This window comes from Leptidea sinapis, chromosome 4 (genome assembly GCF_905404315.1).
Source record: "Leptidea sinapis chromosome 4, ilLepSina1.1, whole genome shotgun sequence".
NCBI classification, from domain to species: domain Eukaryota; kingdom Metazoa; phylum Arthropoda; class Insecta; order Lepidoptera; family Pieridae; genus Leptidea; species Leptidea sinapis.
Genome location: NC_066268.1, coordinates 7,687,846 through 7,810,872, shown reverse-complemented (window position 1 = coordinate 7,810,872; position 123,027 = coordinate 7,687,846). Strand labels below are relative to the sequence as shown.

General features: G+C 35.3%; 5 protein-coding genes across 10 annotated transcripts; 3 read left to right on the top strand and 2 right to left on the bottom strand.

The window, feature by feature from the left end:
* The first annotated feature begins 4,897 nt into the window (after positions 1–4,897).
* On the top strand, positions 4,898–5,835 carry LOC126979816 (uncharacterized). Its single transcript, XM_050829361.1, has one exon. The coding sequence runs from the start codon at positions 5,070–5,072 to the stop codon at positions 5,793–5,795; it is 726 nt and encodes a 241-aa protein (XP_050685318.1). The 5' UTR covers positions 4,898–5,069; the 3' UTR covers positions 5,796–5,835.
* A 16,876-nt stretch (positions 5,836–22,711) lies between these two features.
* LOC126979728 (facilitated trehalose transporter Tret1-like) lies at positions 22,712–32,129 on the top strand. Of its 2 annotated transcripts, XM_050829225.1 has the most exons (7): positions 22,712–22,820; positions 26,558–26,713; positions 27,917–28,115; positions 29,617–29,810; positions 30,887–31,275; positions 31,626–31,737; positions 31,827–32,129. In XM_050829225.1, exons 1-7 carry the CDS (start codon positions 22,736–22,738, stop codon positions 32,090–32,092), a joined length of 1,401 nt encoding a protein of 466 aa, XP_050685182.1. In that variant the 5' UTR covers positions 22,712–22,735; the 3' UTR covers positions 32,093–32,129. The 2 variants fall into 2 exon arrangements, with proteins under 2 accessions (XP_050685182.1, XP_050685183.1); XM_050829226.1 differs by lacking the exons at positions 22,712–22,820; positions 26,558–26,713 and adding an exon at positions 27,627–27,778.
* Positions 32,130–35,367: 3,238 nt separating this feature from the next.
* Positions 35,368–77,156, bottom strand: LOC126979753 (facilitated trehalose transporter Tret1-like). Its single transcript, XM_050829266.1, has 8 exons — positions 76,997–77,156; positions 59,526–59,681; positions 50,850–51,048; positions 50,487–50,677; positions 49,696–49,954; positions 47,273–47,402; positions 45,544–45,655; positions 35,368–41,032 (listed from the first exon to the last, which is right to left on the bottom strand). Exons 1-8 carry the CDS (start codon positions 77,037–77,039, stop codon positions 40,764–40,766), a joined length of 1,359 nt encoding a protein of 452 aa, XP_050685223.1. The 5' UTR covers positions 77,040–77,156; the 3' UTR covers positions 35,368–40,763.
* Positions 77,157–92,487: 15,331 nt separating this feature from the next.
* On the bottom strand, positions 92,488–98,205 carry LOC126979754 (facilitated trehalose transporter Tret1-like). Of its 5 annotated transcripts, none has more exons than XM_050829272.1 (8): positions 98,063–98,095; positions 96,605–96,830; positions 96,304–96,456; positions 96,026–96,224; positions 95,250–95,511; positions 94,195–94,571; positions 93,500–93,611; positions 92,488–92,777 (listed from the first exon to the last, which is right to left on the bottom strand). In XM_050829272.1, the coding sequence occupies exons 4-8, from the start codon at positions 96,068–96,070 to the stop codon at positions 92,509–92,511; spliced, it is 1,065 nt and encodes a 354-aa protein (XP_050685229.1). In that variant the 5' UTR covers positions 96,071–96,224; positions 96,304–96,456; positions 96,605–96,830; positions 98,063–98,095; the 3' UTR covers positions 92,488–92,508. The 5 variants fall into 5 exon arrangements, with proteins under 5 accessions (XP_050685229.1, XP_050685225.1, XP_050685224.1 ...); XM_050829268.1 differs by having other exon boundaries at positions 95,321–95,511; XM_050829267.1 differs by lacking the exon at positions 96,605–96,830 and having other exon boundaries at positions 95,321–95,511; positions 98,063–98,205.
* A 7,681-nt stretch (positions 98,206–105,886) lies between these two features.
* LOC126980059 (facilitated trehalose transporter Tret1-like) lies at positions 105,887–109,683 on the top strand. The gene is made up of 5 exons (XM_050829680.1): positions 105,887–105,969; positions 106,336–106,462; positions 107,031–107,402; positions 107,897–108,008; positions 109,308–109,683. Exons 1-5 carry the CDS (start codon positions 105,887–105,889, stop codon positions 109,574–109,576), a joined length of 963 nt encoding a protein of 320 aa, XP_050685637.1. The 3' UTR covers positions 109,577–109,683.
* The last annotated feature ends 13,344 nt before the right edge of the window (positions 109,684–123,027 follow it).

The following is a 123,027-nucleotide window of genomic DNA, read 5'->3' as shown; positions in this document are numbered from 1 at the left end:
ATTTTGGGACCCACTGAAAGAAATGGCGTACCTACATCATGGAAGCTTATTAAGAAAAGTAGAACGTAACAAAACTAAGAAAAAAGCAAATCGTATGTAAGTCTAAAAAAGCGGGAGCAAAAAGATATACCTAACATTAAAATATAACCTAAAATTATTAAACGATATCTATTGTTTAATCAATAATTTATATCTCATGTGCCTAATTACTTACTGTCTGCTAAAAGATAATATTATAATTATGTGGAAGGTTGGCCAGCAGCTAATAATTGAGGATTCACAATTCATTCTTTTTTTCAAGAAGGTATCGAATCTTTAAAAATACATGACTACTGATTTTAGTATCAAAAATCGATAATAATCTTATTATGAATTACTGATTTGAGTAAGTATAGGTAGATAGTTTGATGGCGTCAGAACATCCATATTAAAAATGACTGTCATGTCAAAAAAATGCAGATATCAATAATCAATTGCGCAAAACGTTCCGTTAGTACAAGATGACTTATTTTTAATAAATTATAATAATTTATTTGTTTTGACTCCCATATCTCAGCGCCTCAATAATTTTTGTATAATCATCATATAAGCTTAAGTTTATAATTAATATAAACCTGTACTTGTACCATGCTTCCTTAATTTTTAAATTATGTGGGTCCATTCTCGCCATCCTCCTTTGTGCAACTATTCGTTTCGCTCTGATTTATCGCGAGGATCCATGCGTAGATACTTAATTGCTCATTCACATGGTATAACATGCTGAGTTTTATCTTTTTATGTTTTAATTTTTCAGAACTGCATCATTTCTTTTAAGTGTATTGAAAAGAAAATTTATTGGTAGATATAATACCTATCAATGTACTATGTCTATAACTAGCGGTGCCCCCGTCGCGTCGCTTGGCAAGTTATGCAATGAATAATTCCGTGGGTGGCGTGAACACGTTGACATGTCGACTTACATATTTTTTTATTTTATTAGCTTAATAGAAACTACACGCTAGGAATTTATATGAAAAAAATTTGCAGTCCCATATGTACATAATTTTTTGAACAATCGACATTGGTAATATGTTGACATGTCTTATTTTAACATGTCTAAGTTGACAAAACCTTTTATCAAATTAACGATTCGAATGTTTTTCTGAACGAACATTGATATTTTGTTATATCAACCTATACTAAGTAATTAAAATAATATTCGTTATTTAATATCTCCACTTATACATATATTAGTATTCTTTATGCACTAATTTTAAATTTACAAATTGAAATGTCAAGTTAGGGCCATCCGACGTATTTCTGTTAAAATCGTGATATATTGAGATGGCCAGTTATGGCCAACTAATTTCTGAGCCCTTAATGTAATAAGTATAGTTATCACTACACATCGGCTACCATTTTTTAACATTAAAAGAATATGTTTACTTGCCAACTTATGTACCCAAGTTTTATTAAAAATATAATCGAGTAGTCAACATCACCGTTCGCTCGCTCGAGTGTTGAACGTCAATTCCGAAACCGCACGCGCACGAACTTGTCTAGGTGCTAACGAGAAGAGAACGAGACGAGCAAGACGTTCATCTATTGGTACGTGATACGCCCTACCCATAACAACACGGTGCTACTAAGGACATAGAAATACAAAATGCTGTGCGGCACTCGCGAATAAACTCGTCACCTCGATACATAAGATGATAAGTATCAGTAGCCCAGTAATTTCACTACCTACGGCGCCCTTCAGACCGAAACACAGTAATGCCTTCAAAATACTGCTTGGCAACAGAAATAGATGTCGCGGTGGTCCCCATCTTGACAGCATCCTGTGCATTGGGGCCTTCAACCAACTTCAACCATCTCCTTTTCCGATAATGTCCCCAGCAACTCAAGACATTTATTATATAATAATTACTGACCCAAGACAACAGTTTGATAATACATCAGACGTTATCGAAAACAGTGAAGTTTCTGAAGAAAATGAATTGAGTCATGGTGACAGTGACGATAGCGTTCGTGATCCTAATTTTAATATCAAAAAGGTCATAGTAGATGATTTAGAAACTGGCAGAAATGAAAATCAAACTTTAACTATGGAAACTGCAAGTACTAACACAAAAAAAGGAAGATCAAGATAGGAGAAAAATGCAAGCAAAACAAGAAGGAATAAAGGAACGAGTTACATTACGGAAAAAGGTAAAGTGGTTCCAGTCTGAAAACTAAAAGAGTTAAGTTCGTGTAGATTTAAATGTGCGGAAAGAATTACAACTGTTGAACAGATGAATTGCTTTGAAAACGATTGGAAACTTGGAGATAGAGATATAAGGGCAGCATTCGTGTATAAGTCAGTAATGATTTTAACAAAAAAAATCATAAAACGAGCAGCAGGACATTAAATAAAGATTGCTACTGGAAGTTTTCGCTAGAGATTTCTAATGAGAAAAAAACAGTTTGTAAAGAGTGTTTTTGTAAAATACTAGGAGAGACCAAGGAATTTGTTAACGTAATTATAGAAAAAAAGAAGTTGAAGACTATAGAAGACATTTCGCTTGTTAATCACCACATTATGAGTTTTCCAAGTTATGAGAGTCACTATTGTAGAAATTCGACTGGTAAGAAATATCTAGCTGCTGACCTTTCAATAGCTAAAATGTACAGAGAGTATAAAAGTACTTCTTCAAATCCTGTCTCCTTAAAATTATATGCCAAATGCTTTCACAACCTCAATCTGTCGTTTAAGCAACCATGGAAAGACACATACAATGCGATGTGTTAAACGCTAAAATTAAAGTTGAAGATGAAGACCGCAAAATTAACTTAACTGCTGAATTAGCTAAACACCAACATCAAGCTGAAAAAGCTTATGCTGAAAAACGTATGGATAAAGAGAATGATAAAGTAGATTCATCTGTTCGGGCATTAGCATTTGACCTCCAGCACTGCTTACCGACAACATATTTAAAAACGTCGGTCTCGTTTTATAAACGAAAGCTTTGGTCTTTTAATTTAACAATACATGATTTAACAACTAATGAAGCTACATTCTACATGTGGGACGAAACTAAAGAAGCTCGAGGAGCTAAAGAACCATTTAATGTCAAAAAACTGGATGATTCGGGGGACAAATTTTTATGGCAACGAATTAAATGGCTGCAATATGATTAAAACAGCGTAGGAAAAATAAATTTCAAGAAAAGCCTGGATCGCAAAATGCCTTTCAATTTAATAAATTTTAGGAAAAGAGTGAAAACTACCATAGATGTCTTGAGGTTGTTGAGCCAAATCTCCAAGGAGGCTTTGCCAATCAGCGCAGAAAAATGGTGATTATGATTGACCTGATTGACGAAGACGTTGAGGACAACCCCGATCAAGAGGTGCAATAAAATATGGATGGGTATACATACTTGTATCTGAATGATGACCGTATTTGCCAACTTTATTATTCTTAGATATGTATGTGGCCGTTGTTTGTGGCCTAATAAAACAATTTACTTTTTTTTTAATAATTACCTTTACACTAGGATAGTGTAAATTGATATTTGAATTCATTAAATTGATTTCAATTTGATATTTGCTCAGTTACAACAACATTGCTTGATTTGAGTATATAATTATGTGTTTGCCATTGAATTAAAATTGCTGATATTATAATATACTAATATGCTCCACTCAAAAGGTGAATAAGTTGACAACAGTTGGTGAACGATTTAACAACTCGGTGAATAAGTTGATAACTCGTTGGTGAACGACTGGACAAGTCTATTATTATGCAAACTATGGGGAATTTCGTTTATTTGTTGTCATCACTTAAAAGATGGCACAAAATAACCTTTAGAGTAACTTAAACAAATACCTTAAACTAATTATTCGATTTAACAAAAGAGGTCATAACTTTAAAACGGCCATCCTGACAAATTACAATTTTATACATGTCAACATATTCACGCCAGCCACGGAATTAGCTCTAGAATTGTTCCATCGATATACCATTCCATAATTATTTGTTTCGTAATTTTTTTCGACAATTCAACCTTCTCCTAGCGGAGTACTTTTTAAAAACTACAATCAGGAACTTATAATTAGCTCAGATAATTAGGACTGCATAAGATCTGTCGAATGTGTAGTCACTGTCCACCTATTTCTCTCTGTCAATAAATTAATATCCGGACGACTGAGCCTTGCTCGGATGACAAAACTTGAACAAAAAAAACTAATACGACATCTGGATTCGAACCAGGGTCTTCTGCTTTCTGGATCACCCAATGTCCCATCTGAGCTATTATAGTCTTGTATATATATATATATAATGTCTATAGTGGCGAAATTCATTTTATTCTAATGTTCTGTAGCTGTTTCTCATTAAAACACGGATAAAATTAAATTATTTAAAATTGAAATTAGCTAGATTGATTTATCGCCCCCGAAATCCTCTATATACTAAATTTTATGAAAATCGTTTGATCCGTTTTCGAGATTCAGATTATATCTAATCATTTACAAGAATTGCTCGTTTAAAGATATATCTCCTAAAAGGAACCTTATTCCAGCGGGGTACTTTTTAATTTCTGTTCAGGAAGTTTCTATTAATCTAGTTAATTATATCTACGTAAAATAAAATTCGAGCCAAATTTATAAATAAAAAAATATTGAAAAAAATACAAAACTAATTAACGGTTCATTTTGAGACAATTCATACCAGTTCGGATAATTAATTCCTTGTTTGACTACAACATATTTGGCAACATAGTTTCAAAAAGTATAATTTTATCGATGGAACAATTCTAGAGCTAAATAATCATTACAGTAATTTTTGCGAAGCGACGGGGGCACCGCTAGGTATAGACACACCCTAACGATCTATAATGTTACCTACTTACTGAGACATTGTAATTTTGTTTTATAATTCTGACAAGTTTGTCAGGACTCAGGTGTAAAGTAAAATAAAGCTGTTGTAGTGTCATTTGAAGTAAATTATGGCCCCATTCAAGTAAAACAAGGCAATATAGTCCAAAGTTACCAAATGAAAATCAGTCATGCTTTACCATTTTCAAAAACGATAGGCTCTGCAAACCAAGATGCCGAAATGCAACAAAATAAAGAATCCTTGCAAGATTTGTTTGGCCCCAGTGACACAAAAGAATGGCTTGCAATGTCAAGGCTTCTGCCAAACTTGGATGCATTATGGTTGCTTAGATTTCACACCAGGAAAAATAAAAGACATCAAGGCTGGAGTTATTCAGGTTACGTGTCCATGCCCTGATTGTTCGTCACCATATCCACGAGAAATTCGCACAGATGAATCGTTTAGTTGCACGAATTTAGAATGCCCGGCTAACTTAGCACCAAGATGTGAAAATGAAAAATGTCCTAGTAATAAAGAATTGGAAATGAAAGAAAGATATGCTTCCGCAGGTGTTCCTTTGGATAAGTGTGAAGCAGAAACGTGTAAAAAGCATAACCAAAGATTAGACAGTCCAATATCAACTACAAAAATCAATCAGATGTCTCGGAAATCTATTGAAAGTGTTTTATGTACCAGTACAGGATGCACGCCTCAGAAAGCTCCAGGTAGTACGGTTACTGGAGATTGTGTTGGTGTTACAAAATCAATGCCATCTCTGAGTGTTCTTGAACAAATGTGCAACACAGTTGGTCAGCTCACTGAACAAATTCACGACCTAATGAATCAAATGAAATATGCAGTCCAAGAAAAAGATTGTGGAATGAGTTCTAATATTTCTAACTCTGCTGGCAAACGCTCTCCAAATCCATGTTATTGTCCTGGAAATCGAAGAAACTAATGATTTTCATTACTTATTAATATATGGTTGTAATAAATAATTTTTGTTTATTTATTGACAAGTTTTGTCTGCAAATAAATAATACATTTTCATTAAGTGTTGTTAGCGAAAAGATGTAATGAGCATTCTTGGACTACCTAGGAGATAACATGTTGTTGATAGTGATGTATGTATATACTCAATAATTGTTACTAGATTCTATCGCATAATTTTAGTAATCCAAAATAGTATATTTCGCTTTCGGCTCGGGTGACAATATTCCGCGGATGAGAATGACCTACTTTTCTCCCTGGGTGCGTATTAAACTATTACTTTCCAAGTATACTTTCATAAATGTCAAAATTACAGGTCCAAACTTTTATTAAAACTTGCAATCAAATGACAGTGAGGCTGAAAAATAGGGCATGATTGCATTTTTATAGGTCTTTAAGCACTTAATTAATATTTTGAATTTTCTTCTTTATTATGGAAGAGAAAGAAACGAGCATTCGGTCACCTGATGTTCAGTGATCACCGCTACCCACATTCTCTTGCAACACCAGAAGAATCAAAGAAGCTTTGCGGCTTTTTAGAAAGGTGCTTCTTTTAAGGTATTCCGAAGCAGGGACGTGCATTGGTTTTCTAGCAAGGTAGGCACTGTAGATCTTACTAGTCGTAGTTGAGCCTGGAGATTGCTTACCGTAGGTATTTAGAAAAATTTATGAGTGGGGGTTCAATAGAAGTTTTGTTATAAATTAACGGAACCAAATTAAACTAAATTAACTTTAAAACTATATTTATTTACGTTTATAACGAGGTAGGCTCTGCCTGATTGCCTATATGATATGCACACCCCTGTTCCCAAGTCATATCTGCTACATTTTTGACATAGAAGACAACCTAATAAAGGAGAACTAAAATGAACATCAGAGTATGATGCCACATGAATTTTTAAAGAAATTTGCGTTATTTTAAAGTGTACCACATTATCTGAGTGAGTGAAAACGGCTTTTAAAATAGCTGTTTTTAAGATATTCATGGCACATGGACCTGTAAATACTGCGCAAGTGAATAATTCAATTATTCATAGTTGGGTTCTACATGAAAAATATCTATAAACTGCACTGTCGTAATACACCGCACATCCAGTTAGTAGGGATATAATATCTTTATAAGTTTGTGGTATGCGGTATGATACTGGAATCTGTCGGCAGCACTTAAGCTATGAATCTCTGATAATTCAATAGGCTCTACGTTACACGCGGTCAAATCATTCGTGTTTAATGTATGATTCTATACGTCGATAGTTGGACGGGTTCGAGCATACCTTTTAGGACTCTGGTAGGTACACTTAAACGGAACGGAAAATTCGAGTTAACATTAGAAAATGTTCAGTGTATCAGGTCAAGCGGTCCTACAGTAAAGTTCCAGTCCACCAACAATTTCATCAAAACTGAACTCTGCGTTGATCGTAAGGTTCAACAGTAAAGTTCCGGTCCAGCAACAATTATACCAGATCGGAATCTAAAATTGCATAGGAACAGGAAAGTTGGGTACTAAAACGAAAAGCCACGTTGGTCAGAAGTTTCTAGATAAAAGTTGCAGTCCAACAACAATTAAATCAGTAGGTACAGGGTCCTCGATGCATTTTATATTTAACTTTTAATGACCATCACAATTTAAACTTATTGGTCGGTCGATTGTTTTATAAAGTTCTCAATGTAGATTTAGTACTCTATTATGTTGACATGTGACGTCGCTTACAGTATTAACAGACGATCGAACTTGGTACGGGACCGACAGCGGATTCCGTACGCTCCATACCATATCCGTTCGTCTGGAGAGTTGTCTGCCGAACATTATTATTATTATTTCGTGTTCGCTCGGTCCGATGGTTTGCGCACGGCACGGCAGTCACGTTTGAAACATTCTGGAGGTAGCACGTGCGTCAGCGCATGTTCGCACCATGGCGGAGATTTTAAAAGAACGCGAAGTCATTGTCGATGTTTTGGCACTGTATAAAGACTTTCCGTGCTTGTGGGATACATCACATGAATTGTATTGCAACAGAGATGCTCGTAATCAAGCTCTACAGATTCTTCGGGATTGTCATTCAAGGTTTGACAGAAGTATCACTGTAAATGATGTGAAAAAAAAAATAGAGAATATGAGAGCCGCGTACAGACAAGAGAGGAAAAAGGTTAGTTTAAATCAGTCTTTCATTTTAGTATTTTTCATTTATTATTTATATTATGACAGTAGGTACAAAAATTAAGATTTGTGTTTTTTTATTGCAGGTAGAGAAGAGTAAATCTAGTGGTGCCGGGACAGAAGACATTTACACACCATCCTTGTGGTATTATCAATATTTTACGTATTTTCACGAAATCATCACATCATCAAAAGAATCCAGCGGAACAAGGAGTAGACAATTATGACGACTGTGACTGCGGCAGCGAGAGAATTGTAAGTTTTTAAATATTCAACACATTTATCATCCTTTCTTGAAAATCAACACGACCTTCGCCATTAAATTGATCAGTAAATATTTGCCGAACTTGTCTCCCAACTTCTGTGCGCTCCCTTTCACTACGAAGACGGATGGAGATATCGTTTTGTTGCCAATCTCCTGGTCGGAAGGTGTGTTGTTCGACATCTTCAAAATCAACACAATTTCTAGTCATATAGGGGCGGCTCTTTTTTCTTAGAAAGTTGTGCAGGGCACACGAAGCCATTACGATTTATTGCACATTGTTTACGCTAATCGTAATTGGCTTTTTGAATACTCTAAATCGTTCAGCTAAAATACCAAATGCATTTTCGACAATTCGTCTGGCCCGAGAAAGCCTGTAATTGAAAATTCTCCTGTCATGTATCAAATTTCGCTGTGGGTATGGCTTTAAAAGATGTTCACTCATCGCAAAAGCACTGTCTCCAACAAAACAATACGGAGCCATGGTATTCGATCTTGAAAAATTTGATAATGGTGGTATATGCAGCTCATTGGATAGTAGTTTATCATAAAATTGTGTATGTTTAAGTGCTCCACCGTCGGAAATACTACCATTTATGCCTGCATGTACGTACAAGACTTCATAATTTGCATTGACAATTGCAAGCAAAACTATACTGAAAGATCCCTTGTAATTATAATACAAAGATCCACTATGGGCCGGTTTCTCAATAATAATGTGTTTACCATCAATAGCACCCAAACAATGATCAAATTGCCATTTTTGTTCAAATAATCTCACTGTATCCAACCATTCATCTTCTGTTGCAGGAACCTGAAAAAAAAAACAAGAAACTCAAACAAATGACAAGCAAATGAAATCCTTCAAAAACAAGTACAAGTGCTTGATGCGGCAAAAACTTTACTAAATGATTCTGGTGAAGAAAGTTCAGCTGATACTTTTGGACGTTCTGTTAGCTCTCAACTAAAAGAGATCCCAAATACATTGCAGCGCTGTTTAGCAGAGAAATTAATAGGGGATATTTTATTTTATGCCAAATTAAGTGAGCTAAATATAAATACTGTAATTAATTTAGATTTAGGTCCAGGTTAGTCTCAAACAGGTTTTCCACGTTCATCATCTCTGTACCCATCTTCACATTCGATGATTCAGCCAAACTCACAATCACGTCGGGACGTAGTCCAATATACACATTCATTCTCACACTCGCTGTCACCTCTACAACAAGATCAGTCTCCAAACTCACATTGGCAGTCACCTCGCCACCAAATCCAATCTCCACACTCAAACTCAAACTCGCCGTCACCTCTCTACCAAGTTCAAGCTTAACACTCACACTCACAGTCACCTCTTCACCAAGTTCAGTCTCCAAACTCACACTCGCAGTCACCTCTTCACCAAGTTCAGTCTCCAAACTCACACTCGCAGTCACTTCTTCACCAAGTTCAGTCTCCAAACTCACACTCGCAGTCACCTCTTCACCAAGCTCAAACTCCACAATCGCTATCACACTCGCGGTCATCTCAGAATCAGTCCCTTTTAGATTTGACTAATGCGTCAATTGATACTACTGATAATTATGTGGTAAGAGGCGAATGTAAAAATCTCAAAGATTTTTTGATTTTTAAGAAACCGCTTTAGTAATAACTAATATGTTTTTAATAAAGATAAATATTTTATAAAATTTTTTTTATTCAACCTCTTTAACGAAAATTGTAAGTTGATGTGTAGGTACATACCTTAATGTAATCTTTAAGTACGTTGTTGATTGCATCGCAAGTTTCTGGTATTATTTCGGAGAGTAATTGTGACGATATACCAGTACTGAATTTCAGCTCTCTAAATTCTCTTCCTGATGCAAGATATTTTAACGTTGCAATAAGTCGCTCTTCAGCAGTAACAGCTTTCCTCATCACAGTATCAGTTTTCGTGATTAGAGGTTTAACCAAATTTAAGAGTTCCTCAAAGGTTTCGTGATCTAGTCGCAAGTATATACGGAAGTCTTCACAATCGAGCGATTTGATTAACTTCATGTGACTAAATTCATCACGGTTTTTTAAATATGTTTTTGCCCACTCCTTTCTTTTTTTTCGTGATTTTTGTGGCGGCATTACTGTTGCCGCAACAACAATCGCAATTTTAGCGCGCTTGGATAACGTCGGAGGCATGACGTCTGAACTGTGTACTCGCCACGCGGTTACTTCGAGATCCGGCCGTGTGTTGTGAGTAGCGGATTTGGTACGCCATACCAATCCGCTATCCGGCCCGTACCAAGTTCGATCGTCTCTTAATACTATTAATTGTGTGTTTTCAACCGGATTGGTCACGGGCAAAGAGAATGTGAAAAGTAGGTACTTTTACCTAATAAGAAGCCGGACTGGTTATGTAAAAATTCAAATTTAGTTGAGTATGAAACGTGCAGTGATTTGACATAATTTTGAAATAGTAGTAATTACAATATGACAATTGGCGACGAAGTATTATCCGGCTAAGTTTGAAGGCGAACAGTTGCTTAAAACGTAGTGGATTTCGGCTATCTCCGCTTTTTTACAAGATTACGGCTACGTCATCTGTCAATATAATGACTGCACTTTTCATAGAATCGATTGAATCTTTTTTTTTTCTTAGAGAGTTTCACTAGGCTGGTGACGGAGAGCGTACTGAAGTTGTGCTGGATCTGGTTTCTGCCACAAACTATCATAATATTATCCTCACCCCTTGGATGAGTGGCGTTTCCCCATAGCCCGGTTTTCAATTAGTGTTGTATCAATAAACGCGAAGTAAAGTTATTCAAAATTTAAAACATTTTGTCTTTTCACCTATTTCACTACAGAATAACATGGCAGGGAGGAGTAATTTAAAACTCGGAGTAACGTTACACTGCGATTATTAGTAAGACATCGTCTGTGTTGTTTAATAAACGCGAAGAAACGTTATTCCCAATTTTAAACTTTTGTCTTTATCTTACCATTGTCGCTACAGAATTACAAGACAGGGAGAAGTAATTTTAAACTTGGAGTAACTTGAGACTGTGGTTATTAAAAAGACAGTATACATAAATCTTTATACACCTACTTGTGTAGAAGCAGCTGTGTTACTACACAGCTTAATTCAGCATTTTGTACTCAAAGTACATGTAGCACGCGACTTAGAGCAAGACGCGTGCAGGGATGTCGACACCGTATACAGTACGAACAAATCTGTGATCCATCTTTTTTCTTCGTAGTTTTGCTATTATCAAATATATAAGACACACTTAAAACTCTGAGGAATACCTGTTTATTAAAAACGACATTAACTAATTATATTTCAACATAGAATACCGAATAATAGAACTATAGGTATACGTATACACAAGAATAAACAATGACTCTTAAGAATGTACACCGTACCTGAAGTAATATGGCGGTTCGGGCGCTTTTGACGTGAATCACTAACGTGCTAGCCCTAACTTCTGTGCCGGCACTCACGTAGAAATCGCCGGTATGCGTTCTCTGCCACCACCGCACCGAGTTTTCCCTTTGTCGTCTTTTTATCGCGGAAGTGTTCTCCTTGTATATTATTTACTTAAGTCACGGACTGACTAGGATTGTAAACGCTATAACCAATAGCACAATATTTGTGTCGATCATGTGGCTAAGCTGCAAACGGGCATTTAATTTACTGGTTTTCTTTTGTATATTCAAAATATACATGATAAATTGAATAATTGTTCGGTTTAAGTTTTAGTAAAATACTAATTCTATTAAATTCTTTAAAAAAAGAATGTTGGTATCGCTGAAAATTCAGAGATTTTTAACTCCAATGTTTATTTTCTGGAAGCAACTTCCAAATTTTTTATTGGATATTTCAAATTATATATAAATATTCTATTAGGTTAAAATTTTTCATTGAGTCCTTTTTTTGTAATGTATTTTTTGCGTCGGATTATTTTTATTTCATTATGTTGTAAGTAATCGACTCTCTAAGAAACCAATTTTTATGGATATTGAGGTATGTCCGCGCCTTAATTTTCCTCTGGTGATGCAATAGATAATTATTGGCAGTCATGTACTTACATGCCCTGTTACTCCATTAAATAAACTTTATTTCACATAAACAATATAATATTTCACTATTCAACAAACATTTATAAAAGTTATAGGTATAAGGATTGTCAACAATATCCGACGGATTGAAAAGTTTGCACGGAGTTTGATTGCCAATCAAACACACAATACAAACATAGGTACCAACTGCGTGCGTATTCTGGTCAAAATTTGTTTCAATTCAAATAATGCTATATTTTGTAAAATTCTTTATGATTCCTTTGATAACATTAATCATTAATATTAACACAGAAATATTATTGCAGTCAAACGCTTCTCTAAAATTAATGAAAATAATTGTATGTCTGCCTGTATTGATCCATTATGGCCTCTCTCTCAGGCCAGACTCGCACAGGGCCACGTAACCAATTTTGACAAAGATTTGTACTCTGCACTGACTAAATTTTGATTCCAGCATTTTGCTATTCATTATCATTAGTAACAATAATAATAATACCTGTCTTTCTATTTTGGTTTATGAGATACAGTCCGTTAGCTCCTTATCTCTGCCCCCTGGCAGTATATACGTGTAGACAGCAGTTGATCAAAAAAATTTTTAACGAATAAAACAACCGCCTTCTAAAACACTATTCCGAAACAATAGTATATCTATTGTGCACTAAAAAGTAAAAAAATAATTGCGTATTTGTATACAATCTAATTAATTAATCTTATTCTAGTTACGATTATGGTAATTTTTGGAATCGGTGTCCTTCCGCCGCAACCCGCTCTCGCCTCTCGCCTCCTCATGACTCAAGCACATCTCACCTATAACTATGTATGTAGTAACAAACCTATCTCGGATGACACCGACTTTTTGATTGATAGATTTTGGCGCTTCAATATGTCCTGAGGCAAAACACGTATCGAATTGTTTAAAGACAAATATTGGCGGAATTAACACTAAAGAAAACTCAAATCAATTGGATAATATTTAAATAATTAGACTTAATAATTTAACAAACATTTAATATAACATTTTTAACACCATTTGTTTATTGATTTAATTAATACTTTCATCATACCCATTATTTATAAGTTCAAATTGAATATTTTTAATACTATTCAAATAATGCTTAACAGAAATAAATCAACCAGAATACGTCCATGAAGCAAATACAGCGATATATTCAATTTTACGCTCGACTAATCTTTGGTCAAAGTTTTGAACTCATTACTCAGGGTTGTAAGATTCTTGGCTTAGGACTATAAATATCTCATCGTGCATACATAATCTTTGAGTTCGTAAGTTTATATTGTAAAACTAAAGGTAACTGCATACTTTAGTAAGTAGTTATTTTAGAACTTATTTAAGTGGGTGCACCGCAGGGGTCTATGCTGGGTCCATTCCTGTTTTCTGGTTTTAGAATAATCAATCTGAATTAAAAATTAAAATTATATTGTTTGGCGATGGCTTTTACCCTAGTTTTGTTGATATTTATTAACAAAACTTCTCAGTTGGTTTGAGACCAATACAAATTCATTTAAGGGAAACACTGTCCATTGAAAAGAAATAAAATAAATGATAAGATGACACTTCAAAGTATTAAAGAAAAGGGCTAGAGACAGAAGGACGGAAACCAACCACTTTTAAATCCACTTCTTAGGAACAAATTAAGGAAATATATTTTAATTGCCTGTCTGTTCAAACACGACAAAAACAGAGTGGGACTTTAATTTTGAAAAAATTTTCTCTTACAAATTTAAATACGTTAAATTTAGTAAGTTTAAATGCGCGGTCTTTCCAGATCGGTTCTGCATGAGTAACTTCATAAATAGCGTGGAAATGCTGATTTTTTTAAATCAAATTAAATCCGGGTAAATTTAAATCTATCGACTTGTATCTCAGGACGCAATAAAAACAATTTCGCGGGCTGTCACATAGCATAATTTATAAATGGAACTGAAACGTGATGAACGTAGTGTTTAAATTCTCTTTGTTTAGTGACATATTAAGATATTCACATGGGAGTTTTGGCTTCGAAGAAGCTGGGCGTCATCAATAGAGCACGGCAATACTTCAAGCCGGCCTCCATTCTAGCGCTGTACAAAGCGCCGTTCCGGCCACACATGGAGTATTGCTGTCATCTCTGGTCTGGTGCACCCCAGTATCAGCTCGACCCATTTGACCACGTGCAACGTAGAGCAGCTCGAATTGTCGGGGACCCAGTGCTCTATGAACGGCTGGATCACTTGGCGTTGCGTAGAGATGTCGCTTCATTGTGTGTCTTCTACCGCATTTATCACGGGGAGTGTTCCGAAGAGCTGTTTAACCTGATTCCTGCCGCCGAATTCCACCTTCGCACGACACGCCACAAGTTAGGATATCATCCCCACCATCCGGATGTGTGGCGGTCCTCCACAGTGCGGTTTTCAAGGAGCTTTCTTCCACGTACTACAAAGCTGAGGAATGAGCTTCTTTATGCGGTGTTTCCGCGACGATACGACATGGGTACCTTAAAAAAAAGCGCATACTCCTTCCTTAAAAGCCGGCAAGGCTCCTGTGATTCCTCTGGTGTTGCAAGAGATTGTGGGCGGCGGTGATCACTTAACACCAGGTGACCCGTACGCTTGTTTGTCCTCCTATTCCATAAAAAAAAAACGATAGCTCATAAAACTTTATTTTCAAATATCTGAAGATCTTACAAGAAAAATGTCACATTAACAGTGACATGCACCCCAACACAGGCTTAAAATTTGCAATGACGAAATATAATTACGATTCTTAACTTATGTTCATATAATTCATAAAAAATATATTTAGTTCTTCTATCTTGAAGCCGTTTGTTCCATGGTAATAAGAATATCACTATCATTTTATCACAGAAGGAAATCGGATTGAAATTGTACTTGGTCTTATCAAATCGGATTTAATATTGTTAATCATATAAAAATCTTAAGGTCTTTCTTTACAGCACGATATTTTTTGATAATGCATTGACATTGATGCATCGATGCACCTGATCTACACAACTGTTAAAACGTATATTATATTTGTATGTATATTATGTATCTAATAAAATAATGAGAAAGTTGCTGAGTGCATCTGCATGGCGATTGTCAAAGCTGCTTAGCATAAATTACCAGTGGGAGGCTGAAATTATGGCTACCACTACGACGCCTATTTCTGCCGTGAAGCAGTAATATGTAAGCATTATTGTGTATTGGTCTGAAGGGCGTTCAAGCTAGTGAAATTACTGGGCAAATGAGTTTTAACATCTTATGTCTCAAAATGACGAGCGCAATTGTAGTGCCGCTCAGAACTTTTTGGTTTTTCAAGAATCCTGAATCATTGTTTTGGGCAGGGCGTATCAAATACTATCAGCTGAACGTCCTGCTAGTCTCGTCTCTTATTGTCATAAAAAATGTGGAAGGTGCGTAAAGTTTGCAATATTTTTTTTAAATCAGGTCACACTATGCAAACAAAATGAGAAAACGTACCTAAAACCTATTCAAATTCAAATATTTTTGTTCAAATTAGTATATGATATCACATATTGAAAGTCAAAAACTACCACCCATTCCAAAAAGTATGCCTCAGACCTGATAAGAAGGAGCGCAAGAAACTTAGCGGGCTTCTTTTTTTTTTCAAAACGATATGATTTTAATGTAATATCGGACAATAAGACTTATTATTTAATACCCTGAGGGCGGCCGCTCCATTTCCAATCTGTGGTATCATTAAGAAAGTCATTTATGTTACAGTAACCTTTACCACACAAACGTTTTTAACAATTCTTTTGAATTTGGTAATACATTTATTTTGAACATGTCCTGGCATATTGTTGTAAAGGGATATAGCCGACTTAGCCGAGTAGCTGTTAACAGTTTATGTCTGTTTGTTTTGTATATTGTCTTATTGTTTGTTAGAGCTAACATGGTACAGAGACTCTCACATAGCTAGTGGAACCTTTTACATAATCATCATAACCAGCCGGAAGACGTCGACTTCTGGAAAAAGGCCTCCAACAAAGATCTACGACATTTTAAGACATACTTTGGAAGCTGTATTGAGGCCATCGAGCATTTGGCTTTAGTCTTCCATGGTCTCTGCCATTACGATATCGTCTGCAAATCGAAGGTGAGTGATGTATTCGCCGATAATATTGATGTCCAGCCCTTTCCAGTCCAGAAGCTTAAAGACATCTTCCAACGCAGCGGTGAACAGCTTCGGCGATATGACATCGCGTTGTCGGACTCCCCGCTGCAGTCGGATATGCTTGGAGATCTGATCAACACTTCAACGCTTCGATGTATTGATAATCAATTACATCTGTAATATATCGGTTGCTAAAATAGTATAACGCTCTGAGGGTTCAGTATATTAACGCATTTTGGGTTATCGCCTGCAATGCCTGTATGTTTGCCGAGGCGCAGGTGGATTATTTTATCCACCAAATTCAAGAATAGACAGAGATATTGGATTTCTGTTATTACGTTGGTGCACGTGTATTCGTTTCGAAAAAACTTTATGTCACGTTACGAAGAGGCAAGGAGAATCATCTGTGTGAAAAAGTGTCTGTCAAAACGCGTTAAATTAGGGTGGCGCTACAGTCGCATCAGGGTCTTGAAAGAAGCGCCAAATATAAAATAATACTAATCACTCTAGATACACGTTCCTCTGTAATAATTCTTTAAGGTTATATTTACTACATTATTTTGTACAACGTAAGTTATTGAAATTTTCAATAATTAACTACTTTAGTCCACAATAATATTAAAATTTTAACTCGGAAGACTTCAATTCATCTACATTTGCTACATTCATACCCTGTGCCTGCATCAGCGTCATTGTGGAAGTTTTTTGAAGTGTTATTTACAGCTGGACACTTTATCAACTTTTCTCCCATATGAGATGATTCTTCATACCTCTACCTTCCATACTCATCAGATATGAATGCTAAAAAATTATGTGATAACCGATTATATCAAACAAATCATTAAGCGATGCAATAATGGAAATTTAGGTGTGACGTCATTCTTTTATTGAAATTCTTATTAATCTCAATATTAAATAAAAACTGAGTCTTTTCTAGAATATTTTTTTTATACAGTCATACAGTCAGAACTGGCATTATATGGCGTATAAATGAACAATTAATTGAGATACAGCAGGCTAGAAAAGGATAGCGAATCTTTTTTACTGTAACCGATTTTGATTGACAAGTCGTAAACAGTCAGCCACGCTTGAGATTAACTAGTATTTTGAATACTAAACAACCATCCAACACACACATTGACAAATCAAAATTCAAAACTCTTCTACGGCCTACGCCACTGGCTTTATATTCTGAAGATTTCAACAAACTCAACCTCTTGTTAAATGCTCAAAAGATTTGAAGTACCACTTAAAGTTAGTTTTTCTTATTTCGTAGGTAATGAAAATTCATTGATGTCAAAACCTAAAGGTAAAGGCTTTTAGGTCTTTATTCACTTCACCCTAGCGAAACTTTCTAAGAATAAAATAGTAGTTAAAAATACTAAAAAATACGCTTTTTATACAAAATCCAACTACAAAATGGTAAATAAATTTAAAATTAACATCAATTCCTGCCTTAGATGATAGATGAAAATTATATAAGTTAACAAAAATCTTATTTTGCAAATTGATAAATTGAATAATTTTAACTTATTAATGCATTGTCATCGGTCCTTGATAAATCTACGAAGTTTGAACGAAATCTGATCGTTTAAAGTGGGTCAAATGTGGATCACGCCCAAATGAGACGGTTACAAACAAACATCCGTACAGGTGAAGCTAATAAAATGTGTGTAAAAGAGCGATTCACTCGATTGTATGAAATGTGCAGTCTTTGACAGATGGCGGGTATAAACTTGTAAAAAACGGAGATAGTCGAAATTCACTACGTTATAAGCAACTGTTCGCTTTCAAACTTAGCCGGATTATACTTCGTGGCCAAGCGCTATACTGTAATTACTACTATTTCACACTTATGTCAAATTAAGTCCACAAAATTCTTGGGCATTTGTCTTGACCACAATCTGTCATGGAGAACACACATTGATTATGTCATTAAAAAACTAAATAGGCTCTCATTTGCTCTACATATGCTGAAGAAAGTAGTTGATATGACTGCGGTGTTAGCAGCATATCATGCGTATGTAGACAGCACTCTGAGATATGGGATACTATTCTGGGATAATGCTCCAGGGATTTATGAAGTATTCAAAGCTCAAAAGAAATGTATCAGATCTGTCTGCTCACTAAAAGCAACCGAATCATGTAAACCTCACTTTATTAAATTAAATATTCTTAGCATGCCATCAATATATATTTATGAAGTAGCAGTTATGGTAAAGAATAATACCAATAATTAATATGAAACGCTAATTGCGAAACGAAACGACAACAAATTACGACCTTTGAAGTCCAGAACAGAGTTGTATCGAAACAGCATCTTTTGCATGGGACCAACAATTTACAACAAATTACCTGACAATATTAAGCGCGAAAATATATTCTACTTTAAAAAGTCTCTCAAATCTTACTTAATAAAAAAAGCATACTACTCATTAAATGATTTTCTTGACGATAAAAAGTAAATAATAAAAATTAACTTCGACTGAACTCAGTATAGCTAATGACATTATATAATAAATTAAACTTAATAAGCCTATGAAATAGTAAATATTGTATGATTGATGTTAATCTAAGTTTGCTTGGGATGTATATCTTATTTTAGTATAGTACAATATATTATAATTGTTACAGAAATTAAAACGTGAACTATGTATCCCTCTATAAGTTTGCATGCCTTGTGGGTTAGGATAAGAGCACTTGTAAGCCAACAACATATTATTACCTAATCTTGCAAATAAAGATGATTTGATTTGATTTGATTACTGTACGTTTCATACTCAATTAAATTTAAATTTTAACTTAGCCAGTCCCACCTCTTATTGCGTAGTATTTACATCCTCTTTGATTCACTTATTCGCTTACCAAAATCCTAATGCTTTTGTGTTTTTGAATTACTTCGATGATTGTTCTACATGTATCTGTGTAGAGGCCAGTTATAATTAAAATCCTATGCAAAAAGTTTAGTTTTACTTTAAAGTTTTGTTTCCAAAGCAATTGACATAATATCCCACGCAACAATATGTCACATTATGGTCTCACTAGAAGACCAGAGCTGGTCCGTTAACAAACACTTTATGCATAAAGCTATGTTATAAACTTAGTATTGTAAAAGAAGAAGTGAAACCACACTGGTACTCATGGCCTGAACTGAAGAATACCCTCAAATATATAGTACTAGCTTTTACCCGCGACTTCACCCGCGTTGAATAGTTACTTTGGGCAATTTTTTTATTTTTTAGGATACTTTTCAAATAATACATATACAAACAGCTCTTTCCGCTGCTGGCAGCACTCTTCTATGATACATCGCATATCCCTTGTCAGTGTGGACAGTCTATTTAATAGTATTTCCCTGTAAACATTAAGCAAGACAAAGTTTCATGCTTTTATCTTCGATATTGACCAATTCCGTACAAACTGCCATCACCTATTTCAACGCCTCCATTTATTTTTTTGCAATAAAAAGTAGCCTTTGTACTTTTTCAAGCTCGAGTATATTTCTCTACTAAATTTATCAAATCAAATCAAATCAAGTCATTTATTTGCATAGATTGAGTGGGTACATTGGTGTTACATTATAATCATAGGTGCTAACAATCTGCCGGGTAGGCATGCGAAAATAATATTTTACAATTCTTACTCTAAGTTTACAATGAAAAACATACAACATAAAACCAAATTATTCATAAAAGTCTATCCACCATAATATTATAAAAATATGAAAAACAAATATTACTTACTAAAAATGTTAATTTGAAATATCTAAATTAACTTATTCTAATGACTATAGATTCATGTCTGTTAAATACTCTTTAACAGAATAATATATCTTCGTCATTAAAAAATCCTTAATTTTATTTTAAATGAGTTAATATTTAAGTTTTGGTCTGCTAATATCAAAACTGGTTCAGTGGTTTAGGCGTGAAAGCGTAACAAACAAACTTACATTAAATATTAGTACGTAGTACATCACTAATGTATGGGCTCTTAGCCTACCAAATATACCTAATACGAGTACCAATCTCTACAATGTATTGTTTCTTGGAGTATCTAAACACTTGAATGTTAAGTAGCTGTAATAATTTTCCACTTGATTATTAGTTCTGCGACATTATTAATCATCAGAAATAAAAAACAATTCAGTCAGTTTTTACATGTATGTATAAAATTATTTTAAGCAATTTTTTATATTTTTAAAGTGATAACCCTCACTTCTAGGAAACACAAATAAAATTTGAAGACAAAATTTTATAAACGATGCGGGACTCGAACCCACCCCCCGCGTTCCTTGCGAGTGCTCTCCCAACTGAGCTAACCGTTCGAGTGACGTATCGTCATAAAATCTTGTATGCTTTGTTCAACTCAGGTTGTGGCTTCGTCTACAGGATCTACTGTACAGTTGATGACCTGCTCGACCCCAATATTTGCATATTAGGAAATTGACATGAGATGTTGCTCTTGTAAATCTAAACAATTTTTTCTAAATATAATTACACTCTAAAAATATAACTATTATTTGAGTATAAAATTTTATCTAGAAATATTAATTATTTGTTTGAATAAATAAATAAATAATAATTCTTCCGAACCTTGGCGCATCCCTAATAGAAAACGACACATTTCTACTCTACTGCTTAAAATATGTTTTAAGCAGTAGATGTTTTATATTCGGTTTAATGATCATTTATTCTCATTAAAAACATAAAATAGGCTCAGCCATGACATCTTTTTTCTCCAAAGCCTTATAAATTAACTAGTTTGCCATTCCGATGAACAGTGTGGAACAGACAGTACTGGTATAGTTGAATTTTGGATGCATAGTATTTTAATACTTGGTGAGGAACTATGGGTAGCTTTGTCGAAAAACAACAGTCAATATTTATCTGCACTAATTACTACGAAAGACTGAGATTAAATATAATCATATTGAACAAAAATAATTTTATGCTATTTTTGGAGCTTTTCAAGAAATACCTTGACACGTATTCTGTGAAACGCCTGCGTAAACGCACTAATGGTAAAATCAAATCAAAATCAGTTTATTCACGTAGTTCACGGAAATGACACTTATGAATGTCAAAAAAAAAATCTTATTGAATCTACCCCTACTTCGTAAAGGGTTGAGCTAATGAGAAGAAGTAGCAAGAAACTCATTGCCACTCTTTTATATCAAGATTTACATTTACATCGATTTACAAATCATTTCAATTACAATATAATATGTAAAATTTAAAATGATGCAGCAAACACTGATCGGCAACTTAAACGCTCGTTCGTAATCACAATAACAATATTCAAACATTATGTCATAATTATTATAGAAAAAATGTTATAGAAGCTGCACTGTCGGTACTTTTATCTGTTATAGATAGAAAAATATCAACATATACATTTATGTAGTAATCAACAGAATTTGGAGATGTTGTAAGAAATTCAAGTGATTTCGTATGTTATACTTTATTAACAAGGTATTCAATTGTGACTATACAACGTAAGTGTGCCAAAACTCCATAGAAGTTCGGAGACGTGACAAAGTTAAGTTAGAAAACATTAAAAGTGAAAATGTACTGGACACATTCTGAGGGAAAAGAAAGAGAAATGGACAAAAACCGTTACAGAATGGTATCCAAGAGACGGGAAACGAAGGAAAGGTAGACAGATTAGAAGGTGGGAGGACGATTTTAAAACGATAGCAGGACCGGACTGGATAAGAGTAGCCAGATACCGAATGTGGTGGAAGTCTTTATTAGCAATTGTCGAGAGACAAATTACTAGTTAAGCTAATCTAAGTTTTATTTATAAGTAAAATTAAATCACAAGTAATAATAAAGGCTATTTTATTTTATTTATTTATTATTTTATTTATATAACGTAATAATTTTATAGACTGAAAAGATCTGTGAAACTCGGTAATATGTTGTGGGTAGACCTGCATCTTCTACTAGATCTTCTTTCTTACATCAGTTCTTCTCCTGTATAAAATAAATTAATGATTTAAATATCCTATTGCAGAATAAAATATTTGAATCTTATAATTAAACTTCCTTGCCCATTATCTAAAATGGTTTTCGTTTTAGTATGACTCCCTCTAGCATACATAATGTGATGGGTAGTGAAGATAAAGATCAATACATAAGATTTGATAAAATAATCACAAGGGTTTTTATTCAGAACTCGATTATGCTTTGCAATCAAGATATAAGATGATAGCAATCATAATTAATAATTGAAAGATAGTGATGAATACTAATTTAAATTCTTAGTCTACTGTGTGGCGCAAGTAAATGCATAGCCCTAATGGAACAGAAATATGAGTACTCAACAATAGGTGCAAGAAAAATGGAGACCAGTATCAAATTTCAGTTAATAATTATTGCCTGCAGTAAGTTATCTTATTAAATAATTAATAATAGTAATAAGTAATATTAAAGCCTTTTATACAAAAGAAACAAATCAATAAATATAAACTAAAGCTTAAACTAGTCTTCAGCATCGACATCCTTCTGTGTGCCTCTTTGGACAAAGGCCTCCTCCAACCTTGACCATTTTCCTCTGTCACTTAATCTTTACCATATTATTATAATATTACCTGCTGTGGCCTTTATTTTGTCAACCCTATCTATTTTGTCATCTCCTCTTGGCCCTACTTCGCTTCCTTCTTTTGCTACTTGTGCACCAGTAATTTATAGATTTTGACAATTTTTCGTGATTGTATATCCTGTCCATTTCCATTTTAGGTATCTGATGGTTACTGTTATATCTTTTGTTTTGGTTTGTTTCTTTATTATTGCCTATCTAATTCTATCAGATACTTTTTTCCCCATCATATTTTTTTCCATTGAGTTTTGGTATGTCGCCAGTTTCTAGGTACTTAAGTAGTAGCAGAGATTTGGCAGCCGTAAATATTATTATAATTAAATAATTATTAATATTGTACTTTACCAGTAGGAGGCTTCTTTGCTCTACATGTTTGCTGGATGTCACAGAGGCACTTTTTCCAACCTGCAGTTGCAGTTTCCAATATGCAGTAGTGTTTGTTTATCGGATTGAAGGGTGTCGCGACTTTGAAAGATTTTCAACCAAACTTTTTTTTTGGAATGTAGAATTTTATGGATAAAAAAATAAGTCGAAATATTATAACGGATATTTAAGAAGAAGAGAAAGAGAATAAAGGCTTTAAATTTTTTTTGGATTTAAAGAGAAAGCCTAAGATGTAAAAATGTAACGCCTTCTTTGTAAAGTATTGCCAACCAACATTGGCTAAGATATTTACTTTTAATTAAATCAGTCCATGGTACTTTGTGATAGTATACCATTCTATTAGCCCAACTCATTCACTAACCATTACTTTAAATATTTGCATTCTTTTTTAATTTTTCTTATGCTTAATTATTTACGTTGCTGCACTTTATTCACTTGACTCTTGATTGATAGATAAATAGCTAATTTTTTTGCTCATTTATGATCCTAGGAGTATACTCCACATAGTAGTATAGAAGTGTGGAGACTATAGTCTCCACACTTCTATATTACTCTATATTCTGTGCTCCTGTGTTGACTTAGACCCGTCCATATCGAACAAGATGACGACATCGCCATTGCGAGCACGTGTTGAGTGCACGCACACATCAGATCGAAATGAAGATTTAAAAGTATTTTTGAGTTCAGTCGATTTTTCGCTTTTCCATCTTTTGCATCCCTCGGGGTGAAACTAGTTCCAAGGTGGTCTTGTGCACCCCAGTATCAGCTCGAATTGTTTGACCGCATGCAACGCAGGCTATTAATATTGGCGGGATCAAGACGTATCACTTGCCGTTGTATAGAAACGTTGCCTTATTAAAATAATTAATGGTATGTCTTTTTCCGCATTTACTACGGGCAGTTCTGAAGAGCTGACCTGATTGACCTGATTCCTTCCTAATGCCACCTCCACTTGGCATTCACTGAAACTTGTAGATCATTTTTGACTTCTGGATGTGTTCCTCTACAGTGCGGGTATTCAATGCACTTTCTCCCACTTACAATTTGTTTCCCGGACGATACGACATATGTACCTTCAAAATAAACGTGTGATTTTTTCTAACATACGCAACGCTCAAGTGATTCCTCTGGTGGTGCAGGATAATGTGGGCGATGGTTATCACCTAACCTCGTGTTTAATTATCAAGATACATGGTTTAATTTAAGAGTATCGATGCCTTCCATTCGGTTTCATCAGTAGTTCAGTTCGATGGTATTATTTTCATCAGAGTCCTTTAGAGTTTATTGGTTATAGTCGGTATACTATGAAATACCCTAGAAGATACGGTGACCTTCTTCATCAGTTCCACTTCACCAAATCTTCATGTTATGTATGCTAATTGTGTTGTTGATAATATTATAGGCACATAAGGGAATTTTCTAGTAACTGTGGTAACCATAATGTGGACACCAGGAACAAACATAAACTTGTTATGCTTACTATTCGGTTAAGTAGAATTAGGGTTCTGTGAGTCATTGTTTACTATGGTTTTACAACATAATCCCATAAACTATCCAAACCAAATGTATTATGAAATGGACAATAATTGTTAAAAAGGTATTGTCAGCTCAGTTGAGACAGTACTGGCACGGAACGCCAGAGGTCGTGGGTTCGAGTCCTCATCGAGGCATCATTCATAAAATTTTGTTTTCAAATTTTATTTTTATATTAATCCTAGAAGTGAGGGTTAACTCTTTAAAAAAGCATAAAAAAATATTTAGATTTACAATAGCGACATCTCAAGTCAATTTCCTAATATGCAAATATTGGGGTTGAGCAGGTTATCAACTGTAAAGTAGATCCTGTTGATAAAGCAACAACCTGAGAGTTAAACAAAGCATATAAGATTTAATGACGAACGGTTAGCTCAGTTGGGAGAGCACTGGCACGGAACGCCAGATTTCGTTGGTTCGAGTTCGTTCATAAAATTTTATTTGTTTATTAATCCTAGAAGTGAGGGTTATCACTTAAAAAAAACATAACAAATTGTTAAAAAACGTTTGTGTGGTAAAGGCACAATAACATTAATGTCTTTCCTAATGATACCACAGATCGGGAATGGAGCAACGGCCCTCAGGCTATTTAAATTAAACAATTGATTGTAATGAAATTTTATAAAAAAAAGTAAGTATAAGATTACTGAGTTATTTCCGTTTTTCCCAGCTGAGGTATAAATTTTCGAATGGGTGGTAGTTGTTCAGTAAGTGATTTTATCCTATTTCGAATTAAAATATTTGAATTTGAATGCAGAGCGATGTGTTTAAGATCGCGTCGCATTTGATTACGCTAAATGAAACTATAATCGGATTATAAGTGTGTTATTGCGATTTATAACGATAATTATGCGGCAAACACACATCACAAAGCAATAGTTATCTTTTATCGGGTTGGCTAAAATCAGTCGCTCGGCGTGATTTGATTGTTGCCCTTGCAATGACCGATTTATACATTTGGGTCACTAGGATTTTGATTATTTTTAGTAACCAGTCCGTATCTTAACAAGAGATCTAACTACTGTACGTTTGTCAATCTCAAAGAGCTCAATAACAGCAATGAAATAGGTACACCATATTTACGCATTGCTGCATATCTGCAATTCAATTAATACTAAATCACTACTAACTTGCCGATGCTCTATATTATCTGTGAGGTGACATGTCACTTCTAGTACCTTCTTGCTTTAATATCTTTGGTTTAATCCACAGAAGTCACGGTAGGAAGAATAGAATATAATAAAAAATCACTTTTTTGTACGTCAAAAATTACCATCCATCCGGAATTTTTTGCCTCAGATTCCAGAAGAACTGGCGCAAAAACAATTTTTTTTTATTCTTAATAACATTTTGTTACAATATAAAGTCGTAAAATAAAATTTATTACTAAACAGCCTGAGCTTGGTTGCTCCATTCCAAATCTGTGTAATTAAAAAGTAATCTACGTTAACTTAACCTTTATCACAAAAACTTTATTTAATAATTATTTTCAATTATGTATCAGTTTTGACAATCTTTAATTCAATGTCTTTGTTCTTTTAATTTTACCAATACAAATATCTCTATAATTCCATCCACATTCTTGACGTGAATTTTTTTTTCCAGTAAACATTGGCCAAGTGATCGTCGGATACAGCGTGGGTTGGTCTGCACCAATCATACCAAAGCTACAAAACACAACAGATTCACCGTTAGATGAACCAATCACAGATTTGGAAGCGTCATGGGTTGGCTCTTTACTGTACATTGGTGCTATGGTCGGTAAGTTGAAATGATACCATTAGACAGATGAATCGCTTTAGAATGGAACCTCTGTTTATACGGCGGAAAAAAAGCGATTTACTGTTACTCTATATGTTATGGAATAACCTTATAAATTGTCCGAATTATTTATATATCTAAGAGTACCGGACTATAGAACCCGTCACACTGCCTTGATTCACGTCCCCCAAGTAACAGCAAATTTCGCTCAGAACAGTATTTTAACACGTATAATATACTTATATAATAGTGAGTACGCAGGTACTGACATTTTTGCGATGTCTAAGCAACGCTTTTTACACGAAATCTCAATACTTAATTCACACGAAAATAAAATTGTATAAAATAAACACGAAAACACTCAATCACCCACAACCTCACTCCCCTACACTTATACATACACACACACAAACACACACACACCTCGTCAATACTATTATTATTAACCTACGTAATAATACTAGCAATATAACAGATGTATTCCTATTAAAGTTTTGTAATAATTATTATTAATCCTAAATTAATGGTATATAAGGCTGTTGGATTATTAGTACATAAAAAATAAATAGTTTATTTCGTATTTTGCTTATATTTAAAATATTACAAGGTTTCAGTATCCAGCTGAAGATATTGAAATTTATTGACAAATTATGTAGTATCTACTTTTTTACGTAAAATAATCTGTAAATCACAGACTAGTAAAAATATTAGGACTCCGTGTCACCTTACATAATAGTGTAGCACCGAAACAAGCCGATTAACGTGTAAATGCATAGCCCCGCGCACACACTTACACTACGACAGGCTGATAGGCGGACATTATGAGAATTGTCATCATCTGTGACAGATCAGTTTGTGTCTCAATAAAATATTTTAAAAATGCCGTCGTGCGTTGTGAAAAATCTAAAAAAGATACCATATAAGTATTTGTGGCCATAAATGATTATTTAAGGGAGAAAAAATTGTGTAACTAGTATCCCCCGTAACCGCACACACACTAGCGTAACGGCGCTTCACTTGCTAATATCAGGGCGCGGAGTCCTTCTTTTTTTACTCGTCCGTGCTGTAAGTCGTTGTCATTATTTCAGCCGGAAGAAGAGCTAGACAAACATAGATGAGATATGAGATAAATTATTCTTAATAGTGTTCAGAAGGTTGATTTCTCAAAAAGTTATATAAAACTAAAGCTTGTATTGTTCACAGGTCCATACGTAACAGGAATACTATCAAACCTCATCGGTCGGAAGCCATGTTTACTTATCGGTGGATTCCTCAATATAATATCGTATATTCTCGTTGTAACAACAAAGAATATCGCAATGGTTTACGCTATTAGAGTAATAAGCGGTCTAGGGATGGGTATTACAACCGTTGGCAATATTGTGTACGTCGGAGAAATTGCGTGAGTATTCTTTTGTTATGTATTTTCATGAAAATGTTTAAGTATTGTATTATTATATTTGCTATTCTTATGAAAAAGGGTGGAATTCAAGATTCTTCTAACTGCTTGAAGTTATGCTTAAATTCTGATAAATTTCTAGAATGTTTTCAAATCATACTGGCTATTAATTGGACCGCATCTCTATAATCGTCTTCTTAAAAGAATTGAAATATTTGCTTGGAATATAAAAATAACAGATTTTTTTACTAATTGCATATGAATGCTTACACTGCATAGATAATATATTTGCCTCTTTTTCTGTTTGTTCTGACTTTAAATGAAAGCATTTAAGTATTCAGGATTTAGCATTAGGTTGTGCGCTCTCGCTTGTTCCGCGCTCTCGCTTAGTGATAACGTGTTATCACGGCAAAACATTTTTCTCGTCCTTTATCAATTTCACATACATTATCTAGCTCTAGATTAATGTATTTTACTAAATGAATGAATACCTCGATAACGACAATCATGTTATATAAATGTTCATGTTCATTGGTTGGACTCCATCCTTCACAGAGATAGGCTTGCTTTGACAGTGATAAATCAACAAACCAATTGTTCTATCCAGAGCTCATGTTACGTTACATTGAAAATCCCAAGCGAAAAATGAACTTGTTCAGCCAAAGCAATACTCAAAAAAGCGAATTCGCTGTAAATCAATTACTTATTACCCTAAATGATTGAGCTTTTGTTTAGTATTTGTAAAAATGTAATATTAATAATTATATATAATATTAATTACAAGTTTCAGGAGAATTGTCAAATTGTAAGTAGAGGTATTTAATGTATTGAATCTACCGCTACTTCATAAATGGTTGAGCTAATGAGAAGAAGTAGCAAGAAACTCATTACCTCTCTTTTATATCAAGATTTACATTTTTATCGTTTTACAAATAATTACAATCTATATATATAAAAATGAATTGCTGTTCGTTAGTCTCGCTAAAACTCGAGAACGGCTCGACTGATTTGGCTAATTTTGGCCTAGAATTATTTGTGGAAGTCCAGAGAAGGTTTAAAAGGTGAATAAATAGGAAAATGCTGCTAAATGAAATAAAAACAACAAATTTGTTTTTCCTTTGATGTGTCCATACATAATTTCTAGGAAAATTTATTGACGCACGGTTTGACAGTTCTGCTGTGAAACAATTTCATTATGACAGCAGGGTGCATATTTTACGAAGTAATTTTTGATGTTATGAATTATGATATATTATTGACAAATTCGTATAAGAACATTATTTTATTTATTATATACAGAACGTCTGTCGGGTCAGCTAGTATAATATGTAAAGTGATACAACGAACATACTCAAACGTCAAATAGTCAATGCCTGAAAAAGTTCGGTCGTGGAAAAACGACTTTCACAATAAGAAGATCATTAATTTAGCTTTCATTGCCAAATATAGGGAATAACTATATCATTGTAGTCCGAGAACTAATTGTCAATTACCGTATTTTAAGGTCAACTCATATACGAGGTATCTTACTAACATCAACATCAATTGTTGGGATTTCTGGTACGTTGCTGGTTTATGCGGTTGTACCCTACGTCTCGTATGTCACTACAGGATACATAGCGTTGGCAATAGCCCTGCTACATATTACTGCTATTGTCTTCATAGTACCAGAGTCTCCTGTTTATTACGCAATGAAAGGTGTGTAAAGTATATTATTTATTATTTTTTACAGCGCACATGTCACTGAATGATATAAAACATAACAAAACAATTTGAACAATTTTAAAGTACCCTCACTTCTGGGATAAATTTAACAAATTCAATTAGTAACCAAAATTTATGAGAAGGTTATCAACCTTAAAGTAGAGGATCTACTTTAAGTAGTTAAGTATAGTATCGTTGGAACCAAGATTTACGATCCATGCGTCAATCGAACGGTTGGCTCAGTTGGTAAGAGCGCTCGGCCGGAACCCGAGAGATCGCGGGTCTGTGTCCTGCATCGTCCATAAATTTTGGCTACAAATTTTATTTATTTAATAAAACATAACTGATTAACCCCGTGGTGCCTTGCATCACAAGAGACCTTTCACACACGAGAGATGCCGACTTATTTGCTACATATTATTAATTTAATCTTGCCTCGGTATGAGATCATTGCCTTCAATACTCTTCCGCAACAGTGAATCACAGGAGAGTCATTGGCCTTATAAGAATAATTTGTAGTTATCATGCGAAGGTATCCTATAAGTTGATTCGTCATGCTCACTGGGATTGCTTGCGGCGTGCGTTTTGTCGTCTCCTTCCCTAAAATATGTGCGAAGGGTACGATGGCTGGTCAATGCGTCAACTCGTGAACGGGTGCTGCTTGTGGTGCCAGGTCGACCTGTTATAGTTTATATTAAGTAGTTGGATGCACTTACTCTTATACGATCATCATGTTCACGAAGCATCCTTACTCAAACAATGAATTCAAGCTCTAAAGGTTGATGCATCCAATACACGATAATTTATATTTATACCATTTATTATTTATTACTTTTTATGAAATCATTTATATTATTTAAACACGATTGATATATTGGAACCAGCGCCTTACAAACTAATTTCTTTTGTATAGCCATTGTAAAATCTATTTGATAGAAAAGAGTGGTCGTTGAGTTTCTTGTGTGTTCTTCTCACGAGCTCAACCTTTTTATTGATAAATAAAGTTTAAATTTGACTATATTATTGAAAAAATAACTCGTAGATTTATGATCTTCATAATTCAATTCCAGGAAAAGACATTCAGGCAACTAAGACTCTCAACCGGCTTGGAAGGTCTGGTGATGTCGAAAAAATCCTTGAAACTTTCTCCAGCAAGCATCATGCCGCGACAACAAAAATTGAGGATTGGACTGAAATATTTACAATCAAATCAAACAGGATGTCCCTCTTCATAACGTTTACACTTGGGGCATTCCAGCAAACCAGTGGTGTTGCAGTCGTATTATTCTTTGCGACAACCATATTTGAGTTAGCCGGGTCTACAATAAGGTCTGATGTAGCAACAATTATAATTGGTGTCACAAGATTAGTATCAAGTTTGATCGCACCTGCTTTTGTAGAGCGGTCAGGAAGAAAGAAACTTCTGTTGATATCTATGGCTGCTTGCGCGTTCAGCTTGGTAAGATTTATTTGATTATCTATTTAATTTTGTTTCTACAAATTTAATACATTATTGTAAAAATCGAAAACTACATCTTAGTTTTTGTTACGCCCAAATGTCTTGGTAATTTTTTATGTTTCTAATCCAAAATCAAAGTTTGGGCTTCGATTAAAACGTATTTCTATTACGAAACATTACAGATTCAAAGGATTATTATATATTTTATATTAATACGATTTTCGTGTTAGAAGATGCATTCTATATGCATAGTTTAAAAATATTCAACGTTTAAAATTCACTGTTGATTATTGGTGTTATTGTATTGGCATCCAGACCTAAAGCATATTAATTATTTGGCTTTTTTTCAGTCATTATTAGGATTGTACTTCTATCTGGACAGAATTGGAAGTTCATGGTTAGAAAGTATTGGATGGCTACCATTAGTTGCACTAATTGTATATTTCTTCTGCTACGAAGCAGGTAAGTTTTTTTTAAATGACAATAATGATGTTAACACATCAACAAATTATTATAATAATATAACTGACACATGTTTTTAATTTTTGTAGGATTTGGAACAATACCCAATGCAATAGTTGGTGAGATGTTCAGGGTCAATGTGCGGTCGAACGGCTCAGCGTTAGCCATCACAATGACTTGGCTTGTCGGTTTTGCTCTTACCACGAGCTTTAATAGCATGGTAGAGGCTCTAGGTGGAGATGTTACCTTCTGGCTCTTTGGTGCATCATGTATCCTGGCGTTCCTCTTCACATATTTCTGTTTGCCAGAGACGAAAGGAAAGACTCTTAAGGAAATACAAGATATGTTAAGTTAATTCGAATATGATATGATTACATTTTTTTATAAAACTATATTGATTTTTATTTTTTTGAAATTTAATTGTTATAGTAAAAAATATTGGTTCATTCCTATAAATCTTCCAATGAGATTTGCAAGTACTCACAAAAGTTTTTGCCTCGAGTAAGGAAATGAGTTTTTATAATTGTTTCGCTGCTATCAATATTTTGAATGATAATCAGGGGCGTGCATATCATATAGGCAAATAGGCAGTGCCTACCTTGCTATGAACCTAATTAAACATAGAACTAGTGTTAAAGTTAATTAAGTTTAATTATTATTATCCTTACTACTACCTACTATACCTACGATAAGCATCCTTTCATACTCGAAAGCTCAACTACGACTAGTTAGATCTGCAGTGCCTAGAAAATCTATGCACGCCCCTGAATATACATAATAAAGATGATTTGCTACATTCGCAAGGAAGGACGATGGAAACCTTGAGAGGCTCATTGTGGTGGGCAAAATAGATGGGAAGAGGCCTCGTGGATGCAGTCCAACACGATGGTCCGATCAGATCCGCTTCGCCCTCGAGTCTACGGTTCAAAATGCCTTTCACACCGCCAGAGACAGGAATAGATGGAGAGCGATCATACGTGAGAAAGTGATACAGAGGGATGGTCACGACCCTGAGTACTGAGGATTACGACGCAGGGAGGAGCTACATGATAGGAGGTAATGAAGTTTGTAATTTAGCGACAGCGATAAGGTGAGACAGTCCATGGTAACACTCGTCTTGCGGGAGAAAAAGAATAATGCGAGTCCATCGCAAAGTACTCCCACAGCGCGTTTATCAACATTGTTCGCGGAAAATGATACGTGCTAACTTCGAGTTGCATCTCATAATACAATCGAAAATTTATAGGTGAAAAAGACACACAGGGCATTTAACAATGGTCTGATAAAAGATCTAAGATAGATGAAAATAAAGACTACAGTGATGAAAGACATTCTTAGTTTCAAGTTCCAGAGGGCGTTTTATGTAATCCAAGATCAAGATTAAGGCGAAGAGTAAGCAGAAAACACGCAAACATGGTGTTTTTAGACAAGTTTTGTGGTGTAAGTATAGCATTTGGAGCTATGAACACTACTTAGTCCTGTTACACATATCCTTAAGTCTTATTTGTAGGTTGCTAATGCTTGCTGTTGGTTATAGTTAACACTGCCGCGCTTTTTGAAACTACCACTTTTCTTTGAAGTTAAAAAAGTTTTTTGGCATGGCGTGACACCTTTTTTTGGTACTTCTCTCAGAAAAGTTATTCTTATAGCTTGTACTTTTTTGTGTAGGTTCATTAATTCAGATTAGTAGTGAATAATGAGGATTGTAAGCAAATAGACTGCTTTCAACCCAAGAATTTTGAAAATATTTGCTTTGTTACATAGATGGCGGGCCGGCAGCCGTGAACTCATATCGCTCAAGGTCGCTGGCATTTAGTGTCGCCTTAAGTTGAATTCTTTGTGGGCATAAATTATGAGTACGATGATGATACACTCTATAAACTCAGAAGAATATTTATTATCTGAGCTTTATACGCCTGACCAATAACTTCTGCTACAAATAAAAATCCATTTATTATTGTATGACGTAATGAAATCTTACCTAAACTTATAATATTTATTGAAATCTGAGCAATAAATAAAACCAATTAGCTTATTTGTATTTCCTTCTTAGAACTTTGCAATTCTAATAAGTTTTGCTCAGTGCCGTAACCCAGGTTTACGGGATACGATCGTTCTTTACGATCAGTTGCTGCTTTCACTGACGGGTTAAATTAGGGATGTGATCTGCTATCGATAGGTACTCTACAGAGGTTGGTATAAAATATCCATGCCTTGTAGTAATACACAGGCACCTGGATCAATCAAAGCGAAATATGCCCTGCCCCTGCCGGATGCAATAAAGAAACGCATCCTTTACCATTCTGCAGTACCAAACACGGCGGGTCCTGGTTCGTGTTTTTTTTTAAGTTGTGACAATATGGCCACACTAGTTATTAGCCTATATGTTTATAATCTATTAGTACCTAAAATTAATTATATTTTTTTATATTTATATTAGTTAATACGTAACATTAATTATTTCTGTGCATGCTGTGTTAATTTGTAAGTAATCACTACATTTAGTTCCTAGTTTTTAGTTCTACTTTTTATATTTGTGTGTATTATTGTAAGTGATTGCTAAAAAACCTAATAAATAAATAAATATTATAGCTGCGTTGGTAGGCCCCCAAGACAAGACAAGATGGTCCGACGATCTGGTCAAGATCGCCGGAATACATTGGATGAGGGCAGCGCAAGACCGATCGTCGTGGAGATCTTTGGGGGAGGCCTTTGTCCAGCAGTGGACGTTTTCCTGCTGTCCCTTATTGTAGTCATTGGACTAGGTACATTGTCTTGATCTGCCTTGATAAAGTTTTCATTAGTGTAAGGTGATCTTAACCACACACAGTTATTTTTATTATAATAAACCAGTCTTATATGTTCATTACAAAACAAACTATTAGTATTTTCTGTTTCTTTCCTTCTCGGCCTTACAAATAAAATTCGCATAGAGTTATAACTAAGCATAAACCAAGAATGTGTATAATGTTTATAAACAGACATTTTGCTTACAAAAGGTTTGTTGGGACGTATAACGTTTCCCGCGTTTATTTGCAAGGCAGCTTGTCATTCGGAAAACTTCAGAATTATCATTGTATTGACAGTGTTGTCAACGATATTGTAAACATTTTGCATTTTCTTTGTTTATCATCAGTTATAACTTTATACCAGGTTTATTTGTAAGGCCGTTTGTGTTTAACCTATGTATAATTTTACATACGGGTGTATTGACTGTCCTGACTTAAGACATCATTATCAATTTTTTGCGCTTTATAGAGTTTTACGTACTTAACTAATTCCATATTAGTATTATTTTTAATAATTAATGTATAATAATAGATTTTCTCTTAGTTAATTATTATATTATTGAATATTATTATAAATTCAAATACAATGCAGCGCTTTTTTTTTGTTGACACACTTTAACACAAATTATATTGCCCCAAATTAGGCATAGCCTGCGCTGTTGGTTGCAAGACAACGATATATTTAGATTTACTTTCTTAAACATCCATGACTCAGAAACAAACATTCATATTCATCATATAATTGTTTGCACCTACCGGGATTCGAACCCAGGACCAAAAACTTACAAAAGGTTGTTTTTTTTTTCTGTAATGGCGATTAAAACAATATTAAACAACAACATATTTGCTTATTAATTTAATGCTTATAAAGATACACTTAACATACTTAATTAAAAATAAAACAATCTCTGTCGACATTTAGCTGCAGTTTCCTATGATATGACGTACCTTCGAAGGTGGATGGTACCTTCAGAACAGAATATTACTTAAGCTATGCCCGCCTAGTAGAGCTCATAACAATCGATTTTTTTAAACATAGGTTTTAATTTAACAATTGACACTCAAAATTTTTAAATATATGTATAAACACTCTAACAGGCTTGACGCCAGAACTGTTAAACAAGTAAGTAAAAAAACACAGATAACACAAACCGCAAAGATTTTTTTTTGATGAGAAATGGGACGAGACGAGCATGACGTTCAGCTGATGGAAATTGATACGCCCTGCCCATTACACTGTAGTGCCGATCAGGATTCTTGAAAAACTCAAAAATTCTGAGTGGCACAACAATTGCGATCGTCACCTTGAGACAAGGTGTTGAGTCTCATTTGCCCAGTAATTTCACTAGCTACGGCGCCCTTCAGACCGCACACAGTACACAATACACAGTAATGTTTACACATTACTGCTTCACGGCAGTAATAGGCGCCGTTTTTTGTTTTTTTTTTTTTTTTTTTTTTTTATGGAATAGGAGGCGTACGGGTCACCTGGTGTTAAGTGATCACCGCCACCCACACTCTCTTGCAACACCAGAGGAATCACAAGAGCGTTGCCGGCCTTTAAGGAAAGTGTACCCATAACCTAGCCGGCATCCTGTGCAAAGGAGCCTCCCACTGATAAAACGGAGGAGCTCAAAATTTTGATATATCGGTAAATAGTTTATTTATGAATTTATAACGAACAAGTTTTTATCCGCGAATTAGTACTCCTGGAACAGTTACTTTGGGCAGATTTTTTTATTTTTGGGATACTTTGCAAATAATACACATACAAACTGCTCTTTCCGCTGCTGGCAGCGCTCTTCTATGATACAGCGGATATCCCTTGTCATTGTGGACAGTCTCTTTAATAGTATTTCCCTACGAACTTCAATCTCCTATTTCATCCCCATGTAGGTCAAAGTTTCGAAAATGCTCGATCAAATACTAAAAAATTACTTCTAATCAAATGCCTGAATACAAAGTTTTATGGTGTAATCTTCGATAATGCCGAACTTCCATACAAACTTACATCCCCTATCTCAAACCTTCCATTTATTTCTTCACAATAAAAAGTAGTTCACCAGTGGGAGGCTCCATTGCACGGGATGCCGGCTAGTGAAATTACTGGGCAAATGAGACCTAACATCTCATGTCTCAAGGTGACGAGCGCAATTGTAGTGCCGCTCAGAATTTTTGGGCTCTTCAAGAATGCGGAGCGGCACTGCATTATAATGGGCAGGGCGTATCAATTACCATCAGCTGAACGTCCTGCTTGTCTAGTTCCGTATTTTCATAACAAAAAGTCCTTTTCCAAGCTCTATTCTATCTCTGTATTAAATTTCATGAAAATCAGTTCAATGGTTTAGGCGTGAAAGCGTAACAAACAAACTTACATTCACATTTATAATATTAGTACGTATTACATATATAATATGGACTCTGTCGGTACGCGACCACTTGCCGTCTGCGGATTGCCGACTGCCAATAAGGACAGCTTTATATTATGTTAGATCGAGAATATACGATTGTAATCGGTATACAACAACATAGTACAAACCTAGGTATTTTTAAAAAAACAATTTATTCTTCCGAATCAAAGCGATACTCTTGTTTTTGCCGCCCTTCAGACCGAAACACAATAATGTTTACACGTTACTGCTTCACTGCAGAAATAGCCGCCTTTGTGGTACCCATAATCTAGCCGGCATCCTGTGCAAAAGGAGCCTTCCACTGATTAAATTTTAAGACACGAACAGTTCATGCGTCTCAAAATGGACGATGTCAGCATATGGGATGACAGTTAGTTTTTTGGTATGCCGACATATGCGGGTGTTAAGTGGAGGGCATCTACATTACGAAATTTGTTTTTACCAAAAGCCTAAAGGGGTCCTATTCAATCCCTTAAAATGAAAAATGGTTTTAAATATAATTACATAATGCTGCAAATTTTAATCAATAATAATCACAGTGACGTCAGTTTTAAAAAACTACAACTCATCGGTGTGAGTACCGTTTGCATAATATAAGTGTAATATTACTTAAGGCGACACTAAATGCCAGCGACCTTGAGCGATATGAGTTCACGGCTGCCGGCCTGCCATCTATGTAACAAAGCCAATATTTTCATAATTCTTGGGTGGAAAACAGTTTATATGCTTACGATCCTCGTTATTCATTACTAATCTGAATAAATATACCTACACAAAAAAGTACAAGCTGTAAGAATAACTTTTCTGAGAGAAGTACCAAAAAAATGCGTCACGCCATGCTAAAAAACTTGTTTAACTTTAAAGAAAAGTGGTAGTTCAAAAAGGCTCGGCAGTGTTAACTATAACCAACAGCAAGCATTAGCAACCTACAAATAAGACTTAAGGATATGTGTAACAGGATTAAGTAGTGTTCATAGCTCGAAATGCTATACTTTCACCACAAAACTTGTCTAAAAACACCATGTTTGCGTGTTTTCTGCTTACTCTTCGCCTTAAGCTAAGGAACTCCTCTTACATGATAGTTTTGTTTATAATCCGTGTTGTGTAGCGATTTATTTACTTAAGTTCAATCTATTATATATTACACAAATTAAATTTGAAAACAAAATTTATGAATTCAAATGAAGTCCCCGAACGGTTGGCTGAGTGGAAGAGCGCGGAACGCGAGAGGCCGCGGTTTCGAGTCCCGTCGTTCAAATTAAATTTTGTTTTCAAATTTAATTTTATGTACCTTCTTAATTAATCCCAGAAGTGAGCGTTATCACTTAAAAAAACACTTGTCTATTCTATGTTATAAAATAGAAAAAATATTGTATATTTTTGCTTGTTATGCAATGAAGTTCTATACATAATATAGGCAAATCATATTGTCGCATAAAAATAAAGCCGAAATATGGAAAATGCCATAAATTACACAATAATAAACTTCGACTAATATATCCATACATTGCCGCATTTACTCCAGTTTTTTAAATATTATTGGGCGATAAGCAGCACTGTATTTCAATTATTCCTACATTGAGAAAATTGTGCCTACATTGTCTTTAAGCACATTTTTGCCGTTCCGCTATCAGACTTAATGAAATTATTTACTAAATACAAACACTATTTAAAAATTTTTTTAATTTTGTTGTACCAGTGGTAAATTATTATACAGCATAATATATTTTATTTACAAAAAAATCAACCACGTACTTAATCAATGTTAAATTTTATTTATACCATGGATTAAACATCAGGATGACGTTCATAGCAATTTCAGTTCAGGCGAGACAGACAGCAGTATAGATAATATATTGATTTTCGCATATTGAAAGAAACTGTATATTATATTTATATTATTCCTTATTTATTAATAAGATCCTAGATAATTATTTAGAGAAAAAAATAGAAATAAACATTTTGACAGTTGACAGTCTTCATATTCATAAGGACATTAACGACTTAGCTGGAAACGGTGACAATCATAATGTTAACACGAGAAGCAAACATAAACTTCTAATGCCTACTACTCGGTTAATTCGAGTTAGTTAGTCTTTTATTGGGCGATGTATTTGCTTTAACAACATGATCCCAAGTTCAAAAGAATTGTTAAGAAACTTTGGGGGGTAAAGGTTACTAAAAAATAAACGATTTTTTTATAACACCACTCACTGGGAATGGAGCGAACGCCCTTATACTATTTAATTATAAATTGTATTGTACAATAATACATAATTAAATTGTAACTAAATTAAGGAAAAAAATAAGTCCGCTTAGTATCTTGCGCCCGTTCTTCTCAGATCTATGGCACACTATTCGAATGGGTGGTAGTTTTTGCCGATCAATAGATAATTTTAAGTCCTATTTTGAATAAAAATATTTGAATTTGAAAACACAAACAACTAAAAATAACAGGGTGAAGTTAGTTTCTAAACGTCTCTTAAATAATCTTGGTAACTATTATGGAGTCTATACACTATTACTGAATGTATAACCTCTATAGTAACTTTATTGTGGTAATTCAATTATTTATGAATCTTTAGCACACGTGTATAGTAATGGAGATAATAATAAAATATTTATATGAGTGGGATATTTAATTATACATGAAAGTAAATGATAATGCATTATCAACGCTCGCGATAAAGTGGCTTATCTATCTATCTATATATATAAAAATGAATTGCTGTTCGTTAGTCTCGCTAAAACTCGAGAACGGCTGGACCGATTTGGCTAATTTTGGTCTTGAATTATTTGTGGAAGTCCAGGGAAGGTTTAAAAGGTGAGTAAATATGAAAATTCTCGGAATAAAATAAACATAAACAAACATTTTGTTCTTCCTTTGATATGTCCCCCGTCCTTCAGAAATCAAACTGAAAGAATAGTTTAAAATAAATAACTAATTAGAATCTATTTATCTTTCTATCTCTCAGGAGATAAAATATAAACTTAATTTTCGCTAATAGTTGGTAGATTAACCGCTACGTACGAGAACTTTATTTACTTCGGTTATCCATTGTAATAGTGACGTTTTAATTATTAAAAAAACATTATTTTATTTATTATATTCAGAACTATTTGTGTCGGGTCAGCTAGTCTATTATAAACTTTTGTATTTATTTTTTCTTTATTGACATGTTTGAGATTAATAAGGTTTGATCGATAAGTAGTCAAAGTATTTTTTTTATTTGCTTACACTATACACCTTTACTCAAAACTTGTTTTAAATTCAATATTAAAATTGATCCCTACTTATATTATAAATGTGATTGTATGTTTGTTTGTACCGCTTTAACGCCTAAGCCACCGAACCGATTTTGATAAAATTTAGTACAGACTTAGACTAGAGCTTTAAGAAAAGGACATAGACTTCCTTTTATTGCAAAAAAATAAACGGAGGGGTTGAAATAGGGGATGGCAGTTTGTATAGAAATACGTCATTATCAAAGAAAAAGCCATGAAACTTTTTATTAAGGCACTTGATAAGAAATAATTTATAAACATTTGTTCGAGCATTTTTGAAACTCTCACCTATATAGGGATGAAATAAGAGATATAAGTTCGCAGGGATACTATTAAAGAGACTGTCCACAATGAAAAGGAATATGCGCTGTATCCTTTAAAACAACTAATTGAGAACGAAGTCGCGGGTAATAGTTAGTACTTTATAAAAGTAAAATACTTTTCTTCGATCATCATCATCGATCATCAAAATTTAATTCTTACGCCAAAAAAGTATAACTTCTAACACGTGTACATATTACACATGATTTTTTATTTTAAATCACCGACTCAACATTTCCTGTATTTCATTTAGATTCTTTCCCTTAGTCTCCGGCACAAACTTAAATGTAAACAAAAAGGCAACAATGCAAGAGAATGAGAAGATCCAGAACGTAATGTCTCCTCCTAAAGTCTTCACCATAGTTCCAAAACCAGTGGCCACTCCGAAGCCGATGAGCCATGCTGTTGTCATTGCTATGGCAGAACCAGTGCTTCGGGCATTGCCGCGGAACATTTCACCCACCAAAGCACTTGGCATTGTTCCGAAACCTGAAAAAGATAAAATTCGATTATATATATACCTTTTTTTATGTCAATAAGGAACGGGACGAGCAGGACGTTGCTGATGGTAATTGATACGACCTGCCAAATGCCAATGACAAAGTGCCGCTCAGGATTCTTGAAAAACCTAAAAGTTCTGAGCGGCACCACAATAATTGCGCTCGTCACATGCATGCTATACTTACATATACGTGTATTTGCATGAAATATGACATGAAAAACAAAATAAAGCTAAAACATACTGAAATCTTAATATATATAATTATTGGAAAATTCCTATAAAACAGTATTTTTTTTATTAACTACAGAACATCGTCTGTCGGGTCAGCTAGTCTTAATATATAAAAATTACGTGACACGTTGTTTGTCCGCGATGGACTACTGAACTAATAAACAGATTTATATGGGGATTACTTCATGGAGTGCAGTTTAGTCCAAGTTAAGAGATAGCATAGTTTTTATTTCGATTTGGGACCCATAATTTTTTTTATTATCAATATCTATTTTGTATGGACATAATATTTTCTATGAGAGAATATACACGGTTTGACCGTTCCACTGTGAAATAATTTCATTATAACAACAGGGAGCATTTTTTACGAAATAATTCTTGATGTTTTGTAATATTATTGGTAAATTCCTATAAAACAGTATTTTTTTATTATTATCTACAGCAACATCTGTCGGGTCAACTTGTATATTATAATATATTATTTCTTCATTTGTAAATTAGGTTAATTACATAACAATAGTAATGAAAAAAATTGTATAACATTAACTGCTTTGACTAGTTATTTGGTAAATTAACATAACCGGGAGATGAGATTCGATTGTTGTAAATAAGTCATTTATAATTCTTTGTAAATTGCGTCATGTAGAGTAGTTAGCTATCAAGCTCTTTTGTGAAATAAATAATTATTATGTAAAATAATACAACAGAAACTTATTGTTTATCAACTCTTTAGTAATTACATCTATTAGTGCTACTAGACAAATAAATAGGTCTTGAATAATTATCTTGACAAGTCATCTATACGCGATTAATCGCGGTTTTGAATTAATTTACATTTATTTAACATTTTACTTAGTTGTAGAAAGAGATTCCTTATTCGGTTTCTTCAGGATGAAAGGAAAAGTGACCTTCAAGAAAATCGTGTTTCTCTATTTGAAAGCCGGCTTTGCTTGGTATGTTTTCTCTTGTGTAGCTCCCTTTTGGTAGTGGCGCATCGCAATTCGCAAATGTATCGGAATACAAATATTTAATCGTTAATCGTTTATGTGAAATTACACTATTTTTTATTTATGGAATAGGAGGACAAACGAGCGTACGGGTCACCTGGTGTTAAGTGATCACCGCCGCCCACAATCTCTTGCATCACCAGAGGAATCACAGGAGCGTTGCCGGCTTTTAAGGAAGGAGTATGCGCTTTTTTATGAATGTACCTATGTCGTATCGTCGCGGAAATACCGCATAAGGAACCTCATTCCACAGCTTAGTAGTACGTGGAAGAAAGCTCCTAGATAACCGCACTGTGGAGGACCGCCACACATCCAGATGGTGGGGATGATATCCTAACTTGTGGCGTGTCGTGCGAAGGTGGAATTCGGCGGCAGGAATCAGGTTAAACAGCTCTTCGGAACACTCCCCGTGATCAAAGTAGTAGAAGACACACAATCAATCGACATCTCTACGCAACGCCAAGTGATCCAGCCGTTCACAGAGCACTGGGTCCCCGCGGTCAAATGGGTCGAGCTGGTGCACCCCAGCGCCAGATCAGAGATGACAGCAATACTCCATGTGTGGCCGAACCTGCGCTTTGTACAGCGCTAGAATGTGGGCCGGCTTGAAGTATTGCCGTGCTCTATTAATGACGCCCAGCTTCTTCGAAGCCAATTTGGCTTTGCCCTCCAGATGGCCACGGAATTGGTAATCGCTCGAGATTTCGAGACCCAGTATTCCGATTTTACAATAATTATAATTCAATATAATAAAAAAATAATGTTGTGAGTAACTCTCTTAAATAAATAATTTTAAATATTAACAAATAAGGCTACAGAATTCTTATAAACTATAATACACTGGCCTTCAAAAGTAAGTATCACACTTTTAAAATTGGGATAACGTTTTAAGTTCACAAGATATACTTTCGAAATAAAAAGGATTCCAAAGAGAATTTAATTTTGTACATAAAAACTTTATAGTCGGTAACCTTCTTTTAAGAATTGACTGAAAAAAAACTTCAAAAACAAAACAATTCCTTTTTCAAAGTGGACGTTTCCGAATTACTATTTTACCATTCACATTTTTCTTTCTTTCTGTTTTAAATTTTTTTCAAGATCGATGGGTCTTGTTTTAAAAATTTATGCTAAAAAGCACATAACATTAATTTATCATGTCTCTTTCAGTTGAAGAATGTGCTAGGATCATGGCTTTTCTGGAACTAGGCATCAGTATGCGTCGCACTGCAAGAATGGTGGGTGTGACAGTACGAACGGTCCAGAAGGTAAAGCGAAGATACGAAGAGACTGGACACCATCTGAGGAGACCTTGTAATGGTAGACCCAGGTGTACCAGTGCCCGAGTAGATCGTTATATTATTTCCACTGTGTTAAGAAATCGCCACCAAAATGCAGTTGAAGTCCAGCAACAGCTACTTCAGACCCGGAGGGACTACATTAGTGACAGTACAGTGAGAAGAAGACTTGCTGAAGCAAATTTGAAACCCCGAAGACCAGCAAGTGGCCCAAAACTCGAGAGACAGCATCGAGTAGCGAGACTGCGATACGCCCGTGAACACATGCAGTGGGATGAAGAAGAATGGTCAAGAATTTTGTTTGCGTGAGATGAGTCTCGATTCTCCCTTTACACTTCTGATGGAAGGCGAAGTGTTTACAGGCGACCTGGTGCGCGATACCTTCAAGCCTGCATCTCAGAAAGAGTCCAAGGGCTGGCATATCTTCAGAAGGTCGCACAGAGCTAGTAGCCATAGAAAATGGCACCCTCACTGGGCAAAGATATGCTCAAGAGATTCTCAATGAGTATGCAGGGCCGTATTTAGCAAATATGGATGATGGGTCGATGCTGATGCATGATAATGCCCGGCCACACACGGCTCATATCGTACAAGAGTATATTCAGGAGGTCGGTATCAGCGTGATGGCTTGGCCATCAAGAAGTCCTGATCTCAACCCGATTGAACACGTCTGGGATGAGCTTGGGAGGCTAATCAGAAATCGCAGACCACCACCTACTACCCTCAGGGCACTAAAGCAGGCCCTGGTAGAAGAATAGGAGAATATTCCCCAACATCGGCTCCAAACTCTAGTGTTCAGTATGCCAAACCGGCTCGAAGCTGTAATCAGAGCTCGAGGAGGCAATACAAGTTATTAAAAATTAAATAACATGTAATACATATTAGTTGATTTTTTTTACACTAAACTAAAAATGTCTATTTCCATTGTTTTATCTTTTTTAAGTTAAAAATGTTACTAATGTATAATTTTAGTTTCTAAGAATTAAAGCCTATAAAATTTGCAACAAAACGTTTTTAATCTTAAATCTCTACCTTCTATAGTTAAGAAAAAAAAATTATTTGAAAAGTGTGAGACTTATTTTTGCAGGCCAGTGTAGCATTTCTCTGCTTGATATAATATAATTTGAATTTTATTGTGCATTAAACTTTTCGGCGACTCTCTAATTTTTTTGAAGTTAACTTAGTCGTACGGACCTCTGAACATCGTGTGAAGAAGTTAATTTAGTGACATAATAAATTATATTATAGTGTTTACCTACTTATGTCCGCAATCTGTATTGGTTCCGTACTTACAACGCTGTTTATAAATGCCCTATCACATAGTCAATCTTTTTTGTATTATAAAAATAATAACAAACAAGTTAAACTTACAGATTAACGGCCTTACAAATGTACTTGCTATAAAACTATATCTGACAATAATAATAATATTGACACTTTTTACACAAATTATCTTGCCCCAAGTTAAGCATATATAGCCTGTGTTATGGGTTACAAGACAATGATATATTTAATACAATATACTTACTCAAACATAAATATATTCATATAAACATACATAAATACATTTAAACACCATGACTCGGAAACAAACATCCATATTCATCATATAAATGCTTGCACCTACCGGGATCGAACCCGGGACCTCTAGCTTAGTAGGTAGGATCGCTAACCACACGGCTATACACGTCGTCATAAACCTAGTATATACAAAGTATCGTCTATATCGCTGAAAATACTTTCAATACAATGATAATTCTGAAGTTCTCCGAATATCAAGCAGCCTTGAAAATAACGCGGGAAACGTATACGTCCGAATAAACCAATCATAAGCAAAATGTCTACTTGTAAACATGATGCATATTAATGGTTTATTCTCAGGTATAACTGTATATCAAGTTTATTTGTAAGGCCATTATTGTATAAGTGATAATAACAAAAGATCAAAACTTTAATAACACTTACCTATCTCGTAGGAGAAAAAATACATTATAAGTGCTAATAGCGGGAGCCAGCCAATAGAAGCAATTGCAGTACTTTCAATTCTTGATAAGTAAAAATAGCTGCCCAGTAGAGACTGCAATGAGATAAGTGTAAGTTAAATAAATCTAATATCTAAACGCAGCACGAGACGAGCCAGCTACTTGATACTACCTAAGACAAGAACAAATTACGGCAAGCGTATGTTTATTTACGAGGGCGCACAACTTTTTAATAGTCTACCTTCATCTCTCAAAAAGATTAGGTCACTAAAAACATTTAAACGTGAGCTATCAGACTATATTGTTTCAAAGTTTTTATAAAACACATGTCTGAAATTGTTTGTTATGTGACAGTGCCCTGTAAAAGTGTGTAATCTTAAATTTTGTGAAGAAGAATAAGTACTATAATGTGTAATATGTATGTACTGAACATCTAAAGAACGGCGGATAAATTATTACATCATATTTTTATGTTCTCATGTAAGTGACAATATTATGTTTTTAATGAGAAATAAATATCTTTAAACGTAATATATAGAATTCTCATGTCGCGGTGTTTGTAGTTAAACTCCTTCGAAACGGCTTGACCGATTCTCATGAAATTTTGAGTGCATATTGAGTAGGTCTGAGAATCGGACAACATCTATTTTTCATACCCCTAAGTAATAAGGGTTTGTCACCCTTAATTTTTTTTTTTAAATTTTTGAACGAAATTTTTTGTTTTTATTTTTTTATAATGTGGCATTAAAAGATACATACAACTTCAAATTTTCACTCATCTACGATCAACAGTTACTTTTGTATCGCGATTTTAATATCGGCAATACAACGTTTGCTGGGTCAGCTAGTCTAATATATAAAATTCTCATGTCGCGGTGTTTGTAGTTAAACTCCTTCGAAACGGCTTGACCGATTCTCATGACATTTTGAGTGCATATTGATTAGGTCTGAGAATCGGACAACATCTATTTTTCATCCCCCTAAATGTTAAGGGTAGTCCACAGGATTTTTTTTTAATTTTTTGACATTTTTTTTTAAATTTGTTTGATTATGAGTCAGCATTAAAAAATACATACAACTTCAAATTTTCACCCATCTACGATCAACAGTTACTGTTGTATCGGTATTTTAATATAGGCAATTCAACGTTTGCTGAGTCAGCTAGTATTATAATAATATTGACAAGATTTACACAAATTATCTTTGCCCCAAACTAGACGATATATTTAATTGAACATACACAACTCTTTATATTAATACGTGTAGCGAAATCATTGTATATTTTTATTAAAAAATAGCGCGAATTAGTGATTGTGAAATTGAACACAGTTAAAGTTCATATAGAGAAGAAGTTCGTTCATAAAGCTATTTTTCTGATATTAAATGCCTTATAAATACAATAAATAAATGAAAATAAATATAACACGATACACTGATTGAATGACACACATCGAGGTGTAGTCTTTGACAAATAACCCCTTATAAGTAAGTTAATAAGTTTAAAGTTAAAAATTAAATGAATTATGGTTGAATGACCTCTGGGCAAACACGAGTACAAATAAACATCCATGACTCCGAAACAAACAATCATTCAACAATTCAACGTTACTTTTTTTTGATGTCTGATCTGACGGCAGATCGATTACACACAGACAAGCAAATAATGCAAGGCTTACATGAAACTATAATTTTATATGAGTATAATTTCTTACCAAACTACATGCGCAGAATGCAGTTGATACCAGTAACAGTATTCTTCTTCCAGCCCTCTCAACTAGAAAAGGTGCTATCATACTTGCTACAAGCCGAGTACAGCCGATAAATATCGTAGCTATATCCGGTCTGAAAAGAAATAAATATCAGTTATCACATATTATAATATTTGGACGTGTTTCTATGCATTTTTTTCCCTTTCATCCAAGTGAAAAGGAATAGCGAAGACAAGAAAGAAAACCAAGATTACCGATGCACTAAGACATGCATTAACATTGAAATGGCGATTGGCTGGCCACATTGCACGCTACACAGATAGAAGGTGGACAATAGAGACCACCAAATGGACCACCAGCCAAAAGCACTGGTAGACTAAAGCAGCGATGGACAGATGACAATGTACAGGCAGTGGGGAGATAAAATAACATATTTTTTTCAAAATTGATTCAACAAATTGTGCTCTGAGAGAGAATAAGCGGCGCTAGAAACTCTCCCAGCATTCTTTTTTTGCGCTCTTTTTAATAAAAGGTACTGGATCAGGTCGGGTTGCGGTCAGGGAAAAATGGAAAAGTTGGGGAAGGCCTATACCTAAAAAGGGGGCCCCATCACCAAATCAATCAATCAAATTATTAACAAGATTTGAAGGTAAAATAAGGGTTAAAATGTAAAAAATGGCCTATTATTATTCCATGCATTTAGATCTCAACTATGTTATATTAGTTTCTTGAAAGGACTCCAACATCGTCTTTATAATCCATGGAAGTTAAATAAGGGTGAATGTTTTGATACCACATTAGGATCACAGTACTTGTATTAATCCACAGAACGACATTACGATGTATTGTTTTTTTTATTTTACTTTATTCGACAAACCAACAATATTTATGCACAAATGTAAAAAATATAAACAAAGAGACTTAAAACGAAAAGACACAGCAAAAATATCAATAACTGGCATGTACAAAAATATTTAGAGACATACAGATTATTTAAAGTAGTGTAACAAAAATAATAGTAATTTCTGCAAATTAGCTCCCTTACGCGGGGAGTCAATGACATTATGACGAAAGCAGGTTTATGTGGAATCAAATAAATTGAGTTGCTGATTATTTTGAGAAACTGTATTAAATTGGCGACAAATACGATTGATGCAGGAGTGATATGCTAGGTTAGTACGGCTACGATTATCTTTAAATATATTGTTGGTACAAACTGTACGTTTAGGGTTTTTACAATTGAAATTTATTTTTGGTAATAATGAAACGGATACCGTTTGATTATTAACTATTTTATGAAGTAGCATCGTGTCAAGCAGCATTGTGTCCAATAACTGACTGAAAAGTACACAAGTATCCCACGCCCGCTCAGCTCAGTTGGCTGACAAAAGTGATTGCATTGCGAATATAATATCTAGGTATTAGGAGTCTATTGGGCTTTATGGTGATGCCTGCAACACTTACATTATTTTATGAAATAACTTAGGTTGAAGGTGATTATCTACAAGAAGGATACCCGCAAACTAGTTTACCCTCAAAATAATAACATTTTGACTATCATTTATTATTATATTAAATATCAGAATAACCGTTCAAATGCGAGGTGGACTCACATAAAATGTTTTACTATCGTACAAGTTATGACACTATGATGTTTATTTTTTAATTACTTTTGTCTGGTATCCAGTTAAGTAGTCGCAATCTTGATTCTTTTTTAAATACTGTTAAAATAGCAATGGTAATAATAAATGTTTATTCAAAATCAGCCGTGTAACTATTGCGTTTCATGAGATATAGTGAACTGACCGATGGAGAGACTGAAGAACCTAAGTTATAGAGTTCCTTAGTTACTTCAGGTATGAGGAGTCGAGAAATAAACAAAACGTAAACACTGCAAGGATATCTTAATGGTAAAGGAGGAGAAACGAGTGTACGGCTTATCTGGTGTTAAATGTATACCGCCGCCCGCTTTCTCTTGCATTACCAGCCTAAGGTGTACGCGCTTTTTTTGAAGGTACCCATTTGGTGTCGTACCGGAAACACCGCATAAGGAAGCTCATTCAACAGTTTTGTAGTACGTGGAAAAAAGCTCTTTGAACAACGCTCTGTGGAGGACCGCCACACATCCAGATGGTGGAAATGATATTCTGAAATGTGGCGTGTCGTGCGGAGGTGGAACTTGGCGGTCGAATCAGGTGAAACAGCTCTTCGGAACAGACCCCGTGATAAATGCGGTAGAAGAAACATAATTAAGCGATTGAAACACTTACTCAAAGAAGAAGTCGGAGTAGTACAAAATACACAATTAATTAAATTACTGAAAGACAATAGCATCAGAATTATAATAATAGAAGAATAATTATAAGTTAGAATTTAGAATGATATTACAATTCAATTTAATGGTATGGCATATAAACTAAACAAACCTTATAGAAGACCCAGCTAATTGAAATATTGTTGTGGCAAAAAACAATACTGCAGCAACCCCACTGGTTTGTTGTAATGTGCATAAGCTCAGCGTTATGAATAGTGACTTTCTATTAGCCTTTACTGTGAATATCCTAATCCAGGCTTTCCAACTGGAACCTTCATCGGGGCTTGTCCCTTTTACTGACTCAAACACATTTTCCAGATCCTCAACTCGTCCTAGAAATCGCAGCGTATTTTTTGCTTCCATCTCCTTTCCTACAAAATATTATTTCTTCATACTATCTTTCTTTAATGCTAGCATCATAAATCCCGCTAAGTTTCTTGTGCCTATTATTCTTATAATAGTCATAACATAAACAAGGTTTAGGACAACTCAATTGAAAACTGTTTTTGATTCATCGTGCCACCTAAATAAATATATGGCGTCATATATCAATGTAGCTTTACCGCCGTTTTCAATAACCTATCCATCCTTAGTTTAACTTACGGATACATTGCTGTCTCCGTTCAATGACAAGATCTTATAGTTATACTCCAATGCTATCTGTCAATAGGTTATTGAAATGTAAGTAAGCGTAAAAGGATAGATTTGTCTACCTCTTGTAAGTTAAACAAAGGATAGATAGGTTATTTAAAATGGCCGTCATTAACTGCTAGTTGCATAAAGCATCCTTAGAGTTAATGTTTCATTAAATATAATACCGACACTTTCTTTTTTCATTTTGACAGTTAACATTAACTTTAAGGATGCTTTATACAAGTAGCGGTATAACTAATAATAACATACCTTTAATGGCATAAAAAACAGGTGACTCTGGTATAAAATATATTCCAACCAAATGTATAATATTGATGAAAAATGCAAAATAGCCAGTCATTTGGTACGAGACGTAAGGCCCAACGCAGTACGCAGCGAGTGTGCCCGTTATACCGACAATAGAAGTTGAAGTCAAAAGTATTCCTCGGATGTTTGTCGATCTGAAATTAAAAATTATATTAAACTATACATTCATGTGCTTTGTTTTGATGTCTCACTGCCAAAGCATTTATTAAAACAAGTGAAAAGAAACTCATTGCCACTTTAAATCAATATATCTTTACTCATAAAATGAAAATTCAACAGTTAAGTTAAGTAACAGTTATTACTTACGATATTTCCCCAACATACACTAAGTTGCTAACTGTCACCATTCCCATACCAAGACCGCTGATAATCCTAATAGCATATACCATGGCAACATTTTTTGTGGTGATTATAAGAATTATGGCTGTCAAATTTAAAAGGCCACCGAGAAACAGACATGGCTTCCTGCCTATTATGTTAGATAAGTAGCTTGGGATGTATGGACCTACAACAAAAATTCATAGTTAAAAATTACTGTGGTTTGCTGGTTGAAGAATTTATTGTAGTGATAACTTCTTTATGGGAGGGTAACCGCTTCGTAACGTAACGCGTTACGGCGCCAGTCTGTCTGGCTTCTCTTTCTCTCACGTAGACGGTAGCGGTAGACAGGCTCCTCCTCTCTCACTCTAACCAATTGTTACTTTTATAGGATTAAATAATTATACTTATAATATACATACACAAAATTGTAATCTACTTATTCAAGAATTGTAACTAAGAATACAATTTATTTTATAATCAAATAAAGATTTTATTAGTAAATAACCTCTCCTTACATTTTCAAATTATATACCTAAAATTTAAGTAATAACCTAAGCTTTTCTCAAGTTAAACAGTTTCAATATATAGTTCTACTTAGATTTACTTAAGTTATCACTTCTGTCGGGCGTCCCGAGACAGACACGTTTTTTTTTGCTGATGCAATTACAGGGCAATAAAACACACTATTATTTCAGAGTGGGAGAACAAACATACCATTAGTTGACTCGTAGGTTTGCATATGTAGGTCACCTGTTGTGATCAACACTGCTCATAATATTATGTTCTTGTAATACCGAGGAATGACAGGAGCGTTGCCAACCTCATAATTCTTACATTATCGTATACACCCCTTGTATATAATAATGCATGATATTTGCTGTCATGTCAGCTGCCCATATAGTTTTCAGTAGAAACCAGAGAGTGGCTCTGCATGACTCTTGCTTTACCAATTTCTAGCCAAATCCCTTGTTTAGGTATTCCAAGTTTTATATTTAAATAGCTGACCCGACAGACACTGTTCTGTATATAATAAATAAAATAATGTTTTTATATGAATTTGTCAATAATATATCATAACATCAAAAATTACTTCGTAAAATATGCACCCTGCAGTCGTAATGAAATTGTTTGACAGCAGAACTGGCAAACCGTGCGTCAACAAATTCTCTCATAGAAATTATGTATGGACACATCAAAGGAAAAACAAATTTGTTGTTTTTATTTAATTTAGCAGCATTTTCCTATTTATTCACCTTTTAAACCTTCTCTGGACTTCCACAAATAATTCAAGACCTAAATTTGCCAAATCGGTCCAGCCGTTCTCGAGTTTTAGCGAGACTAACGAACAGCAATTCATTTTTATATATTTAGATTATTGTGTGTTTAAATAAAGCTTTTTTAAAAAGGCTTTTAGTGAAAACCTCATAACAGAACATAAGAATTCGAAAACTACACATTCTTACGTGGCGAGCACGGAACAGATTTTTTTGTTCTGTGGTGGCGGGCAGATCGAATTGGAGCCTTAATAATTTCAAATTCTAAATTATTTAATAACATCGTATGGTCATACGCTAACATCAAACTAAAAAGAAACTGTACACAGTAGGCTATGCGGACAATCTCGCCATTCTAGAAGACTCGTAGGGAAAACCTGAAGTCTTGCTGCAAAGATAAGTAGATGGCTTTATACAGCAGTTATATGACAAATTATCACCTACGGAGCAATAGCTTGGTGGCTCAGGACAGAGCTTGTGAACGTACAACCAAGTTGCAGCGATTTCTATAACTGGATGCATGTCCAGTACGCCGACGTCTGCTCTAGAAGAGTCGCAAGAAACTCAGCAGGTTTTGTTTTTTATAAAAATATGGTGACAATGTAAAATCATACACAAAAAATTATTATTTAATAGCTTGAGGGCGGTCGACCCATTCTCAATCATTGCCACTCTTTTTAATCTATATTTACAGTTTCAGCATTTTACATTATATTTTCTACGATATAGGTAAAGTGATGCAGCGAAATTTCTGGAACGTTTTGCCTAACTTTTAATTGAAAAAAAGAATAAGAGGTGGAAGTAACTTAGAAAAAAAATCTATAAAGTTACCAACTAGTGCAGTAGATGTACGAGTATCAATTCACGTGTAAGTAAGAAAATCTAGTAACATCATTTGACCGGAAGATGAATGCTTGTTTCAAGAAATTTATAAAAGAATTTCGCACAAAATATTATTAATTTAAATATATAAATAAATAAATCCATTCGAACATGCGCCATTCAATCCACGACCCAAAAAGATTACAAGCAAAATAATCAAACGAGTTTGTCAAATGACTTTTATGTACTTTCTGACAGGTAAAGTCGTGATTTAATAAGACAGCTATCTTAATTTCCATTGCATTATAGGACCGGTTATGCTTATTAGATATTGTGGTCACCAAAATATTTCCCGTGCCTTTTATTATTGGTAAAGGTCACCTAAACTTATTGCCAATAAATTGTAACAGATTTGTCCGTTTTATTATGTTTTGATTCTGAATTAATTAAATGATTGTTTTTCCTGGCGTTTTCACAGATTATGCAATATTAGATTGTTAATTAAACTATTTTAAACATCTGATTTGATTGCTTTTCATTTAATGGCTCAATATTCATTATACTTATACTATTTTAATGGCTTATGATAAAATCTCATCCCCATTTATCACACCGACCGTGCCCGGAACGTAACCGGTACGTGTATTGTCCGGAGACTTGAAAAATATCACTTATTACATAAAAAAACAATTATATATATCAGATAAGCCCTATCCAAGCCGGCAACTGGGTTTAAGTGTCAGATCCGATGCCATTACGTACACGAGTTTATTGATATTTTATTTAGGGATTATTCCATTTTTTACTAGTCCACTGAATAATATTCTATATATATAAAAATGAATTGCTGTTCGTAAGTCTCGACTTGGCTAATTTTGGTCTTGAATTATTTGTGGAAGTCCAGAGAAGGTTTAAGAGGTGAATAAATATGAAAATGCCCGGAATTAAATAAATACAACCCGTCGCCCCCGTCGTTCAGAAATCAAATTTAAATAATAGTTTAAAATGAATAACTAATTAGAATTTTTAAATCTTTCTAACTTTTTCAGGAGGTAAAAAATAAACTTAAGTTTAGGTAACTGTAGTAAGTAGATTAACTACAGTTGTTAACTATATATCAGATTATTTTTATGTAGATTGATAATTCGTAAGTTTTATCAAAAAATAAAATTACTGAACCTAACCGCACCAACAAAACAAATCAAAAAGTTTATCAAACAGCTTTGAATTGATTAACTATCAATATCAAATTGAAACCTTATAAATTTTCAAGAAAACTCTGTTTTGTAATTAAGGAACAACGTTTGTAATTAATCGAAAATAAAAATAAAATTTCACTCGTACCGAGAATTTTTTTTTATTTGTTTTTATAAAATTCCTTTAAATATTCCTTTTGTTAGTTTTAAGTTTATTTTATACAAAAGTTTAGGCATTTTATTTATCGATTGAGGAAGTACGAAGTCTGCCGGGTCAGATAGTTAGTAATAATATTAGAACCGGTACACAACAAACACTTCTTTACTTTTGGTGTTGCAGGCTCTTTGCAGAGCCTGCTTAAGGGCAGAAGAAACAGCCACACATGTCCTTCTCGAGTGTCAATAGGTAGAGCAATACAGAGCACATTACCTCGGAAGGCCAAGGTCATACCACTACACCACTGTCACTACCAGAGGCCATAGGCAAAATTAAAGGTCTGCTGGGTTTCCTGGTAGAATAAGGATGGCAGGAGTAACACCATCAACTCATCACGCAAAATAAGCGCACATAAGATGTCGAGTTGCAGAAAATAGCCCGCTGAAATCTATAACCTATATATAGAGTCCGTACACCCAGAAAAATCTCGTCTTCCCAGTCACTCTTCGTCTTTCTTGTCCCATTTCCTTATCAACTAGAATTGCAATCCTAATTCCAATCTCTGATTAAATAGAGCCAAGAAGTAAATTGCTTTTAATGATATTAATAATAGTAACAAAGTAGTTATCTATTTCACACAATACTGAAGACGCGAAGAGAATAATAAAGTGACAGAAGGGCAAATTAAAGGGCATAGCCCTAATGAAATGATTGCGAAACTGAAGTGGAAGTGGGCAGGGCACATAGTTCGACGGACAGGTGGCCGTAGGGGCAGTAAAGTCCTTGAATGGCGACAACGTACCGGAAGACGTAATGTTGGTAGGCCCCCCACAAGTTGGACCGATGATCTGGTAAAGATATCCGAAATACCTTGGACTGATTATCGTGGAGATCTTCGGGGGAGGCCTTTGTCCAGCAGTGGACGTCTTTCTGCTGATATGATGATGACGGTGAGAAGGACAAAGATAGAGTCGTCGGCCTGTCTACGGCCGGTTTAGCACTGACGTAGACAGACAGCCACTTACGGGACACGAATGCGCCTCACCTCGGCCCCGCTTCTGCCACGTCATTTACACGGCCCTTGTGAGTGGATACATAGCTTTGACTAGTTTTAATTACTATTTATTTAGTAACTAATTACAGTAACTATCATAAGCATTCCAAAAGTTTATTTTTTATGGAAAAAGGGAGACAAGTGGGTGTTGAGCATCACTGCCACCCACATTTTCCATTCACCACACTAGCCTTTCCGTTCCGGGAAATTCTGATCGCGCGGTATGCTGCAGATCTTCGTGATTTTGGCGATCATGCAGCGTTCTGTTAATACGTGTATTAATAGATTGCTTATAATTAGGAATGTACCTGAAATCTATTGAAACAAGCTATAAGACCATGCAAAATAAACCATCTTATAAACAAAATAAGGATCAAAACTTGGTGAGGGAATAGTGTGCCGTACGGCACTCTTGGCAAACAAATTTTGCAAGGAAGTATAGCGCGAAAGGGTAGGTATATAATCGATTATAATAGATTCCGCAAAATCTGCTGACCGAACGAAGGACGTGACGACAAAACGCCAACGTTGGATGACGGACGAGACTCTCGCGCTTGTCGAAAAAAGACGTGTTTTAAAAGTTACTGGGGCTGACATTACGCAGCAGAACCGTCTAAGTTGCCGAATTCAAGCGGCTTGTCGTCGTGATAAAAATAGGTTTCTTCAAAATATATGTACCGAAATACAAATCCATGGCGAAAAGCATGAAACCAAAGACCTTCACAAGAAGATTCGTGAAATTACAAAAAAGTTCAGTTCTAAAACATGAACCATCGAAAACTCGGAGGGAAAGGTTGTGACTGAACTGGAAAATACTCTGAAAGTCTGGAAGAATTACTGCCAGTCGCTCTTCTTTGACCCTGATTCGCGCAGCTATATCTCCACTGAACCGGAAGATCAGGACTTGGAACCTCTTATTCTTAGAGAAGAAGTTAAAGCTGCAATCAACCATCTAAAAGGAGGGAAGGCAGTTGGAAATGACTGTATTCCAATAGAGACAATCAGATGTTGCGGAGATTTCGGAGTAGATATGTTTCACACTCACACAATTTTGTTACATATGGTAACAAAATTTGGGTGAGCGGAATGTGGCCGAAGGAATGGACGCACTCTGTTTTCATACCATTACACAAAAAGGGGTGTACAACGAAATGCAATAACTATCGTCTTATAGCGCTCATACCACATGCCAGCAAAATTTTACTCCATATAGTAAACGAAAGACTGAAGGCTTATATTCTGAAGGAAATAGCACCAGAGCAGGCCGGTTTCGTAAAGGGCAAAGGTACACGAGAACAGATCCTAATTGTGAGACAAATAATAGAGAAAGCAAAGGAATTCAACAGACCGACTTTCATATGCTTCGCTGATTTCCAAAAGGCATTTGATTCTGTTAAATGGCCACAACTATGGAAGATCCTCATAGAGATGGGAGTGCCCAAGCACTTGGTGCAAATCCTCAGAGCCCTTTATGAACATGGTTCCGCTTCAGTCAAGGTGGATAATGTCACGTCCGACCCACTTCATCCCTCTGCAGGAGTCAGGCAGGGCTGCATTTTGTCGCCTCTTCTGTTCAATATTTATACGGAGCACATTATGAGGATAGCTCTAGAAGATTGGACAGATGGCATACCAAGTGGCGGCAAAAACATATCCAATCTCCGATATGCCGACGACACCACGTTAATAGCGACAAGTAAGGAAAACATTGCTGAATTATTACATCGTATCGAGCATACCAGCCTCCAGTATGGCCTTAAAATAAACCGGCAGAAAACAAAAATGATGATTGTCGATCGAAGTCAAAACAATGCACCAGATATAGTCGAGATTGCTAATTGCGAGGTTGTACAGTCATACATATACTTAGGATCACTGGTCGCTAATACTGGTGGCTCGGAAGACGAAATTAGAAGGCGAATGGCTATTACCAGATCTGCAATGCAGAAGTTGACGAGGATATGGCGGGACAGGAATATCACCAAAGCTACTAAAGTTCAGTTAGTAAGATCTCTAGTGTTTCCCATACTACTATATGGTGCCGAAACATGGACAGTCAAAGAATGAGAGAGACAAAGGATTGACGCACTAGAAATGTGGTGTTGGAGACGAATGCTACGAGTATCTTGGACACAACGCCACACAAACGTCTCGATACTTGAAGAGCTCAAGGTGAAAGAAAGGCTTTCATCTATAGTCAGAGCCCGTATCCTCAGATACTTCGGACATATCACGCGACGTGGAGAGCATGCCATAGAGAGACTTGTTGTTCAGGGAAGGGTCAACGGCACTAGGTCAAGAGGACGCTCCCCTATGCGCTGGACAGACCAGATCAAAGCCTTAACCAATACTCCCCTCAACACATGTGCCAGAGAAGCAATAGCCAGGGATAACTGGCGTAGAATCGTTCGTCGTTCGACGTGACCACGACTGCTCTGTCAAGAGTAATCCGACGAAGAAGAAGAAGAGGTAGGTATAGGCTACGTATAGAATGTTATAGCTGTCTATGGAAAAACACTGTGTGCACCAGGTCTTAGAATAATAATAATAATTCTACGTTGAATGTGTGGTACGCTTATCTTAGCGTAAAACAACCCATAGTTACATAGATATCTAGTAAGGTATTTTGAATATAGTACTGTAAAAGTAAATTATGATCTTCATTCAAATTAAAATATTTTTTTTTCGAAATTCAAAATTCGAAAAGTTAGAACGGATTCGGAGTTCGCGGATATACTTTCAGATTTTTGTTTTTATTACGAATTAAATGAAAGTTGTGGAGATGAATGATTTTTAATAGAATCAAGGCTTTAATAGCCTTGTTTACAAAACATTAAGAAGTTCTAAAAAAATAACAGACACATCTAATGACTAGCTCAATGAGGTTACAAATGGTATTATTATTTAAATATAGCTACTCGTATTTGGAGTTTAAAAGTACACATCAGGTTTTGGACATCAAGGGCTATCATGTCATTACTATTAATGATTCACGACATAATAATTCGCAGGTGGGGTTCCAACCGAGCCTGCCAACCAACTTAAAGGATGTTTTTTTTATGATTACATGGGACGAGAGGAGCAGAACGTTCAGTTGATGGTAATTGATGAGCTCTGCCCCTTACGATGCAGTGCCGCTCAGGATTCTTGAAAACCAACAATTCTGAGCAATTGTGGTCGTCACCTTGACAAGTCATAAGATGTTGTCTCATTTGCCCAGTAATTTCACTAGCTACGGCGCCCTTCAGACCGCAACACAGTAATGCTTACACATAACTGCTTCACGGCAGAAATAGGCGCCGTTGTGGTACCCATAAACTAGCCGGCATCCTGTGCAAAGGAGCCTCCCACTGGTTGTTGAAGGATATTTGAAATCTGTAGCGTTTGCCTTGGTAAGTCACTGTAGGTACTCTCTGTGGCCGAATGAGCCACCGCTACAGGATGTAATCGTTAAGTCACACTTAACCATCAGGCGATTATTCCGTAACTATAAAAGTTTTTTTTTATGAAAATATGGGACGAGACGAGGTGGACGTTCAGTTGATGGTAATTGATACGCCCTTCCCATTACAATGCAGTGCTGCTCAGGATTCTTAAAAAACACAAAAATTCTGAGCGGCAATACAATTGTGCTGATCCATTTGACCGCGTGCAACGCAGAGCAGCTCGAATTGTCGGTGACCCAGTGCTCTGTGAACTTGGCGTTGCGTAGAGGCGTCGCGTCATTGTGTGTCTTCTACCGTATTTATCACGGAATGTTTCGAAAAGCTGTTTAACCTGATTCCTGCCGCCAAATTCCATCTTCACACGACACGCCACAAGTTAGGATATCGTTCCCACCATCTGGATGTGTGGCGGTCCTCCACAGTGCGGTTTTCAAGAAGCTTTCTCCCTCGTACTACAAAGCTGTGGAATGAGCTTCCTTGTGCGGTGTTTCCGGGACGATACGACATGGGTACCTTCAAAAAAAGCGCGTTCACCTTCCTAAAAGGCCGGCAACGCTCCTGTGATTCCTCTGGTGTAGCAAGAGAATGTGGGCGGCGGTGATCACTTAACACCAGGTACGCACGTTTGTCCTCCTATTCCATATAAAAAGCGGAATACTTTCACAGCAGCTAGTAATAGTATGTTAAATAATGAACAAAATAACAAACATACCAACAATAGATCCAAGGTAAAGGAGGGATCCTATCCATGAGACCTGTAGATCAGTGATGAGCTCTGGAAGTGGCGTCTCATCTGGGTCTTGTAGTTTTGGTATGATGGGAGCTGACCATCCAACACTGTAGCCGTCTATGAATTGTCCAATATTCACTGCAATGATAAAACATAATTTGTAAGAAACACCCAAATTTTACACAGAACAACATACCTCGCTATGTATATCGTATCGCTATAACCTATACATCCAGCTTGCCCGAGGACATCCGACTAGAAACCAGTAAAAGAAAATTTAAAACTAAACTTAAGAAATATTTATTGTCAACACTGCCTTAAAATTAAAATTATATTTTTATATAATATTTTTTATCAATATTTGTTAATTACACTTGTATAAAATCAATGTTCTAATAAGCATTAATGTATTACAAGAGACTTGATCCTGCAGACAAACTGTCCAAACAGTTTTGCGGGACTATGTAAGCTTTTAAGATTCTTTCTGTAAATGATTAATAGTATAAATAAATAATAAATAATAGGAAAAAAAATAAACTTCTTCTTCAAAATAAAAATACTTCAAAATAATACACGTATATAAAGTGCACTAAAAAGTATAAAAATAATTGCGTATTTTTATACAATCTAATTAATTAATCTAATTCTAGTTACGATTATTGTTATTTCTGGAATCGGTGTCCTTCCGCCGCAACCCGCTCTCGCCTCTCGCCTCCTCACAACTCAAGCACATCTCACCTATAACTACGTATGTAGTAACAAACCTATCTTGGATGACAGCGACTCCAAAAATTACAATAATCGTAACTAGAATAAGATTAATTAATTAGATTGTATAAAAATACGCAATTATTTTTTATACTTTTTAGTGCACATTATATATATTGTTTTGGAATAGTGTTTTTGAAGGCGGTTGTTTTTTGTTAATTTACTTTTTATTTTAAGATTTTTAGTGAATTTGAAGTACACTAACTAACAATTTGTCAAAATATGTGTAAATATACCAAATTTAGATTTCAGATTCAGATTACAGACAGTGTTCTGTTACTTTGTCATGGATTCCGCAATCAGAACCTAACCAAACTCTCACCAAACTATCTTTGAAGTATATGCTTTCCAATAAAAAAAGAAACATCGATATCGGCTGGCGCGATTTTAAGTTATTTGTAAATTTATCATCCACTTTGCAATACGTATGTATAGCAACATTTAGGACTTTCATGGTTTTCTCGTGGATTCCACTGTCAGATCTGAACCAAATTACAATGGGACCACCCGGGAAGCACCAGCTTTCAAATAAAAAAAGTATTATTAAAAGTTAAACAAACTTTTGAGGTAACAAAAACAAAAAAAAACGGCGAATTGAGAACCCCTTCCTTTTTTGAAGTCGGTTAAAAATACACAAACGTCAATTACTAAATGCCTTATACGAGTAAGTCAAAAAAATGTAAATTAATAAGCAAAAACATAGTTAACAACGTAGTCGTTTAACGGCCGTTTTCGAAACCGTATTATAAGCTAAAGTACAATGCTATCTGTCGATAGGTTATTGTAATGTAAGTAAGCGTAAAAAGATAGATTTGTCTACCTCAAGTAAGTTAAGCTAAGGATAGATAGATTATTGAAAACGGCCGTTAGTAAGTCTTTTATTGGCCGATGTAGATGCTTTTATAATATAACCCCAGAAAACGTACAAAACAAGTGTGGTTCCAAATTCTATATATAAATCGTTAAAAAACGTTTGTGTGGTAAAGGTTACTATAACATAAATGATTTTTAATGTTACCATAGACTGGGAATGCAGAAAAGGCGCCTGAGCTTTTTAATTATAAATTTTATTGTACGATACTGTGAATGTAAGTTTGTTTGTTACGCTTTCACGCCTAAACCACTGAACCTAGTTTGATGAAATTCCATGCAGAGATAGACAGGAGCTTGGAAAAGGACATCGACTACCTTTTATCGTGAAAAAGAAGGGTTAGAATAGGAGATGGAAATTTGTATTGAAATTCGTCATTATCGAAGATGACACAATGATATTTTTTTTCTGAAGAAATACATAAGAATATGCTCTTGTGTTTTTTAAAATTTCGACCTGTGTGGGGATGAAATAGGAGAGGAAATTTCACAATGAAAATTCAAACAATGTCACGCTTACAAACCGAACTCCGAATCCGTTTAGTTTATATTTGGTGTAAAACATAGAACACTTAAAAGTTACAGCAGTAAATCACGAAAAAATAATTGTTCTTCCCATAGGCAACTTAAATATTTATTATGTAGGCAAAATAAAAGCAAAGGATGGAAAAACAAAAAAAGTAGTTTATAAAATGTATTACAATAAGCAATAAGTACGTATAAGTATTAACCGTAGCAGGTTTTCCCGAACCGATTCGACGTAGGGACCTTCAAGAAAAGAGCGTACTCCCACCGCGTAAAGGCCGGCAACGCATCTTTTGACATTTGATGTCCGAATGTCCATGGGCATCATCGACGATCAAGTCAACTCCGATCGGCTTGATTCTCTAGCATTGCGTAGAGATGTGGGTTCTCTCTGCATCTTCTACCGCATTTATCACGGGGAGTGCTCAGAGGAGCTGTTCGGTTTACTTGACTTGGCTGTACGGGGACATTACGTGCACAGTACCATCCGCATCACGTAGACGTCTGGCATTCCACAACCGCGCGTTTTGTTCGAAATTTCTTGCCTCGCACAGCCACTTTGTGGAATCAACTACCAGCAGCGGTCTTCCCGAACAGTTACGACTTAGGGACCTTCAAGAAAAAGGATACTCCCACCTTAAGGGCTGGCTACGCATTTCTTGACACACCTGTTGATGCGGATGTCCATGGGCGGTTGCCTCACCTCTCCCCATCCCGTGAGCCTCTTGTCCGTTTGCCCCCTCTTATATATATAAAAAAATGCTTTCCAAACTTATTATTCCATGCGGACGAAGTCGCGGGTAAAAGTTAGTGTATGTAAAATTGTAACTCAATCAAGGATAAATAAAAGATGCCCCCTGAGTTTCTTGCGCTCGTTCTTCTCAGGTCTGAGACATACTATTTCGAATGGGTTAGGTTTTGACGTTCAATTTATTTATTATTTTAAAGCTTTTTCAAGTAAGTCCTCGAAGTCAGTTAAAATTAACACTAATTTACCAGAATACTTAAAATGTGAAACAAGTATTAACTATTTATTAATAATTTGAGGATAAACTTGCATTCGAGGTCCACGCTTAAATTTTGTAGTTTCGTGTTCTTTGTCACATATAACGCAATTTGTGAGAAAAAATGCGCTTGTAGATAAAACAAAAACAAAATTCAAATTCGTTTATTCATTCACTCACAATCGATTAACGATTACTTAATCTTAGTTATCGTTAATTATTATCGAATTTTACAATATTTCGATTTTAGATTATGTTACGTTCATTTGTGATATGTATGTATGTTGACGAAACATTGCCAATTTAACTTTTAACAATAACAATATTTTATGATAATAAGAAACAATGTAACGTCATAAATTCCAGTTATATTAATTTTATAACAGAGGTATTTTTGGTAGAGGTATTGTAATTTGTTCGCCGATCCACTGCTAAAAATAGCCACACCAAATTTGATATTACGATTTCCGCTGTGATAGTGATTAATATTTTGCAAAAGGCATAAAATGCTGATTTCTTTTCGTTTCGAATAAAATTTTAGAAATAAAATTTATAAATAGAATGTGTGTTATACTAACCACATAATCGTTTTATAACAATTCTTTTGAATTTCAGGACACATTTTTTTTGTAAAATTTCTCGGATTATTTTGTAAAATGATAAACATCGCCCAAAAAAAGACTTACTCACATGAATTTACCGCCTAGTGGGCATAACAAGTTTATTTTACTCACAGAACAGGTGAAAGATACATATAATAACTGATATATAATATAATAGCTGTGATGCTTGTTCCCGGTGTTAACATTATTATATTAGAATTTATTGAGAGCCTTATAACGCTGGTATCCCTCAAGGTTGCGTACTATCCCCTACACTGTTTCTTCCGCATATCAATGATATGATGCAAGTCAGAAGTATTCATTGCTATGCAGATGACAGCAGATATTATGCCTCTTACACCAGCCGTGCCAACATCTGTCAGGATAGATTCTACGAGAACCGGAAAAACTTGTGTCTGAAGTCAAGACTATGCTTTGCAGGATCTCGGAATCAGGCCAACAAAATTTAGTCAATTTCATGCTAAGAATGTAAGAGTTTGTGCATTTACCGCTAAAATGTTCGACCATCACGAAGCATTCTTACACGGGCAATGAATTCAAACTCTAAAGGTTGATGCATCCAATATACGATTTCGTTAGTACATTTTATGAAATATTCGATATTATTTAAACACGATTCATATATTAGATGCAGCACTGTTATAAACTAATTTGTTATGTATATTATAGCCATTTTAAAATACTCCATTTGATTGAAAAGTGTGGCCGTTGGGTTTCTTGTATGTTCTTCTCACGAACTCTACTTTTTCCGAAAATATGGTAGATTCAGTAATTTAAAAGAAATATTTATAGTGACGATTTAAAAGCGCTTAGTTTAAGCCTAATAGAATAAAGTTTATTTAACTTTGACTTTGAAATTTCTCCCTTTGTCGTTTCCCCAGCATCAGCATACTCGGCGTCGATACCTAGTCTTGCCATAAATACTGATAGAAAGAAAAACTAAAATTTTCTATTGCAGATAACATTTGTTACTTTTACACTATGTTAGTTTAAGACATAAGTGTGTAGTAGTAGTCTCTTCATCACGCCACTCCAATTTGATATCGCAAAATATTGTACAATGTATTGGCGCCAAAAAGAGAAATATCAATGAGGAATCATATTATAAAAATTACATTTATTGTAACAGTATATAAATACTACTGGCCATAAGGCCAGACTAAGAATATCGAGCGACGTTCATTTGTCAGTGCTCATTGGAAGATAAGAGAGTATTTCGGTACAAGTCACCGCCTGGAACTATTTAAGACGCAAATTCGGCCTCACATGGAGTATGATGATAATGATCTCAGCTCTGCGCGCCCGCGCTCTCCAGTACCAGCTTCTTACATTTGATGCCCTATACTCTCCCCGGGGCATAAAAAGAATAGGGGAGTCCCAGGCACATGGGTGTCGTAGGAAGCGACTAAGGGCTTTTTAGAAGTGGGAGAGTCACGCTGCCGTCTTTTGATGTCAGCACAATCGGGCCAGACTCGTCCGGGTTAATTACCACACTCGCACAGAATACCGGCGTGAAGTAGCGGCTTAGTGCCGCTACGTTTCACATGGGTTAGTGTCGAGGACCGGTGGCCATTCCCCCCCCCCCTTCCCCAACAAAGATTATGAAAGCGGTCCCTAAAGATATAGTACCCCAGGAGAATCCCTCCCCGAGCGCTCCAGCTCGGGCTGCCCTTCGTATTCTGGGGAGGGCACCGAAACGCGCTTGACCAAGGACAAACGAGGCAGTAACACCACGGCACCCCGTTACACACTCAACGTGGACTTTTGCAATATCAGGGGAATTCACTCCAACTTAAACGCCGTCCACCACCACCTTGAGACGGCGCAGCCGGCCTTGTGTTTCCATACGGAGACGCGGATATCTCGACCCAGCGATACGTCATATTTAACATACCCCGAGTACAAAATTGAGCACAATTTTTTGCCTCATGCCGGGGTATGTGTGTACGTTTGGGAGGATTCGAACTGCATAGTTCTTAAGAGGAAATGCAACCGTGCCTCCAGATTTTTTAAGCGGCAACTCGCCCGTGCAATGTCAAAACACGTCGTCAAAATCGGCGAGCAGCTTTCCAGTTACCCGACCGCAACACGCAAGTTCTGGTCGTTGTCGAAAGCTGCTCTTGGTAACTTCAGCCAGCCGTCTATGCCGCCGTTGCACATGAGGAATGACACCCTGGCATACGGCAAAAGAGAAAGCCGATCTCCTGTGCGCTCTTTTCGCCTCCAACTCGACTCTTGACGAGAACGGAAAAACACCGCCGACCATCCCGCGGTGTCAGAGCTCTATGCCTGAAGTACAGTTCAGACAGAAACTGTTAGGCGAGCTCTGTTTTCGTTGGACGTCAGGAAGTTGAGCGGGCCGGATAGCATTTCTCCAATCGTACTTAGAACGTGTGGCCCTGAGTTGACGCCGGTGCTAACGCGTTTATTCCGGCACTCTTATTCCAACGGCGTAGTCCCTGACTCATGGAAGTCCAAGTCCACCCGATCCAAAAAAAAAGGAGACAGTTCGGATCCGACAAACTACAGGCCTATTGCTATTACCTCCCTGCTCTCCAAAATCATGGAGAGCATAATTACCGTCAGCTCTTGGTATAGCTAGAGGGTCACCAGTTGATCAACGACCGACAATACGGGTTTCGCCATGGTCGGTCGGCAGGTGATCTTCTGGTATACCTAACACGAAGATGGGTTGCGGCTATTGAAAGTTAAGCGGAAGGCCTGGCAGTTAGCCTGGATATAGCGAAGGCCTTTGATCGTGTATGGCACAAGGCGCTCCTCTCAAAACTTCCATCATTTGGGCTTCCCGAGAGCTTGTGCAATTGGACCTCTAGCTTCCTCACTGGGCGCAGCATACAGGTCGTTGTCGACGGACATTGCTCGAACCCGAAGCCCGTGAATGCTGGAGTGCCCCAAGGCTGTGTGCTATCTCCTACGCTGTTTCTTCTGCATATCAATGATATGTTGGACACCTCCAACATTCATTGCTATGCGGATGACAGCACTGGTGATGCCATATACAACGGCCATGCAGGTCTCTCTCGGGAAATCGTCGACCAGTGCCGGGAGAAACTTGTGTCTTCTATCGAGTCCTCTCTTGAGAAGGTCGCGGAATGGGGTAAATTGAACCTTGTCCAATTTAACCCCCAGAAGACTCAAGTTTGCTCGTTTACCACTAAAAAAACCTCATTTGTCGTATCACCGCTCTTCGACAAAACCTCCCTAAAAGCCTCGCCTAGTATCGGAATACTGGGCCTCGAAATCTCGAGAGATTGCCAATTTCGTGGCCATCTGGAGGGCAAAGCCAAATTGGCTTCAATGAAACTGGGCGTCATTAATAGAGCACAGCAATACTTCAAGCCGGCCCACATTCTAGCGCTGTACAAAGCGCAGGTCCAGCCACAAATGGAGTATTGCTGTCATCTCTGGTCTGGCGCACCCCAGTATCAGCTGGATCCATTTGACCGCGTGCAACGCAGAGCAGCTCGAATTGTCGGGGACCCAGTGCTCTGTGAACGGACGCGGATATCTCGACCCAGCGATACGTCATATTTAACATACCCCGAGTACAAAATTGAGCACAATTTTTTGCCTCATGCCGGGGTATGTGTGTACGTTTGGGAGGATTCGAACTGCATAGTTCTTAAGAGGAAATGCAACCGTGCCTCCAGATTTTTTAAGCGGCAACTCGCCCGTGCAAAGTCAAAACACGTCGTCAAAATCGGCGAGCAGCTTTCCAGTTACCCGACCGCAACACGCAAGTTCTGGTCGTTGTCGAAAGCTGCTCTTGGTAACTTCAGCCAGCCGTCTATGCCGCCGTTGCACATGAGGAATGACACCCTGGCATACGGCAAAAGAGAAAGCCGATCTCCTGTGCGCTCTTTTCGCCTCCAACTCGACTCTTGACGAGAACGGAAAAACACCGCCGACCATCCCGCGGTGTCAGAGCTCTATGCCTGAAGTACAGTTCAGACAGAAACTGTTAGGCGAGCTCTGTTTTCGTTGGACGTCAGGAAGTTGAGCGGGCCGGATAGCATTTCTCCAATCGTACTTAGAACGTGTGGCCCTGAGTTGACGCCGGTGCTAACGCGTTTATTCCGGCACTCTTATTCCAACGGCGTAGTCCCTGACTCATGGAAGTCCAAGTCCACCCGATCCAAAAAAAAAGGAGACAGTTCGGATCCGACAAACTACAGGCCTATTGCTATTACCTCCCTGCTCTCCAAAATCATGGAGAGCATAATTACCGTCAGCTCTTGGTATAGCTAGAGGGTCACCAGTTGATCAACGACCGACAATACGGGTTTCGCCATGGTCGGTCGGCAGGTGATCTTCTGGTATACCTAACACGAAGATGGGTTGCGGCTATTGAAAGTTAAGCGGAAGGCCTGGCAGTTAGCCTGGATATAGCGAAGGCCTTTGATCGTGTATGGCACAAGGCGCTCCTCTCAAAACTTCCATCATTTGGGCTTCCCGAGAGCTTGTGCAATTGGACCTCTAGCTTCCTCACTGGGCGCAGCATACAGGTCGTTGTCGACGGACATTGCTCGAACCCGAAGCCCGTGAATGCTGGAGTGCCCCAAGGCTGTGTGCTATCTCCTACGCTGTTTCTTCTGCATATCAATGATATGTTGGACACCTCCAACATTCATTGCTATGCGGATGACAGCACTGGTGATGCCATATACAACGGCCATGCAGGTCTCTCTCGGGAAATCGTCGACCAGTGCCGGGAGAAACTTGTGTCTTCTATCGAGTCCTCTCTTGAGAAGGTCGCGGAATGGGGTAAATTGAACCTTGTCCAATTTAACCCCCAGAAGACTCAAGTTTGCTCGTTTACCACTAAAAAAACCTCATTTGTCGTATCACCGCTCTTCGACAAAACCTCCCTAAAAGCCTCGCCTAGTATCGGAATACTGGGCCTCGAAATCTCGAGAGATTGCCAATTTCGTGGCCATCTGGAGGGCAAAGCCAAATTGGCTTCAATGAAACTGGGCGTCATTAATAGAGCACAGCAATACTTCAAGCCGGCCCACATTCTAGCGCTGTACAAAGCGCAGGTCCGGCCACAAATGGAGTATTGCTGTCATCTCTGGTCTGGCGCACCCCAGTATCAGCTGGATCCATTTGACCGCGTGCAACGCAGAGCAGCTCGAATTGTCGGGGACCCAGTGCTCTGTGAACGGCTGGATCACTTGGCGTTGCGTAAAGACGTCATTCCATTGTGTGTCTTCTACCGCATTTATCACGGGGAGTATTCCGAAGAGCTGTTTAACCTGATTCCTGCCGCCGAATTCCACCTTCGAACGACACGCCACAAGTCAGGATATCATCCCCACCATCTGGATGTGTGGCGGTCCTCCACAGTGCGGTTTACAAGGAGCTTTCTTCCACTACAAGGCAGTGGAATGAACTTCCTTGTGCGTTGTTTACGGGACGATACGACCTTGGGTACCTTCAAAAAAAGCGCGTACACCTTCCTTAAAGGCCGGCAACGCTCCTGTGATTCCTCTGGTGTTGCAAGAGATTGTGGGTGGCGGTGATCACTTAACAACAAAAAAACAATTTAACCACATACAACGAAGGGATAAGATCATACGTACAGGCCTAAAACCTGGCCTGTTTTTATCGCTTGTCTAGCAGCACGAGGCTCTTTAAATACGTATAATTATATAGAGTTTAAATATCTAATAAGTGGCAGCCCTGCTTCCTCTATTTCCATCACACCCCGGCTCGTCCCAAATGTTTCGCCGATTTACTGCGAAGATACAACTCAAACTTAATTTTATTTATTTAGATTTACCAGTGGTAATTACAATATTACATTGATAAGTATGCTAAGTTACAAAGGTTTTATTAGGTGAATAACGCATGCTAAAATATATGTGAAATAGTTATATAAAATAAGCATAAGTTATAAAACAACCATAATTTGTAATGAAATTAGGAAATTAACAAAATCAACCAAACAAGTCAAGATAATGGTACTAAAGAAATTAAGAATACACATTAATTAAATTATTTATTTACGACCCATATAGCCGAATGGTTAGTGACCCTGACTACTAAGCTAGAGATCTCTATCATTTATATGATGAATATGGATGTTTGTTTCCGAGTCATGGATATGTATATTTATGTAACTATATTGTATTAAATATATCGTTGTCTTGTACCCATAGTACAGGCTAGGCCTAGTTTGGGGCAAGATAACTTGTGTAAAAGTGTGTCAATATTATTATTTACAATATATTTTTTTACATTATTACATCTTTGAATGGGTCTAAGCATTTATAATTTTGCATAATCGCGACACAAGTGAATTGATCCCCAAAATAGTTCTGCGAGAAGGATTTCCAAATAAGTTCACAGGTTTACGTAGGCATCTAGTCACTGTAAAATAAGTTACTTTGATTTATTTCGTGGTATAATTATTTATTATTAAGTGTGCACGCTGTCTTTAGCTGATCACTCGAGTCCGGTTTATTACTGTTTCTATTAACATTTGCGAATAACATGTCATAATACAATCTAATCTAATGTCTCATATAATTTATATTAGTATATAAATCTGTAATTTCTGCCTTTAATTACAGCTTTTTGTGAATATCAATTGTACTTAAATGAATAAACGCTAAACGACACACCAACACCAATTTTTCAATTTTTATCTGCCCGTTTGAGTGTCGTTTTATAACTGGGTGTGTAGTAAGATCGCGTGATTGGCTAACATCTTGGGGTAAGAAAGGATATTTTATCCCAAAGTTTGTGAAAAAATTTCATGGTTCAAGCTAATGTAAAAAAATATATACATTGATTTATGTTTTTAATACTTTATTTTTCGTTTTCAGCGCCTAGCTTTAATTATGGTTGCTTGACAATCTAACTAACTTAATCGCATTGATTTGATTACAAATCGTTTTCAGTAGTTTTTTAATTATGTTTGCTTGACAATCTAACTGACCCCTGGGATCGACAGGCGAAGACCCCAACTTCAATACTTAATCTTTCATAAAGAAGTTTATTTTTTATTTATACTTATTTAAAAATGTTATTTAGTTAAATTTTCATATAAATTAATAAAAAATCTTGATATCAAATTATTTTAATACAGGTCCGTCAAAATCAGAAAGATTTACTAAAAAATAAACTTATTTCGTGTATCTTCTTATAATATAATTATATTATTATATATAAGTTCTCCTCTAAAGCCACAAATAAAATCAGGACCTGTCAAAGTGGGCTAGAGAGGAGTATACTCAACATAAGAAAGATTGATAAAGTAAGACATACTAAAATAAGAAAAACCACCAATGCGGCCGACGCTCTAACTTTTGCATTAAAACTAAAATGGAAATGGGCTGGCCATGTCGCGAGATGTACAGACCGGAGATGGACTGCGATAGTAACATCTTGGAGCGGCCCAGCGGGTAAGAGAAGCCGAGGGATACCACTAACCAGATGGGAAGACGACCTCAGACGGACTGCTGGCCCTAACTGGATAGACGTAGCACAGGATAGAGACGCGTGGGCCTTGGAGGAGGCCTTTACCCAATCCGGGGTTCTTGCTAACAAATTTACTTATAATTAGATATTAATCTTAAAGTATATATGTATTAATTTACTTACAATATTTAAAAAACTTTGTATAAGAAAGAAATAAATGGCTTATTTAATTTAATTTAATTAAATATATGTGCTATTATATATATGTGTAGCCACGGCCGTGTCACAGATAATCCTGAGTCGGTGACCCATTTCCTGCACTGCACAGGAACTCTCCAATATAAAAATCTATTACTATTTAAATACGTTCTTTTTTGGTTTGTACTTTTATTAATTTTTTATATTAAGTGTATCCTGTGAGTGTTTTGTGAAATAAATGTTTTTCTTTCTTTCTTTCTATATTATTTAATATATATATATGGTTGCTAGGTAGCTGGGAGGTATCGTGTGCGCATTAGTGTCGTCTTGCCGAGAGAGAATCGGCCACTTTTGTTCCTCGTAACAGGGACTAAAAGCGAACCTTTCAACAAGGTGGGAAAAAATAGTATAGTACGAACCTGGGGAGAAAAATAGGTCATTCTCACCCGCGGAATATTGACACCCGAGCCGAGGGCGTGGATGACAATCGCGGGTGGCAATGTCCTAATTACCTCACGTGGTGCGTATACGATGTTTTTTCCCACCTGCATGAAAAGCATGTTGCACCTGCACAATGATACATGAACGATGCACAAAGCTTTGATCTCTTTGCAGCAAATACGCCTTTTTTATAGTTAAGTTGATGATTATTTAATATTGTGTAGAAAATGCAGGTAAATCACGAGATACTTCAAATGGAATATGGAATTATGCAAAGAGAATAGCTGACTTTGTTAGTTTGTTTGTGTTGATAATGTCAGGAATTACTGCTATCACTGACCTGTATAAATACCACTGGACGGGCTGTTCCATTTGTTTGACAGCAAATTTTTTGTGCCTATCTGAATTGCCACTCGTAAGCGTCCAGAGAACAGCAAATTATGACGTGTAATACAAATGGCTGCGAAGGAACGTACAATACTCTGAAGTATTTTTGCATTTTGAATTAATTTCGTTTGCTTTCCGTGTTACTTATAGTTCAAGAATCAACGTAATAAAGTACACAATTTTTTTGTAGTTTCTTACTATCTATCGATGTTTGTTGAGATTGTAATCACTAGTTGTAGTGCCGCAGACTCGCTAGATGTCCAACAGCGCCAAAATATCAAACAGGCACAAAAGCACTTTGCAGTAGCCAGTCTAGTGGATTATAGTAGAGGGCAGTGCTACTACTAAATACTATCATTTTACAATAATTGTACGATATAGATCTCCCAAGAGTCATCACTAAATTTAAAACTTAAGCTTAGTTCAGATAAGACAACGCCTGTAAGATCCGTTATCTATACATATTAATAAAATTGGAGTGTCTGATTGTAATATTGAAATAAACGTTTTTTACTAAATGTATATGAATATAGATTTTGACGGGACTTTTATTGGCAGGTAGCTGATATAATAAGGAGTAATTTAGGCTATCATTAAGCTTAGGCATTTATTTTAGAAAAATAAAGTAATATTGCAATGTCCAAGGAACGGTCTTACTCTAAAAATAATTTATATATATGGCAAAACAACGTTTGCCGGGTCAGCTAGTCTTAATATAGATAAGTACAGTGTCCTGATGTTTGTTTTCAGTCAACTCCTATACTACAAATTTTAATAGGGATTACTTCATGGAGTGCAGTTTAGTCCAACTTGAGGGATAGGATAGTTTTTATTTTGATTTGGGACCCATAATTATTTTTATGTCGAATATTTTTATTTTATGGACATATTTTCTATGAGAGAATTTATTGACGCATGATTTGACAATTATTACAAATTCATAAAAAACAGTATTTTATTTATTATGTACAGAGCAACGTCTGTCGGGTCAGCTAGTTGTATAATATAATGTACGGCTCTCGAATTCTTGAATTGTGTTTGCTTGACAATCTAAGTTATTCGGTCCATTTGATGACAAATTGTTTTGGCTTTTTGCGTGGAAACATTTTTATCATTATCTGAATTTAAAGTGGCCTTACTTAGCTCTATATCATGAGCTGTATAGTAGAAGCAATGACGTTCTATATACAGTAGAAGGCTAGTCAAAATCATCATCATCAGCCAGAAGACGTCCACTGCTGGAAAAAGGCCTCCTTCAAAGATCTCCTCGACGATCGGTCCTACGCTGCCCCCATCCAACGTATTCCAGCGATCTTGACCAGATCGTCGGACCATCTATTTATTTATTGGAACACCAACAATAGGTATACATGGCATTTGCTTACACAATATTAAGATACTATATAGTCTAGTATATCTATTACTTAAAGGCATTCACAGCATTTCATAATAGATATTTTAAATAAATTTCAATTAAATTCTGTCAATTCTAGAGACCGCGGACGTTTTGATAGTAAATATTAAGCATGAAGATTAGCTACGTTCAGGGATTAATGGCTAAGTGACTTCCGACACTTTTGCTTAATATCATCAAAAAACTTTAGGGATGATATACGTACTGCTTGTGACTTTTCATCCTTACGAATGTAGATTTGACCATTTCGAACCCAAATGAACTTGTAGCCCAACTTTTTACATTTTATCCTGGTGGCACGATGAAGATTTTTCTTATCGGGGAATAAGTGCTCTGATACATATATTTGAGCGAATTCTCCTCCAATACCAAGCAATTGTGTATTAAGTTTGTTGTTTGTCTTTCTGTCAAGTCCATATCTAATATTGAATTACTTAAAATAAGTTCTTTGACTTCAGAATCCCTTTTTTCTACGAGCGACTTAATTTCATCATACTTGATAGCGGCAAAATTTACTGCCTCTGTCAAAGTTGTTATTTCACTTTTAAGAGGCATTATTTCGGTTTACAGTATATCTCGGATTATTCTCGGTACTTCGACTCTTAACGTTTTCCTAATCTCAGTTCGAATAAGATCACACACGATCAATTGTGGGTTGAAATTCTTCTTCTTCCGAGTCCTCGTTGGTGCATTGTTTTTGACTCCGTACAGGGGTTTCACTATTGTCTCCAAGTCGTTTTAATGAAATCTTACACGCAGGGCATTTCCATTCCAGCTTTGTTTTCTTTAGATAATTTTTATGTGATTAACTTGAAAAATATTTTTACATCCTCTACAGCAAATACTTTCGTTGGCTAAAACTGATTTTCTACAGCCATAACACACGTTCATTTTTATAACTTTAATTTTTTATCTAAGCAGAGTTATAAATGCTGCCCCACTAAATAAAATGTTAATATTAATATCATGTGCACATTAACAAATGCTCCGATATATGCTCTTTGTTGAGATCACTTCGTGTTGAAATCACAGAAAAAAAGATGAGGGTACTTGTATAATGTAGTGATTGGAGATCGTTCTTCTATTATGTTATTGGTTTTAACAATTAACAATTAAATGTCCACTTCACACTGATCTTTAACATATAAGTTCATTACAAAATTGTTTTAAAATCTAAACAACACTGTGCTTCATTAACAATACGAAACATGTGAACACCATTCAAACTTTGATTGCGGTCAAAAATGGTAAGTTGATTGTCAATATCTTTTGATTACATCTACTGACTGATTTTTAAATATTATAATAATTAAAAAAGGGAAAATATAGATTCATACTTAAGTGACTTACAAATAGATAATTGAAGTTTTTCTATCCCGTTTTTCTATTATAACTGACTATTCTTAACAACACACGCACAGAAGTCCTTTGACTGTTGTCAGTCTTCCGGTACGTGGTCGATATTTGAGGATTTTACTGCCCTAACGGTCATCTGTCCGTCTAACTATGTGCCCTGTCTACTGCCACTTGTCGGTGAGCTTGGTTCTCCTACGGATCTCCTCATTTCTGATTCGAACTCGCAGTGAAGTAGTAAAAATCAGTACAGTTGAAAATAATTGATTTCTGGATTACCTAAGTCTCGTATAAACATTAATATGTAGGTATTTAAAGAAGCGGTTTCTGTGACATTGTATACAGAAACATCAATAAACACCTACACTCTAGTAATAAATAGAAAAACAAACATGAATAAATTATGTGGGCCAAATTGTTGCCGTAGTCATATATTTGCATAACCAGATGGAACTGTTTCGACTGACGGGTTAGATGCAATGCTTATCGTAAAAGCAAAATCTTCATGGAAAAAATGCTCTCGACATTAAAATGAATATTTATACTTTTACTAGCTATGGAGTGAAATACCTTCCGTGGAAGCTCTAGGCCAAACGACATAGCCTAGGGACCTCGCCTTTGCTATTCCTATTTACGATTCCGGTCTTTTAAAATAAAATAAAAACTGGTCAATGGCACACGGAGACTGTTTCCGTACCTTTGTGCAAGATGCGTGCTTCTTGAGTACTTTTGAATTTTTGCGGCATCGTATGCTGAACCGTCTCCTTCCCTCAAATATGTGCGAAGGGAACGATGGCTGGTAATGTCATGTAATGTAATGTCCATGCGTAAACTCGTGAACGGGTGCTGCTTGTGGTACCAGGTCGACCTGTTATAAGTCATTGTATTTGTTGGATGCGATTGCTAACTATGACAGTGATTATCATATTCCTAAAGAATCCATCCTATATATATGATAATCTATAGTTGTACAATTTGTTCATTATTACTTTTTATGAAATATTTGATATTTAAAACGCTTTCAACTTTGAACACGATGGAATCGATCGGTTAAGTAGTTTGAAAGTTATTCCAAAAAAAACAACACATGAAAAAAAAAATACATAGTTTTTTTAGACTTCTGAAAATCTACAAATCTACTAAATTGAAAATCTAAGTTTGGTCAATTCCTTTCGAATGTAATCGGTCGAGCCGTTTTAAAGTTCACACACACAAACACACACTCATCCACATACATACAGACGTACGGACACCATCACAAGTATAGTCAGGGAAGGTTCCTAGAACCTTAAAACGTCGAGATCTGATTAAAACTCAATTTTCGAAAAACGGGGTAAAACCAATAACTCCCCGAATTTTCGAAAATTTTCAATTTTAAGAAGTTAAGAAAATTATGAATGTCTGAGACTCTGCTGTCAATGCCTTTCGAGGTGCATGTGATAATTAAATACTTTTATGATTTGGTTAGTCACTATGGCTGAGATCTATGCCAACGAGCCGTATTATAAGAGCGTCATTGTAATTGCAAAAAATAATCTAGTCCCAGGCTGTCCGATCACTTAGATAATCTTAGCTGTGTAGTAGTAGGATTTTCGACAGAGTCATTTTTAATCAAACATTTAAATTTATTTAATGATAATGCCTGAACACTGACTGGGACTTTATTATAAAAGTGTATACCTACATTAAGTGTTGCTTAACGGCCGTTTTCAATAACCTATCTATCCTTAGTTTAACTTACGGATACATTGCTGTCACCGTTTAATGACAAGATCTTATCTATCCATAGTTATGTACAGTATAGTTATAGTCCAATGCTATCTGTCAATACGTTATTGAAATGTAAGTAAGCGTAAAAGGATAGATTTGTCTACGTCTAGTAAGTTAAACTGAGGATTGATTGATTATTCACAATAATACTTTATGAACTTTTAAATTAACGCAACGAACAACTGTGTTTCTAATATAATATGTTAGTTAATCTATCTATATCGTAACAGGTCGTTGCCTATAGATAAAGAACGACTTATATCTATAAGAGTACATACCACAGAAAACAATTTTATTTTTTGTTTTTATTTGTCCTTTTGCACTTGCAACAAGTAAAAACTACTGCATGTGCAGTTTTAAACGTCTTAAGTAATATATCTTTACATACATATTTTATTCTGTATTTGTTTATCTTTTTTTCTGTAAAGCATTTTTACAGTCAACTATATATGCAAAAATAAACATACTTGATTCTATGATCAACATAATATAAATAATTTAAAATGCTGTCCATAAATCCATTTGAAATACTGTTCCGATAAAAATTTCTTTCGAATAATGTGCTCAACAAAATATAAGAGGAAATTTAATAACAGATCAATCAAGGGTTTGATTTGATAAAACATTTTTAACAAAACAAAACTATATACATACCGCAAGCAACAATAAGAATTTGTGTCTTCAAATAACCACTCATGTCGATGCTTCCATAAACGAAAATAAAATTCCACAAAATTATTCACTTCGAATAACATACAAATAATTCTTTGCAAAAATACGCAAAGAATTGTTCCATATAATATGTATCTGTTGTCTTCAAAAGCCAATTTAATACTAATTCCAAACTTAATTGAAACCTGTATCACGACACAATATGTTAAAAGAAAATATAAAACTAATCCAAAAGGTATAGAATGCCTCAAACATGGTAAACAACTTATTAATTATTCCGCATTGATTTAAAAATATTAGCGACTCATCTGATTTATTATGATTTTGAATATTACATAATCTTAGGCAGCATTTTACATTTATGCATAATTTGTATATTAGACGACTAAAGACTAGCCAGTAATTGTCTTGTAAGATCTTTTCATTTCTACTTCTGAAATTATTATTTTTTGTGTGGGAAAGGTTACTATACCATAAACGTTTTTTGTAATGACACCACGGACTGGGAATAAAGGGAACACCCTCAGGCTCTTTAATTATAAATGTTTATTGTACGATATCACATTGTAATCCATATTTTATATGTAATATAATATTATTTTAATATTTAAAAAAAAAAGCCCGCTGAGTTTCTTGCGCCCATTCTTCTCAGGTCTGAGGCAGTCTCTTTTGAATTGGTGGTAGTTTTTGACGTTCAATAAGTGATTTTAAATCCTATTTCGAATAAAAATATTTGAATTTTAATTTTATATGTTTGGATCTGTGTGCCGGCTAGCTTGGGGCTCGCGTCCAACTGTAATTACATATTTTTTTTAATAATACTTCTAATGTCTTTAATGTTTTTAATATTATATTAATAATAACACATAAACAAACAATATCGAAGTCAAAAAGTAGTTTATTGAATCTGTTTCTCTATATGTATACATACATACACTTAGTATACTAACGTAATAGAGGTGTGACGGAGGGTGAAACCGTTTTGAAAAAATTTACTGTCCAATATTAAATAAAAAAATATAATAGTGTCGTGTAAGATTGTGTTGTTTGTTATCTGCAGCAACAATCCAAAATCTCTCTCTCTCAAATCTGAGCAGACTGACATGACAAACATACGCATTCTATAGATGGACCCAATTAAAGGTTAAAATTAAAACCCACATGCACACACTCACTCACACACACACATATATATTGTTTATTAAATAAAATGTATCTGCTAAGGAAGTTGCGAGATATTCCCAGTACAAGTGTCCTAAGACAACTTACTGGGAAGTCTCAACTACTAAAAATGTATATGTAATCTTTGAAATAAACGAAATTTATTTTTTATTTCAAAATAAAGGACAACAATTCAACGGTAAGTACTGTTTCTTCAATACTGTTTTCATGGTGCTTATATTCGTAGAACATATTCACTTAAACATTTCGTATTACATTTTATATAGGCAGTAAAGACTCTATTTTCTAAATATTATATCCGACGAGGAAGAACTTTTGTATTGTTTTTAAAAGGTGTGACGTCATTATTGTTGACATCACAATTGCTATCTTGCTGAAGATCACTCATTGGTTCTTCTAAAGAAAACTACACGAGTAGGTATTTTATTACTTTCGTTTATTCAACGGGCAGCGTTACGACGTCCCAGAGAGGTCCGTACCGTACGACAGCCCGAGCACGACTCACCCCAGTGACGATCGTGCGGCTGTATTTATAGGACCCGGCGGACGTGCTACTCCACGTGTTTTGAAATGCGGCCGTATTTATGGGGTTCGGTGCACGTGCACGTGTTTTCAATTCATGTTGTTTTTACAATAATTTCACATCACAATGTAATTAAAGGATAAATTATGAACTAATTTGAACTAAAATTAGTTAAACTGAATTATTCTCATTTTTATAATAGGTGTGTTGTAGTATTTGCGCTGATATATCAATTAAAAAATATATTGTGTTAGAAAATAAAATATTGTATACGTTAATATGACGCCGTTTGTCAATATTTCTCATAGGGATTATCAAAAGCAAAATACTCCAGACTTCACTAACACATCTGTAAAACTAGCACACATGAACATTTTAAATTTAGTCTCGCCCTAATAAAGAGTTTTTGTCTTCTCTTAAAGCCGCGCCTAGTATCGGATTACTGGGTCTCGAAATCTCGAGCGATTGCCAATTCCGTGGCCATCTGGAGGGCAAAGCCAAATTGGCTTCGAAGAAGCTGGGCGTCATCAATAGAGCACGGCAATACTTCAAGCCGGCCCACATTCTAGCGCTCTACAAAGCGCAGGTCCGGCCACACATGGAGTATTGCTGCCATCTCTGGTCTGGCGCACCCCAGTATCTGCTCGATCCATTTGACCGCGTGCAACGTAGAGCAGCTCGAATTGTCGGGGACTCAGTGCTCTGTGAACGGCTGGATCTCTTGGCGTTGCGTAGAGACGTCGCTTCATTGTGTGTCTTCTACCGCATCTTACACGGGGAGTGTTCCGAAGAGCTGTTTAACCTGATTCCTGCCGCCGAATTCCACCTTCGCACGACACGCCACAAGTTAGGATTTCATCCCCACCATCTGGATGTGTGGCGGTCCTCTACAGTGCGGTTTTCAAGGAGCTTTCTCCGTCGTACTACAAAGCTATGGAATGAGCTTCCATGTGCGGTGTTTCCGGGACAATACGACATGGGTACCTTCAAAAAAAGCGCGTACACCTTCCTTAAAGGCCGGCAACGCTCTTGTGATTCCTCTGGTGTTGCAAGAGAATGTGGGCGGCGGTGATCACTTAACACCAGGTGACCCGTACGCTCGTTTGTCCTCCTATTCCATAAAAAAAAATATTACACTCTCCTCCCTGCGTCGTAATCCTCAGTACTGAGGGTCGTGACCACCCTTTTGTATCACTTTCTTTCGTATGATCGCTCTCCATCGATTCCTGTCTCTGGCGGTGTGAAAGGCATTGTGAACCGTAGAGTCTAGGGCGGAGCGGATCTGGTCGGACCATCGTGTTGGACTGCGTCCAAGAGGCCTCTTCCCATCTATTTTCCCGACCACAATGAGCCTCTCAAGGTTTCCATCGTCCTTCCTTGCGATGTGACCGAAGTATTGTAAAACTCTGTGCAGACATTCAGAAGACAATCGCGAGGAGATCCTGGGTTCACGCAGTTTGGAGAGATTAGACTGAAATGCTGTCTAGGGGATACAGTGCATCTTTCTCGAGCACCACGTTTCAAAGGCGTCAATGCGTTTGCGGTCTGCAGCTTTCAGTGTCCAAGTCTCAGCGCCATACGAAAATATTGAGAAGACTTGGGTCCGAACCAGTTTGGGCTTAGTTTTTACGGAAATGTTGCGATTTCCCCAGATGAAGCTGAGACATAGCGCTCTTAGCCATGCTAATTCTCCTGCGCAGTTCCCTCTCGCACGAACCATCGTTACTTATGTTGGAACCCAGGTAGATAAAGTTGTCTACAACGTTCTAGGCCCAGTGCACCAGTAAGTTCCAACTTCCCAGATAAATCCTCCACCATGAATTTGGTCTTGGACCTGTTTATGGGAACTCCCATCTCTCCACTAATCCGCTTCAGACGTTCAAGAAATGTACCCATTTCTGACTCATTTGCTGCAAGAAGAGTAGTGTCATCCGCGTAGCACAAGTTGGTGATTTTTACGCTACCAATTGTGATGCCTCCCTCCCAGTTCTCGCAGATACGTCACATAATGTGCTCTCCATAGGCGTTGAAGAGAATGGGCGACAAAATGCATCCTATTACGCTGGTATACCTAGTTTATGGTGTGTATATCCGGGAAAAAAGAGCTAACTACGGAATAGGTTCAATTAAATTTTCATAAATATTAACAAGAGGTCTTGACAACATATAGGCTACTTATCAACGTAGGTGCAGGCAATGATTTTTGTTGCTTATATCGTTAACGAGGAATACGCGTCGACAAAGCGGGGCATTATATTGTCATCGATGTGATCAGAGTTCTGCCACTAGGTTATGGGTACCACAACGGCGCCTATTTCTGCCGTGAAGCAATAATGTGTAAGCATTATTGTGTTTCGGTCTCAAAGGTGCCATAGCTAGTGAAAATACTAGGCAAATGAAACTTAACATCTTATGTCTCAAGGTGACGAGCGCAATTGTAGTGACGCTCAGAATTGTAAGGTTTTTCAAGAATCCTGAGCTGCACTGCATTGTAATGGGCCAGGCTTATCTATTACAATCAGCTGAACGTCTCCTGCTGGTCACGTCCCTTGTAACCATAAAAAATTCGCTACGATTGATAAGCGGGTCCGAGATCGCACTAGATGGTGATACTCTCTCGGAAAGATGCTGCTGCTCCTCCTTTCTATGTATACCTTAGTTTACTCTTGCGACATCCACGGGATGAGTGGCGCTCTACTAGTGCATTTAATATAATTTAATAAAGATTTGAGTATAGACCAAATGACATTGAAAATGTGCCGATTCTTAAAATGTTTGATCATAGAAAATCATACAGCCCATTTATATATAAACTAGCTGACCCGGCAAACGTTGTTTTGCCATATAAAGTATAATTCACGCGATAGTTTTATAAGTAATAAAATATTGCCTATATTATAGCCTGTACATCATTTTGTTCTATTGTCAATAGTTTTTGCAGCGCACGCAAAAATAGGTTTTCGATTTTACACCTTGTGTTACAAAATAGCAATTTTATTATGGATCCCTAATTTTGAAAAAAAAACAAAGCCTATAGCCTTCCTCGATAAATGGACTACCCAACACTGAAAGAATCATTCAAATCGGACCAGTAGTACCAAAGATTAGCGCGTTCAAACAAACAAACAAACACTGCAGCTTTATAATATTAGTATATATTTATACAATTTGATTTACTTTGGATGATTAGCTGTCCAGCAATCTTTAGAACCGATGCTGTATACAGAAATGTATTTAATTAGATATGTATTTTTAAGACTGTGTAATATGATACATATGAAAGGCGTAGCTAAACTTGTATGATCTTAGATTAATTATTATAAACAATGAAGATGCAGTCTTCACCTTAATACAGACTATTTTCATAGAAAATTTATCATAATTTTCTTACAAATGAAAAACGTACAAGCGACAGGGTACCTTTCCCGTTAATATGAAAAAAAAAAATATTAAAATTAAATTTAATATAATATTAAAGTTAATTTCATGTTAGTCTTTCACTAGTAGTTTCACATCTTTACATAGTTTAAATCCTGTGTTTTTATCACATTAAAACGAATACACATACACACATACACATTCCCACCTTCACACGGATACACACACACCTACACACATATATATTATACTGACTACCATCTGTCCGAATACAATCATGGTGTTTTACTGTGTTGATTGCATAGAAATTTAGGTCTTGAAAATGTTAATCCCCTTTTGGCTATCAGATCATTTATGTAATACTAGCTGACCCGACAGACGTTGTTCTGTTCGTAATAAAAAAACTCTTGCGGATGGAATTTTGGAAAATCCGTTCTTAGCTGACCTCTACTCGTTGAAAAGAATATTCCTACCAAATTTCAAGTCTTTAGCTCTAGTGTATCCAGATATATCGTGATGAGTGATTATATACGTGGAAATCTCTTATATGCATATAGATTGAACATTTGATTGTCAATGGAAATGGATTGTCGTGATTCAGACCACAAACTTTCAAGGATTGGCCTTAAGATTTGAATGGTCAGGGCGAGACGGATCGGAAATTAAAGATTTGCGGGCTAACTCGACATGCAAAATGTTCATTAAGTAGTTGCTGCAGATCTGAAGAATAGCTGCATTGATCTCTTGACATCGATCAAGTTATTTGTCCATGTTGCTCATGAAGTATAATTGTAAAAATTTAAGCTGTGCATCTTCGAGAAGTTGCAGTGATCTAATACGATGGTGAATCTGTCCTATGGTGTATCTACAATATCAAAAGCAAAACCCGTATTACTGATTTATAAACACTTTTTCAGAATTAGCATACACAATACATAGGAATAAGTATAGTAGGTATGTTATTCTTCTACTGTATTGTGTGTAAGTATGTAAATAAATAAATACCTTGAAAGTGGGATTAAATCCTCGTTCTTAGATGTCTGCCCCAAATGAGGTCATTTGGAAACAAACATTATATTTTTGAGTGTTTTATAGAAAATGGCAGTACAATTCTTGCATTTCTCCGCAGAATACTCGCAAACAACGTCCATTGGCCCAATGCGAAAGCTAGTATGCAAGCAGTACTACAGTGCAGTATAAGTACTGCAATCGTATCGAAACGCTGCTCGATTCAAATCAGTACTTCATAAATTTCTTCTTGTGCGTTGAAAATTATCTATAAGTTGTTGATCTCCGAGGTTTTACTGGACGATTTCGTATTGCCAGCCGATCCGTTTTACAGGCTGCTACGCTTTGCTCTTGTGATTCATAGCACGACGTCGATCCACACTAACGCGGTTTTTTTCTTCAGTCCTTTCATTCGCAATATTTCGAATCCTAGTTGCATTACGTATTTGTCAGGAATAATTTGATCGTCTTAGTCGTGACATTGTTAATGATAATATCGGCACAATAAGCTAATATTCACTTGCACGCTCGAAACAAACACACCAACCAGTCAACTTGAATAACATGACGAGCACTGTCAGTTGTATTTTATTGCTCATGTAGCGTGAAACTAACAGAAAACCTTCATTGAATTCTTTATATTTTCAAGATGTCATCAAAATGTCTATCCATACAAAATGTATCAGAAAATAATTCTTTTTTAAATTAATATTTTTTCGTGATTTTTTCGATACTTTATTACTTACTATCCTATTCCGGACTAAGAGAAATCCAAAAAAACAAACAACAGAAAAATTGGTCTAGCCGTTCTTGAGTTATAAATGGTGTAACCAACACGACTTTGTTTTATATATATATACTAGTGGACCCAACAGACGTTGTCCTGTACACATGTTATAAATTTGAAAAATCGGTCCAGCCGTTAGGAACAGTTCACTAACATACACATGAGCAGGAGAATTATATTATATGGGCGGAATTGAGAATCTAAACCAATCTCAAATTCACTGAAACAAACAAAAAAGTCATCAAAATCAGTCCAGCCGTTTAGGAGCTAGTTTAATTGTGAATCTAAACCATTTTCGAATCCACCTGAAGACACACACCAATCTCAAATTCACATATATAAAGATAGATAGATTTAAATCTTATTAAGAGCTATGGATTATGTATACATAAATAAATTAATTAATTCATATTTAATTGTATTGTATGAATGTTGCAAAGATTCACTTAAAATATTACGCGAACCTGTTTTCTGTTATTATCCAAAACAAGCATTTTCGAGACATCATTATTATGCTAAGTTATTTAAAAAAATGGTGATGCTATAGTCTAAAGCATGCTCTATGCAAAGGTTAATTAATTATTATTGTTTCATACGTAATTATTCATCATCATAATCATTTCAGCCGGAAGACGTCCACTGCTGGACAAAGGCCTCCCCAAATATCGCTTCGATGATCGGTCCTGCGCTGCCCTCATCCTACTCCTAGTAAAATCTTCTCGTCCAAAATACGTAAAGAAGAAGAAGAAGAAGAAGATGAAGGTTTTTAACCAATGTGTGTTGCCAGTGATGACATACGGAACACAGACGTGGTCGCTAACTATGGGCCTTATGAGGAAGCTCATTGTTGCTCAGCGGGCAATGGAGAGGGCTATGCTTGGAGTTTCCCTGCGAGATCGAATCAGAAATGGGGAGATCCGTAGGAGAACCAAAGCCACCGACATAGCCCAAATGATTGCGAAACGTAATGATTTGTGATAACACACTTCTGGGATTAATTATACAAATTAAATTTGAAAACGGTTCGAAACCCGCGTCGTAAATAAATTTTGGTTGCAAATTTGATTTATATTATACTAGCTGACTCGACAGACGTTGTTCTGTAGATAATAAAAAAATGCTGTTTTATAGAAATTTGCCAATAATATTTCAAGACATCAAGAATTATTTCGTAAAAAATGCTCCCTGTTGTTATAATGAAATTGTTTCACAGCGGAATTGTCAAACCGTGCGTCACTTAATTCTCTAAAAGAAAATATGTCCATACAAAACAAATATTGAAAATAAAAATAATTATGGGTCCCACATCGAAATAAAAACTATCCTATCTCTCAAGTTGGACCAAACTGCACTCCATGAAGTATTCCCCATTAAAATCCGTTCATTAGTTTAGGAGTCCATCGCGGACAAATAAAGTGTCACGTAATTTATATATATTAAGGTAAATAATTATTTTATTTTTATAAATAATCAATTTATTAGTTTATAATAGAGAGCGGTTTTTGTTTCGGTTATACTGCGAAAACGACTGAACCGATCAGAATAATATTTATGTACCTTCATATAATATCATTTACTGATGTAAGCAAAAATGACTGTCCATATTGGGAACTAGAAACAAATCGATATTCGATATGCACCATCGTTGTAATTAATAAGCAATTGTATATTATTCTGTCGCCAGACGCTATCCAAACTCAGCACTGTACTGTCGTCCCAATAATGTAATATTGTAAATTATATTACAGTATATATATCCCTCAATTTATGTCAAGCCATTTATTCCACCAAGGCAAACTTTTACAGCATGTTTCGCAGAAGATTTTAGTTTATATATCTAACAGATATATTAGATCGTTGTGTTCTTCTCTCCATCCAGCCTAGTGAGCAGGTGGTCCGAGGTTCGAGTCTCTTTCTGAGACGCCCCGCGCCTGTGATCTACATTTTCGGCCTCCAAGGCCCCCGCCCGGCTTCGCTGTAAAAGTCTTCAGGGCTATCAGCACAGAGGAGGTTTTTAGTCGGCAGGGGGTGTTTACACCCGAGCCCGACATATGGGCCCCGTTTCGGGGTATTCAATACGTAAATGTATTTTACTCCTCTCGAAAAAAAAAAGGTTGTTTGTTGGTGATTAAAGTGACTTATCCAAAACCTGTATTTTTTGAGCTATATTTGTAATACAAATAATTCAGTCAGTGACATATCATAACATATTATGAAAATTATTCATACAATGACCGGGCCCCTCACTTAATTTATATTTATGGCAAAACAACGTTTGCCGGGCCAGCACTGGTACACAATAAATCAGTATCATTTTGGCGATACTGAGCTTCTAGGTAGGATTGCCATTTCTGAAATCTGACAACCTGTGAATTTCATACTCTGATGTCTGACTGAGGAACTCTGTTATCAAAAGATTAATAACAGTTTCAAGGAACCATTACCAGTTTCACATTTTATATTTTTTTGAAACAAACAAAAATTATATTCTTTTAACTAAAATAAATCGTCGTAAATTATCAGTAACTATTCTAGTCTTACATTATCATTTTTGGATAAAGTTATGCTAAAATATTACTCTTTTCATAAAATAAAAATCTTACAATTTTTAGAAAGTATCAGCTGTCTTATATTTTTAACTATTAACAAAATAAAATCTATTTAAAGTGTTACGAAATTAAGTAGCAATTCTGACTTTTTATGTTATTTAAAGCCTTATTTCATCAGGCTATTGGCTGTGCTACTATTCAGGTTTTCGGTATTCATCAGTATTTTGGATAGCCTTTAAAATATCCTTACCTTAAATGTCTGTCTTCAATAAAATATATTCTTTTGTCCACTCTGTTTTCGGATGCGGTTCCGGTGCGGCGGTGACTTTACAACTTTTAAACCCGGACTACAACTAATTGAAACCCCGGCCGGACGCTCTTCGGACGTCTAAACTAGGACAAATCCGGGCGTATGGCAAACCCTACTTCTAGGGAAAGCATGACGCAATTGTACAGGCGGGAAACGTGACGGTTCTGGTGAGGAGGATTGTCAGTCTAACAAATAAAGGTATTTCTTCTGTTTATTTGAAACATATATTAAGTTGAAAATCTTTGATACTGTAAACATTGTGTTTGCTTTTATTTAAAATGTGATAACCGTTTATGTAGTATTTATGCCGCAATTTTTTATTTTATTTGGATCAAATTATATGATCTTTAGAGTTAATCCTTAAGTTATATCGACAAAATTGAATGAACCCACCTTAATCAATTAATGTCATTTTCCTTCAGTCATAATAAGAAAACAAGAAGGTTGAAATTTGCCTGAATATACATTTACTAAGTAACTGTTATCATTTTATTAGACACTGACAGTCTACCAATTGTTATACAATCTTTTTTCTTTAAAATATTAACCTTTTTTTATGATTTTAAAAGAATTATCTGCAAAGTGGGTCGCGAATTAATTTTGTTGATGGATGTATAAATCTGATATCCTCAGAACTTTAATAATATCTAAACAGGAAGGGTACCAGCGAACGCAATTATTGCAATATCGCATATCGCTGTCTCGGCGTGGCCTTAATGAGTTCGTGGCCATTCATGCTTTGTTTGCTATATAAAACTGCAATCATAAATCAAATTTAATAAAAACATGTTATGTAATAATAATTCACATACTGACCTACTTGATAGTTAATGCTCCATACATTACTTATTTAAATTTAATGTACTAAAATATTTAAATATATGTACAAACAATCATGACTCAGATACGAATATTTGCACCAACCGGGATTCGAACTTGGACCTCTACTTCAGTAGTCGAGTCACTAGCCACTGGGCTATAGGAGTCGTCAATCGAGACAGAAGTTGCTTTGCTGCACCATCTGTTGGGGATCTACAACAGATTCGATAACGAAATGAAATTCTCCACCAAAAAATACTTAAACCTATCAAAACACACACAAATACATCTATACAAACTTATATGCATACATTCACACACACATGCATACACATCAAAAGTCCACCAGACTATCAGATCATATTCGAACGATCTCCTCCAAGCAGACAGCCGGTCCTAAAAGATACCCCGCGGCTATTGTTGCGTAGTAGTTAGAAAAATCTTTTGAGCTACCAGCAAAGAGGAGTTTGTTGCGTTGTTCTCAAAAAACAGGACATGTACGCTAGTTTACTCCTCCTTTTCTCGATAATCATGTCACGCACTTTTCTAAGCAATGTTCTTTTACAATCCCAATAAAATGTGGCAATAAGCTTGGATGCCGATTTTGCGACTTTGAACTTCAGTGGCGGATATTCCCCCTATTCAATCAAGTGCATTAACTCCTGTTTTGGCTCCGGGTCATATTAGTGACACTTAAAGGTACTTAGGCCCAAAACATTTCAGCCGCCCCCCCTATTAACACACTTTTAAATTTGTTTTCGAACTATTGTATAAAGCAGTTGTCGCAGGTTTTCGGTGGGACATCAGGAATGGCCCTTTTGAAAACCTCTTAGTTATTACACAATTAAAATATAAAAAACAAAATTTATGAACGATGCGGGAATCGAACCCACGCCATCTCGCGTTCCGTGCGAGTGCTCTTCCAACTGAGACAACCATTAGAGTGACGTATCGTTGATAAATCTTGTATGTCTTGTTCAACTCTCAGGTTGTGGCTTCATCTACAGGATCTTCTTTACCAATCAACCTTGGATACGATTCCCATAATGTAGTTATCATACTTTTGAGCGGCGGCCATCTTGGATTTGAAAAATGATCACAAAATCGTTCTGTGCACTCTCGAGAACCTCGGTTACGATACCCATATTTTTGTGATCATAATCTTGCACGGCGGCCATCTTGGATTTGAAAAATGATCACAAAAAAGTTCTCTGCACCCTCAAGAATCTCGGACAAGATATCTATATTGTTGAAAACATAATTGTTTGCGGCAGCCCTCTTGGATTTGAAAAATGATCACAAAATCGTTCTCTGCACACTCGAGAACCTCGGATACGATATCCATAATTTAGTTATCATAATTTTGAGCGGCGGCCATCTTGGATTTCAAAAATGATCACAAAATCGTTCTCTGCACCCTCGAGAACCTCGGATACGATACCCATAATCTAGTTAGCATACTTTTGAGCGGTGGCCATCTCGGATTTAAAATGATCCCAAAATTGTTTTCTGCACCCGCGAGAACCTCGGGTACGATATCCATATTGCTGAAATCATAATTTTTTGCGGCGGCCATCTTGGATTTGAAAAATGATCACCATTTCGTTCTCTGCACCCTCGAGAATCTCGGACACGATATTCATATTGCTGAAATCATAATTTTGTGCGGTGGCCATCTTGGATTTGAAAACTGATCACAAAATCGTTCTCTGCACCCCCGAGAACCTCGGATACGATACCCATAATGTAGTTATCATACTTTTGAGCGGCGGCCATCTTGGATTTGAAAACTGATCACAAAATTTTTCTCTGCACCCTCGAGAACCTCGGATACGATACCCATAATGTTGTTATCATAATTTTGTGCGGTGGCCATCTTGGATTTAAAAAATGATCACAAAATGGTTCTCTGCACCCCCGAGAACCTCGGATACGATACCCATAATGTAGTTATCATAATTTTGAGCGGCGGCTATCTTGGATTTCAAAAATGATCACAAAATCGTTCTCTGCACCCTCGAGAACCTCGGATACGATTCCCATAATGTAGTTATCATACTTTTGAGCGGCGGCCATCTTGGATTTGAAAACTGATCACAAAATTTTTCTCTGCACCCTCGAGAACCTCGGGTGCGATATCCATATTGCTGAAATCATAATTTTGTGCGGCGGCCATCTTGGATTTGAAAAATGATCACCAAATCGTTCTCTGCACCCTCGAGAATCTCGTACACGATATTCATATTGCTGAAATCATAATTTTGTGCGGTGGCCATCTTGGATTAGAAAAATGATTACAAAATCGTTCTCTGTATCCTCGCGAACCTCGGATACGATACCCATAATGTAGTTATCATAATTTTGAGCGGCGGCCATCTTGGATTTCAAAAATGATCACAAAATCGTTCTCTGCACCCTCGAGAACCTCGGATACGATACCCATAATGTAGTTATCATAATTTTGAGCGGCGGGAATCTTGGATTTGAAAAATGATCACAAAATCGTTCTCAGCACCCTCGAGAACCTCGGATACGATTCCCATAATGTAGTTATCATACTTTTGAGCGGCGGCCATCTTGGATTTGAAAAATGATCACAAAATCGTTCTGTGCACTCTCGAGAACCTCGGTTACGATACCCATATTTTTGTGATCATAATCTTGCACGGCGGCCATCTTGGATTTGAAAAATGATCACAAAAAAGTTCTCTGCACCCTCAAGAATCTCGGACAAGATATCCATATTTGGCGAATATCATCCAGTGAAATGTTACCTACTGAATCTTCAGCTGTACATGCAAAATTTCTTTCACTTGGCTCATACCAATACCTAATACAGAATGAATATTCTTACATCTATTATATTTTATCAGTTTCATTTAGTTTTCATATGTATCAGTTATATTTTCATTTAGTATCAATATCTGTTTCAGAAACAGCAGTTATCGGACGACTTTCATGAAAATTGTCACACAGATGACAGTGATCACGTCCAGCTTTGAACTCACTCAACCAGGAATACATCAAGCTACAAGATGGAACTGTATCACTAAATCTTGTTAGGTCTCTGGCAAAACCATAAAAAATCATGAATGATGAAAATTATCTCCAGTTAAATTCAATGCACTGTCTGCTCAAAACTTTAAAATCGAAGCCAAAGTAATGTATTTGAGGGGAGTGAATGACATCGCCGGAAACATATTATACTTCATTAAATTATTACTAATTATTGCAGATTCGCGCAGGCTGTTAGCGCAGTGCTGCATGTTATCACTTCTAATGCGGTCAGACAAGTGATTATTTTTATTAAGTCGATTATTCTTAATAATGAACCGCAGATTGCTTTTATTTCACTAACGAGTATTTTCCATTTATATATCACGGCACGCTATTAAGCATTTTAATTTGTCCTTAATACACTGATGCTATAATCAATCGACGATGAAAAATCGATCAATTATATTCGAACGATACATAGCATTCAACCTGAAAAAACATGTACTGTTTCCAGCGGACATCAAGCCCATAACACGTTGCGCGATACACAAATACCTAATACCGCATCCATGGAATTTCCTCATCAATAGAGACAACCTCCATTGCATTCAATAGATTTGCTGTGCGGATGCTTGGTGATTCGTGTGGCAAACTAAATCTGAACAGTTACGGTAATATGGTTACTCACCTTTTCTGGCCGTGTTATAGAACTAGCAAAATCTGGTAAAGATCTATTGCTGTAGCTTATGCCCAGCCGATTACAATGCTGATCAGTATTCTAGAAAAATCCAAAAATTTGTATAACATTACAATTGCGCTTGCGCTATGAGATATTTGATGTTGAGTCGCACTAGCCCAGTTACTTCACTAGTTCTAGTGTCCTTCAAACAAAAATACAACAATTATCGCACAGGATTCTTGTTTCAGTCTGAAGGGCGCCGTAGCTAGTGAAATTACTGGGCAAATGAAACTTAACACCTTATGTCTGAAGGTGACGAGCGCAATTGTAGTGCCGCTCAGATATTTTATGTTTTTCAAGAATCCTAAGTGGCACTGCATTGTAATGAGCAAAGCGTATTAATAACCATCAGTCCTGCTCGTCTCGTCTCTTATTTTCATAAAAAAAAAGGAAAATCTTACTGGTATCCTCTGCAAAGAAGCCGCCCACTGGTAAAAAAGCTTGTACAAGAAATGAACTTATCTTGTAGACTGTAGAGATATTCTTTCGTACATTATATAAACAAAAAAGAAAATTTCGCGTTAAATGTTCAAGTTATAAGAACTAGCGATCCGAAGTGTGATACGAAGACATTGTGACATGGTCGCCAGGTTCTTGTCATGGCAGTAAAATGTTCTCAAACTAACAATTTAAAGTGAATAATAAATTTAAAAAAGTAAAGGGATCCTACAGACAGCGATCGCAGATGTAGGCACAATGAGACGCTTACACTGACCTGTGTAAATACCACTGGACAGGCTGTTCCCTATGTTTGACAGCAATTTTTTGTGCCTATTTGAAGTGCAAGAAGCTAAAAGTCTCGCGAACGTCCTGAGAACTAATTTTGGCGTATAATACAAAAGGCTATGAAGGAATGTACAATACTCTGAAGTATTTTTGCATTTTGAATTAATTTCGTTCGTTTTCGGTGTTATATATACTTCAAGAAGCAACGTAATTAAGTACACAATTTGTTTAATTTAAATAGTTTCCCACCATATATCGATGTTTGCTGAGGTTATAATCACTAGTTTTAGTACCGTAAACTCGCCTTTGATAGTCGCCAAAATGGCGACTATCAAAGGCTATGACAGCCGCCAGCCCAGTGGTATATAGTAGAGGTCAGTGGACGCATATCGTAAATAGCATAGATTACCTTAAAAATTCAAGGAAAATAGTAAGACTAAGTAAATTAAATAACATTGAACAAATACACCATTTATTTATCCGTTCAACATTTTCGTTATTTCAGCCAAGCTCTTTCCCTTTGTTTCTGGCACAAAGAACAACGTAAAGAGAAATGCAACGCCACAGATTAATCCAAAGAACCAGAATATGATATGTGCTCCAAACCGTGTAATTGTAGAATTGAAAAGTGTGGTTACAGCAAAACCGAATATCCAAGATATAACAATAACCAGGGCGGTACCTTTACTTCTCACGTTGGACTTAAACATTTCACCTGTTAGTGTACTAGGAATAACTCCAAATCCTAAAATAATAAATATAGTTTACAATTACAGTGCTAGTGCTTATACTCTGTACAAAGGTACTGATTAAATATCTGAAAGGGATTTCTTAACTAAATTACAATACAAAGGTACTATATTAAATATCTGAAAGGGATTTCTTAACTAAATTATAATAGAAAGGTACTATATTAAATATTTGAAAGGGATTTCATAACTAAATTACAATACAAAGGTACTATATAAAATATCTGAAATGGATTTCTTAACTAAATTTAATATTATAGTGTTTGTAAATTTAATAATAATAATATACTTAGTGGCGTATAGAAAGAAAGCGTGCAAGAGAGAGGAACATCTTGAATGGAGATATAGCAAGAAAGAATAAGAAAGCAAATTCTAAAATAATAAATATAGTTTAGAATTACAGTGCAAGTGTAATTCTAAACTATATTATATATAACTCTATACAAAGGTGTGTTATAATGGTGATATTAACTATCTGAAAAAGTTTCTTAACTAAATCTAAAATAGTGTTAAAAAAAAATTAAATTTATATTTATTTTATCTGTTGTTTTTATTCAAACCGCCCGAAACACTGTACTAGAGTGCGAGAAAAAGAAAATCTTTAACGGAGATACAGCAAAATAGAAACGCCATAGGCATTCCAATTTAAACTTGACTTGTTGTCTGTAAGATTATTTAACTTAAAAATAATGAGTATCAATGATAAAATAATACCCACCCATGTTATTACTGAGATAAAATACTGCCAGAGCAACGAGGGGCAGCCATTTGAAATGTTGAATTACCTCTGCACCAATATGACTCAAATAAAAATATACTCCAAACACGATCTAAAATTGTAATTAAATTAGCAAAACTTATTTATCGTTAAGGAAAATAAGCAGAAGTGAGTCCACATGTTGATTTATGATAAGCGACAAACGGAATTAAAGTTTTGCGCACATTTTTATGGAGGAAAATGAATAAGCGTATGGGGCATTTGGTGTTAAGTAATCATCGCCGCCAACATTCTGTTGCAACACAAGAGGAATCACAGGAGCGTTCCATAAGAAAAGTATACCTACGCCCTTTTTTGAAGGTTACCTTTACATAAACATTACTAGCAAATGACACCGACGCAAATTCCACGGCTTGTTTGTACGTAGAAGGTAGTAAAAAGCTCTGGTACTGGGGTGCACCAGACCAGAGATTACAGCAATATTCTGTCACCGGACTTCGAATTCGCACAGACGTACGCGATTTTTTTGAAACAGCCTGAAAGGCCGGCAACGCTCCTGAGATTCCTCTGGTGTGACAGAAGAGTGCGGGCAGCGGTGATCACTTAACATCAAGGGTCTCGTACGATCCTTTTTCCTACTCTTCCATAAAAACAGATAAAAAGAAATTATTACAGAAGAAACCAAAACGCCTTACCATACTTCCACAACAAATTGCCGTCGACGTCATCAAAAGCGGTCGTCTTCCAGATTTTTCCACAAAGAATGGTGCAATTACACTTCCTGATAGCTGTGTGCATCCTATTATGATTGATGCTAAATTTGGTTCAATTGACGAGCCTGCCTGTTCAAATATTGATGTAGAAAAAAATGTTACAATAAGAGATCCATTACCGTATTGTAACATATTTATACCTGTAGCTATAAATAAGCCTTGTATGTTACATTTCTCTGTAAATAACTCTTTCCAATCATTAATATCATTTCTTTCTGATTTTTTTATATCTACATAATCATCAATTTCATCGAATCTATTCAAATCTTGCATAACTTTTACCAGTTCACTTTTTTTACCTGAAAATATTTTAATATAAAATGTCATATTATCAAAGTTATCATATTGTTTTGGTAAAGCTTTTCATATTTTAGTAAAACTTATTTGCCAAATCAATTTATACGCACAGTATTAAACGCAAAATAATTTTTAAATGTAAAATTAATAAGACGTTAGCACTAGGCTAATAGTTTTATTCTGATAAAAGAAAACTGCTAGCATGAACCAGATAAATAGTAAATATGTAATTGTAAATGTTTTTTTTTTATCAGAACGTTCTATCAAATATTTCAATTGTAGTAAATATATAATAATAGAATCTAATAAACATGTCTACGTATCTGTATTATTAATGCCCTCCAAACCCAACCCTGTTTTAATAAAGTTTGACTAGTTATTACAGCCACTATAAGTACAATATACGTAAATACAAATTTAACATGAAGCAAGTTGAATTATAGCTCTGCTATGGAACGCTCGACTTTTATTTGATACCCTCGAACATAACAATTTGTCAGTAGATTGCCTAGTTTAAAGGACATGTCCATTCTACTTCTAGATACTCGAAGCTCAACGTATTAGTTCTGAATATTTTCATTATGATGTCAATAAAGAGATAAAAATTTTCGTGATTTACATATTTAAATTTAAATTCCATTTTTTTATGTTATTTTCGTTTGAGAGTTTGAGGAGCCAACCGTCTGAATGACGCAACGACCGCAAATCTTGGTATATCTTGTTCTCAGGACGTGGCTCCATACATACACACCTCTTATGGCATAATAAACAGGTGATTCTGGAATAAACGAAACCGCAACAAGGTAAATAACTGACAGGATAAGTCCTATATAGGCTGTAGTTGAAAAAGATACATAGGGTCCAACACTCAGTATCAAAACTGATCCAATTGCTTGAGTTATTCCTAAACCTGTCAAAAGAATCCCACGTACCTTTTTTGACCTGAAATGATAAAGAAAACCTGTGGCTTACATTTTTGGGTATCAAATATCAATATTTTTATTCAAGATATCATTTTAAATAACTTATTGAACTTCAAAAACTACCACTCAATCGAAAATTTATGCCTCAGACCTGAGAAAAGCCGGCGCAAAAAACTCAGCGGGATTGTACTTTTTTTTGAAAACTTATTAGATTCATGCATTCATATGGGTCATGTTATAATCAAAATTAATCAAAATAAATAATCAAAATAAATACTAGCCGTTACCCGCGACTTCGTCCGCATTTATTAGTGAAACCATATTAGTTGATGTTCCAATTCAAAAAGTAAAATTTTGGCATAATATAATATTATCAACCGATACTATAATAGATAATATTATTATGCCAGGCATGTCTTGTGTAGCAAAAGTTAAAAGAACCAATTTTACGATTAACTATACTGCAATAATACTTGCTAAAAAACTGATCGTTATAACTTTTAATTTTCATGTAGGTCCCCGTAAGGTCTTACGCTATTTCTCCAATATATAGTACGTTCATTATCAATGCAGTACATAATCCATATGCACCTAATAATCGAGATGCTAGCAACATTGCATAGTTTTGTGTTACAGCCAGCAATGTATATGAAACAATAAACAGGCAACTGGATATTATTAAACACAGTTTTCGGCCTTTATAATTGGACAGCCAACTCATTGTTAGAATTCCTGGAATCGAAAGAAATCTGGAGTTAGTGAAGGTCAAGTAAAATTATGATGATGGATTTCTGATACTGAAGGTATTAACCTGGCACTGACGCATATAGAATTGAAGCCAGCAGTGATGTTTCCAAATCAGAAAGCAGCCGAGGAATCGGTGATTGATTCAGATCTTGCAGCTTAGGAATCACTGGAGCAGTCCAACTCACCATGTATCCAGATAAAAATTGACCTAAGTACACTGGAAATAATATTATATTATTACTTTATAGAAACTATATAAAATTATCTGTTCATAATTATTATTCTTTTCGGCTTCAGGTTCATTTATATGTTCATCTCAATTTTCTTCAAATAGCCCATAATATTCTAATGTTCAAAAAACTGACAGCTCTCTGAGAGCATTATTAATTGCCATAACTTTGGCAATTATCAATCGCTTGGCGATCTTCTGGTATAGGCGGCAGCTACCAAAAGCAAAGCGAAAAGGCCCGTTAGGTAGTAAGTAGAATGCCTTTGATCGTGTATTGCATTTCTCTCAAAACTTTCATCATTTGGGCTTTAAAATAATTTGAAATCCCATTTGTTGTTTTTTCACGGTTTCTCAGCATTCTCCTAGAATCGGGATACAAGGTCTCGAAATCTCTCTCGGGCAATTGCTAATATCACGGTCATGTGGAAAGCAAAACCAATTTGGCTTCTAAGAAACTGGGCATCATTGATAGTGCAAGACTCTGCTTCAAGCCAGCCCTTACTCTAGCACTCTATAATCTCTCTATATCTATAATGATTTACCACATTAATCACGGGAAGAGTATCCCTAAGAGCTGTTTAATCTGATTTCTGCCACCAAACTCCATCTTTACACTACATGCCAGAAACATAAATATTATAGTCCTCACTATTTGTATTTATGCCATTCTACCGGAGTCCGGTTCTCAAGGAACTTTCTGTTACGTATATCCAAACTATGTAATCTGTTTCCATGTTTCCAGGAAAATATGAGATATAGCGCGTATTAAAGCATTCGGAGTTAAATCTATCAGTCTCAGCCCACACATACTACGCAGTGATCGCATATAGACTGCCTTAATTCTTTGCATCTTCTACCATACTCAACTCTCACTTCCGACATGAACGTGGGGAAAAGCACTCCATTATGAACAGCTAGTCGCACCTCTTTTGGCACAGTTTGGCCGTTCATAAAGGTATGCAGCGCTCCCTTCACACAGTTTCCTGCAGTCACTCTCTTTTCAATATCTCCTTCACATCGTCCATCTCTTGTAAACATGCTACCTAAATATACACATTCTGTAACTTTTTCTACTCTTTCATCTTCAACCACTATATAACACTCAGTCAAACTTTCATCCTCTTCAAAAACCATCACTTACACTCACCGTCACAGCTCTCGTTCAAGAATTCCATCAGTTGTTGCAACTCATTCACCGATGATATAAATGACTTGATTATCGGCGTAGAAGAGGCACTTAACAAACAACCCATGCATATCGATTCCACATTCGATTTCTCTAATATCATTCATGCAGCTATCCATGAATTAGTAATAAGATACGAATAAGTAATCACCATAAATTATGTAGTAAAATCTTTTCCAAAACACGCTGCATCTAAAGTTATAATTATTATTTCGATCGGTACAGTAGATTTCATTATAACCAAAGGAAAACACATCTCTCCAATTATTAGTATATTATTTACAGAACAAATAAATACTTGCATTTCGAAATATCAACCTCGCCTTAATAAAGTTTTCACTTGTATCTTGTGATCTTCGTAATTAAGCACACACTGTATTTTGTGCTCATAATAATTTTACAACTTACCACGAAGTGTTACTGAGATTTGGTAACCTAAACCTTTACACTGAAACATACTTATGAAATCTATAATCAATATTATAATTTTAATTAGAATTCACTAGAAATTTATATGTTAAATATTGCTTCACAATGTGAGTTATCCCTCAAGTGACTAAGAAGATAAGAATGTAATATTTCTGCTGTATTTTTAGTGTCATTGAGTGCTGCATATAATATCATTGATGATAATCTATGCCTTAGTAAATAATTAGATAACAATTTTAACGGGCTACATAAAAGAAAGTAGTTATCATATTATCTTTACTTATCTTTTTTGCGTTTGTTACTACGCCGCTTATGAACTGATTTGAATCTCTTAATTTTTATATAATCTATTTAATAACATTCTCATGTCACGGTGTTTTTTTTTTATGGAAAAGGAGGACAAACGAGCGAGGTCACCTGGTGTTAAGTGATCACCGCCGCCTTGCGTTGCCGGCCTTTAAAGAAGGTGTTCGCACTTGTAATCAAACTCCTCCGAAACGGCTGAACCGATTTGTAAATGTATGAATTTTTTTGCATATCGGGTGGGTTTGACAATCGGCCATCATATATTTTTTACAGCCCAATTTTTTATTAATTTGCGTGGCAATACAACGTTCTCTTGGTCAGCTAGTCTAATATACAGGGTGTCCCAAAGTTATGGGACATGAAGGGAAAGTACCTTAAATATCGAAGATAGGCTATTTTACTGAAAGAAGACTTTATGTTATTTTTAAAACTTAGTCATTCTGCATTCAAAGATTTTCAAAAAATTAATTGCCTCGTGTGGGAATCGAACCGACTTAAATATAAAAAAAAAACACCCCTTCCCTTATGATGCCAATCGAAAAAATGGCCAAGAACTAATAACTCTTCTTAAGTAACATAGTATTTTAAAAGAAAGTAGTCAATTAAGTGGGTATTTTTTTTGGAAATTAATTAATTAATTGCTCAAAATGTGATCCCTCTTGTCGTACGCAAATCGCCAATCTTTTAATGAGTCTGCTGCCTGTTGACTTTCTTATCATTTTATGGTGAATACTCGATATGATATGGCACAATTCTGTTTGTAACTCGCCCACATTCTCGTATCGCTTTTTGTATAGCATATCTTTCACGTATCCCCAAAAGAAGAAATCTAATGGTGTAAGGTCCGGGGATCTGGCAGGCCATCTAATTGGTCCATTCGTACCAATCCAAGTAGGAAAACATTCATTTTACGCTGTTCCTTTCTTTTAAAATACTATGTTACTTAAGAAGAGTTATTAGTTTTTGGCCATTCTATCGATTGGCATAATAAAAGTAGGGGTGTTTTTTTTTATTTCAGTCGGTTCGATTCCCAGACGAGGCAAGTATTTTTTAGAAAATCTTTGAATGCAGAAGTACTAACTTTTAAAAATAACATAAAGTCTTCTTTCAGTAAAATAGCCTATCTTCGATATTCATGTCCCATAACTTTGGGACAACCTGTATAAAGGAGAATGCCCATTTGCCACCTAGGTTTTTCTCATGCATAAAAATGAAATTAATATAGTCATTCTTTACTCAATTTTTGCCTTAATCTCGCCATCGGAATCCATAATTTCAACAGGGGATTTAATTTAAAGTAAAATTAAACATTATATATTTTTTCCTGTAAATGGCGGTGAAGGAAATAATACCATCAATTACTTTGAGTGTTGCGGTTAAGCAAATGATTATAATTTAAGTACTATTGACATTAATTGATTCGAATCGATGTTTTTTATTTGATCGATCGATCGATTTTGTCATGATCACATAATCTGAAACCAGTCTCGTAAAAGTCTTTTTTAGGTAATCGAAACTAACTAAAAATCTTAATTTTTTCCTTATAAGCCCTTATTCCAAATTATGTGGAGTCGGCAGCCCAATTGTTACACTCAAATTAAAATATTATAATATTGAATTATTGTTAATGACAGTAAGAGAGAGTTACATAGATCTAGGTCAACGGAAAATACCCTTTATAATATTTTAGTACCCTTGAAAATGTCGAAATTTATAACGTTTTCTTGGCATAAACGGCCGTATCTTTTTTTTAGAAGATTAGTAGTTTCATTTTACACAGCTTCAAAAGACTGTCGATTTAAGTATATCGTTTTAATTTCAATTCGAGACCTCCACACGTTCATCTATACTAATATTATAAAGCTGCAGTGTTTGTTTGTTTGAACGCGCTAATCTCTGGTACTACTGGTCCGATTTGAATGATTCTTTCAGTGTTGGGTAGTCCATTTATCGAGGAAGGCTATAGGCTATGTTTTTTTTTTCAAAATTAGGGATCCGTAATAAAATTGCTATTTTGTAACACAAGGTGTAAAATCGAAAACCTATTTTTGCGTGCGCTGCAAAAACTATTGACAATAGAACAAAATGATGTACAGGCTATAATATAGGCAATATTTTATTACTTATAAAACTATCGCGTGAATTATACTTTATATGGCAAAACAACGTTTGCCGGGTCAGCTATATATATATAAAGAGTATTATCAAACAGACAAACGGACGGACGACAAAGTGTCAAAAATCCCTACAAAAATAACAGCAAAAGATAAACATTATTTTGTAGAAGTTTTCTTGTAGTTGTTGCTGTAAATAAATAAACCTTTAGCAACATTTATACCGCTATAGGTGCGAAAAGCAAATTTTGCGCCGATAAAGACAACACATTTATTTTATTAACTGCGAAAGTTTTTATGAGCTGTGTGGAATATAAGATTGTTGTTTCATCAGTAATATATGGCAAGGGATATCTATGTGGAATTGTCTCAGACGAATTGCATATAAAGCTGTTTTACGTTATTGTTATTACCGCTTGTTGTTTTACAAAACAGTTACGTCATGTCAGCTGAACAAAGTATTTTTTTTTATGAAAATAAGGAACGATAAGAGGAGGACGTTGAACTGATGGTAATTGATACACCCTACCAATCACAATGCAGTGCCGCTCAGGATTCTTGAAAAAACCCAAAAATTCTGAGCTGCACTATAATTGCGCTAGTCACATTGAGACAAAAGATGTTAAGTCTCATTTGCCCAGTAATTTCACTAGCTAAGGCGTCCTTCAGACCGAAACACAGAAATGTTTACACATTACTGCGTCACGGCAGAAATAGGCGCCGTAGTGGTACCCATAATCTAGCCGGCTTCTTGTGCAAAGGAGCCTACCACTGGTAAAGCGCTTTTGTAAAATTACTGAACGTTAACACACGCTTTACCTTTATCGAAGGATTTCCCATTTCCTTAATTTTCAAGAAATCTATAAAGAATTTCTTAAGTGAACTATGTATGGAATTAAGCCTTATTTTATGCTTGAATAGTTCAATAGAAAAAAAAAATACTGGCAGGCTTGAAGGTTTTTATTACGTTTACAATAGCAGGCCTGTCTCACACCCCGTGTAGGTATCGAAATCGTAAGCACGCGCGGCGGCCACGTCAATGTGGCTTTTCAGTAGGGTCTCACGCGCAATCTTGTTAGTCACTTACTTCACCAATCCGACCAATCTCGTTGAAATCGAGTAACATAAAAAAAACAATGCATATTAAAGGTCATTGCGATCGAAATTTAAATTTTTAAGCTTCCTAAAGACGCTGAAACAATCTAATTTAAAGTGATTATTATTATTATAAAATTAAAATTAATGATGGCTACCTAGTACCGATTTATTAGCAAGTAAGTTCAATGTTTGTGTTTCCTTTTTCGTACTTAGACCAAGAGCCGACCGCAAAGAAGTTGTAATCACTTATAAAATATAATATTTAACTTATTAATACAACATGTCGCTCAAAATGCACACTTCTTAACACACATACACCCTCACTCGTGCATATACAACAATTTCTTTCAATCAAAAAAAAAAATCTCAGGGATTCAAAGCTAGGCAAAACCACAAAGGACTCAGATCATCTGTCACTAACACCCTAATAGATACCCCGCTCAATTCTTATAGGTTCCGAAATGTTAAGATTCCCCGCCGCATCATGGAGACATAGAACCGTGGTCCTCTGCCTCATACATGAGCCTAGAAAGGCACCAAGAACATTATCAACTTTGTACAGTTCCAGTACTCGTCTCAACCACGAATGAGGCACCGAATCATAGGCCTTCTTATAATCAATCCAAGCGGCAGTGCAAAAGTACTTCCTATTTCAGCGTACACGTTGGTTAACAGCCATTTCTGCCGTGAAGCAGTAATGTGTAAACATTATTGTGTTTCGGTCTGAAGGGCGCCGTAGCTAGTGAAATTACTGGACAAATGAGACTTAACACCTTATGTCTCAAGGTGACGAGCGCACTTGTGGTGCCGCTCAGAATTTTTGGGTTTTTCAAAAATTCTGAGCGGCACTTCATTGTAATGGGACCATCAGTTGAACGTCCTACTCGTCTCGTCCCTTATTTTATAAAATATAAATTTCTTTAAATGTTTATTTAATTTTGATGTCAATATGGATTTTAGGAGCTTGTTGATTATTATTATTTTTTGTAAGTGGATTTGATTTTGTTAAGAGAAGAGCACTTAGCCATAAACATTATTAATGAATCAATGGAGACTCTTAAATATAACAATGTAAGTTCAGTCGTGAATTGATGATGTGAGCAGGGGCGTGCATATAATATAGGCAAATTAGGCAGTGCTTACCTTGTTATGAACCTAAATAAATATAGTGTTAAAGTTAATTTAGTTTAACTTGGTTCCGTTATTTTATAACCAGACTTCTATTGAACCCCAATCATAAATTTACCTAAATACCTACGCTAAGCATCCTCCAGGCTCAATTACGACTAGTTAAATCTACAGTGCCTACCTTACTAGAAAACCAATGCACGCCCCTGGATGTGAAATATATTTAATAATATAATATGTAAAATAAAGAGATTTAAATCAGTTATTATATTTTCGGTATAATTTATATATTCGGTATAATTCTGAAGTAACAAATATAAAAAATACACATGACACTATGATAACTTCCTTCTTTTATGTAATTATTTACTTGAGGCGTAGATTATCATTAATCACATCACAATGCAGCTTAACTCAATGATACTAAAAATAAAACAGAAATATTACATTCTTATCTTCTTAGTCACTTGAGGGTTAACTCACATTGTGAAGCAATATTTAACATACAAATTTCTAGTGAATTCTTAATTAAAATTATAATATTGATAATAGTTTTCATAATTATGTTTCAATGTAAGGGATTAGGTTATCAAATCTCAGTTACATTTCGTGGTAAGTTTTCAAATTAATATGTGAACAAAATACAGTGTGTGCTAATTACTATCTCTTACTTGAGATAAAAATCGTAACTATCGTTGACTTTTCTGTCCCAATAAACTTATCGACGGTAACTCACCTTATCCGTGCACGCTGTCTGTCAATGGGACGACGTAAAGCTTACCAACGATATAAGGTTTGTATGGAAATTGCATTTCACGCGTCCCAATAACGGCCGTTTTCACTATCGTATCTCTAGTTATGGATACATTGTTGTCACCGTTTTATGACAAGATCTTATCTATCCATAGTTATGTCCAATGCTGTTTGTCGATAGGTTATTGAAATGTAATTAAGCGTAAAAGGATAGATTTGTCTATCTCTAGTAATTTAAACTAAAGATATATCTATCTTATTATTACTTATGGTTATTAAAAACGGCCGTAAGGCGATAAGAATGACTTATCGGGTATATTGGGACAGCTTCAGATTATTGACAGCTAATTACTGACAGTAGAAGGTAGTAATTTATCTCTATCTGTAGATAGTATATTCGGAATGGTCGTAAGATCACACGATAAAAGTAAAAAGTTTATTTAGGCGAGGTTAAAATATTTCGATTGAAACGATTTTTATTCTGAAATAACATTTAAGTATAATATATTTTATGAACAGATTACTCTCTCTAATTAATAATTATTAGTCTCTCGACGTCTTGAGTGAGCGAAGGCGCTCACTCAAGCGTTGCATTGCCAAACATGACAGCCTAGTATGATTCACTACCCAGAAAATAAAGTGCATTAAATATATTAAGAAGTTTGTATTACACAGATATCTATTTTATTTAAATGACAATATAATATCTTAGATACTTAATACGTATAGACGGACTGTGACAGCTGTGAAAAAGGCCGAAAAAAATAGCGGTGAACTGTTAACCTTTATTTTCAGCAAAGGGACGCACACTCAAAAAAAGTGACTGGAGTATCGCGAGTATAAGATGTAGCTGTACACTGCGGTAATAAATATGGCCTGTTGTGGTTAGCAAACAGCAACAGGCTCTATCTAGACGTATAGATTATCTAAGCAATTGTTAAGAACCAAGAATTTAGAAGAATACGATACAAAAGAGTGTTACCGAGCTTATACAGCCTCAAATAAACGTAAACATTGGTACATGGCGAATAATAATAATACAATACTTATTTATTGTGAATAAATTAAGTAATATTATATTTTTTTTTTAGGGAATAGGAGGACAAACGAGCGTACGGGTCACCTGTTGTTAAGTGATCACCGCCGCCCACAATCTCTTGCAACACCAGAGGAATCACAGAAGCGTCGCCGGCCCTTAAGGAAGGTGTATGCGCTTTTTTTGAAGGTAACCATGTCGTATCGTCCCAGAAACACCGCACAAGGAAGCTCATTCCACAGCTTTGTAGTACCTGGAAGAAAGCTCCTTGAAAACGCACTGTGGAGGACCGCCACACATCCAGATGGTGAGGATGATATCCTAACTTGTGGCGTGTCGTGCGAAAGTGGAATATTTAAATTAGTGACTCAAAATTTTCTGAGCATTTATTATTTTCTATTAATCATAATATAATTAAAGTAGATGGATAATAAATGTATGAGCCTGTGCCCTAGAAAGGACTTTGTTTCGAGAGCTAGTATTCAGATGCTAGGCAAGGAAGGAGAATGATGTCAAAGCGTGGTAAAACGGCGGATTTTTACCGCGCTTTAATGGTAAATGCACAAACTTGAGTCTTCTGGTGGTTAAATTATGCACTATCTTATTCATGCAAAAACTCTAGGAAAACCCAAATGATGAAAGTTTTGAGAGGAGCGCCACATATGATCAAAGGCCTTTGTTATATCCTGACTAACAACTGGGCCTTTTCCTTTGCTTTCGATAGGCGACGTAATATATCAAAAGATGCCCAAGCGATTGACCATTGCCAAAGTTATCGCGATTAATAATGCAATTTTTTGAACATTGGAATCTTATAGAAAATTGACTTGAAAATTTTAAAGAATAATTCTGACTGCAATACCATAAAAATCTCTCGGTGCAATTATTGCTAAAAACAGTTCCAATGAGACCATGCATACTGTCAACCCGTAGCCGAGAAGAATAATAATTATGAAGAAATTAACTTGGCTATTATAGTTTTTATTCTATTTCATACTCTTGTGATGTAATACTCTAATTATTTTCAGTGTACCTGGGTCATTTTCTAATTGGGTATATGCTGAGTTGGACTGCTCCAGTGATTCAGAAGCTGCAAGATCTGAATCAATCGCCAATTCCTCGGCTGCTTTCTGATTTGGAAACATCACTGCTGGCTTCTTCTATATATGCATCAGTGCCAGGTAAACTTCATTATCAGTCAACCAATTACAACATAATTTGCTTCACTAATCCCGCTTTTTTTCAATTCCAGGAATTCTTATAATGAGTTGGCTGTCTAATTATAAAGGCCGAAGGCTGTGTTTATTAATAGCCAGTTGCCTGTTTATTGTTTCATATACATTGCTGGCTGTAACACAAAACTATGCAATGTTGCTAGCATCTCGAGTGTTGAGTGCATATGGATCATGTACTGCATCGATAATTAACGCACTTTATATTGGAGAAATAGCGTAAGACCTTACGGGGACCTACAATGAAAATTAGTCGGAAAAGTTTTCTTATTTCCTTAATTGTATTTCTTCTATTACAATATAGTTACTTTCGCAATATTAGCGTAAAGGATTTTAAACTTATTTTGTGACTAAAATAATACGGGTAATTTCTACATTAACTCAAAATACTATTTATATTCAAACGTGGAAATAGGTAGTAAATGGTAGATAAACTTACTTTGTATGTAAACAAAGTATAACCCTTGTTGAGGATATGCAAAACATGTAAGCCACAAGTTTTCCTTACCTTTTCAGGTCAACAAAGGTACGTGGGATTCTTTTGACAGGCTTGGGAATTATTCAAACAATTGGATAACTTTTGATACTGAGTGTTGGACCCAATGTATCTTTTTCAACTACAGCCTATATCGGACTTATTGTTTCCATTATTTACCTTGTTGCGGTGTTGTTTATTCCAGAATCACCTGTTTATTATGTCATTAGAGGTGTGGTTATAAATTTTATTATTAATTGTTGTTTATAACAAAACAAATATTTAAGATATCATCAATCATGACAATTATTAACTGTTTTTTGAAATGACGTTCTACACTTATTATATAATTGGTTTGTTCATATCATATAGTTAGAATAGGGAGAACTTATATATTGAGCTTAGAATAGGAAATCTATTGAAAAATTATAATATTCGAGGATATAAAATAAAAGTCACGAGTTCCATAGCAGACCTATAATTAGTCTGGCTTCATGTATAACTTGTTATTTACCTGCATTATACTGACAGAAATGACTAGTTAAAGTTTATGTATAATTGGTTGGGTTCGTGAGTTGACTTTTTTATTAGATTCTATTATTTTATATTTTATTATATTATATATTATTTTATAGATCATCCTGATTAAAAATATTAATAATAATAGAGAACCGTTTAATACTAGAAGTCTGCGATCTGCATTCATCAGATTAAATTTTGCAAATTTTTGTAAACTATGAAAATGAGTTACCAAAAACATAATAACCATAATAATAATTTATTTATTAAAATATTTTCAGGTGAAAAAAATAAACTTATAAAAGTTATGCAAGATTTGAACAGATCCGATGAAATCGATGATAATGTAGAGACACTAAAATCAGAAAGAAATGATATTAATGATTGGAAAGAGTTATTTACAGAGAAATGTAACATAAAAGGCTTATTTATAGCTACAGTTATAACTATGTTACAATACGGTAATGGCGCTCTTATTGTCACGTTTTTCTCAACATCAATATTTGAACAGGCAGGCTCGTCAATTGAACCCAATTTAGCATCAGTCATAATAGGATACACACAGCTATCAGGAAGTGTAATTGCACCGTTCTTTGTGGAAAAATCTGGAAGGCGTCCACTTTTGTTAACGTCTACGGCAATTTGTTGTGGAAGTATGGTAAGGTATTTGGTTTCTTGTATAAATTATTTTTATCTTTATCACTTCAGAATTACGTAATTAAATTGTTCTTTACATTGTTTTATTATGGCGTTATAAACACGATGAACGCGATATAAGTTTAATCCATCAGAATGTTTGGTGTTCCTCTTCAGTGCAGTTTCTATGTAACTTTATTTCACGTAATACAAAGCTGTGGAATGAGCTGCCTTTTGCGGTGTTAGGTACCAGCAGAATATAACGTGGATGTTATCTACAAATATAGCGCGTATATATTATTAAAAGACCGGCAACGCTCCTGTGATTCCTTTGGTGTTGCTAGAGAATGTGAGCGGCTATCTGTCACTAAACCCCAGATGACTATGTTTTCCTGCATAAAAAAAATAACAAAACTTTTAATTTAGTTCCGTCGCTTATATTAATTATGTGAGAATTCACTTCAGCTTATTTCCCTTTACGATAAATTAGGTTTGCTAAATATATTTAAATTTTAGGTCGTGTTTGGAGTATATTTTTATTTGAGTCATATTGGCGCAGAGGTAATTCAACATTTCAAATGGCTGCCACTCGTTGCTCTGGCAGTATTTTATCTCAGTAATAACATGGGTGGGTATTATTTTATCATTGGTATTCATTATTTTAAGTTAAATAATCTTACACACAACGAGTCAAGTTTAAGTTGGAGTTTAAATTGGAATGCCAATGGAGTTCCTAGTGTTTTATTTTGTTATATATGTTTATCTTAGAATAATAACGCTAGGAGTTAGGTGTACAGCTTGTAAGCATATCGTACAAACAAATTTCATGAAAAATGGTAGATTGTTATAGAACTGGTATTATTTTCGTATCATGAATTTTAGTAGTATCTTTCGTATCTGAAATTTAGTATCGTCTATTTGGTAGCGCTGCAATTAAAATAATTAGAAGATTATTACAGAAAGTCTTTTTAGTTAAGAGATTCTTTCAAATTTGATAAAATATTTCGGTCTTGAGAAAACTGTATTTTAAAAAAAATCTGTATTGAAAATTGTATGAGTGATTTTTTTCCAAGTCCTATTGAAATAATTATTTATAATTTTTACCCAAAAAACCCTTATTAACCTTAAGTCTAATACAACTACTAATACAAAACAGAGCTATATAAATAAGTAAAACACTTTTATTACGGTATTTTCATGAGCAATCCGACGAATACTAAACACCAGTAAAGTGAAAGAGGTAACTTTTAATTATGACATTCCGACAGGGCTATAAACTACCGATCACAACAGACGTAAGTTTCGTGGATTGCAGATAGCATTTACATTTTCGGCCTTAACTTATGAATCTTCATAATACATGATGTAAAAATAAAAACTGTGCATTCCAAAATCTAGATAATATAGGTACTGTCAGACACTACTAATGGGATCAAGATTTTTTATATTTTGTCAGAGTCACATGTAAAAGTACTCTATCTAGGAAGTGGCGTCACTATAATCAGAGCCATAGTCACTTATATACTAGCGTATAGATAGCCTGACAGCCCGATAATTCCACCGAACTCTGAAAACGACAATTCTTTGCCAATTGTTTGTCAATGATAGTGCTAGTTAGTAGTTAGCTAGTTCAATATTCAAGATACTAAGGACCCCTTTTACGACTTGACAATAAAAATCAGTTACAATAGATTCACTTTCCTATTCTTTCTCTCTGTATTTCCGTTATAGATGTTTCTCTTTCATACACTCTTTGTTTCTATACGCTAGTAAGTATATTAGTATTTAGGGTGGATTTAATAGACACAATAGATAAAATAAAGATAAAAGTTCATTAATGAAAGTTTTATTTAGTATTTAATTTAATACCCATTGTAAATAGTTATAACACTTGCACTATAATACTAAATTAAACTTATTATTTCAGGATTTGGAGTTATTCCTGGTACACTAACAGGTGAAATGTTTAAGTCCAACGTGAGAAGTAAAGGTACCGCCCTGGTTATTTTTATATCTTGGATATTTGGTTTTGCTGTAACCACACTTTTTAATTCTACAATTACACGGTTTGGAGCACATATCATATTTTGGTTCTTTGGATTAATCTGTGGCGTTGCATTTCTCTTTACGTTGTTCTTTGTGCCAGAAACAAAGGGGAAGAGTTTAGTTGAAATAACTAAAATGTTAAACGGATAAATGAATAGTGTATTTTTTTTTATTTAACTCTCGTTGTCTTACTAGTTTTCCTTTAATTTTAAAGGTAAGGTATGTATTTTACTTAAATAAAGGAATAATACAAATTACTCCTAAATCAAATTCTAATATGCGACTCCTTGTATATCATCTCACGTTGTTTTTTAAGAACTCATAATGGAGTTAATAAATTATTATCCAGGAAATATAACCATGAAAACGCTATTATTAAATTGTTGGTTTGAGAATATTTTACTGCCATCAGGATTAATCTCCTCTTATGTTCATAACAATATTATCTATGTCTCCAAGAGATTTAACTTAACTACATTTATATCAATTAGATAAGCCTTACTCGAGGCTAAAAGAGGTAGATAAAATTATTTGTTTGGGTTTTATTCCCTTATTACCCATATCATTTTCATGAACACAGTATTTTAGTTTTACAAACAATACGAGGCCTTAGCCTTTATTCAGATCTTAATTAACATAGATAATTAACAATGTTCCAAAACAAACATAAAACATTTAAAACAAAATAATTATTTTTTTTATTGTTTGTGTGGGAAAGGTTATTATAGCATAAACGATTTTCTTAATGACACCACGGACTGGGAACAACGCGAACACCCTCAGGCTCTTTAATTATAAATGTTTATTGTACGATATCACATTGTAATCCATATTTTATATTAAATAAAAAGCTTCTTGCGCCCATTCTTCTCAGATCTGAGGCAGTCAATTTTGAATGGGTGGTAGTTTTTGACGTTCAAGAAGTGATTTTAAATCCTTGTCTTTCTTGAGCCACTCTGTTCCACGTTACTCCAGCCCTGATATCGTCATTTATATCGTATTGTAATATTATTATTATTATTCAATACGAGGTCAAACGAGCATACGGGTCACCAAATATTGAGTTGTAAAAATTTCCAATTTATCTTCTTATAAAATGTGTATTGAAATGTGCGTGCTGCCTGCTGTAAAATGGCAAGGTTCCTGTTACACTGGAAGTGTTACAATGTAATTGACCTTGCAAAGAAATAAAAACAATAAGTCCCAAGTCTGTTGACGTTGATCGTCCCGCTTCGGTATGATTTTGATGCGAAGGTGCTGTTAAACTACTCACTAATCTAATATATAAAATTCTCGTGTCATGGTGTTAAACTTTGAACTCCTTCGAAACGGCTTGATCGATTCTCATGTAATTTTGAGTGCATAGTGGGTAGGTCTGAAAATCAGACAACATCTATTTTTCATCCCCCTAAATGTTAAGGGTGGTCCACACGATTTTTTTTTATTTAATTGACTTTTTTTTAATTTGTTTGATTATGAGTCAGCATTAAAAAATACATACAACTTCAAATTTTCACCCATCTCCGATCAACAGTTACTTTTGTATCGCGATGTTATAATCGGCAATACAACGTTAGCTGGGTCAGCTAGTATTATATATATTTTTATATTATATACCACTAATATTATATATATTATATATTTTTCAACAATTTGTTATATTTTAAAGTGATAACCCTCACTTCTAGGATTAATACACTGCTATACAATGCTAACCGTTCGAGTTTCAGCTTCCGTGAGTCTCAGTTGAAAGAGCACTGGCACGGTACGCCAGAGGTCGTGGGCTCAAGCCCCGCATTGTTTAAAAATTTGTTTTCAAATTTAATTTGTGTATTATATTTTTTATAAAATATTATAATATTTAGTAGAAATTAGAAATATATTTAAGCTTTACTAACTCCTTAACCTATATTATTTACTCTGTATTTACTGTTCGCTTTAAGATGCAATTTTGTTACCTTTTAATAGAATTAATACTTTTATATCATAGCCTGTAAGTTCCATTAAAGTGGAAATTCCTTTATGGAACAATAAATGTCTTAAACCACAAAACATATCAGAATTTATTCAACTATAAAATTTCCCCAAAAGGCCAAGTAACTGGCTGATCGTTTCACATACATCTTGCTCGCACAAAAAAGTACTAGCACCAGTGTGAATGAGTTAATACTCATTCACACTTACACGGTCACTATTAAGTGATCACCTCTACCCACACTCTCTTGTAACATAAGATCAACCAGATCGTTGCCGGCCTTATTTTGAAAGGATTTCTTGCCTCGCACTTTGTGGAATCAATGCTGTTTTCTCGAACCGTTACAACTTAGGGACCTTCAAGAATAGAGAATACTCCCACCTTTTAGGCAGGCAACGCAGATACCGAAGGCCACGAGATCTTGATTAATTAAACACGTGAGCCTCTTGCCCATTTTCCCCCTCTTTATGGAAAAGGTGTACACGTTTTTGATACTTGAGGTTTTAAGGCATCTATATCGTATAATCCTGAAAACACCAAGCAAACAACACCATTCCAAAGTTTCGTTATAATATGGCAGAAAGTTCCATGAAAATCTCACTCTAGAGGAACACCACACAAACAAATAGTGAGGAATATAAGGAACTGTTATTTTTCCTTTTCAGAATTGGGGAATCGAACCTTGGCTACGATCTGCCATAGACTGGTACCATAAAGCTTGATTTATAAAATATCCATATCCATGTCAGTCATGTCAAGGTCCCATCAACACCATAATTGGTGCTGAATGTCACAACAAAAGTATAAGAATATTTTTTTTTTGCATAAAAAGTTATCGATAAAATTTTCTTACAAAAAAAAAGTTTCGGAGACGAATAGGAATTTGAGCAACCATATATATATTTGTATAATAACAATAATACTATAAGCATTTATTTATATAGTATAATAAACATATTATATATTTACTTACTTTCCTTAACTAAAGATCTATCACTGTCTGTTTGTCTATCGACAAAGGCCTCTTCCAACTTCTTCCAGTCTTTTCTATTCTCACCTATCCCAAACCATGACTTGCCAATTAGCGTGCTTATTTCGTCTCCTGTATTGTCCTCCCCATTTTCTTTTAAGGTTTCTGGGATTCTGTCTGTGATAAATTTTCACAATTTGTCTTAACCCCGAATTTTTGATATGATTGAATAAATTTAATTTAAATAGATTAAGTAGCTATTTATGTAATTCTAGTAGCCCTCATAGACGTCCTTTCTAAATAAATTTATGATAATTATGAATCCTCCTGTGATTCCTGTGCTTCAGCTAAACAAAAGTCAATATTTACTATCGCATAAATCCTATGTTCTATGCTTGCATTTTTATTACAAATCATCAATTGAAATCATCAAAATTCGCATCACATAGAAATTACATGAAATGGAACATAATATCAAAATTATGAATTTCACGGCTTTGAGTACGCAACCGACTTAAATATCGCATACAGTTTAATTATATTTCGCAAAATAGGAATTGAATTGTAATTATTATGAAAACATGAAGTGGCTGTAAAATTATCTTAAAGATACGAATTTATTTTTAATTTTCTTCAGGTATTTTAAATTTTTCTAACCTTTAGTTGTAGGTAACTACTAAACCACACCATTGTCTTAGATAATTTATACGTCTAAATGGTCTCTTGCTGTTAGACAACCGATATAAACAGGTCAGGAATATTAGTTTAGTATGCATGACAAGCCACTTCTTACACTCGCGATTTGTCCTAAAGTCTATTTTTTCGACGTTTTTTTCTACTAGACATAAAAATGATCTAAGAGTGTAACAAAATAATCGAAACAATATTCAGATCAGTCAAAATTTTTCGGAATTTCAGCATGTCTATAGGTTATTTAATAAATGAAATGTATTCGTATCTCACAATAAATTAAAAATACTTGTCCCATAATATCGCTAAGATAAAAGAGTTCAAGAGAGAATCACAAAAATTTTGTTATCGTTTAAGAGAGTTCCATATATATGTATATATTCCATTTAAATGTAAATGAAATTATTAGTATGTACATGTTTGCGAGTTCTTCCCTACTAGTTTAAAAATATTCTACTTAATTAGTATTTAAAAATTAAAAAATAAACAAAACAAATCTTATAACTATATTTACAATACTATGGTTACATTAAATTAAAACTATCATTACGGGAATACTGGCAGCATTTGCACGTTGGATAGCTAGGTTGACCTGTTGTTCTCGAAATAGCTGCCAGCACTTGGGTTACCAGTAGCTCTATTGAGGCGAGAACATACTTTGTACATTCTCCGCGCCTCTGGGCCTTCTTAATAGTTTAGAAAATAAAGTTATGTGGTGTTTCTGAATTCTTCTCTACAGCTTCAAAATGTTCTACTGAATAGTTTAAAAACGGATGTTTCAGTTGAAAATGTTAACGGAATAGTAGAATTCTATTTATTTCATTTCTGAATGTAACTGCATCTTACATTTAATATTCTTGTCGTCTCGTACACTTTTGCTGTCACAAGAAAAATATGCTTGGAGTAAAATAAATGGGACTTTTCCGTGAAATATCCGTGGGTTGTTGAATCGACGTTGAAATAACGTTGAACTAAATAAGTCATTCACATTATAATGGATAACGACACATTTGACCTCTACAGCGGCCCACTCGCTTCCGCTTGAAAGGCTACTGGCCCTAATATCATGCCCTAGATATGTTAATTTATTTTCCTTTACCATTAAGAAAAACAAGCTTGCTTAAAACACGTCAACAATTAAATCTTTATTTCAAGCATAAAACCCATATCACAATATTTAGTAGTAGAAATAAATAAAAAAGTATTCAATACAAGATTATACCAGTCAAAAACATTTTTTTTTATATGAGAGGGGGCACACGGGCAAGAGGCTCACGGGATTGGGAGAGGTGAGGCAACCGCCCATGGACATTCGCAACAACAGGTGTGTCAAGAAATGCGTTGCCGGCCTTTAAGTATGCTTTTTTCTTGAAGGTCCCTAAGTCGTATCTGTTCGGGAAGACCGCTGCCGGTAGTTGATTCCACAAAGTGGCTTTGCGAGGCAAGAAATTTCGAACAAAACGCGCAGGTGTGGAATGCCAGAAGTCTACGTGATGCGGATGGTACTTTGCACGTAATGTCCGCTGGTGGAATTCGGCCGCTGGAATCAACCCGAACAGCTCCTCTGAGCACTCCCAGTCATGTGTCACAATGTCATTTATTTGGCATTGGCACGAGAGTCAAAAATATTGAAAATGGAGCAGACCATGCGCCTGGACAACGATGAATTAAATATGTAATTTTTAGTAGCTTGCAACCTGTTCCAGAATACCGCAAGACAGGATTAGACACTAGGGAACAAAGTTGTGAGACATATCGCGGCGTGTCGCAGGACATTTACGTAAGACTTTCCGGCCACAATGTCGACCGACATTTCGCTCGTCCCCATACCCAAGTTGTGATGGAAATGTCGCCTGAGGAGGCAGTTCTGTTATGTGCAGATTACGTAATTATTCATAAAAGCTTTCCAAAAAGAAAAAATGGTGGTGGGTTTATTCAATGTAGTCGCGATTCCCATGCGTCATTCTTTTTGGTTTTGTCAAGACTTTGAGAAGTGTCCCAAAGCAATGGATAGCTCTGGTATAGTTTGATAAGCGTTAATACAACAATACGATCGACCAAAATACTGGAATAGTCGCGGATAGAAAGAGCGACACACGTCCTCACTTGGTCCTCATTATGGATGGATGATAATAGTATCACATGACTGATTTAATACCTAATTATCAACAGTTGCACATAAGACTTTATCTACACCCAGTATATGAATCCTCTAAAACCATTAAAACACCAGTCCTATTAGTGACCTAATATCATTCATTACTAATTATATACAAATAAACGCGCGCGACGTTGTAGTAGTGTGGAACGCGCGTAAACGAAAATGTTCTTTTTTTGAAACTCATAAGGATACCACGCATCGAACAATAAGAATGTGCTGGCTGTTGAAATTCTTTGCGCATGAAGGGATCGAAAAAAAAACATAGGAGTGTTGTTATGAAATTCAGTACAACATTACAATACTCGTTTGGATCATGTAATAGTTATTAGAACATTGGGTGTTTTAATGTTGGCAATAAGCTAACTGTTTCAGAATCTTTAATAGAGGATTTAAAGCATGGGTGTCGATAAATATATGCAACGTCTGTCGAAAGACACGAAGTGACATTTTCCCCGGCACGTAGATGTCGCATGCGATGTCGGGTCATGTCTCTCGCAACATCGACCGACATGTAGAATTCGTGTCGGACGACAACGATAAATGTCGTCTATTAAAAACGGGGCTATATCCTTCCTATGGTAAACATTTGAGACGTGCTACAGTAACTTTAGGTTAGGCTTTGTTCATGTTCAACACTTTTGTTCACGTCCCATTGCTTCTGTAGTCTATGGTCAAGTTTCAATAAACTGCAATTTAATAATTTTATTGTATTGGTTTCAACTAAATAAAAGTATGTAACGAAATAAAACAGTTTCCATGATAAATTGGATATTGAAAACGCCTCAACCTTAAAATACGAATAATAGTAAGACATACACACTATACAATTACTCTAAAATACGTTTTGGTCTAAAATGATGTTTAGTGGGTTTCTTGTATAATTATTTTCATTGGGTCTACTCTCCTAACCAATATGCGGTGGGTGAGAAAATGTTATAAAGTCATACTTTGACAGTTGAAACCATAGACTTACAATATACTGTCGTATAGACAAAGATAAGCTCGTTAGTATTTTGAATCACTGACCTCTACTATATACCACTGGACTTGCAGCTGTCAAAGTGCTTTTGTGCCTGTTTGATATCCGCCATTTTGGCGCTGTTGGCCATGTAGCGAGAGTCTGCAGTACTCAGACAATCTCAGCAAACATCGATAGATGGTGGGACACTATTTACAAAAAAAAAAGTGTGTACTTTATTACGTTAATTCCTAAATTATAAATAACACGGAAAACGAACGAAACGAATTCAAAATTTAAAAATGCAGATATTCGCCATTCTGGCGCTGTTGGCCATGTAGAGTCTGCGGTACTAAAACTACTAAGACAACCTCAGCAAACATCGATAGATGGTGGGAAACTATTTACAAAAAAAAAGTGTAGGTACATTATTACGTTGATTCTTGAAGTATAGGTACATAAACGGAAAACGAACGAAATTAATTGAAAATGCAAAAATACTTCAGAGTATTGTACGGTCCTTTGCAGCCATTTGTATTATACGTCAAAATTAGTTCTCTGGACGCTCGCGAGTGGCGCTTCAAATAGGCACAATAAATATTTTGCTGTCAAACATATGGAACAGCCTGTCCAGTGGTATTTATACAGGTCAGTGATTTTGAATAGTATCGGGCTGTCAGGTCGCCTATACGATTGGTATATTCTAATTGTTTCTATGCGTGACGCTATTCATTCAACTGAACGTAGTTTCACTACCTGAACTCTACAATAAAAGTATGTGTGTACTTATGTATGCACGCAAGAAGTTATACTTCTTTGGCCTAAAAAAGCAAAAATCCTTAAAATTATTTATTCCTCGTACTATTCTACGTTTTTAAAAGAACAATATTGTAAAAATCTTGCAATGCTGGATTTGACAGCTAATTATTAAATAAAGAATACGGCTGCACGGGCTTGAACCCTTTGACTATCCTTATAATGGACGAAGAAACCAAAAAAAAAAATAACGAAAATCGCAAACGACAGAAAATTACAGGAACCAACTTGACCCTGTTACTTCTGTGTTACAGTGATGCGGGCGCATCTTAAAATTTCGCTTTCGTAATTTTTTCATAACGCGCCTAAAGAAGTATAACTTCAAAAACGCAAGAAGTCCAGCCCGCCCTCGGATTGCCTGTTAGCCGTTCTGACATATAGATGAAAGAAATCTCACTAAAAAGAACTATTCACATTCATTCATCTAGTATTAAGAAAGTAATAATTTATAAGACAACCATTAAATTCATATATCAAATACAGTTTCAGGTCATAAAACAATGTCAGTCCCCTTAGTCGTAGAAATAGTTGAGACAGTTTCAATCTGCCAGCGCTTTTTAAATTCAAGAGACAAATTTTCTCCCATGTATATATATTATATATATATTTGTGGCTTAATGAAAATTTTGTGTAAGTATAGAAATCACAATAAGAAGTTAATAGAAATGTAATAAGCGCTTATCCCTCGAGGGATTCTGACGCCTATCTGTAATCAAATCATAATCACTTTATTAAATAATCTTCTTCTTACTAATTCTTTTTACCATATACCACGTCTTTGGAAAAGGTTGACCCTTAATGAGAAGAAGTGGCAATAAACTCAACTTAAAAAAAAACAGCGGTTAAGTTAAGACACCAGGATAACATGAATATGGTTGCGGTGATAGTAATGTCTTTCATAGCGGTTGAATTATAAAAAACACTACGTTTAAAAAAACCGATTCAAAAACCGAAAAGTATCAAATAACTACAAATTTAATTTAATATACCTCTTATGCGAACCTTTACCTTTAATATTAATAAAATACTATTATTTATATATGCTACCTATTGATAGATTTTAAGAGAGTTACTTACTGTTATTATGTACCTTTATTACATTTGGCTTGGCACCGACTTTTAAGACAAAAAAAATATATGAAATTTGGAAACAGAGTTGTTCCAATTTGCCACTGGAATAAAATGTTCAGCTGGAACAGAAAATAAATCTTCAGGTTCCTTCAAGTTGTGACGATTAATAACGTTTGTGGATATTTTAGGATTATTAAGTAATTTATCAAGACTCACGAAAATTTCTCGAATCCTCTTTCTCTACCACATACCTAATACGTACAAATTGGTTTTCCAAATTAAACATGTTTTGTAATAATGTTACGATGTAACATTTACTTTAGGTGATTGCCCCAATCCAACATTTACTAAAGAGCTTGAATTGTGTGCCTCGAGACGGTTCTTTTCTATTTTACCGCAATTTTGGATTACTATTAGCTTAAAAAATACTGTAAGTATTACGAATACGAAGAAGTAGAAATCAAAGAGTAAGTAAATACTACGTAATTAGATGCGGGACTGCTAAGTAAAAATTGAAATTTAGTTTAGTGTGAAACGTGCAGTCATTATAAGTTTGAAATAGCAGTAATTCCAGTATTCCGATTGGTAACAAAGTATAATCCGGCTAAGTTTGTAAGCGAACAGTTTCTTTAAACGTAGTGGATATCGTCTATTTCCGTATTTTATAAGATAATAGCTGTCATCTGTCAATCTATCAATGACTGTACGTTTCATACAATCTAGCAAATCGCTTTATTCATAGAGAGATTCGCTGGGCTGGTAGAAACAATAACATATTGAAGATATAGAACGCGTTATCCATTGGCAAAGACCAACAAGTCCATACAGTAGTGCAACGGCTTTGACGTGGCGCAATAGTTATAATCAAACGCATAAGGGTTTTCACAAATCCCTATAATATTATTAAATTATGTTTTTTTTTGTACTAAATTTTAAATATTCTAAATATGCCTACCAAGAGTTTTGATATTTTTACAAGAGTTTTTTTGTTTTGTATAATAAATATAGAAAAGGTTATTTGGAGTGGCGCACCGTTGTACACGATCTAAATATTATATTGTAATCCTACAGTTAAGCTTGCGAATCTCTTTGACCTAATCCTCTCTTACCTTTGCGTCTCACCAATATACAAAACTTTCCATGCACTCGCTGTTGTCAGATCTGAGGGTTGTCTTACATAACTTTTCAACTCCTATCATCGAAATATGACCGAAAATATTTTTCATACCATTTACATATGCCTTACATAATGATCATTCTTCACAAAATATTGACACGTAAATATTAAAATATATAATCATTGAAATTCGTAATATCACTAATTATACACTGACTTTTTACTAATATTTGTTTTAATATATTTATTTATACTAATGGTCGAAACTCATTATCATTTCGATAAATAACTATAATATTCATAAATATGTTTTATTATAATATTCGTTTTTATACATTTCTTAATCATGAGTGTTTTTATCCATATAATTAAAAATGATAATCATATTCATTTTCCTATAGTTATCAATCATAAATTACAGAATATACATATGAAAATAGCAAATAACTTGTATATATTCTTTAAGAATATACTTAGAAAATGTAACGTATATGGATACAAAATGCACGTAATAAAATATAAACTGGGGATCAATTCACCTGTGTCGCGATTATGCAAAATTATAAACGATTATAAATGCTTGGACCCATTCAGTGATTCATTGCCAAGGTTTCGCAAAAATGTAAAAAAAAGTATTGTAAATAAATAATTTATAAGTATTCTTGATTTGTTTAATACGTTTATCTTGACTTATTTAGTAGATTTTGTTAATTTCTTAATTTCATTACATTATAGAATGGTTGTTTTATAACTTATATTTATTTTATGTAACTATTTCACACAATATAATTTAGCATGCGGTATTCACCTTAAAAGGTAATGCATTTAGTAATAAGACCCTTGTAAATTAGCAAAATAATAATAATTATAAATGTATTATTGTAATTACCACTGGTGAATCTAAAATTAAAAAAAAAAAAACCGTCTAATGAAACTAAATTAACTTCATATCAGAGGCTAACGCTTTCAAAAAATCACATTTATTCATTCAGATAAAAATCAAATCGAAAACGTTTTAAAGAAAAATCTTTAATACGTTTTCGATTTGATCCGATTTATTGTTATATGGCCGGGCAACAACCAGTATTTACAGAAATATTTCAATAACAGATTCTAGATAAGAGATGAACCATTCTAGATAAGAAATGAACCAATATGGACTCCAGCGGGCCGCCTACCGTGAACTCTTATTGCTATTCAGTTGACAACCTAAAATGAACTGCTTTGCTATTTCGTACCACGACGTGATTAGAGCTATCTCACTTAGGTTGTCGTCACATCAACTGATTAAATCGCAATGATGTCAATTGAATGTCAAAATTGATGTCAATTGAATCGCAAACTGATTTATTTCATTCATTCATTTGTACCATGAGGTAATATTTCAACCTAAACTAGGATAGGATAGCTTATGTGTCAAAGTGAGCGATACGAAAAAAGTTGCTACTTCCTTAGAGGAAAGTGAATCGTGTTGTTAATAACTTGTAAAACATTGTGAAAACATACAGAAAAGTAAAATTTTATTGATGAAAAATGAGATGAGAATTCTTTGTTGGACTTTTTTGTAAAACAAAATACTGAAAATAAATACCAAAAATGAAAATACTAAGGACGAGGCAGTAAGAGCCCGGGCTATAAAGCCTGTTCGCAAGAACGAATTAAAAAAATGTGCTTTGTGGTCCTGTCAAATCAAACATCAATGGAGATGCGTTCATAACTCGTTAATTTACGAAAAGATATATAGAATAAAGAGAAATATATAGATATTTCGCCACGGTCATTACAGTTGCCGTGGAACAGCGGTTATCACGCATGCTTTTTGTGCTGAAGGTGCCAGGTTCGAGCCTGGGGTACGTCTTGTTTTTTTTAATTTCTTTATTTTTTTTTATCACTTTTTTAATTTGCATTTTTATTTAGTTTCACCTGTCCCGTTGTCTGCCTGTAATCAAATCTTGCAAGTTAAGCTTTACTCACTTCCCGTTTGCATTTTTTTTAATAAATTTTATCAAAAACAAATACTGCATAAATAAAATAAATAAATAATAATAATTATTGCATAAGTTGATTAAAAATGCTATGCAATAGCTTTACCGCGGCAGTCCCCGAGTGCCACACGTCTTTTTTGAAAATATAATTATATTTTATTGAAGTAGATCGAAGAAGTTTACTATTATCAAGTTGCAGCTCTCGTTGTCTGCCTTTCGCATAAAATTATGCATCAGTATACCAGCAAGAATATTAATGAAGTTATAAATTACTTATCTGTGACACTTTGTTTTTTCTACGCGCCAACATAAAATACTTGAAAGACACAGAACTATAGTCGGACGTGTGAACGTAATGCTTTTTAAAAGTACCTTCCAAAAGGTTTAAGTCGCACTCTGAGGTCCCATAAAGGACGACTTGTGACTTACAGCTTAACTTGAAATAAGGTTTTTTATCTCTATAGTAACAAAAATGTGTCTCTTTGTACGAATTTTAATTTATACATCTTAGAGCCATAAATTGTGCTTCAATGTAATGATGCGATACTTAAGGACTAAAAATATTAGTAGCAGACTACTGTGGGTACCAACCAGGGAGAGATTTTCTGCCCTAAAGAAGTAATGTGCAATCGTTATTGTGTTTCCCTTTAAATAATGCCCCAACTAGACAGATATAACTGCTTGGCTAATGAAATAAGTTGGCGAGCACAACCGTGGTGTCGCTCACAATTTAGGATATTTTAAGTATCTTGAGCGGTACCGCTTTGAATTAGACTGGTAAATTTTGTTGTATGACGTTTTATAAGTATCTTAATCTTAAGGGTAATCTACAAGAATTGCCACCCGTTCATATTAAGTAAATTTTTTCGGCGACATCTCCCACTTTCTCTTCAGTTTATCTTTTCGATAAGATTTGTTTATTCTTCATGTTTGATCAAGCTCTACTTCTGTTTTCTAGTTCTGAAGCCATTCATTGGATATTTCACGGTTCATATTTAGTTTCTAGTAGACCTAGGCGGACGTTTCAAGATCAAATCAGGGACGTCTTGAAAAAAGGCCAGGTCAAGAGTACCCTAAACCGGAGAGCATGTATGAAAGGAATAATGAAAGTGGACGAAGCGAAAGAAGTATGTAAGGATCGTAGCAAGTGGAAAGAAGTGGTCTCTGCCTACCCCTACGGGAAAGAGGCGTGATTTTATGTATGTATGTATATTTAGTTTCTAAATCTCAATTGTTCTCGTTGTTAAAATAATTGCGATCACTTAGCATAAAGTGAGGTTCGTATAAATCTAACACAACAGTCCTACTATGAGCTTAATGTATTTCGCAATATGGATTTCATTAAAAAATCATTAAAATTGACACACGCGATTTTTATATATCACAATATGTAGAGCATCCAAATATAAACGAACATACAAAAATAAAACACAAATTCGGCTTTTGTTTGTTTTTAATCTTAAGGTTTTTTTTATTGACAATAAGGGATGAGACGAACAGGACGTTCAGCTGATGGTGATTGATACGCCCTGCCCATTACAATGCATAGGATTCTTGAAAAACCCAAAAATTATGGGCAGTACAACTGCGCTCGTCACCTTGAGCCATAAGATGTTAAGTTTTTTTGCCCAGTAATTTCACTAGCTACGGCGCCCTTCAGACCGGAATACAGTAATGGTTACACATTACTGCTTCACGGCAGGTATAGGCACCGTTGTGGGACCGATAATTTAACTGGCATCCTGTGTAAAGGAGACTCCCACTAGTGCTTAAGTAGGATTCTAGTCGAAACTGGACTTAGGTTTTGAAAATGACATAACAGCGGAAAAATTAGATTATTCGATCAGTGAATCCGGCC

Excerpts from the sequence above, each read along its gene's own strand:
- LOC126979816 (XM_050829361.1), top strand. The coding sequence starts at position 5,070 with ATGCCGAAATGCAACAAAATAAAGAATCCTTGCAAGATTTGTTTGGCC.
- LOC126979728 (XM_050829225.1), top strand. The coding sequence starts at position 22,736 with ATGGAACAGAAATATGAGTACTCAACAATAGGTGCAAGAAAAATGGAG. Across the intron at positions 28,116-29,616 it reads GTGTACGTCGGAGAAATTGC|GTCAACTCATATACGAGGTA; the intron begins GTGAGTATTCTT and ends CCGTATTTTAAG. Across the intron at positions 31,276-31,625 it reads CTGCTTGCGCGTTCAGCTTG|TCATTATTAGGATTGTACTT; the intron begins GTAAGATTTATT and ends GCTTTTTTTCAG.
- LOC126979753 (XM_050829266.1), bottom strand. The coding sequence starts at position 77,039 with ATGAGTGGTTATTTGAAGACACAAATTCTTATTGTTGCTTGCG. Across the intron at positions 51,049-59,525 it reads TTACCTTGGATCTATTGTTG|GTCCATACATCCCAAGCTAC; the intron begins GTATGTTTGTTA and ends TTTTTGTTGTAG. Across the intron at positions 45,656-47,272 it reads CATTCTGCGCATGTAGTTTG|TCTCTACTGGGCAGCTATTT; the intron begins GTAAGAAATTAT and ends ATCTCATTGCAG.
- LOC126979754 (XM_050829267.1), bottom strand. The coding sequence starts at position 98,111 with ATGTTTCAGTGTAAAGGTTTAGGTTACCAAATCTCAGTAACACTTCGT. Across the intron at positions 96,225-96,303 it reads TCTATATGCGTCAGTGCCAG|GAATTCTAACAATGAGTTGG; the intron begins GTTAATACCTTC and ends TTTCGATTCCAG. Across the intron at positions 94,572-95,320 it reads TGTTTATTATGCCATAAGAG|GTAAAAAAAGTGAACTGGTA; the intron begins GTGTGTATGTAT and ends AAATATTTTCAG.
- LOC126980059 (XM_050829680.1), top strand. The coding sequence starts at position 105,887 with ATGTTGCTAGCATCTCGAGTGTTGAGTGCATATGGATCATGTACTGCA. Across the intron at positions 105,970-106,335 it reads CTTTATATTGGAGAAATAGC|ACTGAGTGTTGGACCCAATG; the intron begins GTAAGACCTTAC and ends ATAACTTTTGAT. Across the intron at positions 108,009-109,307 it reads TTATCTCAGTAATAACATGG|GATTTGGAGTTATTCCTGGT; the intron begins GTGGGTATTATT and ends TTATTATTTCAG.